Genomic DNA, 136482 nt, shown 5'->3' with positions numbered 1-136482 from the left:
GTTCAAAATGATGTCCAATGTTATCCAAACCAGCTCCTCCATCTCAGGAACTGTCAAGTTTTGTGCCAATAGGCATCTGAACATATAGAAAACAGATGGACAAACACCACTTTCCAACATATATAGCAGAAGATTATGAAGAAAGCATACCTCAGGAGTAACTTTGTGTTTCCCTTATTTTGAAGGATGTATTGCTTTTGGGGGGGGGCGCTTCTTAACCTCACTGAGGTTTAAAACAATGTCAGAAACACAGGAGATCTTTCTCTTATCTGCCAGGCAACAACAACACAGCTCAGTCTATTTCCCTGTTCCTAAATCTGGGCTTTTGAAAATATTACAAGATTTTCAGCTTAGAATGTGTTATTTAATTCCTTCTGATTTAGATAAAACTATTACATAAAACATTCATATACAAGATTCCCAGATGGTGCGCTCTCTCTCTCTCTCTCTCTCTCTCTCTCTCTCTCTCTCTGTTGTGCCATTGCTATAAATTCTTGCTGCATATAGGCCAACATTATATACTTATTTAAACCTTATTATATCTCTCTGTAGGACCTGAAAGACTGATCCGATATATTCCTGAAGTGTTTGCCAAAACCAAACAAACTAATACAACTGCCGTAAATAAAGGTCCATTTGTACAGACAGCTTAGTATGGGCTGACAGTAGCTGCTGCTGTTAATTCATAAATCATCTCCAATACAACAGAAGATAGTTTTAAACCCAATTAAAACATCCATACAGGTAGGATGTACACCAGACCTGCATGCCTTGTGACCTATTAAAATATCATAGTCCTTCGATCATACATTGTGACCTTCTTGGTTACAGGTACCATAAGTGGTTTATGGTCTAAGAGGCAAATGCTTTGTATGTTTCAAGCAAACTGTTGTTGTTGTTGTTGTTGTTGTTGTTGTTTTCTTTCGATGTGCAGAGAAACTATCCATAGTATGCCTCTGCAGTGAGCCTTGCTGTGGCCAAACACAGTCTATGCCCATCTGTTAGATCAGGCATAGGCAAACTCGACCCTCCAGATGTTTTGAGACTACAACTCCCATCATCCCTAGCTAACAGGACCAGTGGTCAGGGATGATGGGAATTGTAGTCCCAAAACATCTGGAGGGCCAAGTTTGCCTGTGTTAGATGGTGCCCATGGCCCATTAATTATCTCTTTATTAGGAGTGGTTATCTGCCTCTCCCCACATTTACTGATAGCACAAAGGCTACATTCACATGACAGTTCATTCTACTTCCCCAATGTTTCCCTAACTGTGAATTTCCACATATTTGAGCTTTCACATGATGTAAAAACTGCTTCCAGAAATATAGAGGAATATAGCACAAGTTTAGCATTTCTTCATTTCTGCATGATGTTCAAACCGAATTCCATCTAGTGAACTCAGGGGACAGCCCATGATATCATGTGCTGTATTCACCACCCTCTGTAGGGACTTCCTGTCCGTGGCTGTCAATCCAGCATACCACACTGTAATACAGTATGGAAGGACACTTTCTATTGTGGATGGACCGGTAGAAAGAGATCATCAAATTTTGTTTGACATGGTTCTTACGCAAGACCCTAAGGAAATGGAGTCTCTGTTGGGCCTTCCTTACCACCTGAAGGGCAGATCCTGAAGTTGAGGCTCCAGTACTTTGGCCACCTCATGAGAAGAGAAGACTCCCTGGAAAAGACCCTGATGTTGGGAAAGATGGAGGGCACAAGGAGAAGGGGACGACAGAGGATGAGATGGTTGGACAGTGTTCTCGAAGCGACTGGCATGAGTTTGGTCAAACTGTGGGAGGCAGTGGAGGATAGGGGTGCCTGGCGTGCTTTGGTCCATGGGGTCACGAAGAGTCGGACACGACTGAGCAACTGAACAACAACAACAACAAACCACCTGGGTTGTATTGATTTTCCAAGAGATGTCTTTACTAAGGTAAACTCTCAGGAATTTGAAGGAAGAGACTCTCTCCACACAGCACCCCCTGATATACAATGGGGCTAATTCCCCTCTCTTCCTCCGAACGTCCAACACCATATCCTTTGTCTTACTGATATTTAGGTGCAAGTTGTTCTCTAGGCACCATGTTGAGACTTTATTTTCTTATTTATTAAATTTGTATACTGCCCTATACCCACAAGTCCCAGGGCAGTTTACAGCACAAAATCACAATATAAAAACACAAAATACGCAATCGAAATAGAAACAAGAACAACCCAATAGCCCCTCACTCCCAAAACACATTTTAAAAGGGCCTCGGGAATCAATTCAGCCAAAGGATTGTGGTTAAACAGGAACGTTTCAGCCTGGTGCCTGTTAGCAAAATTTACAAATTAAATATACAGTACTAGTAAGGAAGCATAATGAATTGACAACAACAACCCAACCCCCGCAAAAAATTCAATACTATTGTAGAATTCAGACATGGATTCAAATAAACTTAAATCTCAAATACTGTACCGCTTTACTATTCACCAAAGTGAACAACAGAGGGCAGTAACACCATAGTTTATTTCCATATGCATATACCTTTCTAGCTTATTTGAACCACTTGCATGTTCCTCCCCTCTCCTCAATGAGAGAGTTACAGCGTCTATGCTCTTTAATACTCAGGCTGTGTTTCTCGATTGGCATGATACGAAGAAGCGTTTTCCCCACTGGAGCAACAAAGTTAACATCTCCTAGGTGCTGGAGCTCTTCGGAAACATTTAGAAACCTCTGTCCCAAACGCTTGACTAAACAAATAAAATAGAAACGCAGGCACAGTAGAGGAATTTTACAAATCAGACTGGCATAGTGGCAACAGTTGCCTCTGTTTACCTTTAAGGTACATAAGAAAGCAGTGTGATAATTTTTTGCTTTAACAAATAGCAAACACTATGACAAAATAGTGCCGGCTTGCATCACAGCTGCTGCATATCACAATGATGTGATAAAGTTGAAGCTTAGGAAACAGTGTTGTTTACCAGTCAAAAGAGCGGGGGGGGGGGGTATTTATTTACTTAAGGATTTTAACGCTTCTTTTACATAATGCTCACAGCAGCTTACAGAAATAGGCAGAACTTGAAAAAACAAACAAACCACAAACCCTTAGGCCAGGTTGTGGGTGAGGTTTCTATTAACCAGGGGCATCTCTCCACTCAGCAACCCTGGCTGAGCTAAGCTGCTGCTGGTTGCCACCAAAAGACTTATTCCAGCATCACTTGAATGGTGCTGACCAGAGCCAGATCTACACATTTTGCCATAGGGGGCAAAGGTCTGTACTGCTGCCTGCCCCCATTTGATTGTTTGTTTGTGTACGTATTTCCATGCCTGGCAGAATCCCCAAGGATTTGCTTTACAGGGAGCTGGCTTCAGGCACAAGGCCTGTTGGAATTATTACTATTATTATTATTATTATTATTTATTTGTACCCCACCCACCTGGCTGGGCTTCCCCAGCCACCCTGGGCAGCTTCCAACAAATGTTAAAATGCATTAAAATGTCACAGATTAAAAACTTCCCTAAACAGGGCTGCCTTCAGGTATTTTCTAAATGTCAGGTAGTTGCTTATCTCTTTGACCTCTGATGGGAGGGTGTTCCACAGGGCGGGCACCACTACCGAGAGTGCCCTCTGCCTGGTTCCCTGTAGCTTTGCTTCTCACAGTGAGGGGAATCACCAGAAGGCCCTTGGCACTGGATCTCAGTGTCCGGGCTGAATGATGGGGGTGGAGACGCTCCTTCAGGTATACAGGACCAAGGCCTTTTAGGGCTTTAAAGGTCAGCAGCAACACTTTGAATTGTGCTCGGAAACATACTGGGAGCCAATGTAGATCTCTCAGGACCGGTGTTATGTGGTCCCGGCAGCCACTCCCAGTCACCCGTCTAGCTGCCGCATTCTGGATTAATTGCAGTTTCCGGGTCACCTTCAAAGGTAGCCTCACGTAGAGCGTATTGCAGTAGTCCAAGCGGGAGATAACTAGAGCATGCACCACTCTGGCGAGACAGTCTGAGGACAGGTAGGGTCTCAGCCTGTGTTCCACAGGGCGGGCAGCACTACCAAGAAGGCCCTCGGCCTGGTTCCCTGTTGCTTCGCTTCTTGCAGTGAGGGAACCGCCAGAAGGACCTCAGAGCTGGACTTCAGTGGGACTGAACGATGGAGGGGTGGAGCCACTCCTTCAGGTATACTGGGCTGAGGCCATATAGGGCTTTAAAGGTCAGCTCCAACACTTTGAATTGTGCTTGGAAATGTACTGAGAGCCAATGTAGGTCTTTTTAAGCTGTACAGGCTTGAGTCGGAGACTGTACTAACTCCTGATTAGTCGTGTGGGTGGTTGTCTTCTCAGTGGTGACTCCTACCCAATGGAATTCTCTTTCAAAAGTTCTGTCTGCTCCAGTTTTAAAGAAGGCTTTCAGTTATCTGTTTTATTTGTCCTTTAATTGGAATGTTTATTGTAAAGGCTGCTGCTGTACATTTTTAAAAATGGTATTTAAAATGTGATATCGTTTAGATGAAGGGCTTTAAAATATTTCAAACAAAAAAAAAATGAGATTGGATCAGGTCCATCTTGCAACCTTCCACCATGCCCAAAATGATATTCCAACCAAACCAAAGCCATCCTTTAAAAAAAAAAAAAAAAAACTTCTCTGAATTTTGCAATACAGTTCTTCAGCCAAGGAATGTGTACAAAAATATATATACTGTAGCAAAGTGTATATAAGAATGCATATACTAGTGTAAACAACATACACAAATATTGGAGAAATTTGCTTTGCAAAAATGTGTATGTTAGGCAAAAAATATAAACAAAAATGAGTTTATTAATAGAAATCTGCACTAAACTACTGATGAGATTTAACGAGGCCTTTAAATAAAAAAAAGCAAGGTGATGTGGATATGTGGAGAGAACTGAATTTAAGACTGGAAAAATCAGAAACGGAGAGAAACTGAAATTGACAGATTTGCCCATTTCTAGTCAACAGCACCTAGAATTGGGCTCAGTAGTTGACTGGCAGTCAATGCAGAGGGCTTGTGCTATATGGTTCCTCAGCATCAGATTCAACAAGACTAACGCATCCAGAATGATACTGGTAGTTAAGGGCCAACTTGGAAATGGAAAGAAAGAATAAGCGAATACTCTGTGAAATTCAAAACTCTGTATCAGGTGTGTTAAACTAAATCAGGATGAGCTAAACTGAATCAGCTGAAATCAATCTGTTTTCTCACATAAGGAAAAGCAAACGTTGGAATATGCATTTTTTCACGTTTTATCAAATCTCCAAAATAAGACTGTCCCATTGTTTTTCTCCCACCGTGGGCAATGTTTCTCTACATACCATACTGTTTGAACATAACGCACAGTGGAGCTTTGGGAAGGAGAGTAAGGGGAGATTGAAATTCAGAGCCTTCAAAGCTCAGGCTACCAAAATCTATCTAAGTTTGCAGTATGCACTGGATACCACATTTCTTGAGAGCCTTAGTAAATACGTTTCCAAGCCTAAAGCATACAAAATGCATGGATTCATGAAACTGTTCCACTAGGGCAACAACTTCAAGCCTTGCGTTAATATTAAGCGTAGTGTACCTGTTGCCAACTTGGAAAAATAAATACAAGCTGGGCTGCTGAATGCAGACAAGAGCTCAGTGTGCCTTGTGTCTGCCTTTTCCACTGAACAAACTGTAGGGAGACAAGGGCAGCAGTGAGCAAATGTTCAAAAAACACGCAAAACAAAACACAAAACTCTAAAACAAACAAACCAGTAGTACACTGGAGGACTCCAACTGGAATAAACATATCTTCACCTTAAGATTCCTAAATCAGCGTTCTATTAAGTTTAATGGGACTTACTCCGAGAACAGCATTGCAGCTCTAAAGATGTAAAAGCAGGGGTGGGGAATCTGTGCTTCTACTGATGTTGTTGGACTCCAACTCCCATCAGCCTGTTCCAGCATGGCCAGTGGTCAGGGATAATGGGAGTGTATATAAGGGCCACAGTCTGCCCCCACCCCTGATTTAAAGAGAGCCAGAAAATTACTGAGGAATCTGAAGCTTAATCCTTGAAATCTAAATCTCAGAGAAATTCAGGGAACTAAGATAGTGTGAACATAGAAACTGTACACTGAAAGCAATTAAAAAAAATACAGGAACTTCTATTTGAAAGGTGGAACAGTGAACAACATACCTGCATCTTATGAGACCCGTGGTCTCTGCTTTTTAACAAAATCAGGCCACAGACCTATCAAGTCCAGCTTTCTGTTCTTCTAGTGGCCAATCAGATGCCAATGGGTAGCCCCAAAGCAGGACCCGAGTGCAATTTCAGTGAATTACTTGAGCCATTTTCAATATATTACTCTTCACCTAATTCCATCTCAGAACTTGGAGAGTATGAAAATCCGGATCCTCATTAAACCCAACAAGAAGTCCATCAGGGCATTTCCTGGCCTCCCACATCACTTAGCAAGTTATGCAGTTGTCAGCCTAACCTTTAGTCTATTGTCATCCTTAAATAGTATGGTTAGGCGAGATAGGGAAAGAAGATAACAACAACACAATAGCTTGGTTCCCCCCCCCAAATCCTGAACTGCAGTTTAGTGCTCTGTGCCCAATCTGCAATGAACCTTCAGTGGAGGCTTGCAGGCTTTCCCCTCCCCTCCTGTCTTCCCATAACTACAGAGGGAGACTTCACTGGAGGTCGGTTTTACCTTCAAAGAATGTCAGCTTGTGAGGTACGAACCAGGAATCTTGGCTTACAACTAACTTTGCTTAGCCAAACAAGCCAGCTTCCATTAACCTATTGCTGGAAGTCAGTTTGCTTTGAAACCTACCAACCTGTGTTATGCTAGGGAGCACCAAGTGCTTCTCATCATTGAGAATGTAAGGGTAGAGAGAAACAGAAGGCTATTCGTACAATATCTACCATTGTATGGATGCATTTTGCACTTCAGACAATCAAAATATTGGCCTTTTGTGTTGTGCCCCATAGGTTGTGGCACTCTCTTCCCAGAGAGGCTCAGTCGCTCCCTTCTCTTCTAAGCTTCAGGTGAGCTGCTAAGATCTTTTCATTTCACCATGTTTTTCAATGGAGTTGATATTTCTATCCTGCACTGTTATACCTTCCTCTTGGTTTCCATGTATAAAATGTTTGAAATGCTTACTAAAGCTTAACCTATTTTTACTGTTGCTTGGATTATTTCATTGTGCTTTATGATGATGCAGGTGCTGGTTGTAAGATGCTTCAAGTTTATTTGATAAAGAAAAATATAAAGACCAAGAAAAGCAGGGGTTTAAATATTTAAACAAACAAATGTATGACAGTGGAGACGGACAAAAAGACAAGACAAACTGAATGACAGATAATTTATCCGTCCCACTTACCCACCCACCCCGAAAAGCAAAACCCCTCACCTTGTGGGCTGCAATAACATGCACACTTACCCAAAAGCCACCTATATGATCATCGAAAGATTTATCTGGCAAATTACCTTAAGCCGGTAGGTAATCCTAAACACCGCTGGGCATTTTCCAGGGCCCGCTTCAACGTTCTCCCCTCAGCGCTATTAGTTGGTAGGTACAACAAGACTCCCTTTGACCAAAGATTATGTCCATGCAACAACAAAGAGATTGAAACAGTTGGGCACGTTTTGCTACACTGCTCATTATACCGAGAGACGAGAAAAGAGTTAATTGAACCACTCCTAGTCATACAACCCGGCTGATCAGGAGAAGTTTACACCAACTATCTGCTAGCTGACACAGATATAGAGACTACTAGGGTTGTAGCTAAATATTGCTACTTGGTGACAAGAATAAGACATGCCATGATGAAAGCAATCACCAAAGATAATGATCCCAAGTAACCCATAACAGTCGGAGAGGCGACAGAGACTCAGCTTTTAATAGCCACGCTTTTAATAGTCAATTTTAAAATTGTGTAATATTCAATATTATTATAAGATATAGAAATTTAACTTATGGATTGAATTGTATTATTTTTCTCCTGGTCTTTGACCATATTAAAGTTTTACTTACTTACTTACCCAAAAGTAAGACTCATTGAATTCAGTGGAATGCACTTCTGAGCAGACAGCTCAGTTGATTAGAACCTGGTCCTGATAACACCAAGGTCACAGGTTCAATTCCCCAAGGGGCAGCTGCATATTCCTGCATTGCAGAGGGTTGGACTAGATGATCCTCAGGGTCCCTTCCAACTCTGATCTATGATTCTATGATATATAAGATAACACTGCTGTCCGGAGAAGATTTCTGATGAACAGTATAATCCTGTACATGCCTACTCAGAAATAAATGTCAATGAATTCATTGAGATTTCACACCAGGTAGATGGATTACAGCCTTAACCATCTGGAAGCATAGCTAGCTGCCCCACAAGTAACTGAACAGATGGATTTTGTTCCTGTGTGATTTGTCCCCAAATTCAGGTAACAATTCGATGCATACTTACTTAGGAGTAAGTCCCACTGAACAGATGTGTAAACAGAATCAGGATTTAACTGCAAATGAATCACTTCTGTTTTTCTGGATTTCTTCGGGAAAGGGCAGGGGAGTAACTGGTTCCAAGATCCTCCGATCCCTTGGTCACACAGTTGCAAGAGCTTTAAATTCAGCAGTACATTTATTCAGTAGTGTGAAGGAGACTAACTTAATACAGATGTCTCAGTGGGCATAAGTGATGGGTTAAAAAAAAAAGAAAGAAAAAGATTGAACCCAGCCTGAGGCCTCTGGAAGTCTGACTGGAAATCACAGGCTTGCAGACCAGCAGGTTTCCCTCATGAAAGTATGAAGTAAGCTCAAGCTGAGTCAACTCCAAATACACAACCCAAACTGGCTGAAGGGAAAGCAGCCAGCATGGAAAATATGTGTTGATGGTGTACGTGCAAGAGGTCAACTGCACAACATTTGTCTCGGGAAGACTGCATTCAGCTCTCAAGACCAACATCCTGATTGGAGTTTTGCAGCACATTTTTCAACACTGCCTGATTAAGAAATAACCTACTTTAACTCCACGCTGCATTAAAAAAATACGCTTCCTTGTGTAAGCAATAATGATTAATTTATGTCTGTTAAGGTTCACCTCAGCTTCCAATGATAGGATATTTCTCCCACCTCCAGATGCATTCCAGATGGCCAGATGTTCTATCTAGGGACCTGTGTGGTTTGCAGATTTATTCAATTCTCCTGAGAGACTCTCTTTCTAGGCATCTACTCCTACACTACACACGAGAAAAGCAGTAGCTCTCTTGAACTGTTCTGGCACTAGAGAAACAGAATCATGGACTGGGCAAGACAATTCCATTATCTTACAAAGCAGTGCCTACTCAAATCAGAAAGGAAAGATGTCAATTATCATCATATTTGTGAGTTGCTTAAAAAAAAAGAATCTCAGAGTGACTTGATTCGATAAAACACACCAGATAAAAATAATTAAAATAAAACAGTGAAGATAGTTTATAATAAAATGCTCATCCGGTAACAAATAATGTCAAGCCCTACCTACTCCACAGTAAACAGAAATGTCTTCACCAGGCACCATAAAAAAGGCTTATGGCTTATGCACTGAAACATCTGTGACACCACCAGCAGCTGTCATCGCACTGTGGGTGGGGTTGCATGGCTGACCTGGAGAGGGGCGAGGCAGCCGGGAGCTTGGTGTGGTGAGGGCACAGCACGAGCATCAGATTGGCTCTGCTGCTGCGACTATACTAAGTTTGCCTGCCACCTCCTCCCCCCCCCCCGTAACCAGGAACAATGCCTGGAATCGGGAAACCAGGCCCACACTGCAGCCCCACCCATACCCCCTACTACTAATGCACATTGTAAACTCTTTTCAGAAGATAATGAAACTGGAACATATGCAAAGGAGAGTGATGTCCTCATGGTAAAGGATCTGGAAACAAAGCCTTATGAGGAATGGTTGAGGGAGTTGGGTATGTTTAGCTTGGAGAGGAGAAGACTGAGAGGTGATATGATAGCCATCTTCAAATATCTCATTGAAGATGGAGCAACCTTGTTTCCTCCTGCTCTGGAGAGTAGGACACAAACCAACAGATTCAAATTACAAGAAAGGAGATTCTGACTAAACATTGGAAACATAGAATTGTGGAGCTCGAAGGGATCATGAGGGTCATCTAGTCCAACCCCCTGCAATGCAGGAATCCTTTGCCCAGTGTGGGGCTTGAACCCATAACCCTGAGATTAAGAGTCTCGTGCTCTACCAACTGAGCTATCCCAGAGTGAGCTATCCCATTAGGAAGAACTTTCTGATGCTAAGAGCTGGTCCACAGTGGAATGAACTACCTTTGAAAGCGGTGGACTGTCCTTCGTGGGCAGTTTTTAAACAGAGATTGGATGGCCATCTGTCAGGGGTTCTTTAGCTGTGATTCCTGCATTGCAGGGGGTTGGACGAGATGACCCTTGGGATCTCTTCCAGCTCTAGAATTTTATGATTCTATGTTGATTGAAATATGTGGGCAGTCCCATATCAGATTTGGTGAGCTTTTCTATAAGGTTTTTAGGGAGAAGAGGCTAAACTCTATAATGATGTATTTCAAACAAAGGATTAGGGGGGGGGAGTATGCTGCCTTTTCTCAGCCTCAGCATCGTGTTACATTGGCTGCAGAATACAGCAAATGAAAGTATATTCCCATCAGATTCCTGAAACCATTTTTATGCTGTTATCAAATTTCATCTGACACTACCCTTAGCTGCTTGAGAACACATGCCATTAATCTAGAATTCCTTAAGCAACAATTATACCCGGGAGTCAATGAATTAAGTGGAGATAACAAATAGCCAGAGCTGCATTTAAGCTGTTTGGGTTTAACTTTGTTGTTAATCAGGCTTAATGCTGGGCAAGTTATGTGCTTTCAAAATACACCTTCAGAAATTAAAAAGCAAGGAAAATCTCACATCAGCTTCAATTTACAGCTACTTATGACTGGTTTGTTGTAAATTGGCAAGTAGAATGGATTGTAGCCAGAGCCTTCTGTTACGTAAGATCCTGAACACATACTTCAATATCTGTAGAAAAACAAGGAAGTGGCACCTTAAGTTTTTAGTTTTTTTTTTAAAAAAATATGATATAAGCTTTCATGGTACACAGTCCATTTCATCAGATGCAATCCTAAATTGGCATGTATAGATAAGGCTAGAGGGAAATAAAATGCAGAAAGTTCAGACAATTATATTAAAGCTTAAGTGTATGTAACTTTATTACAGTGACCATTCACACAGCAGTGACCATAACACAAACATCATGGAATTGGTAAGCTAATTCACACCTGTAGAGGGATAGAAGTCCATTATCTTGATTCTGGCCACAGAAGATAGAATCAAACTTTCTGATTAACTGTAATGCAGTAGTTTCACACTGGTCTCTTTTCAAAGTTCCTTTGTTCAAGAATGGCCACTTAAGGCTGGGATTCCTTTCTTCTGGTTTCTGCATACTGAGCTTTTTGATGTCAGATCTGTGTCCATTTATTCTATTGTGTCAGGATTGGCTTCATTGTCCTACGTAGAATGTTGAAGAGTATTGTTGGCATAAGGAGTTGGTGCTAGCAGTAGTCAGCAAAAGGTTTTGAATACACAAACTTTACAAAGACAAAGTTTTTTAAAATAAATAAATAAATAAATCCCGTAATAGCATTTCCAGCCATCAATTAAGAGGAAATGGTTGACTGAAGTTTAAGATTAAAGGAATGTAACAAGAAGAAATCTATTTTTAGATGCCAAGCTCACAATTACGGCAGCAGTTATAATCAGACCTAAAATGAGCAGTCTAGCACTTCATTTCTCGGGAGGCTGTAATCTCAGATACTTAAGACAAGTTTATTAGAGGTTGCACATTTGTGTAGTCACACAGTTTGCTAAATCATGATGTGCCTCCTATAGCTTTTGTTCTTTCTGATATGCCTTTGACTTTTGAGTCTGAACACAAAAAAAAACAGAAATATCTTTAGCGCTAGACACGTTAATAATGTGTTTCCAAGACATGTTTAAGAGAAGGTTAAAAGCGCCATAATGAAATATTTTTGAATAATATTTGAAGGGGCTTTTTTTCCATGAGTCCAGGAGAAACAGAGAATGTTCTGAACTTTCCATTATTTCAGTCTGTTCATTTTTATTTGCCTGATTCTGAATGAGAGAGTTGTTATAATGATTGATGCAATTCACATCCTTCTCAAACCCATGGCCAAACTCCAGCTTGATGTTTCTACTGACCAATGTCAACCTTTGCATGTGCAAAATCCATTTCTCATTCTAAAATTGACAAATGTTATTTTCAGCTGCCCTGCTGAGGAAGTGTTTTAATAACTCAGATATCAGGCATGGCACATTAACTGAAAGCAATAGCCAAATACATATCCTGTAATAAATGCCTCTTGGGTCATACTAAAACGAAAAGAAAAGGAAAGAATAAAGAGTCAAACTAGGTTACTGAAATAACTACATTTACACCCAGTTTTGACAAAATTCCAGACTTTCAGTGCAGCCAACCAATGATTATCATGGGTTCATTGTACTAACTTTTCGAACATTAATAGAAAGGTGGGGGGAACAGAAAATGTGGGCTGAATTGCAGGAGAAAAAGAATGAGCTGCGTCATTCTATAAAAGCCACTAAAGATCAGACTAGTGGAGATGAATGAAGAATGATTCACTGCCTAGACAACACGAGGCCTGTTGACTTCTACCAGACATGTCAGATTCCCCATCTGTTCAAAGAATCTTCATAGCACAGAGGTGATGTAGTTTGCCACCATGAGAGATGTTTTCCTATGGTTCTGACCTCCGCCCCGCTTCATGTTCCTGCTAAGGAAGCATTTGTACCTTTTCAGATCTTTATACAGACTCTGATTGCCTTCAGAGTTTTATGTGACTTTGAGCCCCTTTCTATGTCACCCATAGTGGTGTGGGCTTACTCTCTGGTCAATAGGGTAGAGTGGCTAGAGTCTCAGACTAGGACTGGGGAAACCCAGGTTCAAACCCCCACTCAGCCACGAAGCTTACCGGGTGATCTTGGGCCACTGTCAAAACCAGATCAGCCTACCTCTCAGGGTTGTTGTGATGATAAAATGTGAGGGAGAACCATGCTTGCTGTCCCTTGGAGGAAAGATGGGGTTACTGTGGTAATGCTTCAAGTCATTACACAGCATTACACAGACGGGGCCAATTGTATGACTCCTCTCTAGACGTTTGTTGACTTCCCCCTCCTGGCTGTGGTCGAGTGGAAATTACCTGTGCTTTCCTGTCACTGTGGAGCTGGGCTTTGAAACATTATTACCACAGAGTGAGAAAAGTGATTCCTGTGCCACTGTAGTAATGCATGGAAAGGTCCCCCCAGTGACATCCAAAATGTAGGTCCAAAACGTTACGTCAATTAGGCCTACTTAACACCTTTGCATTTCTTAAAAAGATGTCCTTGATGAATCTGACAGTTGACTGAAAAGTGGTAGCATTATAGAAATGCTTCTAAGAAGAAGTGCTATCCCCTTTTATACAGACAAGACAGGCAAGCTCTTCTTCAGTGGTAGGCAACCTAAGGCCTGTGGGCCAGATGCAGCCCAATCGCCTTCTCAATCTGGCCCATGGGTGGTCCGGGAATCAGCGTGTTTTTACATGAGTAGAATGTGTCCTTTTATTTAAAATGTATCTCTGGGTTATTTGTGGGGCATAGGAATTTGTTCACACCCCCCCAACAAAAATAGTCCGGCCCACCACATGGTCTGAGGGATGGTGGAGTGGCCCACAACTGAAAAAGGTGGCTGACCCCTGCTCTTCTTAGATGCTGCCTGCGATGACATGAATATTCACCCTTTAAAAGCAAAGAAAACTAAACTTTCACCCCAGAAGTATTGGTCTTAGTCATGCATAGATGGGCAGGGAAATCCTATCCACACATAACTCTGGGCCAAGAGACATTGCCAACTCTGCACGGGTTGAATCGCGGCCATATTCATTGAGAGGGTGGCAATGATGTCCCCCCATGACATTTTGCTGACTGTACAGTAACTGAAAGTACACTTCTTTTGGTTATAATCCTGCAGTACTAAATAGAGAATGCATGCTTTATATTGCGTACATTATCACACACCTCATCCCTGCTGCTCCGGCACTTCCTGGTTTCATTCTGGGCTGTGTGCCAGAGCTCCCAGCACTGACCTCAGTCACTGACTTCATCCATCTTCTGTTGACCCTTGTCCATGCATTCCATACTGGACCTCCCAACTTGACCAAGGGAAGAGAGTAGCATTGTTTGTTTGTGATGCTAGTTTAATTCAAATATGTGCAGCTATTGAGAGGCTAAGCTCAGATTAAGCCACCCTAGTCACTCCACTTTCGCTGATGTATGGCTTTCAGATGTCTCAGTCCATGACATCAGTCAGTAGCAGAGCACATGCTGTCAGAATGGAAGATTCCTTCTCCATCTCCACCTCTAAGGAAAACAAACTTGGGGAGACTGGGGGCCAAGCTAGGTGCTTTGTATGCTAATATAGGGCATGAGGGTGTACAATCTACAGTCCCTTTTTCTTTAAAAAAATGTTTAGGGGTAGAAAATCACCATTTTATAGTTCAAACAGGGGAAAATAAATACAGTAAATGGACAAAAGTACAAAGAACATGCATTATCTCATATTACACAGCTGACAGCTCACAGTAATTTGCACACTGACATGAGGTTGTGTCCATTAACATCTTCCCAACTGTCATCAGTAAAACACCACACATCCATATTTCACACTGCTTCACACATTAAATGCTCGCTTCCATCTGAGACTCAGGAAACACAGGGAAAGGAAATGAGGCTGCCATCGGGGGTAGCAATGGAAGTGAGGGTTCACCGTGCTGGAGAAGAAACTTTTTTTTTGTTTTGTTTCTTCTCCCGTTAGATTCACAAAATGTTTAGGGGTATGTGTACCCCTGCGTCCCCCCCAGGGAAAAAAGTACTGCATATTTACTTATATCCCACCTTTAAAAGATAAAACCCTCACAAGGTGGCTGGCAATAATTAGTAAATACGGTATACAGAACTGGTGTGGTATTATAGTCAGAGTGTTGGACTGGGAATTGGGAGGCAGGGTTCAAATCTCTACTTAGCTCTAAACCTCACTCGATGTCATGGACTGGTTGGATGCACAGGAATGGTGGGAGGAACCAGCTGAAGAACGCCCAAGGGAAGAAGGCCCAGAGACCGGGGAGTGGTGGTGGTATGATGATGAGTGGTCAGAAGGAGAAGAGAGAGAAGACTGGGAAGAGGAGGTACCGGAAGCTGAGGAGGTAACAGGTCTTAGTGAGCTGGGAGAGTCTGTGGCAGAGAGAAGTTCGGAATGAGAGGCATGAAGCCAAAGCAAGCAAGTGGGAGGAGGGAGGCCAAGAGGCAGAAATGAGTTGGGCTGGTGGAGAAGCACAGGGGGTCACCCTCTCCTGCTTTGACAAGCTTCTCTCCCCTCTGATTTCACAGGGGGAAAAGGAGGACCAAAGGACAGCATGCCTGCACAGTCTCAGATTGCTTGGGGGAAATCCTGAAGAGGAGGGGACTTAGATGGCAGTGGGGACTTTTAGTCTAGGCAACTGATTCATGGGGTAAGACCTACTGGAGATGAGCTGCTGCAAATTTTGCTAGTAAATTGTTAACTCCAACATTGAACAGTATGATTTACTGCCAGCTCGTTCTGTGACACTGGGTGACCTTGAGCCACTCACTGTCCCTCTGCCGAACCTACTTCACTGGGTTGATGAGAAGGATAAAATGTGGACAACTATGGGCACCACCTTGAGCACCTTGGATGAAAGGCGGGGTGTAAATGAAATGAATCAATAGACAGACAGATAGAAGGCTTAAAAGCTAAAGAGGCAGTCCTACAGCACGATCTGCTAGGATGAGTGGGGTTCAAATTCATCAAACCTCTAGCTGAGCCGAGAGCTTCCCAGCACAGCCAGGCGACAACATCTCAACTCCCTCAGCTCAGCAGGAGACATGCCAGTGTATCTTCCCCATCCCAGCTGAACTGGGCTGCTGCCAGCTAAGCCAAGTCTGGTGGAGCTCAAGCTGGGGGTGGGACCAGAGAAGAAGAACTTAGGCTGGATCCTAAGTCCATTCAACTCAGTCACATGACCTGGCCACCTGGACTAAGTTAAATCAGAAAAAGGGTGGTGCTGCTCAGACACTATTTTAAAGGCTTGTTTAGGCTGACACAGCCATTGGTAGCCTTGCTCCTGAACGGAGTTTGGATTTGGTGTACTTTATACCAGCTTAATTTACATCAAACTTGCTTTATGCCAGCCTCAAGGGTATAGGATTGCTCCTAAACTAGGAAATTAAACAATTATAAGCAATTAAACATGAAGCAAAATAAAGCCAGCAGTAAAAAGCTGGATGAAATTCAAAGGTGATTTAAAATAAATAAAATAAATAAATCCATCCATCCACTTAAAAACCATCAGTGAGGGTACCACGTCCACCTCCCCACCTCCTGGGGGAAAGGGTTGCAAAGATGTAGGTCTACCATTAAAGGCTTCTCCCTCCCTTCCATCAATCTCATGGTATTTAGCGGCAGGCCTGCGAGCAGTGCCTTTCTGTGGATTTAAATCTCTGCCAAATTAAGATTTTTGTATATTGAATATTTTATAAGGGCACTGCTGGGGAAAGGGAGTGAAATGATAAAAAAGCTCTTCACTGTCAGAAGTATGCCAAAACAGAAACTCAATTTTATTTTATTTTTTGCCTCAAAGGCAGGCCTGCTTTGCTCATAAAATATTTAGTCAGTTTTTTTAATGTAACGTGTTAATTTTAAAACATTTAAACAGATATTTAGCAGCTCTTTAAAAGTTCATCCAAAGAAGAGGATAAACAAAGGACACAGTATATCAATCTGGTCTGGACACAGGAAGCTGGTTTTCAAGGATCCCAACAGATAAGGCCAAACCACAACTAGATTTATGTTCCCTCTGGAGAAATCTGTGCTGAGAAATCTTCATCCCACTCCATTGACCATTTGTTGGTGTCAGAGTTCCAGCAGATATGTAGACAAAGAATTCCTCCTACAGTGAAGAGAATGGGAGAAACCACTTCATGTGACCTCGAGGTTGCGTTTTCAAGTTGTGTATGGGGCTCTGGATTGTAAGGATGGAGGCAAAATCAAATTCTGTTCACAAGTAGCTCATTGCACCAGGGCGCAAAAGCTCCAGAGGGCACCTGGTTGGGAGCCTAGGCTGAGTTGGAGTCATCCGGGACTCTAGGGAAGAGCTGAGAGCCAAACAGAGCACAGCTCTTCTGCTGTGGGCAGCTCATTCAGTTCAGGAGTGAGCGAGGCACAGGTGCTACTCATGAGGTGCCCTGGAGGCCCCGCAGAGCTTTCTGCCCCAGCTGGCCGCGCCCCTGGGCACAGGAAACGCAACGCGCAGTCTCAGGCACCTGATCACTTACTCCTTCCTACCCTCGAGGCTCCACCTCACTGACTCTTGAGGCATCCTTGGAAGGTTTGCCGGCATCCTGAGTGAGTACTGTAGCGAGAGGGAAGCAGGAGCCATGACTCAACAGAGCTGGCTCCCAGTGGCTCAAAGGGGCAGGGAAACCTGGTATATAGCAGCCCCACACGTCAGCCTTCAGGTGTTGTTGAGCTACAGCTCCCATCATCCCTGACCACTGATCCTATTAGGTAGGGATGATGGGAGTTGTAGTGCAACAACATCTGGGGATTCGAGTTTGAGAAAAGCTCACATCTGTATATGCACGTTGTTGTTCAGTCGTTCAGTCGTGTCCGACTCTTCGTGACCCTACCGGTATGTATATGCACACACACATATTCACAGTTCTCTTTTCTGCCCCTGTTTAAAAACATTCTTATTTAAACAAACCTACCCAGATGCTTAGAAAGTTGAGTTAATTTTAATATATAAAAAAATCCTTCCAGTAGCACCTTAGAGACCAACTAAGTTTGTTCTTGGTATGAGCTTTCGTGTGCATGCACACTTCTTCAGATACATGCACACGAAAGCTCATACCAAGAACAAACTTAGTTGGTCTCTAAGGTGCTACTGGAAGGATTTTTTTTTTTTACTATGGCAGACCAACACGGCTATCTACCTGTAACTTAATATTAACCAGTTTTAGTATTTTTACTTTTGTACATTTTAAAGTAGGGTTGTATTTTTTTCTTGCCTTTACTTGCTTGTCTTTTGTAAACCGGTTTGGGGATTTTTACAATCAAGTGGTGTGTAAATTTTATAAAATAAATAAACACACACACACACACACACACACACACACGTAGTATAGTATTTCATCATATCATAGGATGATAGAGTTGGGAGGAATCCTGAGGGTCATCTAGTCCAGCCTCCTGCAATGGCAGTATGTGGGGGGGGGGGAGAGAGAGAAAACATAGTATTTCATAATAGATACCTATTGTTTTAACTATATAATTGTTAACTGGATTTGAGTAAATCTTACTCAGCCGCATACGTAGGAAACTAACAAGTATTATTCTCAATGATGTTTGAATGAACAAGCTTATTTTTAATCTAGAATGGAATACCTCATAGTTAATCCATTCACTAATAGTATGAATGGAGGAGTGGGGTAGGGAGAAAAAGATCAAAACAACTTTCCAATCAAGTGGATGTCAAGCCTATTTCAAACTTTTAACTCCCCTAATATTTTGTTCCTTTGTTTGAGGGTGGCAGTGAGTGAGTTGTTGAAGGAAACAGCCATTTACAGCACACAGCTTCCCCTGAACCCCTTCAGCTAGCCTGATGCCCTCCAAAGTAGCGGTGAGCGCTGCTGTTGCCAGTGCTGCAGTGAGAGTCCAGTTTATTTCTGTGCATAGGAAAGTGGAGAGGCAATGTGTCCTTTGGGGGCAGAAAAGATGTTTGGGCCAGCCCTGAATGGGCAAAGGGCACAACTCTTTCAAATGCAGGTCTGCTGGCAACTCTAGCACGAAGGGTTCACTTCCTACTGCTTACAACGTAAATAACAAAAACTGGAATGGAAGGTCAGATATTATCTTGGCTATGACAGCCTGGTACGAATCAAGAAGGTGTGATGTTCTTGCTATGTTAATGAGGGAAACATTAAACGGGGGGGGGGGGAGCCTCAGACTGAAATTTGGCTCTCCATTCCCCTCTACTCTGGCCAAGCCCCCTAGCCTCTACACCAGCTGTGCATCCTCATCGTATCTTTTTGCTGAGCTGGAATGATCCTGCTTGCCTGGTTGGAGGATGGAAAGGTTCGGGTTGGAGAGTCTGAGGGGGTATAAAAACCTCTGACCGAATGAAAAAGGCATGTAGAAACAGGTTTGCATCCAGTGTTTTTTTTCTCAGGGGGTCTGCACAGAGACCGCTCTTGGCGTTGTCATGTCTGAGTTGTGCAGCACAGTAGTGTATTATATATACAACTCTTAATCTTCCAGGATTAATCTAAACTGCCAACTTCCTGTAGGCTTCTTTGGTGGCCTAAGCTTCAATTATGGAACCTCTGTACATTTCCCCAGAACCACAGGTTCAAATCTCAGTAAGGCTGACTCGGCCTTTGCTTCCACTAATATAATGCTGCAATTCTAGGCATACTGCCTGGGAAGGAAGTCCCATTTAATTCAGCGAGGCTTACTTTTGAGTAAACAGGCTTAGGATCACCAGACCGTAAAGATGTCCATCTAGAACAAGCTTCCTTGAGGGCAGCACTAATTATTTGTGAAATTTAATTATTCCCCCCCTTAGTTGTTTACACACACTGAATCTTCCCTCCACACAGCACATATCTCAGACTGTCTCCACTACAGTAGTCATATCAGCTGAAATGCAAAGAGAGGGTGGTGAAGAAAGCTCTGGTGGTATGGTAAGGGAGGTCACTATTAGCAACACTGTTGACTCCCCCTGTCCCATCTACCAACTGGGGTAAAGCTTTATACAGTGGTACCTCTGGTTACAAACTTCATTCGTTCCGGAGGTCCGTTCTTAACCTGAAACCGTTCTTAACCTGAGGTACCACTTTAGCTAATGGGGCCTCCCGCTGCCACAATGCCGCCGCCACACGATTTCTGTTCTCATCCTGAGGTAAAGTTCTTAACCCGAGGTACTACTTCTAGGTTAGCAGAATCTGTAACCCGAAGTGTTTGTAACCCGAGGTGTTTGTAACCCAAGGTACCACTGTACCTTACATTTACAGAGCAAAATAACCTCTTGAATTATATACCCAGCACATGGAACCTTACAAAGGGACAATACGAGTGGACTCTCGGTGCCCTTACCACAGCAAAAAGACTGACACTGATGAATTGGAAAAATAAAAACGAGGCTCCCTTGTACGATCGGATTGAAGACTTAAACAAACTTGCAACATATGAACAACTTGCATATAAACACAGACTTGCCATGGGCAAATTCAATGATATGTGGAATCCATTCTTACAAATACTGCAATAGGTTAAGATTTGGTGAAGTACAATAACAACTTTGTAAAATATACAGTTTTGGGTTTTCCCCCCTCCCCCCCCTATATTTTCCCTTCTAAACAGGTTCTGTTTCTCTTTTTCTCTTTTATTTATGTCTCACCGTGTTTAGTGCACATATAATTTTGAAATTTTTGAATTTTCAATAAAGATGTTAAATAATAATAATGATGATGATAATGATAATGATAATGATAATAGCAACTTTATGTCTGTTTCAACCAGGAATGGTTGATTCTAGGGCCATGTTTTTAATTTTAATTTTTGCTAGAGCTGTCATCTGGACATGGCTAAGGTTGCAATCCTCTACACACACATCTGAAGTCCAAATGAATGATTGATTGATTGATTGTGTACACTACCCTTCATCCAAGCAGCACAGGGAGGTTTACAATATAAAAACACAAAGATACATAACATGTACGGAACCATAGAGCTGGAAATGGACCACAAGGACCATCTACAATAGTTCAATCCCCCGCAATGCATGAATCTTTTATCCAATGTGGGGCTCAAACCCATGGGCCTGAGATTAAGTCTCATGCTCTGCCAACTGTAACAAGCAAAAACAGCAGCCTGCTAGAGACCTCCAGGAAACCTATAAGCAGGGCATGAAGAGAGGGGTTCCTCGCTTCTGTTCACTTTGCCTGAAATTGGTATTCACAGGCCCAACATTTCTGAGCAAGGAAGTTCTATTTAGTTTTCAAGGCTGATAGTTTTTTTGTAGTTTTTTCGTATTCTGACAGCTATATTAACTATTCCATGTTGGACAACACATCTGCCATTGTATAATCATGTGGCAGGGAGCCATAGCAACCTTGGCCCCATGGTGCTTGGACCAGTATGATGCACAGAGCCAAAAACATGTTACGGTTTGTATTTATCTGATACAATTATGCAAAATAAGCATTTATATTGAAAGATGCTGCCAGAAAGCAAAGCAGAGCTTCTTTTCATACCCACCAGCCAAATTCTGCAATGGTTTATATTCTGGAGGAGCAATAGTCTTCCTGATGTGGGAAAGCAAGAGCAGGAGGAGAAGAAAGAAAAGCATGCAATTTGTTTATTTTTTTTAAAATAGACAGTAAGGTTCTGGACATTGTGCACCATGCCATAACCTATCAGGACACAAGTGTTTGCTCTGAGAGAAAACAACAACAAAATAAAACTCTGGGCTACATTCTGAAATCAGTTAAATAAATGTCGTCATCACATCATTCAGAAGCACAAAATTAATACAATTATATGTCACAATGAAAGGCAGATGGAAGCTAAACAGAAACAGTTGCATTCAGATGTAAAGCCTACATTGTAAAAACAATACAAAAACCCAACAGCAATTACCAGCCTTCATTTGTGTTGGATTTTTATGAAAATTTCCAGGATGCCACGAAGCAAATTTCAGACTATATATTGCTAGGTGTAAAACAGATGGTTCTTTTCTGGTAAATATTTTTGCACTATGAAACATTTAACATAAAGTAATGTATATCATGGGGACGTGGCAAGCAGACACAGGCGATTAATATCATTTTCACAAGTAACATTAACCAAAAAAATAAATAAATTCTGGAATGTGCCGCTCTATAGATGAGCAGTTTTACAAATGAGCACTGTGGCAGCCTATCATGATATATGTATGGCAGGTGTGAGAATGCTTATATGGTTTTGTCTTTAGATCAGTTTATAACAAAAATGCTCAGTCAGCAGAGCATGAGACTCTTAATCTCAGGGTCATAGGTTTGAGCCCCACACCGGGTAAAAGATTCCTGCATTGCAGGGGGTTGGACTTGATGGCCTTCATGGTTCCTTCCAACTCTACAATTCTATTATTTTATGACAGTAATGCTTACTCAGTTTCACTTCTCCATTCATTCCCTCAATAGCAACTTAACTGGACTTTTAGGGCCGAACTGCACTCGACATGGAGATCCACAGTTCAATCTCTCAATATCTTTCACTTCCACAAAAAGTCATTTTTATTAGGGCCATGGCACAAGGAGAGACTGTTTAACCCTTTCCCCTTGGATCAGTTGCTCAATTTAAGTCCTAGCTCAATGCTGCTATTATCTCTGTGTGTGTGTGTGTGAGAGAGAGAGAGAGAGGGGGGGGTCATTAATACAGGCTCTGGTGCACGTGCACTGAGTGGACAATAGCGGGTCCAACAATTGATCAAGAAGGTGGTTTCTGCATGTGCTGTAGAGGAAAGTGAGGGGTAGATGGGGATTGCCAACTTGGGAAGGTAGCCCATCTAGGAAAAGGAAAACTCTGATCCTAAACCACCACTGCCTTGCATGATATATTTGTTAGAAGAAAAGGCTAAAGAGCAAACTCTTCACAAATCTGCAGTGGAGTCCCTAAGACAGTTGGGTGGCGCCTTGTGCATCTCTTGCCAGCAGCTCCAGCAGCCAAGCTGGTGCCGAACATATGGCTCTGCTTTCCTTTGGCAGAGCAAGACTAAGAGTGGGGTCCTGTCGTCTGGGCAGCCCAGGACCCCCATACACACTGCCTAAGTTTGCACCATGGGGAGGTCACTTCAGTGCTGCAAACATGGCAGTTTGTATTTCCCCCCAGAAGCACACTCCATTGTCTCCCAAGACAGACAGATGTCAAAAACAGAGCGGGGATGATTTGCTGGGAATCTATGCCTCCTATCCAAATCAGGAGCCCCACATTTGCTTTGCGTGGTCATAGATTTCTCATGCCATGTGAAAACAGTAAACATGTGATTCAGTGCCGAACAGAATAGAAGTGAGCCATTTTGAAGCTTTTTGTACAGTCTTATCCAGGTATGATTCAACCTGGGCTCTGCCCTGGGGATTTTACTGAAGGACAAAGTGATTCCTCAAACAAGCAAATTCATGCACAAGACAAACTTACTGCACACAAAAAACCTCAAGAACACCCCCCCCACAGGCCCACTTCAGCTTTATTGAGAAAGATAACCAAAGGCTTGCAAATTCAAACAACTCTATTCATGCTGTGAGAATGTGTGTTCTACCTAACAGGTTTTGCATTCTATTTTCAGATATGGAAAATGCAAAAAAGCATACAAACAAGCAAACAGAAACTGCCCCGAGCATCAGTAGTAAAATGGGATTAATGTTGGAAGTGGCTGTTCTGAAATTGAGGGACTGTGCACAGATATCATAATGTTTGGATTTGCAAGCCTTTGGTAAACTGTAACTGCTTTTAAATGTTTTAATTGTACATGTTTTTAGAATGTTTCAACTGTTTTGGAATGTTTTTAAATTCTGGCAGAAGGGCAGGGTATAAACCCAATAAACAAACAAACAAACAAACAAACAAACAAATAAATGCATTGGCAACAGTAACAATTAATGCCAGGAAATCCCTAAACAAATATTGAAACTATTTACAGGAAGAGACTTGGGGGTGATATCTAAAACCCTGTGTACACTGTGTGCTTTAAATGTATAATGTATGGTGTGCACACAGACACAGGTCATACTAGAACCACTGAAATCAATGAACTGATTTCAGTGGGGCTACTCTGAGTATGACTAACGTCGGAGATCCTTGGCAAGTTACAACTACCATAAGGGGGGAGGCAACAATAACTAGTAACAACTGCTTATCATTTGCAACACATTTTACGTTAATAGTACTTATTTTGCAATACTGTATAGGCATTCTACTCGGATAGCTCATTTGGTTAGAGTATGGTGCTGAAAATGCCAAGGTTGCGGGTTCGATTCTCTTATGGGACAACCGCATATTCCTGCCTTGCACTAGAAGATCCTCAGAGTCCCTTCCAATTCTCCAATTCTATTATTCTATTCCACGCGCTACTTTGCTCCTCTAATGTAACACCAACGTAACTGCATCAACCGACGGCTAAAGCATCCCACGGCCACCAGCTCCGTCCCAACGCCGCCCTAGGCAGCAGCTGTCACTTGTTAGCTCGCCGCCATTCCTGTCCCCTTAAAGCTGCAGAGCCCGAAAAGAGCACCTCTTAGGATGGGGAAAGCAGCCCACTGCTAGAGGATCGGCGGCGCTTGCCAAAAGTCAAAGTCCGGGTCCGGGCAAGGGCTTCACGTCTCTACCGAGCATGTGCGAAGGCTTCCTATTTGCTCCTGCGAGGGCGCCAGAGGATGTTCTCGCACCGGCAGGGTCCAGGCAAGCCTGGGGGACGCGCAAGGAGGGAGACACCCCTTTTCCCACCCCACCCACCCCTCGGGCTTGCTCCCCCTCCCCGGCCAATAGCTGGGAGGACCCGGCAGCTCTTTGGGTAGAAGCTCTCCTCTGGCCGCGCCCGGGGGCTCCCCGACGGCCACCCCTCCCGCTCCCGCCCGCCCCCTTATAAAGGCTCCAGCGCGCACCGACGGCTCCCTTTGCCTGGTGCCCTTAAGCGAGGGCCAGACGGCGGCGGGATCCGCGGCGCTGCCTCCACTTGATCGCATCTTCCGGAACGCTTCCTCGCTGCTCCTTCGGCGAGTGGATCGAGCGGATCTTTTTCTTTCTTTCTCCTCCCGGCACTTTTTCATCACGACCCTTCTTCTGGAGGGTCCCTACCCCCCCCCCACCCCCGCGAAGCAGTTCCCTTCTGGAGTTCACGGCGGCCCCACGCGCTTCGAACAAGGGAACGGGGAAGCCGGCCGGCCGAGCGCCTCGCAGGACTCTTGTCGCGGGTGGGAAAGCAAGCGAGGGAGGAAAGAAGGGAAAGAGCCTCTCCGGGTCTTCTGCTTGGCTCTGCTTCGTTTGCTGGCTTGGCTGGAGCGCCGAAGATGGCCAGCAGCAGCAGCAGCGCTGGACCCCTCGTCCTCCTTTTGGCTTTCGCTATCCATCTCCTGCAGCCGACCCACCCCGCCGAGCCCGAGGCCGAGAGATCGCCCATTCCCACCGGTAACTTGCCCCACCCGCTCCTGCTTCCCCGACGCCCCCACGTTTCCTTTTGAGACAGGCCTCCTCCATTTCTTTGCGAAGCTTAACCTTAGCGCGCGTGCAGTGAGCAGGGCAGAAGGCGAGAGGGTTTCTTGCCATGTGCAGAGTTGTTGCTTAGACCAAGCTGATTTCTGAGACGGGTTCACTTCTAAGAAGAGAAGGGCTGGGGCGTGGATTTGCGCCCCGGTATTTTTACATGAAATCCACCCCCCCCAAAAACCCCCACACTTTAACATTTGATTAGGTCCACGTTATGACCGAATAAATGAATGGATTGCTGATGAAAATCCTGATTTTAGTACATTAAAATTAAAAGGTGACGCTCCCCCCACCCCTTTAATCTGAAAGTGGATTCTCTTTTGCTTGGGTTAAGTGAAGAGAGAGGAAATATCCCTAGGAGAAATTAGTTTCTTTTGCTGCAAGGCGAGTTTTGCCCGTCCGTTACTTTCTATGTGAGAGACGTGGAGTGAGACCGCCCCCCCCCCGAAAAAAATACCTTCTCGTTGCGACCCCGCTTCGGGATCTTCAGACAAAAGCCCCGTTGTTCAAACTGCAGTAGATTTCCCCAGCTCTCAAGCGGGTCTGGCTGGCCTCTTGAGTGCTGAGTTTGTTGCACATGCTTTGTGTGTTTTTCTTTCTTTCCCTTCTCCCCGTCACTTTTCCTTGTAACATTCATGTGGAACATAAACGTCTGGCGAAGGTTTTCTTGGCTGCCCACCTAGACACAAGCAAGTTACAGGCAAGCAAGCAGCGTTTCACGTTGGGAAGCCGAGCCCTTTAAAACGAGTCAGTTTGGGATAATGTGAAAAACAAAGTTTCCAAGTTTCAAGCGGAAAACAGCTTCTCCGAGATGCTTAGGTCCATTTTCACTAGGTGTGCATTCTCATGTAGGTTGACAATTTCCTTTGCATGGGAAAATGCGTAGAGAGTTAGCTGCTTCCAGAAGGGTGAGGTTGGCGCTCCTCATTTCTTTGCCTGCAGCATTCACACAATGCTGTTGCCATCAGAATTCCAGCTTGTACCCCCTTAATGTAATCCGAATTTACTGGGGGTGGGTGGGTGATAAACTTGAAAAAGTTGTTCTCAATGATCCTTGTGATATCTCAACAATCCTTTAAAAGAGTCCCTACTTCTAAGTAAGTAAGTAAGTAAGTAAGTAAGTAAGTAAGTAAGTAAGTAGGTAAGTTATCTGAAGAAGTGTGCATGCACATGAAAGCTCATACTAATAACAAACTTTGTTGTTGTTGTTCAGTCGTTCAGTCGTGTCCGACTCTTCGTGACCCCATGGACCAGAGCCCGCCAGGCACACCTATCCTTCACTGCCTCTCGCAGTTTGGCCAAACTCATGTGGTCTCTAAGGTGCTACTGGAAGGATTTTTTTGTTTGTTTGTTTCTTCTAAGCACCTTGTAACCTTTTGAGCTTCTTTTCCTGTCTGTGGTGAAGACTTGAATCATGACTTTCATACTGGTGGTGATCAATATTTAGGATGCATTTGAGAATGCAAGCAATATAGAAATGCAAATTCTGAGCTGGGCATCACAGGGAAACGTCTATTTCCCCGCTAAGCCTTAAATACAATGCTGATTCGTTGCCCTACAAGAAACTTCTCTCATTTCAAGTATTTTACTGTGCAATCTTGTTCATGTTTGCTTGAAGTAAATCCCACTGTGTAATGGAGTTGCAAAACAATTTCCCCTAATATGATGCATTTTTAAAATTTTATTTTCACCAATATATGACTTTTTAGGCATCCATTGGTTGGAGAACCTCTTCCCGATGCAACATTTGCACTCAAGGCTGTGCTGGTCTGCATGGCGCCTCCCAACGAATTGTAGCCTGGGATGATTCTGGCCAGGCTGTGCTGAACTTCCTGATGATATACAGGATGGGGTGACTTCCCACCAGGTCTCCTCTGCCCCCTCAAGATTGGTGGACTGAGCCCCATCCCTGTGAAATTGGGGGGGGGGCCTGTGGAGGCCTCATCCCCATAGAATTGGGGTGCCTGATTGCATGCAATGTAGTTTGTCTGATTACTCACTTATTGGTTAGTGTCTTATGAGGAATAAGCCTACTTGCCCCATCAAATGTAGCAAGGCTTACTCCTGAGTAGACAATATACAACTGCACGGTTAGTCATGATGCTTGGCGGAAGAGACCTGGCACCTGGAAGACATGATTATTCCATTCGATAGTCTCTCAAACATGAAAGGTGTTACTTTGTGACCCTGCCCCTCCCCCCCTTTTTCTGGCTGCATTTTCAACCAGTTTCCTTCCCAGCATTGTTCGCATTCTGCTCCTTGGATCGTGTAAAGTGCTTGTTCCAGGGAGCTGGAAGGCAGGAAGAAATTCAATCCTCAATGTGCAAAACAGAAGAGGAAAGTCATGCATAAAATCTGTTTAAAGAAAAGGGCCCATAATGTGTTCTAGTGCTTCCAGTCAAAAGAGACAATTGGTTTTAAATACACATCATGTTGCTTGCCATACACTGCTTCTTGCTTGGATCCTGAGCAGCACTTTGACTGTGTTCCCGGCTCTTACTCGCATCAGTCCTGGGAAATCAACCATAATCTGTGATTTATATTTTTCACATGGTAATAAAAAGAGCTCAGAGTTTTGATTCACACCTTTGAGGTAGTAAATGGCTCGCTTCAAAACTGCTGTGATTGTTTTGCCACACAGAAGGAACACAGTTGCTTCTTTCAGTTTTTCACTTTTTACCAATCTTAACTTCACATTTCCACATCAGTTTGTGGGTTGTTGTTTTTTAAAGTCTTCATGAAAATTCATCAGTATTTTTGTGCACATTATCTCCTAATCTACACATATTGATATGCATTTTTGCCTAATATACCCATTTTTGCTAAACAACTTCCCCTAATATGATGCATTTTTAAAAATTTATTTTCACCAATATATGATTTTTTGGAACACTTTACTTCAGCATATGCATTTTTGTACCCATTGCTTGGTTGGAGAACCTCTTCCCAATGCAACATTCACACTCAAGGCCGTGCTGGTCTGCATGGCACCTCCCAACACTGTGCGGCCTGGGGTGATTCTGGCTCGGCTGTGCTGCACCTCCTGATGATATATGACTTCTCATCAGGTCTCCTCTGCCCCCTCAAGATTGGGGGACTGAGCCCCATCCCTGTGGAATTTGGGGGGGGGGCTGTGGAGGCCTCATCCCCATAGAATTGGGGTGCCTGATTGCATGTAATGTAGTTTGTCTGATTACTCACTTATTGGTTAGTGTCTTTTAAGGAATAATAGCACTTTTAAGCTTTATTTCTTTTTTAAAATACTTTTAGGGCAATCACTTCTCTGCTCAACTACATAACTTGTATAAGGGCTTATATAAGTACAGTGGTAACTTGGTTCTCAAACGCCTTGGTACTCAAACAACTTGGAACCCAAACACTGCAAACCTGGAAGTAAGTGTCCTGTTTTGCGAACTTTTTTTGGAAGCAGAACATGCTCCATTTGGTGTGTTATGCTTCCAATTTGAGTGCCACACTTCCGTTTTGAGTGCTACGCTGAGGCCTGCCTGTTTTTGCTATTTATTTGGCATTTTTGTTTTTGCGGCCTTTTGTGTGTGACTGTGTGGAACCCAGTTCAGCTTCTGATTAATTGACTGTGTGACTGCAGTACATTGTTTATTGCTTTCATTTTATGGATCAATGGTCTTGTTAGATAGTAAAATTCATGCTAAATTGCTGTTTTAGGGGTTGTTTTTAAAAGTCTGGTATGGATTAATCCATTTTGCATTACTTTGTATGGGAAAGCGCTCCTTGGTTTTGGAACGGACTTCCGGAACAGATTAAGTTTGAGAACCAAAGTACCACTGTACCCACATATTATAAAAGCCACATCATATCACTTCTTCAAATTGAAATGTGACCCTTTAGTGAAAGCTTATTGGTTGATACAGTCCCCTTTGTGGAAGACAATACAGAACAGTGACTCTTGTGTGCAGCTTCTATCTCCTTATCCAGGCATAGGCAATTTCGGCTCTCCAGATGTTTTGAGACTACAATTCCCATCACCCTTGACCTGTTAGCTAGGGATGATGGGAGTTGTAGTCCCAAAACATCTGGAGGGCTGAGTTTGCCTATGCCTGTCCTTATCTGTGCAGGCACAGATGTAAAACATGGCTTGCAATCTGCCTTGTATGTGCAGATATCCAGATGTATCATGGATGCATCATTTTAGGGCTGTACACATATACAGGCAGATTCTGTATGTGGGGGGACTTGTGCATGAGGTTTGTTCATCACCCCCCTGCACAAACACATGTGCCCCCCCCCATGGTATAAGGAACTGTTGTGTGAACAGGACATTGTTTTGTAACTCCCTGGAGTCCATCCCAGGCTAATAAACAGAACAGGAGTGAATAACTTAATCCCAAATAAATTTATTATTTGTAAAGTATTATGGAATAGCACTGTCCAAGCCATCTTAATGAAGAGGCAGTGATCTAGAATGCTGAAGCAGTGTTAATAAAATGCATGTTACAGAGAATAATAATAATGGATTCTGGTTAACATAACATAAGAAAATCTTCACTGATGTATAGCAGACTCTCCTGATGTGCTAACTCCACTTCTGCCTGGGCCCCAGACACTGCAGGCATTGTTAACAACAGACTCCAGTTTTAATCCTTGTTGAATTTTCTGAGTTGTTTTACACACACTTCTTTGCCATCGATCAGATGTTTCAAAATCTAATGAGACTGACCTTGATGTAGGTTCAGGTTCTGCTTTATTCTGCATAATTTATATCCTAGTCATACTTAATAAACTGCTTCTAAGTCTGATCTGAGCAGCATTTAAGCTACAAAGAACTTTTATTACAACCCCCCCCCCCCCTTCCCACTTAACTGTATGGTTCAGGAGAAATGCATTGTGAGGGGGATCCCAAATTGAAAAGGTCCTTCGATGTTGTCGTAACCATAATAATAAAAAAGGTTTCTGTCCAAACCTGGAAGCTGTTCTTGCTCATCTTCTGGCAATTAAAACAAATGAGCTTGTTTGATTGATGTGAAAACCTACAGGAAGTGTGTTATTCATTAAAAAGAGATACGTAACATTCAGGGATTACCGTGTAACTTTTGATTTATGTGACAAAAGTTCTATTGGGTCTATGAAAGCTAGAGTTTGTTAGAAGAGACCTTATTGGTACTGAAAAGCTACCCAGAAACAGAGCAAAAACTGAGTTACAAAGTCTCCTTTGTAAACTTCATTTCCATTTCTGACATGGAATAATTTGTGGTTATTGATGAAACCGCAATTGTATGCATAGTTACACTTCCTCCTCTCTTGCTCCATTATACTTGTCTCTCGACATGATCAAAATTGAGTGGAACTTGAAAGCTGGTGTGTCTTCAGTAAATTTACATTCTGCCTCTTTGAAATGGCAAAATTCAGTCATCTATTCTAGTTGCTTGCGCAAGTGCCAATCTGACCCACAAAAAGTTTTGCTGAAGCATGTGAACCTAAACCAACAGTCCTGTTTTATTCCAGAGACTTAGGTTGGAAATCCTTGACTGGATGCACATGAGGCTGTTACTGAATTTTTCTTCTTCCAGAAACTATAATTGCCACTTCTATAAAATACTTACATTGTTGTTGTTGTTTTGGTGTTCATTGCATTTTAAATGGCTTTGAATATTCATAATAGAGTTGGAACAAGTATGGAATATGTGCACAGCTCTCTCTTAAAAAAAAAAGAATTTGTTAGGTAAATGGTTAATACTGGACACTTTAAAAGTCAGCAGAACATGAGCCAATTTAATATGACTAAGAATGTCTTATTTTGTTTTGCAACTGTGGGTAATGTGGCAATTTGTAATTCAAAAGAGCCCATTCTCATTCAGATAGCCATTTATTAATTAAAATATTTTGTAGCTTACTTTTCCTGCACTCAAGGTGGCTAACAACAATAGTGAGACAATTGACCATAAGCAAACAGCACAGCATACAATTAAACCACAGTTACTGTGGTTTTATTATATTTTACATACATATCTTAACTTTACTCCAAGTAGCTGTCTCTCTCCCTTTTATCTTTACAACAACTCTGTGAGGTAGGTTTGGTTGATAGACATTGATTGGTCCAAGCTTTATAGCTAAGTGGGGTTTTGAACTCTAGTCCAAGAGCATGTATGGCATGGATTGGGCCATAACACATTGCCAATCCCACTTATGTAGGCGTTTTATTAATGTACATTTGTGAATGTTATACCACAGTATTTTAATTGTTAGATGAGATTTTGCGGGATGACTTTATTGTACTGAACCTTTTGGAATTTTGTTTATATGCCAATAAAGGTTTGAGATTGAATTAATATATAACACTCCTGGAGCCAGAAGTGGTTTCTAAGCTGCTGGGAGCATGTGAGAAGAGATCCCTTTTATGTCATCTACTATAGGAAGAAATAACCTTTGCATTTGTAATACATCGCAAACTGACACACTGATATACAGGAGAACTGTAGTGGTTTTGTATTCTTCAAAAGTTGCTGCTTCCATAGATCTGTATCTACAGGTGAAACTCGAAAAATTAGAATATTGTGGAAAGGTTCATTTCTTTCAGTAATTCAACTTAAAAGGTGAAACTAATAGATGAGATAGACTCATGACATGCAAAGCGAGATATGTCAAGCCTTTATTTGTTATAATTGTGGTGATTATGGTGTACAGCTGATGAGAACCCCAAATTAACAATTTCAACTTTGGGGTTTTCATCAGCTGTACGCAATAATCATCACAATTGTAACAAACAAAGCCTTGACATATCTCGTTTTGCATGTCATGAGTCTATCTCATATATTAAACTCCAGTAGCTAATGAAAACAATTGCTTACCTAAATGGACTTTTTCACGATATTCTAATTTTTCAAGTTTCACCTGTATAATAACTCAGTGGTAGGTCCCGGGGTTCTCCAGGGGAAAGACTCCTGAAACTGTGAAGGTGTGTAGACAATACTGGGCTCGATGGATCAATGTTCTGACTAAGGTCTGAGGTGGCTTCTTATGCATCTGGTTGCTGCACTCCATTCACATCTTTACTATGATTTAGCCAATATGTGCGAGATTAGAGTGAAGTGAGAGAGACGGGGAAGAGAGTGAAAAGGAAAAAGTCTGGCTGGGTGAGTGATCAAGTATCAATGTGAAACCAGACAAAAATACTCCAGGTCAAAAGTCAATAAACTGGGTGCTAAAAGAGCAATTTGAAGTGTTCTGGGGATCTCGCCTGACAGCTGCTGTTTAAACAGCTGGCCTTGTAAAAAGGAGGAAAAAAAATACCTTGAGGGCACAAAGCTTTCTGTGCCAGTAAACTCTTCTCGCTTTGTAAAAGTGATGCCACTTGCTCAGCATTTACTGAAACGTACTATATATTAAACTGCTCTGTTGGCTTCTGAGCCACTTCAGAAGAAGGCGGCCAAGTTGAAGTCAAGGTCTTTGTACCTCACTAGGCCAAACAAACCATGTGTTGGTACCGGAACCAGTTGTCTGACAGTTCCAGTCTTATCCACCCCCTTCAGACCCAAACAGACACTTGGGCCAAACCAGTAATTTCCTGGTGGTTCATTTTTCTGTGCTTGGAAATGTTACTGAAATATCTGGCTTCAGATTTAGTTACGGGAGCTCACAAGGTAAGAATATAAGGCTTGTATGTAGAAGGTCACAGGTCCACTCCTGGCATCTTCAGTTAAAAGGGAGCACTTATTCACAAAGCTTAGTCCTTGGAAAGCTGCTGCCAGCCAGGGCACACAACACTGGCTAGATGGGTCAGTAGTCTGACTCCATATAATAGCCTTACATTCATATGTTATTTTTGCGACTTTATGGATGTAGCTTTCGAAAGCACAAAAGGTTATGAAAACACACATTTGGCTATTGCATACATGGATTTATTCAATTTCCTGTCAGGGTAGTATGTACCGGGCTTATGATGCAATATATGTGGGCTCTAAATTGCCAGTGTGTAATTGCAGTGTTCACCAGAGAACTGTAGCTTATTTACTTTAACTCAGCACCATGACTTCAGCATGCCTAAGCGGGGAAAGGGAAGGCAAGACGTGGTTTGGCAAGGCCTCTCGCTCCTTTTGGAGCTATTTGTCTCCAATACTGGCTGCACAATTTCTTGCAGAATATAATTGATGCTAAGTGCCTGACACTGATCATTTTGGGTGTTTCCGGTCATGCTTCTGAACAATGCAGTGCCAATACAAAGAACTATTGTGCCAATGCTGGCGTGTGCGTGGTATTTGAGCTAGCCTTGGAAGCTATATCAGGGATAACCATTAATCACATCGACCCACATTTCAAGGATGTTCACCACTTACACTGTAACTAAAAGGTGGGAAACCTTTTTCAGCCGGAGGTCTCCATTTCCTCGTGGCAACCTTTGTGGCGGTGGTAGCATGACAGTGGTCAGCAAACCCAGAGGCAGAAGTGGGTGGCACAACAGATGTGACTCGTTACAGTACCTCTTTTCCTTTTCTAGTAGGCTACATTACAGCCACACAAAAGTCAAACTGAATTTTCAGGCATCCAGGCAAATAAGAGGCATGATCTCAGTTCAAAGACTTATTCCAGCTAGGCAAAAGTATTCAAAAAGAGCGCAGAGCAAGGCTGGAAAAGGATGTGACATGGGGAGAGTCCCAAGGGCCAGATAATGATTTTTGGAGGGCCACTTTCAGCACCTGGGATTGAACTTTCTCAGCCCTGCAGAAGATGTTTCATTGATACACTGTGGAGTTGCAACTGCAATAAGCAGTAGCAGCAGATGACATGCTTACCTTAAATTATCTATTGCCTCAGACGTTGCACCCTAGAAGAATTAAGATTGGTGCTTGAGCATATGTGTAACTGAGGGTTATTACAGGAATAGCTTGTAATGCTGGCACTGCATTGGCTCTGGGTAGAGCAGAAGCTGTTTAGTCGGTTACTTGAAACATTCATTGTCCTCTAGGTATGCAAGTAGAATGAGTTCTTAGTACAGTACTGCTTTACAGATGTAAATGCATGCCCTACAGAAGCCATTTCAGACTTCTCTCTTGGATTGCAATTCACATGCACAATACTATGGCCTTTTAAATGTGTCTTGTATTTTTTCTTTCGTTGTTGTTATGTTATGTAGTTTGTGTTTGTGATCTTTGGATGGAGAGCGGTATATAAATGTGATAAATAAGTGAACAATTTCTGACCAAGGATCTGAATTGCATGGAAAGGGTATGGGTGTGCATGCGCCTTGCCTGTTATATTTGCTTAGGTCTAATTCATAAAATCCCTGCTTTTCCCAAAATAGGCTCTAGTGTCTATGATTGTGGTCCCTTCATCACATCTCGCTTGCTTTGAAAAGGGTGAAGGAACTGTTCCTTCAATTCTTTTCCTAGATCTAGGCCCCAGCAAAATACATGAACTGGGTAGGAGTGTGTTTATTCTGTATGTTACTTATTATTAATTACCAAGGGTAGTATCCATTGGTTGTACAACTGGAAGCCAACTCATTCAATCCATCTTTTTCTTTCTCCTGTACCCCTTCCCCAAAGAAAACCTGTCTGAGGTGGGAGATAGGAATCACCTGAATATGGTTGAAAGGATTTTGCTGCAAACCTCTCCAGTCAATTGTCCCCTTCCATGGCAGCCCCATGTGACACAACCCCTTATTCTCAGGGGGAACACCTCACCAACCCAATGAAGATTTTGGGATAGTGCCATGGTAATAGGGAAAGATGGGGGAAAGAGAAATCAGTTGTGTGAGCTGTATCCCATGCACACAACCCATTGGGTACAAACCCAAATGATTTTTTTACCCACTTTTTGGGACACACTCTTCACAAGGCAGTTCTGTAAACATGGGAGTGGGTAGGAAACTGAAGGTCATATATTAATATTTGGAATGCAGCCGTGTGCCAGCAATTAATTTCAAACCCAGTAAGCTGGTAAAATGTACATTTTTCAGATAATATGTTCCTTGTTAAACTGGCTGGATTTAAAATCCTGTCAGATTTAAAGCTTGTCTAACATCAGTGATCCACATGTTTAACACGAAACAAAATCATTGTACTGCAGAGACGTGGCCTTCCTTGTGTAATTCTAAGAATCTCTAACTTAGAGGTCTCCCATGACTAAGGCCATCTGTGCACCATACATTTAAAGCACCAGTCATGGCTCCCCACAAAAAAATTAAAAGGAACTGCAGTTTGTTAAGGATGCTGAGAGACCCCTACTTTCCTCATGGAGCTACTGTTTCCAGAGTTTCATGGGAAGAGGAATTGATTGCTAAACCAGGAATTGTAGCTCTGTGAATGGGCTAGGGGGTCGCCAAACAACTCTCAGCACTCTGAACATCCCAGGATTATTTTGTGGCAAGCTCTGTTTGTTCAAAGTGGTATAATGGTGCTTTAAATGCAAGATCGACCTAGTGGTCACTGTAATTTTGTCCTAAAAGAAAACACGGCCACATCTTATGATGTTGTTGTTGTTTAGTCGTTTAGTCGTGTCCGACTCTTCGTGACTCCATGGACCAAAGCATGCCAGGCACTCCTGTCTTCCATGTTATGTTATGCTATGCTATGCTATGTTATGTTATGTTATAACAAATTTGAATTGTAATGTAGTATTCATTTATTTTTACAATATATCCCACTTTTCCTCAAAGAAGCTCAAGGTAATGTACCTGATCTCCGCTTTCCATTTATCTATATGTTGGATTCCAAGGCATTATAAACAGCCTTGTCTCTTTGCTAATGTATTCATATCCAAAGGTATAACCTTGAATAAGCTATCACTACTCCATACTAGATATGTGGGATGAGTTATAGGATTCTAGCCAGGAATGAGTTACCGGTACATGATTCTAGCCAGGACAGAGAAGGAAGAAGGCACCATACATGGCCATTGATCACTTAGGAACATAAATATATACACCGTTTGCTTCAGATTCCTGCCAGGGAAAGAATACGTTCTGGTAGAGTGTTGTTCCGTGCTCAACCTTATGAGCCCTGCATTTGATTTGAACATTTTCTGTTTCGTTTGTTAGTCAGTGAAGAAGTAGCTCTCATTCGTCAGTCTTGCTATATACATGTAGACAGATCTGAGTAAACAACTTGCATGTTTATGAACACATAAACCCATGATAGTACTGACTGCAGGGTGACCATGTAAGGTCTGTTTTGCATTCCTTCCCATTTTCTCCAGTAAAAGACATGACATGTCTGTTGGTTCTTAATAGGGGTGTGCACTTTTGGGCAAATCCTTAAGCACGTTGCTCAGTATGTGATTTGCAAAAATTATCCAAATTTAGGCTTGCTCTGCATCGGTGGCTGGAACCCCTTTTCAATGGGGGGCCTCATTCTCTTCCACCTTGGCCTCATGCCAGAGGTGCAAAGTGGGTGGAGCAAAAAAAAAAAAGAAAAGAAAAAAAGAGTAACTTTACATTTTTGCAGTTGGTTTTGGTTACATTGCATCCATACAAATGCCTGGTGTTTACACACAGACACACACACCCCTGCATTCAAAAAACTCTCAGTCCTCCATACAGGCGAGCAAAAAGCATGATTACAGCTCTAGGACACATTCCACCCAAGCAAAACAACAACAACAACAACAACATTTATTTATTTATTTATTTATTTATTTATTTATTTATTTATACCTTGCCCATCTGACTGGGTTTCCCCAGCCACTCTGGGCAGCTTCTAACAAAATATTAAAAACAGAATAAAACATCAAACATTAAAAACTTTCCTAAACAGGGATGCTTTCAGATGTCTTCTAAAAGTCAAATAGTTGTGTATTTCCTTGACATCTGATGGGAGGGCATTCCACAGGGCGGGCGCCACTACAGAGAAGGCCCTCTGCCTGGTTCCCTGTAACCTGGCTTCTCGCAGTGAGGGAACCGCCAGGAGGCCCTCAGAGCTGGACCTCAGTGTCCGGGCAGAACGATGGGGGTGGAGACGCTCCTTCAGGTATACTGGGCCGAGGCCGCTTAGGGCTTTAAAAGTCACCACCAACACTTTGAATTGTGCTCGGAAACATACTGGGAGCCAATGTAGGCACTCAATGAGGGCACAGAGCTGGCCATTAAGGGCTGTGGCCTGGAGAGTGGCATTGCCTGGGGAGAGTGCCTGGGAAAGGATTGAGAAGCCCTGGTCCTGAGGTTCCCCACTCCTGCTTTATAGAAATATTGGAACATTTCCTTTTTACCTTTGTTTCAAAGCACATTACAGGAATGGCTTTAGGTTTTCCCCTTTATATATATTTTTTTGTACAAATATGTAACAGATATTCCATGAAATACACAGGCAAAGGTAAACTTAGATGGGATTAATGCTAAAGAAAAAGCAAATGCTAACTCCCCGCCCCCTTTAAATAGTAAGAAAAGCAATAACCAGGATATATTAAATCTGTCCTTTATTAAAATCCTGATTATTTAGCTTGATATATATGAAATACCATGAGGCATATTGGCTTTCCTGGTTGCATTCCAAAAAGTGACCTCACATTGCATATGTGTGTGATCCTAACTTATGAACTTTAAATTCAGTTTATCCGCTACACCATTCAAGAATCAGTACTTGGCTGCCTGCCAGAATTGCTCTGGATTTAACAGAACATAAAATTAAAATCCTGAGCCAGACTTGAGGTGGAATCCTTTCTTTGCGTCCACAGAGGAATGTAGAAATATATCTTTCACAGCTCTGCTACCAGAGGGCCTTTTAACTGGAAATGGCAGGGAGTGAAACGAAGTCTTTATGCAAGCCAGGCCATGCAGTATATGTATTGCTGCTAAACCATTACCCTCCCCCTGCTACAGATGAATTTATGGCAATCTTTTAGGCCTGGTTCACATGTCATGCCAAGCTGCAACATGGCTTAGCCTGTATGTCCTAGTGTGTTTTCACTTTCTGAAATATGGCAACTTTCCTCCTCTTCTGGTCATTCTGCTCTTACATTCTGCTCTTGGAGCCAGTGTGGTGTAGTGGTTAAAAGTGGTAGACTCGTAATCTGGGGAACCGGGTTCGCGTCTCCGCTCCTCCCCATGCAGCTGCTGGGTGACCTTGGGCTAGTCACACTTCTCTGAAGTCTCTCAGCCCCACTCACCTCACAGAGTGTTTGTTGTGCTTGAGGAAGGGAAAGGAGAATGTTAGCCACTTTGAGACTCCTTCGGGTAGTGAAAAGTGGGATATCAAATCCAAACTCTTCTTCTCTTCTTCTTCTTACACTGCCCTGCGCTAAACCATAGCTTGACTTAGCATGCTGCCTGAACTGGAGCAACCTTAGCACGCTACCTGAACCTATGGTTTGCACTTCATGGTTTGTCTGGGAGAGCTGCATTCAGAAGGCTTGCTAAATCAAACCATGGTTTAGCACCTCACAGCAGCAGAATGACCTGAGAGTAGCAAAGCAGCAACGATTTCTTCTTCCAGAGCTTGTGAGGGCATGCTAAGCCATAGTTTGGTTTAGTGTGATGTGCCAACCAGGCTTAATCTGTATGAACCAAATTTTAATGATAGGGTGCACCCAAGGTTCAAGCTAAGTACAACTGAACCTGCAGAGTTGAGCTAGATGTCGTGTAATCTGTGATCATACTGCTTTTTGGATGGGGTAAAGCTAAAGGACCCCTGGATGGTTAAGTCCAGTCAAAGATGACTATGGGATGTGGTGCTCATCTCACTTTAAGGCCGAGAGAGCAGGAGTTTGTCTGCAGACAGCTTTCTGGGGCATGTGGCCAGTGTGACTAAACTGCTTCTGGCACATGGAACACCGTGATGGAAGCCAGAGCACACAGAAATGCCATTTACCTTCCTGCCGCAGGGGTACCTATTTATTTACTTGCACTGGTATACTTTTGAACTGCTAGGTTGGCAGAAGCTGGGACAAAGCAATGGGAGCTCACCCGGATTCGAACTGCCGACCTTCCAATCAGCAAGCCCAGGAGGTTCATTGGTTTAGACCACAGTGCCACCTGCATCCCTTTTGTGGGTGGGACTGAAATACAGATGGCATACCGGGCTCAAATGATCTTTTAGGCAGAAATGAATGCAACAGACCAGAACAATCTGCAAATTCAAGATGCACCTCAGTGAAATAAATCAAGCAAATAAGGCATAGTACAAAGGAAAGTTAAATCAATAGTACAACGAACATGAATCCTCGGGGTTGTCAGTTCCTTCCTACCTCAAGCATGGAAATCCGCAGCAGTGAATTCAAATGAACAGTAAATACATATGGATATAATACAACCATTACAGACATGTGTCATCTCAGAGTGCAAGTGTGTTTCCCTGGGAGAGATGCTTTCCCATTACAATATCAGTTTTTCTGTTTCTAGAAAGTGAATATGTTGGGGGGGGGCGAATAGGGATGCAGAAGCAAAGCCTCTGGCTAATCTTCTCCCATCCCTAAATCTACAGCAGGGAGAGCTTTGTAATTTGAAGTTCTGTGGGCGCACAAATTGCCAGTTCTAAACAGAATAAATGAGTCACATCTTGTATTTATTTCAGGGGCATGCTTCTGCTTTCAGCTTCCATGTCAATGGAAATGTCATCAAAGGGAAGGATAAAGGTCTTCCTTTGAACAAGCCATAATTAAGGAAAATGTTGCCAGTTGTCTGTCTTTCTTAAATAAAATGAAAATTAGATTGGAATAGATCAGTCAGATTTTATCATTGTTTTTTTCCATTTAGATTATCTTATAAAAAAAAGGATTTGGGGTGCCAATGTACAAAACCACATAAAACTTCTTTAAACATCTTGAGAAATGGACTATTAGGAAAGAATCTGTTTTCTTTAGAATTTGGCTGTGATTGGGGGAAGCCCTTACAGGGGTCACCAATGTGGTGCCCAACAATACCAGTCTACAGCCATAGCTGTCAATCTCCCCCCCCCCTTTTTGCGGGAAATTCCCTTATTATAGCAGTGGGAAACAGCAGGGAGGGTTGACAGCTACAGCACCTGTGAAAGGCCTAAGTAAATATGCCTTAAAAATGCACAATATGTGAGAGATTGCTTGATATTCCTCTCCTCTTCTCTCCTTTTTCTCTGGGTTCTCAGTGCCTGCATGAAATTAGGCCAGTGGTCTCATGCAACCTTCAACCATAGGCTCCCCATCTCTCCCTTATGTGATGGAAGAGGGAAGAGCGTTGCACACGGAGCAATGCTCTGTTAGCCTCAAGGACCGTGTGATGGTACATTAGAATCAAATGTCGGAAGAGCCTTGTTTTGGCTAGGCACAGAAGCAGGAGTTTTTTCAGTAAAGGTATAGAGTTTTGCTGTGCCCAAATCAGGCAAAATGGTTGATTATTTGTTAAATTATGGCTCTTCTGCTTGGTATAGTTCCTGTCTACACACACATGGTAAATGTTTGGAAAAAGCTACAGGGGATGCCTTCGAGATTTATCAAATTCCAGGCTGGGTGAAAGCTGCAAATATCAGCTTGCTTCCATATTTGTAAAGAAAAGCGCACTCTGCATTTTGCTCCGCCTTTCATGGTATTAGTTGCAGTTAGAATTGTGTGCTGGAAAATCAGTGTGAAAGTAAAGGAAGTCCTTGGATGATGAACATGAAATTTGCAAAGTGTTTTTTCTACAGCTTATTTGGAGAACCAGCTCCTTGTTTCAGAGGGTTAGTAATGCACTCTGGAGGAGGGAATGTAACTGCAACTTAATTCTTTATTACAGTGTTATTCCAGACACATAATAGATGGGATGACGGCATTTTCTGTCTGCTCTGTATCTGTCTAAGGAGAGAGTTCCTGTAAACTCATTCAGTTTTTAAGCACCCTCAGAATAATTTCTTCCAAAGTTTAGAACTGTGTATTCATGAACAATCTCTGCTACATAATAGAGCTGGTCGATGACAGCTGAAGTACTGTAACTGAAACATTTTATTAGTTTTAAAGCTGAAATGAACCTACTGAGAGGTAATAACCTTCACACAAATATGAATTTGTACAAAATGCCTTCCTTCTGATGCAAGATTCCTTGGGTTTTGTGAGCTTTCTTAACCACGAAGAGAGGAATTCTATCATTAAGCACCAGTGATCTCTCAGAAAGAAGATTTGTTAAAATGTTATATTTTAAAATTGTCTGGTTTCACACCGTGCCTACAAAATGCAGACTGTATACCATATTTTTCACTCCATAAGACACACCTAGTTTTTAGAGGAGGAAAGGGGGAAAGCCCCGTTTTTGGGGTGATCAGCTCACAGTTGTGCAGCTTCTTTTGCAAAGGGGAAAAGCCCCTTTTTTGAGGATCAGCTCAAAGTTGTTAAGCTTACTTTCCAAAGGGAAAAAGGAAAGGAAAGGGAGCAATTTCTACAGTTTCCAGACAGATAATCTAATCAGCCAGTCACATGCCGCTGGGGAAACAAAACAGCCTCCGTCTGCAGAACATTCAACAATGGAGGTGTGGGCAAGGGGGCAGGGCCAGAAAGGGAGCCAGCGATCGACCACACATTCACTCCATAAGATGCACAAACATTTCCCCTTACTTTTTAGGAGGAAAAAAGTGTGTCTTATGCAGTGAAAAATACGGTATATAGCAGGTCATGGGAGTGACCCTTGAACTTGTAAAATAATCCCTCACTGCATGGTTTCTGGGATGACCTAGGTCTCATGTGAGGGTGTGTCTGATTCTGTCCGTCTAGCAATATCTGGAAGGCCACAGTTTCCCCATCTCTGTCACAAGAGGTGCCTACTGAGTGTTTATTTTGCCTCTGATCATTTCCTTTGGAGTGATTATAAAGTGTCTTGACATTTCTTCCAACTTGCTGGCAAGTGTAGCTGTAAAATATATCTTCCCAAATCCAAACCTGAAATTGCTCTCAAATCAAAATAGTTCACACAGGAAAATGTAATAAGGAATTCATTTGGCTTACTTAGTCTTCTAGGATCACATTTTCTAGTACATATACTCTATTACTGGTGCTTTCTTCAAAGCATAATTCAAAGCAGGGCGGTGGGTTGGTCGCAAGTTTGTTTCTTGTAGTTGCTACTTTATTTTTGCTCAGCCTTCTCAGAGCATATAAGAGGACAAGGGGAAGATATGGGGAAACTGCCAATAGCTGCTTTGTAACTTCCAACCATACCTGTTACATAGAATACTGATTTTTCTTATCATGTTTATAGGATGCTGTTGTGAACCTAATTCATTTCTACTGCTGAAATATGCCCACTATTAGTAGCAATCCTATTTTAAAATAATGCTTGGAAACAAATATGCATTTTTAATTAACTAATCTCCAATAATGTTCAAGCTGGTGACATAATAGCTTTAAACAACAGACTTTTATTGCACAAACTGGATTTTCTCGTTTGCGCCATAAAATGTGGCTTATTGAAAATGTATAATTTTCCATGAGTTTGAAGGGTTTCCAAATGGCTTCCATTCCAGGTCTTTATGTCAGCAGTGGCACATTAGGGATAGCAAATTATTATTTTGGCCCGGGCTTGTGATTCCTTGTATCCTGAATAATAGGACACAGACATTCATTTAGACAACTTTATTTCCAAAAACCAGCATTCAGGGGCCTCAGGGCCCCTTCTTGCCATGTGGTTTTGACAACTTGCTTTTCAATAAAGTATTTCAATAAAGTGAAAGTTGTTCATGAGCTGGAATGGCTGCACTTTCTCTTGTGAGCTGTTGAAATGCTAAGTTCTATTGTATCCAGTTTGAATCAAAGAGAAAGTAAATGGTGTAACACAGAGCCAACGTGGTGCAGTGGTTAGTAGCCAATTCAATTTCAAATTCCTGTTCAGCTGAGCTTCCTGAGTGTCCAAGGGTTTATCTGTCAACCTAATCTACCACAGGGTGGTAGTGATTAGGTTTCTACACTGCTCTGAGCTCCCCAATGAATTTCCCTCTATAATTCCTAGTGTTTATATTATAAAGAAAGACACAAGCTTGGCTTTCTCAACTGCTTTCTCAATAGGTTTAACTTGGAACACAGAAAGCTACCTTATCCCAAATCAGATCATTGCTCCACGTAGCTCAGTGCTGTCTACACTGACGGGCAGCAGCTTTCCAGAGTTTCAGGCAGGGAACTCTCAATGCTACCTGCGGATGCCAGGGATTGAACATGGTACTTTCTGCAAAGCAGATGCTCTACCACGAGGATGCGACCCTTCTCACAAAATGGAAAGATGGTAGTCGCTTGTAAATAGCTACCTTGCCTATGGCAATAATTGCCTCCAGGTGAAATAGGAAGAAGATTTATTTGTAAATCAGAAGAGAATTAGCTCTACTTTTTTTTTTATTCACGCCATGTATGCATGCCACGTATGAAGCTGCCTTAAATTGAATCGGGCAGTCCAATGTTTCCAGTATGTCAGATCCTAATAAGACAGGCTAGAAATCCATTAATTGTTGTTGTTATTTCATCTGTGAAGAACTCACACCTCTCTCTTCCTTTCCCCCTTTTTCCTAGATAAGCTACTAATTCTAACTGTTGCAACAAAGGAAACGGACGGCTTTCACCGATTCATGCAATCAGCAAAGCATTTCAACTACACTGTAAAGGTATTGTGCACCCTCCTGCTCTTTCAGAATATGGAAAATAGTTTCTCTCTGTGTGTGAATTCACACAGACACGCACTCATAAAATAAACCGCTATAGAATGAAGTCATGGAAAATACCACTTCGGTCATTTGCTGCATACCTTTGCCAATTCAGAATTATTCCCTACTGTAGGCTTAGTAATCTTTCACCTAGTCTTGCTCTTAATATTCCAGATGGTGGAGTTTTCTACTTAGCTCAGGAGGCTATTTCACAGGCTTATAGATTTAAGGGTTGGCAAGGTTTTATCCACAGTCTGTAAATATTATCGCTTTCCCTTTCCAGTTAACTTATGCTTATATTTAGTAACTATTTTCATCCGAAAGCACCCCCTTATATTCTGCATCTTCAGAATAAAATGCATCCATTTCTTGGAATTTAAATCTTCTCCTTATTTTTTGCCATATCCCAACTGCCGCTTTAAAAAAGTTACTGCTGCAAGGAATGTGTGCTCCTCCACTTGGTTCTGTAGGAAAACACTGATAACTGAAATAGGCTGTAAAGGACTTAGCGCTTCAATTTTAAAGGGAATTTCCTATCAGAGAGGTCCAGGGCAATGGAGGTCAATAAAAAAATATTTTGCTTAGCAGATTCCCATGGGCCTGACTGCAAGGCATAGAGAAATGACTTATACTGAGTCAGACTACAGTCATACCTCGAGTTGCGTATGCTCCATGTTGCGTACGTTCGACTTACGGACCTCCACGACGTGGAACTCCTCCCCAGAGCACACATGATGTGTGGGTGCACACGGGTGTGCAGAAGCGTTCTGCGCACTTCGTGCATGTGCAGAAGCGCAAAAACACACGAACGTCTGGGTTTTTTTGGGGGGGCGTGTTAAGCATGCCCGTGTTACGTAGCGCGATCCAGAACAGATCGCATGTGTAACACGGGGTACCACTGTACTGGCCAATTTAGTTTAGTATTGCCACACTGACCAGTAGCATCTCTCGGGGGTTTAGGACAGGAGATTTTCTCGCTCCTACTTGGAGACATTGGCGACTGAACTTTGAACTTTCTGCATGCAATGCCTGTACTCTGCCAGTGAACATAGGAAATTTAGGAAACTGCATTTCACTGTGTCAGTCCTATGGGCCATCTAATTCAATGCAGTCTACACTGACTGGCAGCAGCTATAGGATTTTAGATCCCAGCTCAACCAGGGATTGAACCTGGGACTTTTTGTACCACTGAGCTATGGCCCTGCCTCCTTTTAAAAGCCCTTTTTAAAACCATCAATATTTGGTTGCTTCTGAATATGTGACAAAGAAACTGGTTCATGCCTGCCATCACAATCAGGCTCCGCATGCTGTTTTGTGAACAGAGCTAAGAACTTTTGTATATGTAAGGTCTCTCCACACAACCAGGATTCAGCAACCCCCAAAAAGGTAATTTCCGGTTGTGTGGACGTTGCCTATACATGCACAATTTATTTTGTGCATGGAAGAAAGAGGCTGGTGCAGGCAAAATCAACATGCAGTTCTCTTAATTCAGTTCCCAGAGCCTTTATCCTTTTTCTTCAGCTAAAATAGGTTAAAAAGAAATCCCGGCCAACCAACTAAACAAATACTATTCCATCCTGAATGCACCATCTGTTCTGGCACCTCAACACTATGAAGGTGCTAAAGCTGTGATAGCATGAATGTTTATCCCACTGCGATGGCCAGGAATGAAACACAAGCAGTGCAGGATTCCTTATTGCAAATGAGGCAAAACTTTACAATTTACCACTGCCCAACGAAACTCCTCCAACATGCCTTTTAGTGGTGTTTGTGTCCATTGTCCACAGTGTCCTAGTCCAGTTGTGATTGATCCTTGGAAATACTCTACTTATCTAGTTTGAGAATCAAAAGCCCCCCCCTCTTTCTCAGCAAGTTGGTGCTTTGAGCGACTTATGTGGTGGAAAGTAATTGCTGGGTTACTGTTTGGTTAGGAATCGCCTCTCATATTTCTAGAGTGATGTCATTGTGCTCAGGACTGCTTGGGACATGGAAAATTTATGGACAGTGAAATGCTGTCTTTAATATGCCTAAACTGTTGGAAGGCATGGGATGGGTGCGTTGAGCTTTGTTGTAACTTGTTTTCAGCCTAAACATGTTCACTTCAAAATAAATTTCTTTTCTACTCACTGATGTACAGAAAATGCACTGGTAATTAAAATGTCATAGGGAAACAGTGTTTCTTCTTTGGAAGTGAATTGAAGATTTGCCCCCCCCCCCAATCTACTAGATAGGACAACAGTAATCATATTTAGGAAAAAGTCTGATTTAGAAAGGGTTGAGCATTTGACAGGCCCCATAAGACCTGAGAAACTGGCTGATAAAATGATAGCTGTCTTTTTACTAACCCTCAGTAATCCACTTGCAGCTCTGTCTTGTGTGGTTTATTGATTGATTGTGTTTGTACCCCCACTCTTCTTCCCAAAGGGAGCCAGGGTGGCAAACAATTCAACTTAAAATAAAAACCCCTATTTAAATCCAATTAAATATCACCCAAAAACATCTAAAACACCTAAAACCATTTAAAAGCTACCACAGACCCTCACAGTTACTAATTTTAAACTTCCATAGCCAGTGTCCATCAGCTGTCAAATGCCTGGGTAAACAGGAATGTCTTTATATTTCTCTGGAAATTTGATAAGGAGGGAGACAGACACAGCTCACCAGGGAGGCATTCCACCAATGGTGAACTACCACTGAGAAGGCTCTGTCATGGGTCAGTGACAAATAGGCAGGAGATAGAGGCGACACCACTAACAGCCTCCTCTGCTGACAGTAGGGCTTGTGATGATTTACTGCAACCAGTGCCTTTAGTTCCAGCAGCAGGTATTGGGGTTTTTTGGGGGGCCAAAGTCAAATCCATTGATGGACAAACAGCCAGTTCACTGGGTGAAGGTATTCTCTGGAACCTGTAACAAGCAAGTTGGAGTTATGGACTGCCCTAGTCAGTGGCTTTTGCCATTGACAATTGCTTGTGTTTTTGCTTGGAGATGTCTGCAGTTGTAGCAGGTGTCCATCAGGAGATGCCAAGACCCATCGGCAGAGGAAGAAGCCCATCAGAGGACACATTAGCCAGACCCCCTGGAGCTGACACTAATTTATGGGATGAAGACCAAATACTGTCTCACTGCTTCTCAATAATGGTCCAAGTTGTGACAGCACACCCTGCTCAAGACCCTTCATTATTTATCTTAGGTGCTGGGTAAAGGCGAAGAGTGGAAAGGAGGAGATATTCTAAACTCTATCGGAGGAGGTCAGAAAGTACGTCTGTTGAAATCTGCATTGGAGTCGTATGCTGATCAAGAGGATTTGGTGGTTATGTATGTTGACTGGTAAGATAACTTATTTATTTTGGCTCCTGTACTTTGGTCTGTGGGGAAAATCAGTTTTGTTGTGACATGCTCTTGGTTAACATGCATATATTTCCCCGTGTCCTAGTTTTTAAATGCTTCTTTCCACTTCCAGAGATTTTAAGCTGTATAAGAAGCAGGCTTTGTTTGTTTAACAGATTTACAGATGCAGAAACTGCCACCAGAGCATGTTGTGTTCCTTGAAGGGAGGAGGGGGGGGAGTGGATGTTATCTAGCTTTGAGAAGCTGTGAGACAGGCAGCCTAAAATAAACATTCCTGCTTTATGAGTTAGAAATTCCTGCCAGAAGTAAATGGGTAAATGACCTGCACAATTGGCAGTTAAATAAGAAAGTGTTCTAATAAAGAATGCACAGTGAGCAGTAGCAGCAAATTCATGTTAAACTTACAGCAGATTACTCCAACCTAGTGCCCTCCATATGTTCCTGACTGCAGCTCTTATCCCTGACCAGTGGCCATACTGGCCGTGGCATATGGGAGCTGAAGTCCAACAACATCTGGAAGACAGCAAATTGGCTACTCCTGATTTAAGAGTAATGTCTGATTTCTAAAATTCAGAGGTCCAATGCTGGGACGCAAGCTTTCCCGATGTTGTAATTCTTTCTGACGTGGGAGACTTCCCCCACCAGTCTCAGATGTTTTGTGTGGGAACTGGCTGAAGTTATTCATTGATGCTCTTCATACATGCTCCTCGATCTTCTCCCCCAGCCCAATGTTTTCCAGGCCCTCCTATTGAAAAAAATTGCAGGGCTGAGCCTGGTGATCCATAATTCAGAAGTAGAAGCTGTTATTTTGGAGCCCTATCAGAGTGCATGTTTTATAATTAATTGGTGTTGCCTGGTCACCTTTCAATAATATTTTAGACCTTCTTTTGTATCGTCTATGTGTGTCTGTGTGCGTGTGTGTGTGTGTATTTTCCCAAGCATTCTGTACAGGTTTATAGCTAAAGTGGGAATTTCACCCAGCTTGGAGTTTGTGAGTAGAGAATCAGAGGCAATTAATCCAGAGGAAATGTTTAATGGCTTTAGAGTTGCAATAAAGACTATCACAGCGAAGTCTATTCCCCCCATATGATGTTGGACTACAACTCCCATCAGCCCTAGCTAGTACCAACCAATAGTCATGGATGATGGGAGTAATAGTCTTAACAGCATGGGACAGCCGGCCAGTTCCTGGTCTGTTCTGTTTGGTTTAGTAGCATAAAGATTCAGACCCTTTGCAGGTGGTCTTTGTACTACAATGGTGAGTGTGGAGGGAAAAGGTCTGAATCCTGCCTGCTGGCTCACTTATTGCACCTGTCCTTCACAGGTTGAAGATGACATTTGCACAAAAGCGTCAAAGCATATGCATGTCAGCAGGTGTAGTGCTATTTTTCTAGAAAAAGAGGTGCTGGAACTCAGCATGAACACCTCCCTCGTTCTCTTAGAATGGCAATGGTGCCTGCCTGAGAGTTGCCGAAAATGAGTTCCTGTGAGTTCCCTCTGCAAAAAAAAAAAAAAGCCCCTTGCGTAACCTTCATTTTTCAAGTGTGACATAACCTCCAAAGCATGGAGGCTGGGCACCATGAATGAGCCAACCTAGTTGGTAATGCCTTCCCCACCCTGAATATCTAGCTCTATGGGGAATAACTATCTGGACTCGGCTTCAGTCACTTACACATGGCCTGTGGAAGCCTGCCAATCTAACTTCCTTCCTATGGGAGAAATGGCAGGTCCTCTGGCTGAACTTAACACCGCAGCACAGCATTCTCAGCTTCCCACAATTAGCTAGAAGAGCAGCTTCTCCAAGACTTCAAAACAGGCTTTAAAACATTCTCAAGGCGAGAAACCCAAAATAATAATGAAGTGGAAGACTTGATGCGTAATGTAATGAGCCGCACATTTCTTCTGGAACTTGCATGCTGTTAGAGTTTAAATTTCTTTCTGTAAGAATTAGGTGCATATTCTTACTTTTAAAAAACCCATTTGAGTCTTGCTTATATTGTTAGGTACATTCAGGCTAAAGACCTTTTATACACCTCAAGCATTTGAATGTTGATATCTGGTTGTTTTTAGCTGATTTCTGTTTTATTGCTGTGTGTGTGTGTGATAGAGAGAGAGAGGGGGGGGAGGGAGGGAGGGAGTGTTGTGGCAGGATATGTGTACTTTGTGGGGGCTGTTTACTGTGATCACTTTTAGACAACATTGTATATTTTCAATATTTACTATGTATGTCACCTTGAGATCTTTGGGTATAAGGCAACACATGAAATAAATAACAACAACAACAATAAGAATTCATTCATTTATTTAATACAATTTATATACCCCTTGCTTGTAGAAAAAACCCTCAAATGACTTGCAGATTCTCCCAGTAGCTCATGACACAAAAAGTATGGCCTGGTAAATTGTGTTTTTCCATAAGACAAATGTTTTCATGATAGGAAAAATACTCACTTTGTCCAATTTGGAACAGGCAGAATTTCATAGCTATTAAACCCCATGGTTAATATAGTTATTTATAACTGATAACAAATCTGGAATTGGAATTTGTAAACACACTTTAAATATTTAAGCCCTTCCACTCTGCCATATGGTTGCTACTGTTACCACTTCAAAAGTAGTCTGAATGCCTTAATATGCTGCCACTCTGGGACAGAGAAAAGCAAAGGAATAACATGAGGTCATTCCGTCTTGTGGTGGAAAAATGTTGTCTGGGAGATTATACTCTAGAGAGTATCTGGTTCCTGTCACTGACTGAAAGTTCCTGCTACAACTTTGCAAAAAGGGAAAATGCAGCTCTGAGCCAGCCACCACTTTCTCCTCTCAGAGCATCCCCTGTTTCACACTGTGCTTTAGGTCCAACTCTGGAGTTAGCCAGATTGAATGGAAGGTTGTCTGGAGCACAAGCCAGCCATTTTCATTTATTCATTTAATATTTTTTGTTGAGAGCTGGAGAAACTCCAAGGCACACTTTTCACATTTCTTCTGCCAAACCTTGGGGAAAAGCAAAACAGTGGGAGTCTTCATAAACCCACTAGGTAACATTATACATCTTACTTAATAGGCTTCCTTCCCTGCAGAGTTCCTAAATACCTGCCGTTCCGCTTGGAGCAAAAGATGAGCTTTTGACTCTCCCCCTTTCCTCTTGTAAATCTGCAACTTTCTGTTCCAGCTTTCTTTTGCAGCAAGATTATTTGCCTCTGCGAAAAACACAGGATGCTATTACCTGTGTAATAGCTACCTATTTTCCCATGTGTTTAAGCTTTCTGAGAACTACATGAGAGGCCCTTCAGCTTTTCCCCTGCCATCATACTGGGGGGGGGGGGAGGTACTTACCAGGGAAAGGACATTTTCCTTGATTGTGCATCTACTCTAGAACATGTTCTCCAGAGAGTCTCATTTGGCACCCACCTGCCAATTTATATTCTTTCTTGTGCTTTATTTTCTGTTCTGTTTTTAACCAAGAAATGTTATTTTTAGTATATTTTTGGAGCAACCAAAGGCAGGGTCAATAAAACAATGGATCAATTATTTCTTCAGTCTCTGACATTGATTCTGAAGCAAATAATCAATGTAGCCTTGTATGTTTGATTGATGGTATGTCAGCTTCCTTGCTATAGAGCCAGAAATAATACTTCACTTCTGATATATATATCTATATCTATACAGATAGATAGATAGATAGATAGATAGATGTGTGTGTGTGTGTGTGTGTGTGTGTGTGTCTCCCAAATCTCAAATCAGCATTCTTTTTTCTTTGTAATTTTAATTTTCAAATTTTCAAACAACAATTTTTTTTACACACAGACACTTGTTTACATTAAAAACATAATGCATGTCAATACATTTATGGGGGTCCCTGAACCTCCAGACTTGCCTCTACCCCTCCCAAATTCCTCTTTTGAACCCATCACCATCAGATTCTATAGTAAGCAGATTGATATCCAAGCATAATGTCTGGTGGAAGGGCCCCACAAGGGGTGGCTTTGCTGTCTTGCATTGGTTCTGTCGCCTTGAATGCTCTGCTCACTTATATGTTGTTGGACTTGTTAGATCAGCACTGTGTCAATGGCCAACAGGTGCTGTAGAATTGCTAAGGAGAAGTAGGGCCTTTATGCCTTTCCTAAGTGGTGCTGTAGTGTTTCTATTCCTCCAGTGGCAGTTCAATGTCCCCCCACCCCACCCCCAGGAGAGAGAGCTTGGCCAGAGCTAGACAGAATAACATGCAGCTACAGCCAAAGGACAAACATAATTTGCATACGTAGCTCACAGATGTCTGAAATGTAACTCTACCTACTTTGGTACAATGACATCATCCTTTTATACAGCTGGGCAATGCTTCCAGCTTAAACATAAAAGGAGTTAACAAAAAAGTAAGAGGACTTCATAATTTAAAAAAGCAGCCTGGTAGTAGGAGAAAAAGAAAATAATATTTTGCAATGCAAAGGTCTGCCTGACTCTGCTGTAAAGCTCCTGTCGCTGAAATGCAGCCAGACCATGAATGATCCTGTTCCAGCTGTTTTTCACATAACCTGTTTTTAAACATAATGTGACATGCTCCTTTCAAATCCTTTTCTTGCTCAGTCCTCCACTCCTGTTCTTGGGAAAGCCCCATTGAAGAGGTGTTGTTTTCCTTTGTGATGCCTGGAATGTCCCATTTCCTGGAGAAATGGTTTGTGGCTCCTTCTCTACCATCAGAGCTGGTTGGGGATTCCACAAACATTGCCAGCACTTTTAGTTGTCCTAGAAAGGATAGGTCTTCTCTCCTTAGGTTAAGTTGGCTCTGTGGATTCTAATGAGGCTTCCTTCTCTTGCCTCTGTTGGACTAGCTGTCTGGGAAGTCTCCAGAGAAGAAAGCCAAAAAGGAAAGCACACCTTGTGTCCTTCAGATGTTTTGGTTTCCAACTCTTATAGTCTGTAACCAGTGGCCATGCTCACTGGGGCTGATGGGAGTTACAGTAGAAAACATCTGGCAAGAACCAGGCTGATGATGCAGGAAACCAAGCAGCAAGAAAATACAGGGTTGTGGAGCAGATGACAAGCAGAACATAAAATGAAGAATACAGTTGTACCTCTGTTTTCGAACATCTCCATTGACGAACATTTCGGAACTCGAACACCAAAAAGCTGGAAGTAAATGCTTCCTTTTTAAAATGTGTCTTGGAAGTCGAACAGGCATTGTGTTTTTCCTCACTTTTCTCTGTAAATTTGTAGACTGCCCTTTGCACCTCGGTTTTGAAAAGTTTTGGAAGTGGAACGGTCTTCCGGGGTGGATTATGTTCAAAAATTGAGGTTCCACTGTACATCTTTCACATCCCCAGATGTTTGAGTGCATATTCATGATTGCAAAAAGAATGAAAACAACAAGGCATTCTTTTTCTTCCCCCCATGTGGTTTAAAACTGCCAAATGACAAGGACCTCTACAGCTTATGCATTTGTGGTAGTAGCTGTCTGGAGGGATACTGGAGGAGAAAGGAAGCTGAGGAGGGGAAGGATAGAGGCAGCCAAGATCTTGGACTGCTGAATTACCAGATGCAGGGGAATACAATTTGGCAAGCTTGTGGTCAGGGAGAGGAAAATTAAAGGAGGCATAAGTTGTCTTTCTTCCCTGGTAATGGATCTGTGTGTCCAGAAAAAAATTGAAGTGCTGCATAGGGAGAACTAGAGACAACCTGAAACGGAACTTTTTTTGAGGGGGGGGGGACTGTAATAAGAGAGTGCAGATGCACACATGTAACACTGAGCTGTAAAACAGTGTTATTGAAATCCAAAAGAGCAATTCTGTTCTCTTAAGCTTTCCAAAGGCCGTTAAAATAGGTGCAGCTGAACATGTAATCCAGTAGCATTGGATGTAATGACTGAGCTAAGTAACTTTCAGAGAGGCAAGTAGTCTCTGTGTTTTATTGACTAGTGAGTTTTATTAACTGTGTTTGCAAAGAAGGTAGACATTGGATGAAAAGGGCATGGTGATGGCAGAATAGAGATTTGCCTGAGTGGAATCAAGTCAATAATTGCTCCGGTTCCTAGACAAAGGCCTCCTTGAGTTAATGAATTTGCAGTGCAATGATTCCAACAGGGGCTCATTCATTGTTAGCTCTTTTCGTAGTTTTATACAGAAAGCAGGGGTTTCTTTTTGCAAACCGTGTGTGTTGTGACAGAGCCCTGTGTCTTAAGACCTGCTGTAACGTCTATAATAACCTTGTTCTACTGAAAGTTGGCATCCCGAAGCCAACATATTGGTTTTCTTCCAGGGAACATGCCTTGGCAAAGGAAGAACACAACAAGTGATTGTTATAGACCACCTTAATGAAAGCGGCCCATTTTACACTCTGCTGCCCTTTTGTGTTGGTATCACTCCTTGTCAGAGGACCATAGTAATGCTTTGTATATACTGAATGCTGTACTGCTAAAACATTGCTTTTCAAATATATGCCTGCAGTTTGCACCAGCAAAAATATCATGGTTTGTGATATCATGCGGCACAACTTTCAGCATGTTACATCCTAAACAAACTATTTCTGCAGAGGAATCAGCAGTGAGCCTCAGTCTCTGAAAAACTGTTTGTGAACTGGTATTGCCAGCTGTGAATATTATCACTGATGTTTGGAATCAGTGTGTAAAAGTACAACCATGGTAGAGCAGACAGATTTTTGGGAATTTGTGAATGTTCATGTTAAGCCTAGAAATGCCCTTAATGGTCATCTTTTTATCCCTCCAAACTTCAGCTATGATGTTATATTTGCTGGGGGACCTGAAGAGTTGTTAAAGAAGTTCCAACAAGCTAATCACAAGGTAGTGTTTGCAGCAGATGGATTGATATGGCCTGATAAACGACTAGCAGACAAGTACCCTGTTGTTCGCAGTGGAAAACGGTTCCTTAATGCAGGAGGTAGGTAGTTTTGTAAAAACTGTTTGATTTATTTCACAATATTTATTTAATGCTTGACCGCAATGAAACTTCAAAAATGGTTGACAAAACATCTTTTTTAGTGCTGAGGGTGTTCCTACTGTTTCTGGAGAGTCTGTGGCAGCTGCCCAACCCAGAGTTCAGTTGTAAATTTTATATCCATATTCCACAATTGTTCCCATGCTTCCATGTCTATATTACGACTGTGAGGTTTGGAGCTTTCAGGGTTAAATAAGCTCAACAGTTTGCCCCACCCACAGGGAGGATGATGTCACAACATCCGGGTAGTTCTGCTGTATGTGAAGCCTATGTGATTTATGTGACGCACTGTTTATTCTCTCTTCTGGTTTCACTTTTGACCGGGCGACATGTCTTCCGTAAGCCTGGGAGAGAAGCTCCGTGATTTAAGCTTGTAAATAAAGTGTGCTTGCTTAAAACAAGCTTGACTTTGTGGGAGTTTATTTGCTGGCAAGAAAGGCACACACACCGTTGTGCAAGAAGAAGTTTGAAGTTTGAACAACTCTGCAAAAGCACTGGAGAAGCAAGGGAATGCACCAGAAGCGTAGCTGGACACCATTTCCAAGTGCTAAACTGGTTTTGAGGCTTTCCAGTTTAAAACAAAAGCCCCAACAATGATCGATATCTATTGTCCAGTGTATCATTGAGGATTTTACTTGCTCACCCACAGCACTTCTTAGAAGGCCTCCGCAGCAACAAAGGAGGGGCCCTGAGTGAAGATGCATAGCATTGTATCTGTTGCAAAAAGAAAGCCAAATCTTAAATGCAATGACAGATGGAAGAATCCACGCATTCTCCCCCTAGCTGAATTGTCACTCAGAATAAATTAATAAATCAGATTCACACCTGGAATAGCTCTTTTTTTCCTAGGCATATGGAGGAAATCTAAAGAAAGCACAGAGATTCAGGGGATTTGTACCAAGGCAAGTCTATGGTCATAAATGAATGGGGAAACTTTGTGTAGTTTCATCTACTGGGACTTCTGAAGTTAGATGTTGGGTGCAGGCAGCTCATTTTCAAGTGGAAAGAGTGATGTCTTTATTTAGTTAAATCTATGGTCTCTTTCAGGATTTATTGGATATTCTCCAGCTGTAAACAGTATTGTGCAACAATGGAACCTCCAAGATAATGATGACGATCAGCTTTTTTATACTAAAATCTATATCGACCAATTAAAGAGGGTATGTTGAACCATTTTACGAATCATTCTTATGACTCCCGGAGTCCATCAGCTTTGCACACAATTGTGAAAAATGAGTGATGAACCAAGCTGAAATTCTGGCTATGTTTAGGTCACTTGAAAGAATCATTCTATCTTCTATAAATATCCAATATTAGCTCAAATGGTATCTACAAACAAGAGGGTTTGGATGCAGGGTTTTGGAAAATTTTGGAACCGCAAAATTTCAAGATTTTTCATTGGGATGGAATTCTTTTTTCCAATGAAACCCTAACCCTAACCCTAACCAATGCATATTCAGTGGCCAGATGGAATGGTGGCAGATTATGTGTGGGGGTTTTGTATGTGCGAGTATTCTGGAAAAGGACCTAGTCAATAGGAACCTGGACAAGAACACTCCTCACTGCAACATTTTGTTGTAGGTTCGATGTATTTAGTTTCATGCTGTTATCCTCCTAAATTAGATGCAGTCTCTCTAAGAACTTTTGGACACCCAGGAAATAAACTCCTGCACAATTCCAGTATTACATGGGTGTTGTATTGATTTTAGTGGAGATTTTAGCAGATCTTTGGGTGAGAATTCTATTGCAGTGGTCCCTTCGAAGAACATGGCTTGTTGCTCTTTCTCTTTTTTCAAAGCAAGGCACAAACAAGAAAGTCAATATGTATAGCAGCAACATCTACACTGAAGTCACCCAAATTGTTCTGTTTATATCATGGTATATTTCCAGCTTTTCTTTATTTCAAGCTGTTAATGTATTAGTGACATTTGGCAGATCCTCTCCTATACCGCTGAATCATCATTCTTTGAGAAGTCATGAACTTAATTTGCTTGGCTTACAAAACAGAAAGCAAGCCTTTGTTTGTAGGATGATAGAAATGAATCGTATGTTCTTGACGAGGGGCAGATCTGTATGACACGCTGAACTATGAAGATATATGAGAGATTGGGAAACATCTGGCATAAGAATTAAGGATATTAAAATGAATTGTCAGTGAAAACATGCAGTCATGTTTTCAGATTGTTTACATTTGTCAAGATGGTTAGAATTCAGTTTGTACTGCCCTTGATTTTATAATGCCTCATTTAGCATATTTTCTGTACTTACATTTTAGGAACGCATTAATATCACATTGGATCACAAGTGCAACATTTTCCAGACTCTAAATGGAGCTGTTGGTATGTAGGCTGTGACGGGTTGGCCCTAGGGTGGAGGAGTTATTACATCCCCGCTCAGAAGGAGTTAAGCCACCTTCATCTTGACAGACAGTTCATCCTTTGGGGGCAGGGCGGTCCCCGGTTTAAAAGGAGGGAATGGCCGTTTTGGCAGTTGAGAAGAGGGAGGGTGTGTGTGGAGACAGGGAAGAAGAGGGGTGTGTGGCCAGGATAGTGGTGGTTAGGCTAGGATAGGATGAAGATTAGTTGGTTATACTGAAAGAGTTTATACTTTAGATGTAACTAAGCTGATGAACTATTGAAGTACTTGAAACATGATGTTCTGAAATAAATAAAGACTTGTATTTGTTGAGCCAAGAGAAAAGAGGCATTTATTTGGTCCAGCGATATATAGATGCTCATGAGGAGGTGAACTCAGGGAAAAGACAAAACTGACCTGCAGGGTGATAGTTTGTGTCTTGGAGTTTCACTCAGGAGGGGCAAAAGGGCAGAAACTTTGGTAAGGCTACACAGTGGCTAAAAGGGTTTAGCTAACTGATGCAGTGGGGGGATCTAATGAGAGAGAGACCCGGAACTGATAGAGCTGAGAGGTATTCTTAACCCAGGAGCCCAGAGCAATATATATATATGACAGGCCACGACAGCTGGACAAGAGAACCCTGTTACTAAGTTATCCCTAGTTATAATAAAAGGGGATTATCCAAACAGACGGACCTCAAGGCATCGAGGTGGGGTGAATAGAAAAAGTGACCCGGAACACCTCAGAAATAATACACTTAGTAACAGAGGGGAAGTTGGCAGGGAGGTTCGTCACATAGGCCTATTCTGAAGCGTCTATTGAGTGATGAAGGATATGCCTCTCAGATTTCTTTCTTGCCATTTCTGCATTACCTATTATATAATAAAATACATCCAAGGGGCTTTCTGCACATTTATACTTCATATGGAATTAACATCAAGTGGAGATCAGTTACAGGCCCCTTGGCTTATGTATTCTTTCATTGTCTTCCCAGTGGGAGAACTGACTGACCAGCTGGAAGAACATGCAGTTATATGAATGTTGGATCACTCCTCATCCCAGAAAAATAAAACATAGAAAGATATCCCACAATATCTTTCCCCCCACAATATCTTTTTCCTCCCCACAATAGAAGTAGGCAAAGGAGAGGGAGAGAGGTGACGTGACAGGAAGAAAGTCTGCCTCCACTCTTTCCAGAACAGCCCTGAGGAGGAAAGATTAAATCTGGACAGGCCCTGACTTACAACAAGTGTTGGGAAATGGCCACCCAGTTCCTCTGAGGAAGCAGGGGGTCCCATTGCCATAAATACGAACTTGGGATAGGAATAATAATAATATTTAAAACAAACAAACAAAATATTGTGGTTCTTATTTGGCAACTGGAAATGTTCCTAGTGAAAGTAGAAATTAACAGCCTGTGGATTGTAAGCTGAAATGACAGAAAATATGGAGATCTTTTTTAAAAAAAATGAATGTGAGGAATGCTGTGATAGTCTTGTTTGAGTAAACTACAGATGATATATTTTTAACTTCCTGGTGGGCTGCAGATGAAGTGCTCCTAAAATTTGAAGATGGAAGAGCCAGAGGGAGAAATTCACTGTATGACACTTTGCCAGTCACTCTCCATGGAAACGGCCCAACCAAAGTGAGTGACGGTGACTTTGTTTCAGCTAAGTTATTTATTTATTTATTTATTTAATGATACTGGGATACTTAGCAGCCTACTGAGGATTAGTTGACAGTGGCAGTAGGGCAGAATGTATCGCATTCTGTTTCACCCCTGGTTTCCACTCATTTAAGTCAAGTGAATGCACGACAGCAGAGCCTTGTGGAACTGGCCTTTAATTGAAAGGTACAGAAACAAGATTTTATTATACTGCTGAATTAATTAGGGCTGTTTTTCCCCCCACCTCCCAATTGTAGCTTAATCTCAATTACTTTGGAAATTATATCCCTAATGGCTGGACCCGTGAAACTGGATGTGGTGCCTGTGACACAGATTTATTAGACTTGGCCACCCTCGATGTAAGTATCTGTTGCATGCAGCTGAATTCTTTCAATGCCGAGCTACATATTGATGGTGATGACATTGTCTACCTCCCTGTGCACCTGGACAGCTGCTCCAGCTTCTCCCTCCTTGCTTTTATCAACCCTTCCCATCCTGCTACAACCTATCTTTTCCTCACCTTCACAGTTTTCTTCCAAGCCCTCCATGCCCATATTTAGTTTTGGTCTGAATCACTTAATGCTTCAAAGTTTCCAGATGTTTATATAAAGTGTCTGGTACAGCGGTAGAAACATATTTTTGTGTGTCTTTTTGGCACACATTTGTGCAGGTTACAGTACATTCTTGGTCTTCATTGATTCAGATAATATACGGAATGTTTTTCCTGGCACTGACAGCTAGTCATGATTCAAAGTATCATTTTGGGGGGGGGGGGGGGAATAGCTGACAAAGCTTTTTTGCACTCACTCAAAGAGAAACAACTGCTAGTTGACATTTCATAGACATCATCCAATCATAGACTTTACATATGCAGCCGTCAGGATTTTTACTGGCTAACTGGATTGTTAAGCTTATTGGCTATGTGTTTGCAGTCCACTGTAATTTCTGGCAGCAGTTCTTCCATCAGTCACAGGTGTAAGATAACTCCTGAACGCAATCTGGTTCAGCTACTTTGGCAGGCTACCATAGTCTTCAGGAAAAAAAATCCTGATCTCATAAGAACTTTAGAACTCTAGGAAACTACTTCCATTGTTCAAAATTCTCAGTGAGTTTTCCCACCCCATCCTTCACACTCTACCCCTTAGTTATTATATTATATATTCTGATTACATCATTAATACACTTATATACAGCCTGAGAAGGGTCATAGCTCAGTGGTAGAACATCTGCTTGTTTTCAGGAATATGGGTATAGGAATGCAGCATAAAACTTACTCATTTCTCAGACAGCATTTTGCTCGTTTATTTCAGGAGGAATTTCATGGATTCTTATTGTATCATTTTATTTCAGCTATTAGTATCTCAAAACAGCAATTAAAGGTGTATTCAGAGTTATATACTTGTGTAAAACTGGAGGTTATTTCCCAAGATATAAAACATGGATCATTTGGGTTAAATGTAAGATTGTTCATACTATTTTAAACTTTAAAGTAAAAGCTTTTCGTGGTTTTCTTTATTTTTGTGCACATTTTTAAAGGAGATTCCAACAGTAACAATTGGTGTTTTCATTGAACAACCAACTCCATTCCTGCCTAAGTTTCTAGACAGATTGTTGACTCTGGACTATGCAAAGGAAAAAATTACCCTCTTCATTCACAATAACGTAAGTACTTTAGGTGGTAATTGAACAGTTACATTTGTAAATTAGTTAATGAAGTTGGTCTAATTATGTAGATTGACAACAAAGTTAAGTCCTTAAACATTTAAATGGATCTCTTATTACAGAAAAATAATGTGTGTATACACATATATGTATGTACATACACACACAAGTTCAGAATACAATTTCATCAAAAGCATGTTAACTTCTCCATTCTTCCTCAGTGCAGTACTGTTTATAAGACATGCAGCTGTGCCACCATGACTTAAACTACTTGTTCTTTTGGTTTTTGAAAGAAAAATTACACCATCTACCAATAAATATTAAATAGCTCCTACAAATAATTTTTAAGGGCAGCTGTTAAAGCTCCTGTGTTTTGGCATCTATAAGTATAACCAGAGGGAGGAATATTGGTGTGTGTTGGGGGTATAGCTCCTCACTTGTGAAAGAGCATTTTATTTGGACTGCTCCTTGCGTGGCCTCTATATGCTTTTCTCCAGTTTATTTTCCATTATACCTTCAGATCTGAAAGTTTCTCTCTTTTTCTCTCTCTCTGCTGCCTCCTTTCTTTTTATACCATGGATGGGGAACCAATGGCCCACAGGCCTAATTTCCCATGAAGCCATTTCCCACAAACCACGCCCACCTATTCAACTCTTGATGTCCAATGGGAAGGAGGTAAAGACATGACCTTCACTTTGAAGTCCATTTCCAAGTGTTTTAAGTAAAAGATAAGGATCTTTGCCCAATGGGCTAAAAAGGTTCCTCATCTCTTGCTTATCCCTTCCATTTAACTCCACTGTCACGTATTCCTCATAAAAAGTATACACAGCTCAGTCCACTGCCTCTGAATACCAGTTGTTGGAGACTACAGGAGGGGAGAGTGCTCTTGTGTTCAGATCCTGCTTGCAGGTTCCCTCAGACATCTACTGAGAGACAGGATAGTGAAATGGATGGACCATTGGCCTGATCCAACAGGCGCATCTTACATCTTTTTGCTTATTTTGTCCAAATAAGTTTAGGGTAGTCAATATTGAGAGGGGAGCAAGCAACGACTGGTGAGGCAGTTCACAAGGCGATATCTGGTGGCAACTGCATGGCAATAGAGAGGGAGAAGAATTCTCTTAACTTTATAATTGCCGAGTAGAGAAATGGGTTGCTGCAGCCGCACCATTCAAGTGCATGGCTGGATACTCATACCTGATGACCCTGGGGCAGTTTATCCACCCGGCAACAGCACACTTAAATAGGGTTGACCACAGCAATGTCCCAACACCATTCCCTGATGAGCAGTTAGTTCTGTGGAATTGATGCTTGTGTGCTGCCACACCTAAAGAAAGGTTGGTCCAATGAAAGACCCTGCTTAGGTTACATCCCAATTTATTCATGAGCAAATAATGAATTATGGAGAATCCTTGCTATTCATTTTTACAAATGCAAACAATTCTATATATACTGAGACTGACAACTCAAATAGAGGCACAAAACTGAAAACAAACAGCTTGATAAATTTATGCCTGGCACAATTTCACATATTTTTATTGGCTAACTAGTATGGATTTAGTGCTTCAGGGAAGGTACTGAAATAGTTATACACACACACACACACACACACACACACACACACCCTAAAACTAGATTTTAGAGCTTATCCAATGAAACTGAAATTTCACAAGCAATGGGTCCACCCCTTTATCACTTTTTAAGCACTCTGATTGATGTGTAAAAAGATAACATCTCTCTAGGAGTAATAAATCCCAGTTAGGGAATATTTAATATGTAGTGTCACTCTATAGTATAGAAGGTAATGCCATGGGCAAAAGATCACAAACATTTATTCTACATTAATTAAAAAAACAACAACAACTGGCTACAACCTTCCATTTCCACCCACCTTCTTTTAAGAATAATAAAATCCAATACATTAACAGCTTAGTGTTATGCATGTCTACTCAGAATTAAGTCCCATTGTGTTCAATGGGGCATGCACCCAGGTTGAGCTGTTATAGGATTGCAGCCTAAGGAGTTAACACGTCTGTAAAATAGCAGGAGTGACCTAAAATAGTAGTTGATCTTTGGCTTGTTTATTCTGCTGCAAAATTTCCAGTGTTATTTTTTACTGTGACGGTTCCTGCTGATTATCATAATATTTTTAGTAAGTCTTAACATCCAAGTTCAAAGTGGAAGTTATTTGAGGCGAAATAATATTTAAAGAGGAACTCTGTAAAGGTGGACTGACATTTTAGAATGATTATTGCTCTTCATTATAAAAATAAGTAACTATATAAAATCACTTGTCAGAGATTTAGTTGTGTTGTAGACCCATTGCAGCTAAAACAAAGTATTTTAAAATGTTATTTTCTCTAGCACCTTCTTTTTTCCTGTCGCTGGTCTGTGTGTTCTTCTGATTCTTTTTTTGCTTGCTAGACAAAATACCATATTTTTCCGTGTATAAGACTAGGTGTTGTCTTTTTTACAAAAAAAGGTTTGAATAGGGTAGTGTTTAGGGGTGTTTTCTTAATTTGGAGTCCCCAAAAATAGGGGCGTCTTATACATGGGGGGTCTTATACACAGAAAAATACGGTATATCTTCCTCTCCTCTGGGTCTCTTTCTCTTACTATTCCTGATTTCTGATGTCCCTGGTGAAACAAGCATGTGTATGGGGAGGGGAGGCATTCCTGCCTGGGGCTCCAGCACCAATCTGTGTGCATCTACTTCAGTGTCTGAAGCAAGCCTATGCAACCAGCCTTACTTTGGACCTTGAAACAAATGTCTGTAGGTCAAGGATGCCCTTCTGCAGGAGGTATAGTGAAGGTACCTGCTACACCTCTATGGGGAACTTATACCACAGACTAGTACTGGACGGCTCTGTTGCATGTTTAATTTTTACACGGTGTTACTGATTTCTCATTTATTAATTATTTCATTACTTTTTCAGGAAGTTCACCATGAAAGACATATCAAGAAGTTTTGGGAAAAAGCCAAGCACATGTTCAAAACGATACAAATTGTGGGACCTGAAGAATATCTGAGTCAAGCTGATGCTAGGAACATGGGAATGTAATTTTATTTTTAGCGATTTATCTCCTAAGATCTATATGTGAACAGGAATGAAATGTGTAGATTTAGACAGGAAGATGTCTAATTAAAATGAGCAGTAGTGGCCCCAACAATGTATTGTGTTTATGAGCAATTCCTGCTGCTTGCTTGTAGGCCAATGCTTGTTGGCAAGGATTTAATGATCCATCGTTGAGACTTCCAACATACGTTTTTAGAGTGCTGAGAATAATAGTTCATGTCGAAACACAGCAGATGTTGTAGATTATTCATCAGCCTCTCTGTTAAGATCATTATTTTATTTTTATGTGTGTTTTTTTTAAAAGAAGGTTGGCTAACTACTTTTAAAATTCAACATCTAGAATTAACATTCAAGTAATGTAAAATAGTAATAGTAATAAAGCAATTGTAAAAGCCATTTAAAAAGCAGAAAGACTAGCAATGAAAATAGGGAAACAGCAGGTATAAAATAGACCATCCATTAGAAGTTCAGGATGATAAAACTGTCTTGATCTGGCACCAAGAAGCTAACAACATAGGCACCAGCTGTGTGCCTCTAGGGCAGGCATCCCCAAACTCGGCCCTTCAGCTGTTTTGGGACTACAATTCTCATCATCCCTGACCACAGGTCCTGTTAGCGAGGGGTGATGGGAGTTGTAGTCCCAAAACAGCTGGAGGGCCTAGTTTGGGGATTCCTGCTCTAGGGAAACTGGTCCGCACCACCAACCCCACTCCCCAAACTACTCTCTCCAATCTCTACCCATCTCTAACAATGTTATGTGGGCTGCCCTGCTCAAATGTTCATAAGTAAGTCACCTGTTATCATGCTTGTGACCTGTGGTTTTCTTCTTTCCAAACATTCACTGGCCTGCATACCTTGATCCTGTGAATTCTCGCTGCCTCTCCCAAGGCCCAGACACTTGCCTCTGGGATGTGAGAAGCTAGTTGCAATTCTAGCAGAGGTGGATGCTGCCAGGTCTCAACAGAGTGTCTTTTTGCTGTGGAGTGGGGCTGCATCCTGGAAAAAAATATCCATATGGCTTTCACTCTCAAACAACCTTTCCACTGAACAGAATAGCTCCCCCATTGTATGAGCTGCAACATATGTTTGGGGTGATAACATACAGCTGGTTCCTCTTTCATTGAAAGGTTGCACCACAGGGGGAAAAATTCAGCTGTTATAAATTATGAAAGTTCTGGGAACGAGAATGTTCATAGCCTTCAAAATGATCTATGTTCAATAGCTTTTTTAATCAGATCCCAGGATCACATCTCTTTGTCTCTCGCGCACATATATGCACACTGGATTGGCCATTTACTTTAACAGTGCAGCACAGCAGTTTAATATCACATTTTATTTCCCAACAGAATTCCCTGGTATTAAACCTTAGCTGCAATAGGGTCATCTAGTCTAATCCCTTGCAATTCAGGAATCATTTTGCCCAAAGTGGGGCTCAGTAAGAGACTCATGCTCTCCCAACTGAGCTATTGGGTGAGGCTCCAGTCCAATAGTAAAACAGTAAACTAGGGTTATGTTTACCACTTACCTACCTGTCTATCACCTGGGGAATAATGCTGCGACCAGAAATTAGAGTTGTACATAGAGGACAATGGTTGTATTAATATGTAATTTATATTTTTATTCATGTAAGCTATGATCATGAATAGGTATGAAATAGGTATGGTGGGTATCCATAAATTGCTATCGTATTGCCAGATTTAATTTTCAACAAATAGGTGTACAGTTGTCTTAATTGATGACATTGTTATTAAGAATTATTTTTTTCATTTACTGGGAAGGAACAAGTTAATGACAGTGAATGTGAATTTAGATAATATCTGGGGTTTTGAAAATATTGGGAATACAGCTCTCCAAATCCGGGGGTAATAGAGGAATTTCACTATGCAAATCTTCCAGAAGATGGACGAATTTCCCCAAATTGGCACCTTCAAAAATCCAAGACATCTTTGCAAAGAGTGAGACTCATATTTTGAAAAACTTCCTTCTGGTGGATAGATAAATCAAGCGAAACCCAGATTGTATTATTAGCCATAAAATCTATTACATTCAACTACTAACAGTTGCTTTAAGTAAACTTGTTTCAGGAGTCAAATTGCCAATTCAGGTAGCTATTAAGCAAAGGAACTTCTTAAATGCACACTGCAGCTGTATGCTTAAAACTATTATCATCTCTTTGGAATGGAACATGTTTACAATGCTAATGCCTTGTGTGTCTCTTCCTTTTCAAGGGACATCTGTCGGCAGAAGGAAGAATGCGACTATTATTTCAGCATAGATGCGGATGTTGTTTTAACGAACCCCAGTACTTTAAAACTCTTGATGGAACAGAATCGGTATGCTTATGGCAAGAGGGGCTGGGAAATTTATCAATTCTAGGTTCTTTTATTGGTTTCAGTGACTACTACAGGTTTGTTTAGTAATTCCTTGAAATAGATTTCTCATGAAAGAAGATACACTGGGTGGCATCCAGTGGTGTTCATCTGCCGGTAGAGTAGATTTCCATTTGCGTAGTGGTGTTTCCCATTCCTATCTCTGTACCTAAAAACTGCAGAGAGCTACAGTGGGGGAGGAGAGGGAAATTACTTCTGCATCACTGGATATCGCCATTATGTCCGGGCAGAGGAGAATATTAATGCACTCCTTTATGTGAAAACTAGCCTTCCACTATGATTTAGGCAGCTCTTTTTCTATATATAATTGGATTTTTACAGTTTTATATTCAATCAAACAACACAATATAACATTTGTCATATAAAAGAAAAAGAACCCCCCCCCCCCGTGACTTCCCTCAACTTCCCTTCTGGTTCTTTAAACATTTACTACTTCTGTTTAATTATTATCTTATTTTTTATAATCTTATACCTTAGTACTCTTATTTTATTATCAGTTTAATACCAAATTTTCCTTCATGATTACATCTTACAGTCAATTTCATTCCATGTTGTCTTTACTTAACCTTTGATCTTATTTTCTTACTTGTAAGTGTTTAATCAAACCCTGCTAGTGAGTCCATATCTTTACAGTATTTCTGTAAATACAAGATAAAAGGTTCCCAGTCTTTTTAAAATTCTGATTTAGGGGGCTCTTCTTAATCATGTGAGTGCTCTGTCATTGGTGGATATGTGCTGCGGGGATGGAGGACCCCCCCCCATGCTTCTCTGCGCATCTTGGAGTAAAGGCACTTCCTTCAGCATGTTTGCTTTTTGATCACGTCAACTTTCTTGACTTTGACTACAATGTTCCTACAAGAGAGACTCAGTTTCACTATGTGTCAGTTAAGGCTTTAAAGAGCTATTTTATCATTCACACTATTAATCCATTTTATCCTGATTGGCAGCCCCTTTCCTAGACATCAGGCAGAGATCTTTCATCGCTATTTTAGCAGAAGCTTTTCAGTGGGAATGCGAATGATGGAATATAAGATTTTATGCATGCATGCATAACATATACTCTTCGCTGAGCTATGGCTCTTGAAATTTCATGTTGCAGTTGTTGCTTTACAAATTCAGAATTCAGAAAGACTCTGTTTTTCTCACTATCCCAGAGGCAGTGACTGGAAGCAAAGAGGCCTATTTAGAATAAGTGACAGCTATTAACATCTGTCTCTTCCCCAGTTATAGAGCTCTTCCTTGTGATTGCTTCACATTTCAATCTTTTTTGTTAACTTTCAATGCCATCATGTTTTTAAAACAGAAAGATGATTGCCCCTCTTGTACTGCGCCATGGGAAGCTTTGGTCAAACTTTTGGGGGGCGCTGAGCCCTGATGGATATTATGCTCGGTCTGAAGACTACGTGGATATTGTCCAAGGAAACAGAGTGTAAGTTAACTGTTTACTCTTTTGCATAGGTGCTGACTATGTGGGGCCCTGGGCACCCACAAATTTTAAACGAAGGGGCTGCTACACACACACACGCCCCCCAGATTCCACTTGGTGGCGTGCGCACACTGTGGAGCATGTTGATGTCACATCGACACACCCCTGTGACGTGCAGCAGTAACATTGGCACACCGCGAGTGTGCCAACGCTGTACATGAGCACACCCTGGGCACATGTAGTTTCACATACAGACATCCAACAGCTATCCCAATAGTTGTTGTTGAAAAACCACCTTGTTCATACTTCTTTTGATTTGATTTGTATGTATTGATCATGTCTATATTCCAGCTTTGCTCCAAGGAGCTGGCTTCGTGGCTGAGCAGAGAACTCACTGGGTAACCTTGAGCCAGTCACAGTCCACCAAACCTACATCACATGGTTCTTGTGAGGATGAAATGGGGAGGAAGAGAACCATGTATGCCACCTTGAGTTTTTTGGAGGAAAGGTGGGGTATAAAGCATACATAACATGCCACATCAACATATGTGTTAAACAAGTTGGTTATGGGAGGGAAAAACACTATTGTGGTGGCTGTATTGACTATTGCTTCAGTGAACATTTCTTAAAGTGAAGTATTTCTAAGAAACAGTCAGCTGTGAGTGGTTTTCAGCCCTTTTTCGGTTAACTAATCCCTGTAACGTTGAAATATCCTGTGGATATCCTCAAAACCCATCTCCATGCATGCCCCACAGTCAAAGTAAAAAATAAAAACCCAAGAAGAATCTGGTAAGAAGGACTTTATTTAACACTTGTAAAGTTCTGCATAACCCTGGGTTGTAAAAAAGGGGGGCTCTCAATAGTGTGACCCACTTACTTTTAACGGCTTGCATTGACTGTGTATTAAATTCCTTCAGCATACCCCAAACAATTTACTTTCCCCATACTTCCTGCATGTTTCAATTCTGGCTTTTTCCTCAGCCAGAAACCATTAAATAAGGAATTAATTGATATTGTTATAAGCTGGCTATTATTGGGGGAATATTGGAAAACTAATAAAAAATTATTTGAAAAAATAAATAAACCATAAAAGAAGTGACATATAAAGATGTTGGTTCTTGGAAAGGCTGCTTTTAATTCCATTTCCTTGTAATTGCCATATATTTTAATTTATAAGCTGATTTTGAAGAGAATGTGCTCTGTCGATAGTTTTAATTCAATAACAAATGGAAGGGAGATGTAAAAGTGAATGTTCTCAATTCAGCTATTTTTCTGATTTTATTCTTGTATATGGATCTGTGAGCAAGAAACCTGGCCCTAAAAACAAGCAAAAAAATGATTGATTTTGCTTGTTTACTGTTTGTCCAGCTTTATAAACCTGCCACAGGGTCAAGTAGCATTCTGGGACATGCGGTTCTACAGCTGGGTGTTAAATATAATTTTAGAATGGTTCAGTTTGTGCCTTTCTCCATGTGGCTGCGTTACCAAATATTCCACAGTAACTTATTGGTCTCCTTAGTCTTGTTTACAAATGGATAATGTTCTCTCAGTTCTGTATAGTGGAGCTCTGTGGAGCTTCTCTGCAACAAGAGTACAAATGATTTTTTAAAAATTACGCTCCCATAGTATTTCCATCCTGTTTCGTGAGTGGAAAATTTTCACCATAGGAAACAAATGATGAAAAAATGATGAAATTGAATGACATTCATCCAAGTGTATATTACACCCAACTCAATTTACCATTTTCCCCCAGGGGTGTATGGAACATCCCTTATGTGGCTAACATATATTTGATCAAAGGACAAACGCTCAGATCTGAGATGAAAGAGAGAAATTATTTTGCAAGGGACAGACTGGATCCTGATATGGCCCTCTGCAGGAATGCGAGGGAAATGGTGAGTTGCATGGGTTTTGAAAATGTCTCTCTACACGTCGGTTGTTCTTTCTTTCCAATTTAAAGTACTAGCCAATTTTTTGTGAGTTACAATCACTTTTCTGACTCTTTGTTACCTCTTCACAACGGCAGCAGTTAAGCCAATTCACATCACAACATTTTTGGCTTTGAGTATAGTTAACACTCATAAATATTGTGTGCTGCCTGTTTCTGAATGCAAAATTACTTGTGAACTTAATCAATACCTATTTCAAATGGTAATTGTAGCTCAGCACTGATTTTCTATTACCCCCCCCCCTAAATTTTGTTCTTGAGTTAACAAGCCATCGCAAATGCTATATATTGTATGAAGGATACAATAGAACTGATGTCACATTATTGCATTTTAGAATTGTCTTTTCAAGGGCAGGAATGATTGATCTTGTTATTTCAAGGCAGATTAAATTTTGCTAAACAGGAACAATGCTCCTTGTCGTTATTAGTGTTTAATGGATGCTAGCATTATGAGAACATATATGAATATCATTGCAATACAAATGTAAATCTGTATCTGTACTGATATCTACACTAGTTCCAGAGCAGAATCAAATGACAGCTATTTCCAGGCAATGTAGCATTGAAAAATAATTTTGCTGAATTGAACAAGAAAAGTTGGCAAGTATTGAAATTTATTCCCTCCTTTAACAAGGCATGATTTTCTTTTGTTTGTACTCGTTCTGCAGAATAGTCCAATCAACATTCTCTTGTTCTCAACCTTTCCTGCATCAGTTATTGCAATCTGTGCTTACCATATGCTCACGTTCAACTAATCTGACTTGGTGGCTCATCAGACAAAGTCTTCTTTTTTCTCATTCTTATGCTGTGAAGCAGCCTGGTACGAGCTTGTCTCTCTGTGTATGTTTTTTAAAATACATATACATATATATGTATATATATGTCACAGCAGATAAGAGGCTGAGAGTTCAAGCTTTTAACCCGTATGTTTTTAAGCTTTGCTTGGAGCTGCATGATTTCAGAATACCAGCTTTTGATTAAAGGATCTTGTTTAGCTAACATGCAGCAGAAAGCCAATGCAGCTCTAACAGTGCGAAAGAGAGCAATGGAAAGTCAACTGATGTAGTCCTTCTCCTCCTTCGTTTTAGACCTTACAAAGGGAAAAAGACTCCCCTTCTGCGGAAACATTCCATATGCTCAGACCCCCAAAGGTTTTTCTTTCTTTTCATTTTTTTACTCATTTATTACAATGCCGTTTTGCTCTCCTAGAGGGAGGTATCTCCTTCCGTTCCCTATACCCCAGTGATAACTGGGCATTGTTTTGTCTCGAGCTTTTTCAATCTGTTTCTTTCCTGTGGCCATTCAAAAGATTAAATCACGAATGGAAGCAAAACAGCTGTCAGTGCTGCCCCACACAAACCTTTGTACAGGAATTCACACAGGGATATGTTGAGTAGGTTCTATAGATGGCGGTCAATTGGCTGCCGACATTTACCTGCCCTCCTGTCACCTACATCGCTACAGTGTATTGGATGTGAGGGCGATCTGGCTGCGACATCTGTCACCCCATTGATCGCCAGGGTTGATTCGGCTACAGTGTATTGGGAAAGGAAAGGCCATTTGTGATGCAGACATACAGTGGTGCCCCGCTAGACGAAAATAATTCGTCCCGCGAAAATTTTCGTCTAGCGGGGTTTTCGTCTTGCGGAGCGGCAATGGGAGCCGCGCTCCGCAAAACGAAGAAAAAAAAAAAGATGAAATTTTTTCGTCTTGCGAGGCAGCCCCATAGACTTTTTCGTCTAGCGGGGCAGCCTCCCGCTAGACGAATGCTTTCGTCTAGCGAGTTTTTCGTCTAGCGAAGCATTCGTCTAGCGGGGTACCACTGTACTGGCAAAGCCAATCTAGCAGTCTCTGCCTGGTGGGTGTGCACCAAACCAACTTCACCTATGTCTTGTCCCTAATCTGTGGCATGACCCAGCAACGGGGGTGTCAGGAGGTCAGGTAAGTGCCACCACTCCAGCAACCACTGCTGATCGGCAGTTTTCATGATTATGCTTATATGGGTGGTTGCCCAAGGTCTTGTGAAGCCTTTTGTCCAAATGGAAGGACATACTTTTTGCTTCTCTGTATTTTCACAGAGGATGTGAGCAGAAGCTGTCTTCTGCATGCAGGAGGGCAACTTTCAGCCCAACAGTAGCACATTTCCCACATTGTTGAGTGTGTAAGCCAGTATGCTAGTGTACTTAAACATATACCCAAAATTCTGATGTGGCATAATTGCCAAAAAAAAACAACGTTTCCTCATTCTTTTAATGTAAATCATTCTTGTGATACAAGACCCTGCTTCCTAGTTATATACATGTGAGAATCACAAATTTTGTGGTATCGTCTAAGTAACAACTCATTTTTGCATTGACCATTGCTTCTAAGATTCAACCTCCATTAATTTCATTGTATCTGCTCATGTTCCATTGAGACTAATGGAGATTGAGGATTTCATCTTTGAACTTTCTTTGTCTTTCATTTAGCTATATCATTTTTCACTTGTTTTGGAAGTCAAAAAGGCTGTATCCAAAGGGTTTCACTCAGCTGACAGTAAAGCTCCTGCTAGCAGAATGGAGAGGGAATAGATTTTTGGAAATTTTCCTCCCTCCCATGCACTCCTACTTTCCAAAACCCCCAGAGAGACTCTTAACCCAGATTTAGAGGGGAAGAGAGGCTGCAGGGGGGAGGAGGAATTGTGGGAAACTCATTTGTTCCCTGAAGCCTTACGATCAGCTGATAGAACCCAAATTATGTGACCCTGTTAATAAATGAATGAATCTATGAATGGGGCCACTCCACATCATTCGAGAGGTAGTCCCACCGTTAGCAAATAGAAGAAGCCACAGCTGATAGCAGCATAATAAAGTCAAATTTCAGAATGGTTTTTTTTATGGAAGAGTGCAAAAAAAATAATGAAATATAATGCCAAAATATTCTTTAAGTCAAGAACCAAACAGTCATTCATAAATTGCATAGAGTTGAATACAATTTAATGGGCTCTTTCTAGTTAAAACTGGATGTAATTCAATGGCTTTTTGTTGCTGAGATAAAGTTACCCATGCTCTGTTATCCATTGTAGTTGTAGGAACCAGAAAATCTGTTGCTTAATAAGGATGGCTTGCTGTTCCCTGTTCCCCTAATGCACATTTTCCAATATCTTGTTATAATTAAAACTGAAGCTCCCTCGTGCTGTAAAAACAGAACATACTGTGGTTTCCCTACACTTCTCATGAGAAATTATGTCTCTAACGCAATGACATGGTTTTCAATACACCCACTGTCAAAAGCATGCTTTACCACTGTATTTCAACAGTTCTATGCTGATGCAACTCCTTTGGAAGTAATGGAGCATAAAACTGGACAGTGGTGTGGTGTATTTTTGTAGCAGAGGGAAGTGTTACATAATCATCACTTAACTGTTTTTGGCAGAGCTTTTTTTTATTCAACTTTTCGTATTTATTGTTTAATAAGAGCCGTGGGTTGAGTACATGTTTATTATGTTCATTTTTAAAAAAAGAACATTACAACATTTAAAAAAAAACTCCCCCCAGAAGACTTAAACCCAACCCTTATGTTCTTGAGATAGTGTATCTGCCTCACTACTTGTGCAACATGGTCTGCGACAGAATTTGTTATGCCTACCTGGTAGCCTTCAGATGTTTTGGATTGCCAGTCCCAGCAGCTCCAGGTTGGAAAGGCTGCCCTATCCTGATCACTGAGGAAACTCATAGACATTTGCTTCCTTAGAGACAGTAGCCACAGACCCAGAAGCAAACCAAGAAGTACCTCATTATAGGAGAGGCCTGTATTGCCATGTAGGTTTGAAGTCACTATAACATAATTTGTTCAATTGGTGCTACCCCTGGCTGGTCCTACTAGCCTGCTTGGACAGAGATCATCATCAACATGAGGATTGGTGTGGCTGATGTCTGGCTTGCAGGTGACCAGCATGCTAGTCATTCACAAAACCACAAGTGTCAGAAAAAGCAAATGTCTTGAAGCACCATTATTCAGAATGGCAAGCAATTGGGCTGTGACAAACACAACAGTATCTTTGGATCAGTTTGAAAATATAGGCCTGTTTATATTGAAAAGGAAAACAACATACCTTCCCAATTTACTTAATTTGATTTGTTCTATTTAATATGAAGTTAATCAGTCCTACAAGGATCATGTGGCTTTTGCTACTATTCCAGTACATTTTGCTTTTCATCCTCCTTCAAGCATTGCACAGTGGTTTGTTGTTTTCATCATATTCATAAAATTAACTATTTGAAGGGGAACATTTTCATTACAGGTCAACTCGCCAAAGGATCTGTTAGGAATCTGTTAGGAAATGGGCTGAAATTGGCACTCTATAGAACTCCGGCACTTGCTTCTCTATTCATGTTTTTACCGGAATTCAGCAGATCAATATTAGTTAAATATTTAGGACGTAAGACAACTACATAAAAATGTTTAGAAGGAAATATGCCAAATTTTCCTTCATAAATTAATCTGGCCACTCATCATCAATTATATATAGATATTAAGAGCATAACTGAGATTGCTGTGTGTGGGTCTCTGATACAGACATGGACTGCATGTAGAGAAGAAACAAATAGCCTCAGCCCATATCAGAATCCATGCTTTGTTTACTGACTATATCTGGTCAGTTGGCAGTACAACTTCTTTAAATCTCCCAAAGAGTGCAGCATACATAGTTAGAATTTCAGATAAAGAGGACTGTAGTTTGTATATTCAGAATGGGGATGATAGTGGGTTTGGGTGATGATTATTAATGTAGAATGGATAATATAGTTTATTCTGTATTTCTAAATATTAAATGTAAACTAACATAAGGATGTTTTTTTGTCTGGTGGTAGGGTGTCTTTATGTACATCACTAACAGACACGAATTCGGAAGACTTATATCAACCGCCAACTACAATATATCTCACTACAACAATGACCTTTGGCAGATCTTTGAAAATCCAGTGGTATGTATCAAAGAATGCAATATAATTCTTTTCATCTCTTTTAATAATCCCAAATAACCTCTTTCTTTTGTCAGCAAACAAATCACAAAATGCTTTCTTACATGGGGATCTTAATCCATTTAATTTTTCAACATTAACCTTCATTGCTCAATTGGGAAAAAAAACTATCCTATGGGTTGTATCCAGCTAAGCCCTACTCAGACCCGACCCACTGAAATGGAACCAAGTTTGTCATGTTCATCAATTTTAGTGAGTCTGCTTTGAGTAGGACTTTCCCGAAAACCTACATTCTAAGCACTTCTGTGTGGATTGTTTTGTTTTCTCTCTCTCTTTTTAATCTAACAAACAAATCTTTGTTCTCAGGATTGGAAGGAAACCTACATAAACCCCAACTATTCAAAAATTTTCACTGAGCACATAGTGGAACAGGTAAGGAAAACCTCTTATTTGGGGACTCACAAAAGGGCTGAACTTCATTTATGAGCCGAGCTAAAATGCAAATGGGTTTTAACTTGGATTGGAGTAAGCTAATTGCGTGTTTAGACCCTTTAACTACCCCCTAAATAAATTCACATATGACTCAGATATTTGGTTTGGTTTTTGGCAGACTTTAGGCCACAACTTTATTGATTACAATCAAATGAGTGGTTGCATAGGCTCTGGTTCGACTAGCTCCCTGCACCCTTGCAATCAGCACTGACCCAGAGCTCTATCATAGGTCTGCCAAAGGTGAACACCAAGGACAGTGGAAGGCGGGAATCCTGGCCAGTCTGCCACCCTGATGTCCCCTGGACTCGGGCATGGGCACAACCCCTCTCAGGGTTGACCAAACCATTGAGTCCCTGGATCCCTTTACTGGAATACCTTTCGCATAGGGATGGCCAGACCTTTCTGCCACCCCTATCACTTGAACCAGAGCCTATCAGCAACCTTACAAGTTGTGACGATTTGCTGCGTGGCAGGCGAAACCCAAGTGGCAACAGCCAATCAGCCAAATGGGTGAAATTCCTGCCATGCCCCTGTCCCAACGACAGGCGACACACAATGGCATAGCAAGGTCAAGCGCACAAGCCCTAAATATAGGGAGAGGTGGGCGGGTGTTCCGATGCACTAGCCCGAAGAGGAAGCTCAGGTGCACGTGCATAGGCTTAAATAGGTCCCTTGATGTCCTTTTCTTGCGTCTCATTGGTCAGATTGCTCCCAGCATTGAGGGACCCACCAATAGGGTATTGTGGCTTGTCCAGATATTCCCACCCACAACATAGGGTTTGGTTGCCAGGTCACACCGCAACACGTGCCCTCATTTAGGGAGGACCCGATTTATTTATGGGCTCTGTATGTGTTTCTGTAACTCCCACACCAACCTGAAACTTGGCCACAGCACCACTAATAATGGAAACCACCTGGGGTTGGGGTGGCCCAATACTTCTCTGCTTTGACACTGAAAAACCATTTCTTCTTCAACAGACCTGGATTTCCATGCCATGCTATTTTGTGCTCTCTTTCTCATGTGCATGTGGGAAGAATCAGCAGGTTAGCATCAAGAGTCCCATAAGCTTGAAGGAATGGAGTTGCTGGAAGCCTGGGCAGCTGTTTGAGTTCTTCACTACATTGTAGTGCCAGTCCTGCTAGGGGAAACCATATTACCACAGCCAAAAATGTTCCTTTCCTCAAATATGGGAACACTGGGTAGATCAGTACAAATGTAACCTTCTGCTGTGGGTATTTGTGGGCACATGAGAGGAAACTGCTCTACAGTGACTGACCCAAGCAGCCACCGAAATGGTTTCTCCTTTCAGATAATTAGAGATTTTGCTGTGTTTTCTCTTACGTAGCTGGCCAAGTGCATGATGCAGAGCAACTGCTGCATAACTCTTGTATCCACAAGCTAAAAGACAAGAAATGACATTTAAGAAGCAAAACAAAATCAAAGCGGTCAGAGTAGTTGCTGTAGTGATGGACCAAGGATTCCCGCAGTCCTCCTCCACCTTAGATTCAGAGGTGTAAAGCATAAGCTACACAACAGCCTTATCAGGCACACAAAGGAGCACAAAATGCTAATGCACAGGTTTATGTTTCCCACCTATAGCCATGCCCGGATGTGTTTTGGTTCCCCATATTTTCTGAGACAGCCTGTGATGAATTGGTCCAGGAGATGGAACATTATGGACGTTGGTCAGGTGGAAAACACCATGTAAGCATAATAGTTGGAAACTTCTTTTAATTTTTTTTATATGGGTGTATTTGAAAATAAAGTATGTATTGGTGACAAAAGGTGAGCACAATCCAATCCCCCTATGCATTCATATGTCCCTGTGGGAGGCACCCATGGGACTGTCATTGCAGGTGCACACATACACCCATCCAAGGGGGAGTTCATTGGGGCAGGATTGTGTCCAATGATTCCATCAGGACTGCAAAATTTATTTTTAGATTAGCAAATGAAGCTTAGGACTCATTTTAATCAGTGATATTAAGAGTTTGGGGCTACCTTGTTAAAAAACACACTTTGGCTTTTATGTGTCACTATTTTTATTTGTGGAAAAAAATACCAAGTACAATGCAATGATGACAGTATTATAGAAATAATGGAGATACAGTGTTATTTTTATTACAAGTCCATTCATAATAGATCTACCTCAAAGTACACAATTAGTTTTAGATCCAAATCCATATTACATTTTGACTTTGTAAATTTGATAAAGGTTTAGATTGGGACTCTTCAGCATGAGGTCCCAGGGTGGGTCCAGTTAAGTTACTATAACGAATGATAAAAGAAAGGCCATCTTTACTATTTTCTTTAACATTTTAAGGCAGTTTACACTTTCAGTATATTAAAAAGCTCGTTTTCATTAATCTAAGATGGTTTTAATAATCAGCTGATAGTTTAAGTGTTGCTGATTTTTTTTAATGAAACACCTATTGATGCATTCAGCCACTACTGAATTATCTGGTGAACAAAACAATGTATCGTTGTACCAATTCCTTACACAATACATTTGATGGAAGAAGAGATTGCCATTTTGGTCCCATAAACTAAGCCATACAACAAGTATATTTATTCACTGGGATATGTCTCAAGGTACCAGAGTATGAAAGCTTTAGAATTGGACAGGCACGTGCTACTTTACAAAGTGTCCCATATGATTTGAAAACATAACCTTATGCCCTATGTATCTGAACATCTCTGTGATGTCTTGTTTTAGGACAGCCGCATTTCTGGAGGATATGAAAACGTTCCAACTGATGACATTCACATGAAACAAATTGGGCTGGAAAGTGTGTGGCTACATTTCATTAGAGAATACATAGCACCCGTAACACTAAAAGTGTTTGCTGGCTACTATACAAAGGTAGGTTAAAATGGTTATTAGAAAGTAAGACTTGAAAACTCAAGCACAGGTGCAGTACCCAAACACAGAGTACTCACGACAGACCCAGTACATCCACCCCACAGGTCCTTCTGCCAGTGTGGATGCCCCAACTGTTAGGATTCTTTCCCCGTGCTTGCAGTCATGGGATTGTTTTTAGCACATGCTGGTGTATGTTTTCATTCCACATTGTGGGAAGTGACAGAGACAGGATGTTTGTATTACTGTATTTCCGTGATGTAGGACTTTTTGTCCTGTGTTCTTTCTCTTTGCTGTTTTGATGCTGATGAGGAAGGAGCTGAGTCAGAATGCTCCGAGTGTATTATATGTAAATAAAGTAGTTTAGCCAATATTGCTGCGCTACTGAGTCTGTCACGCTGACTGCTAACACTCTGCTGATACTGAAGTGTGCTGATGTCTCTTAGGCATCAGTCGCTGTGATGTTCGGGCTGGAGAAAGACTTTGAGTCTCCTGAATGACCGACCAGGAAGGAGAGAACATGCCAGCTGAGCATGTGTCTCTGCCAGGTTCCTACTCGCATGTAGGATTCTCCTGACACCAACAACATGCAAGCAACATGAGGGGGCATTGCAGAGACTAGGAGAGCTATTCATGCCTCCCCTATCCCTATCCCTATCTCTACTTCAGCTTCTGCACCATGCAGATTATTTAATTTCTGAAAATCACGGGAGAGGAGAGTTCTCTTGCTTGAGTCCTGTGTGCAGGTTTCCCACAGGCATCAGGTGAGCGACTGTGAAAAAAGGATGCTGGACTAAGATGAGCTGTTGGCCCCATCCAGTAGGCTCTTCTTATGTTCTCTTGCTCAGGAGCCAAAATTAGATGCTAAATATTATTTAATCCATTTATCAGTAGATTCCTATGAAGTATGTACTAGGTGAACTCTGTGTCTGCAGGCTCAGAATCTTTAAAAAAGGAAGAGAGAGACAAAAGTTGAGGACATCTGGAAGTGAAGGAGCTATTATAAACAGTGGGTGGGAGGAGATCCATGACAGTAAATCACAGATATTTATCATCACAGGGAGAAGGCTTGAGGGATTCCCATGAGCTATCCTTTCTTAACTGTCCTGTTATTTCTTTATAGGGCCATGCCTTGCTGAATTTTGTTGTGAAATACACTACTGAGAGACAACGTTCCCTCAGACCTCATCACGACTCCTCAACATTTACTATCAACATAGCTCTCAACAAAGTGGGAAGAGATTTTGAAGTACGTTTGGAGCAAATCTGTTTATTCCAGCAATGGCTTTCAACTTCTCTGACTCATTTCCCACTAAGCTTGCTTAGAAGTCCCAAATAAGAAAATGACACCACAATGATAATTCGTGGTTCTTTTAAAGTATTAGAACAGCATTTCTTGCAGAGACAGTATAATTGCATCATACTGCGGTGACATGACAGTTTAAACAGACAGCTGTATTCAGTGTTGAAATCAGTGATAGGATTATTTTGTATGGCTGGTGAAAGAGTCACTGTGAGGAGTGTCTTGTTGGAGAAGGAGATGGAGCAGATCCCTCATAAAAAAATTGCTTTCTTGAAGGATCATGTTACAAATAGTTTAAGACAGTGGCCATCAGGAGGTAGATTGCAGAATGATTTGCAGTACCTGGCACATGGTAGGACTAAAAACAAAGTACAGTCATACCTCCGCTTACATATCTCTCTGGATACGTAAACTTCAGGATGCAAATGCGGCAAACCGGGAAGTATTTTTCTGGGTTTCATGTGTGCGCATGCACAGAAGCACCAAGCCATGTGCATGTGCAGAAGCGATCCTCTGGTTGTGAATTCCTCGGGATGCGGCCGGACCTCCGGAACGGATCCCGTTCGCAACCAAAGGTACCACTGTAGATTCCACATCCTTCAGGTTTGCACAGGCTGGTGTAAGGAATAGAGGCAAAGTTCTCTTGTCTCTCCAAGTGGTGTGACTTATTGCCTTGGAAACCACCCCCCTCCAATCTTTTTCCTCTAGGTTGTTACCTGATTTCAGATACTGCATTTGAAGGGATGGAGTAGGCCTAGCAACCTCCTACTACTGATGCCTAGACTAGAAAAGCTATTGACCTGGTTGGCATGTAACGCTAAACCAAATAATGGCTTAGCAGAAACAGGCACATGTGTGGATTCTTGGCATGCAGATCACAGCTGCTGCTATGCTATCCAGCGCTAAGTCATAGTTTGTGTTAGTGCCACATCCAAAGCCAGGCTCATGATTTGTTTCACTCTGGACAAACCATGAGTTGTAACCAAAGTTCGTTCTTGGTTAACTGCTTGTGGGTTGTATGTGGTAGATAAACCACACACCCAGGTTTGAATATAACACTAAGCCAAACCATGGCTTATGCCTGGGTGGAACAACTGCAGAATCAGGTGAGTACGGTAGTAGTAGCTGCAACCTTTGCTCCCAGAACACACATGCTAAGGCATGGTTTGACTTTGTGTTTGATGCAAACAGTGCCAGTATCATCTAGCATGCAATTTCCACAATGATGTTGCCCTACATATGAATTAGAATGGGGAAATGTTAAGGTATGTTATTGTTCAAATGCAGTATATTGCTGGTCCAAATTAATGCACTTGGGATTGATTGCACTTCCGATTAATGTCTTGGGCTTTATACCTTAAAAACCCTCCCAGTTTCTATTGATTTCTGCCAGATGGTGATTTAAAGACTTTTGTTTCTGATTTTTTATAGGGAGGTGGATGCAAATTTCTGAGGTACAACTGCTCCATAGAATCACCCAGGAAAGGATGGAGTTTCATGCATCCAGGAAGACTTACCCATTTACATGAAGGACTTCCCATTTTGAAAGGAACAAGATACATTGCAGTATCATTTATCGACCCTTAATCTTATTTCCCTGGCCTGTTACAGACAACGTTTGGCAATCTATGACAAACTCTTATTTATAGTTCTACTCCCAGAAGATGGTGACAAAAGAAACTTCTTCTAGACTGCTGCTTTGCTTTGGGCTAAAAGAATGAGCAGGAAAAGAAACCCAAACTCTTAAAAAAATTATATCTACATATATCGAAACCTTCAAGCATCTGATCTGAGCCTTGAGTTGCAAAATTAAATAATTATAATTTTGCTCCCTTGTGAAAAGGGAGCCTAAAAGGGAAGGGGAAAATTATTGATGCCGATGATCTATAAAATTTTTCACATGAGTTTTCCATCCATTAGAATAACATTATGAATATGTCTTTTGTACATATCTTGATTAAAGAAAGAAATATTTGCATATCCAGCTATCTATGAATATTCTTCTAAGAAAGAAGTGCATGATAGATAAATGCAAAGCATTGGCCAAAATACACATATGGGTACATTATTTTTTTTAAAGCCTTTAAAAGAAGAAATCCTCAACTTGGAAATCTTTGCTTCTCACCAAGTGTCCTTTGATCAGGCTGGGAACTATTCTGCAACTTTTTTTTCTTTTTTCTTTTGCATCAGTTCAGTGCTGGAAATCCAAGCTCTCTTTTTGGAAACTTTCTAATACCAAGATGTCTTGGGCACCAAATTTGTCTACTCTTATTTAACACTACTTGAATTTTGTATCAGGAGACCAAGAAGTTGAAGTTGCTCTTTTATAAAACGTGCAGGGTTTTGACTTGCCTTTGTTTTTTAAGGGATCAGTTTAAAATTATTCCTGCTGTGCCTACTGTTTGTAATTTAAAGGTTACACTTGAAAAAAAAAAGAATGTTGAAGCATGAAACCTGAGGTGCTAAAATGCACATATTTTCTAAGTTTTATGGAAAATAAAAGAAGTCTTAAATTAAAAAAAGTTTTTGGTGTGTCTGCTTTTAAAAATATGCAGTGTTTGGTTTCTGTTTTACAAGCAGAGTATGGCAGCTTTTATTACATTTTGCAGTGTGTTCAGTAAATTGACAAATGTTTTAAAAAGGTAATGATAAAGGTACCCCTGACCGTTAGGTCCAGTTGCGGACGACTCTGGGGTTGCGAACTCATCTCGCTCTATAGACCGAGGGAGCCAGCGTACAGTTTCCAGGTCATGTGGCCAGCATGACTAAGACACTTCTGGCGAACCAGAGCAGCGCACAGTAACGCTGTTTACTTTCCCGTCGGAGCAGTACCTATTTATCTACTTGCACATGCTTTAGAACTGCTAGGTGGGCAGGAGCTGGGACCGCACAATGGGAGCTCACTCCATCGCGGGGATTCGAACTGCCGACCTTCTGATCAGCAAGCCCTAGGCTCAGTGGTTTAGACCATAGTGCCACCCACGGTTTTACATCTTAACAAATGTTTTACTTTTCAGAAAGGTTATTTGTCTTGCATCCCCCACAACAGCAGCCACCACTGTGGAAAAGATGAAATAGTCTAGCCTGCTGAAAACTACAGTAACCTAACCTACTTTTCAGGGCAGCTTGGTTGTTTCCTAGTTTACCATTTCCTAGTTTACAGGCTGCAAAAGAGTACTGGTTTAGTGGATTCCCAGCTCTGGCCAAATTCCTTTAAATGTGAACTCTACCAAATGACTGGCCTCTTTTAATAAGATTTATGCTGCAAGTTATGAAACTCGAAACATCTCTGTGTGATCGTGAAAGTGATCTTTGTTTTCATGAGGTTATTTTTGGCATTACACTGTGATCTGTTGGGGTAGCACAGTGCCCTGTGGTGGCCCACCTAGCTGAGTTACCGTAAAAGAACTGTATTTATTAAAACAATCTCTACTGAACTCCAAGCAAAGTGCTTCAGACTGTTTTGGTAGGCCCTAATGATTAACTGTTGGAGCTCCCAAATTAAAAGGAACAATTTTATTTACACACACACCCCCAGTATGAATGATTTATGATGTATACTTTTGCTTTTGCATTTAGTCATTAAAAATACATTTCTTTTTTACAATAATGGTTCTGCATTGTCACCAAATAGCCAGTTAGTCAGTTTTGATGACTGTTATTATTATTATCATTTAATAATTTATTCCCTACCTTTTTCACTGACAGGGACTCAGTCACCATTGCAAATCACCATTCCAGGCAGGGCTCCAATATATTATGTTCCACAAGTGGTTTTTTTGTTTTGCTCAAGAAAAATAAATGAACATTAGAATATAAGAACTTGCTGGATCAGCTTAGATACCTTTAGTTACCACGTGGAAATGTTTGTCTATAATCAGGCCTTTGGCTGATTAACATTCTATGGCATTTTAAATCTGTTTGTGAGAGGAGGGTTTATTGGTTTTGCTTTGTTTTATCGTGTATTTTTTATCATGTATTTTGTGTTCTCATTTTGTATTTGTATGCTGTAAACCACCCTATGATGTTCGGATGAAGGGTGGTGTACAAATTTAATAAATAATAATAAGGTCAGTGGCCTATCCTGTACTCGAAGTGACCACTCAGATTCCTGTGGGGAACCCTCAAGGAGGACTCAAGTATAAGAATACTCTCCCCTCCTGTGGTTTCCAGCATTACTAGAATTCAGAAGCATTACTCTGGTGGAGTACAGGGTCAGGTATAAGGTGCTGTTTTTGACCTTTAAAGCCCTATGCGGCCTAGGACCCTCGTACCTACGGGACCGCCTCTCCTGGTATGCCCCACAGAGGACCTTAAGGTCAATAACTAACACTTTTGAGGTCCCAAGCCTCAAGGAGGTTAGATTGGTTTCAACTAGGGCCAGGGCCATTTCAGCCCTGGCCCTGACATGGTGGAACGCTCTGTCACAAGAAACCAGGGTTCTGCGGGATTTGACATCTTTCCGCAGGGCCTGCAAGACGGAGCTGTTCTGCCTGGCCTTCGGCTTAGACTCACTCTGACCCCTTATATGGGATTTGGTATATAAATTTCCCCTTGGCATTTTTGCTGGCCCATGTAGGACCAGCACAGATAGCTGGCTTGGGTGAATATCTGATGTTTCCTCCCTTTATGGGCTACTACTAAAATGTGGCTGCATTTTAAGCTGTATTTTAATTAACTGTTTGTTTTTCTATTACGTTTTATTGTAATTCATATTTGGTGTTGGCCCCCCTGGCCCGCCCTGGCCAGGGAGGGCGGGATATAAATAAAAAGTTGTTGCTGTTGTTGTTGTTTTATTATTACTGCCTCTGACCACCATGGCAGAGCATAGCCGTCATGGCGAGTAGCGATTGATAGGCTTATCCTCCATGAACTTGCCCAATTTTTTTTCAAAGCCATCCAAATGTGTGTCCATGACTGTCTCCTGTGGATCCAAGTTCCTGGGTTTAACTATGTACTGTGCAGAACCCCCCCCCCCCCCAGTGTAGTCAAAAGGTGGAACTATTTGCCTGTCTGGCATCACAAATGACTTTGAGGGTGCAATCCTAATACTTGGTGGGGAGGAGAAAGGCTTGGCAGAATGGCTGATCTACTGCCGCATCCAGATCCCTGCTGCTCGTACTGGCTTAGGATGGAAGGTGAGGAGCAGGAAAAGTCTGCATGTTTTGCTGGCACAGATGCCTTAGGTCTGCCACTTTTCTGGCCTTGATTCCAAATGGATGCTGTGAACCTGATTTAAGGTTCTAACAACAAGAAGAAGAACAACAAGAAAGTTGTAATTCCATGGTCACCACATATGACATTTTAACTTGCAGTCCTCAAGTCAAACTTATCCCAAGAATAGTAAGAAACATGATGTCATTCTGTAGCAAGCACCTTAGAAAACCTCTTTATCTGGTCTAATCTGTTACACAGCTTCTAGGTAAGTAGCAAACGGAAAAAGAAGGGCAGGGTGGGTGGGCAATGGCTAAGCTGACCTCCTTGCTGGCTTCCAGTCCTTCATATCATTACTCAAGTCTAGTTACAGCCATGTTGGTCTGCCATAGTCTAAACAAAATAATATAATTCCTTCCAGTAGCACCTTAGAAACCAACTAAGTTTGTTCTTGGTATGAGCTTCCGTGTGCATGCACACTTCTTCAGATACACTGAAACAGAAGTCACCAGACCCTTATATATAGTGAGAGAGTGGGGAGGAGTATTACTCAGAAGGGTGGTGGGAATGGGTGATTGGCTGATAGGTGTGGTAATTACTCAAGTCTCTGCAACTGCACCAAAACCATGCTCTAGAAAGGTTCCAGATGCAAGAATCATGGAGGCCTCCACTCTCTAAACTCAAGACTTGTCAGTGGTGGACCTTGGCATCTCGAATTTCAGTGGTGTCCTGTGCAACGCCAAAATCCATTGCCCCCTGCGTCTCGTCGTCCATTGGACTTCATAGTTGCAGCACTTGCTGCAGCACCCTAGAAGCTCTGAGCTTGATGCGACCAAACTGGTTGTGCTCCCTTAGATCAGCCTTTGCTTTTGTACTTCTTCCAGACATGAGGAAAGACAAGAGGGAAACAGTGGTCGGGGATGATGGAAGTTGTAGTTCAACAACATCTGGAGGGCCACAGGTTCCTCATGCCTTATGTGAAACATTCATTTTAATGACTGGAGTTATATTCCTAGTACTGTACATATTTATGTTTGGTACATTTCGTTTATATTTAAATATATGTATGTATAAAAATTTGTGCAGACGTTACACCTATACAGAGTTTTAAAAATATAGAGGTTGAGTTTACACAGTGTTGGTTTATCTGAGCTTTAGCAATAGGGTGAGCAAAATAAATTATTGGATTTTTTTTCTGAACTAAAAGCAAATCATTCCTCTGTATTTATTTTAAATCTAAAAGGAACCAAGCGACAGCATTGGGGAGGTGGGGCAGAATGTATTTCTATTTAGGGCTCCTGAGGAGAAGAAAATCAGAATCCTCCCGTAACTTCAAAGAAGCTATTTTCTGACCCAATGTGAAAGTTTCATAGTTTCCACAGGAAAAGATGAATGGAACTATTGCATGACCAAATGCCCAGAAAAGGTACGGAAGGAATATAGTTGAAGAACCACATCAATTTTGCAAGGTTTATTTTTGCTACCTGCCTATTCCTGCTTGGTTTATTTTGAACAAATTCAAGGGCATGATCCACCCACAGTAAGGGAGTTTTCAGCTCCATTGGTTTTTCAGTCTGAGAAAGTTAAATGCACACTTAACTCTCTCATAAAATCAATATTATTTAAAAGTGTGTACCCTTGTCTGCATTGTGGTGAAGTTTTCTAAGTAAACAAGCTTAAACTTAATATCAAGGAGTCAGGTATTCAACCCAATAACTACAAAAAAGCTTTTCCAAACAATTTCTCCATATCTTTGTTATATTTCATGGCTTTACTGTACTGTCTTTAAAAAGTGAGTTTTGAAAAGGGGTTTGGAGGTATCCTTCATTTTCAGCAGGGTTAAGAAATGTCAGACATGATGTGAAGGTAAAGTAGAAAAAAATTTGCAAGAAAGAACACACAACTCTACAACCTGCTACAGATTAAACCTTAATGTCTGCACTAGGATTTAGCTTTACTTACACACACAGCACATCCCACTTGGGCTAAGACTTGCCTTTTAATTGTTTCCAACACAATAAGCACCACTGGGTACATCTACAACAAGTAAAACTTTTATTATTTCAAAGTGTTCACAAACAGCTCAGCTTTCCTCTTGCTGAAAATCATTCGCATGCCTTTTTTTCTTTGCACAACCAGGGTCAGACTTCACTTCCTCCAACTAAATCAAACTTTATTTTTAAGGAAATTGTCTAGCAATGCAAGTACAATGTTGTAAAATGCAAGTACAGGAGGAGATGAAAACCGACTGACCTTCAGTTTACTGATGATCAACAAAAGTGAAATCCCCAAATAAGGATTAGCTGAGGCCAGGGATCTTTTGAGTTGGATGTTGGCTGTGAAATCCAAAAAGTTGACCAATGGGGTGTTCTGTTTTGGCATGCAGCTCACACAACAAGCAACAAACTTCCTTCTTGGAGTGCGTGCTTTTTTAAATGTCAACTGTATGAAACTGACTGCAAATATCAAACATAAATAAATGAATGGCTCTGACATCTAGAATAAGAGATACATGTGAAATCAAGTCCTGTCAGCTAGCCTCTATCTTATCCTCAATATATATTTCTTGGGCATAGACTTTCTTCATAGGCTGCAGAATTTTGCCACCACAAAATTCCATTGACCCCTTTCCTATATTAGACATTTTCTTGAGAGAGCTTTCCAAGAGCAAGATTATTTATATAGGACGCATTTGTATTGAAAATGTTTGCCAGTTTTTCCACAGGAGAGTAATGAGTATCTGTTACTCAAATTTCTGGAGACACAAACTGGCCTCCAGTTTAAACCTCTGCATGGTCTGACTCTAAAGAAAACAAATGTTGATCATATTTGTATATCCTACACTTCTTCAAGAGAAGTTACGCGACAAAAGTTATTTTCCTTTTTTTTAAAAAAAAACAAACTCATCCTTTTGAAGTGGATTAATGGGTAACAGGCGACTCTATGAGCTTTATGGCTGAGTGTATATTTGAATCTAGGCCTCTGCAGATCCAGTCCAACATCCTATCCACTGTACAACATTGCCGGTTCCTATCCAAGTAAGGCAGTGCAATTATTGAACAAAGGCACTACAAACAGCATCTCAATCTTGAAAACACCCATGAAATAAGCTGTCCTCTTCTAAAATAACTGAACAGGCTGTCCATTGCATGTTCTTCCATCATAAGATCTTCCCATGCTGCTGGCCATGTGCTGAGGAGAAGGAAAGTGTTCTTGAGGTTGCTCATATTCCTGTTGATATTGTCAGAACTAACACTGACCTCTTTGTTTCCTCAGCAAGGTAGCCCTTCCCATGTTTCTGCACACTGGGTTAAGTCTGGGCCTTAGCCTATATCAGTACAGACCAGAAGCGCCAAACGTTTCTCCAGGTCTTCACCAAGACTTGCCAACAAGAAGCCACTCTGTGCAAGCAATTGGCTCCAGGGACAGTGACAGGTTCATAGCATGTCCAGAAAGCAGATTTGACCAGACCATCACAAAACTGCACTGAGAGGACATAATTAGGGAGGGGTGGTAAGTGGAAGTTTCTTTTTTCTTTCTTCTTTCAGTCAGCAACTTTCCCATTTATGAGATTGCATTCAGCGAGAATCCAGTCTACATGTATTGATCACTGTTGCTGGATAGGGTGATTGGGCAAAGTTTGTAGACATCTGAAAAGATTTCCTTCCAATAATTAACCATGCAAATGATTTTAGTAGAGAGAATATATTAAAATTCAATTGAGACTTGGCATGGCTTCCTAAGCCTGGAGGGGAAAAGCACAATATTGAAATTGCAATCAATTTTTCTACATATTTAAAGATTTTCTCTGCATGTTGATTTGCAGTAATTAAAATCCTGTAGTAAAATGCAGTGCTCAGTGTAATGAGAATTTTTTCAGCTCATTATTACAGACGATAGATCCAGAGAACCAAATAATTAAATGCATGATTCTTATTTATTTTGCTGAATCTATTAGCAGGAGTGGAACTTTCCCTCCTGATGCTGTTTCTGTGGAGGAGGCAGCTCAGTAACCCTTTCTAGGGATGTAGGAAAAGTTACACAAACATGTTCAGTTTGCAAACAGATCAGTGCAAAATGTAGGACAAACTATTTTAACAAGCACTAAATATCAACATGAATGCTAAATGTAACTGGAGCAAGAACATGACTATAATATGAATGTAACCATAAATTACTATTGGGGGACGCAGGTTCAACCATCTTTCTGTTCTATCTGAAGCAAGTGAGGTGCTACTAGACCAGGGTTTGGTGGCAGTGAAGGGCTGGCTGTGGGTCAATTAACTGAAGCTGAATCCTGAAAAGCAGATGTGCTATGTGTTCCAAATTATCAGGTCTATGCAGTGGGAACACAAGACTGTTTTGGATAGTGTAGTACTATCCTTGAATGTGCAGGTCTGTAGCTTGTGGGTACTCCCGGATCCAGCACAGTCCTGGAGACTAAAGTGTCCTAAGGAGTTGGGAGTGCCTATTTTCAGCTATGCCTGGTTCACCAGCTAGAGTCCCCTTTGGACAGAGATAACTTGTCCACTGCACTCTTTGTGCTCCACACTGCATTATAGCGACACACTCTATAAAGGGCTGACCTTGAAGACAGCTCAGAAACATCAACTGGTCCAAATTGCAGCTGCCAGATTCCATTTAGGGTTCCATTTAGAACTAACTGCTCTCATTCTGAATACAACACACTGTATTTTCAGTCTAGTTGCATTTCGGTTCACTTGCTAAATTTGTTAACAACCGTTTGAGAAATTTCTTTGTTAATCTCATTTTCCCAGGCTTATTGCCAGCAACTACTTCTCCCCAGGCTTGAGCACACTTCTTCGGATTTGTCATTGATGCTTAAAATCAACTCCACTGGAATTTCTCTTTCATTTGCTTTCTCTTTGATAATCTTATTTCATTGACTGCAGTATTTAACAGGCATTAGTCTTTTTTATACATTAGCCCCGCTGCTTTCAATTGCTCTGCATGTTGGGTTGACAAGAGTAACCCTCTGTCCACTTCAGATCTGCAGATAATTGTCAGAGGTTTTTTCTTTTAACATTTGATGATGGGTCGTTCCTTTAACCCAGATCTTTGCCCAATAGACCATCTAGTCTAACCATCTGCTTCAAAGCACAGCATTCTGTATGACCCCAGCAAATCTTTTTCCAACTTCTCTTTGTGAAACACCTCCAAAAGAGAAACTCTACATTCACCAGTTTAGGGCAGCTGGCTATTTAACAACCTTTAGGATATGATTTAAGCCATTTATTTTTTAGCATGTGCCCAGAGATTATCAAATCAAGGTAATGGTAGCTTCTGGATTAAAGGTTAAGATGCATCAAAATAAAACAGGAGAAGGTCTTATTCCATGAGGATAAAACTATTGCTGATATTGTGTAGCTTGAAGCAATTGGATGAATAAAAACCGACTCCTCTTGGAATAAAAATTGTCTAGACCCATAAATAAGTTTACTCATAGAACTTTCTTCTAAACAGAACATAAAACAAATAATGACCAAACAGCTGTATGATATCATGTGTATGTTCAGCACAGGTAAAAATTGAAATAGCTCCAAACCCTGGCAACTGTAGTTTGTGAAATATCTCCCAGCAATTCTTAGCACCCTTAACAAACTACAGGATTCTTTGGGAGACGTTTTGGCTGTTAAAGTGATATAAGAGTCCTTTAAATGTATAGTGTAGATGTGATCAGAATCTGAGGGAAAGAAGAGTCCTTCCTCATCACTCGACATGTGTGCTACCATTGTCTTCTTGACCTAGAAGTCTTCTAACCAGTGTTCCATCTAATTTTTCTAAGAAAATGCCGGGGTCTTTCTTCAGTGAATATCTTACAGTGACTTCCCAACATTGTTTATTCGTCTTTTCAAGCACAAATGCAAAGAAGTGCACATTAATATTCTGTTCAACTGATTATTTTCTTGAAAAATTCCCTTCTGCAGCTGTTCTGGATTTAATAGTCAAAATTATGCTCACTAAGACCTTGGACATGCCAAAAGTATTTTTTTTTTGGAGGGGGGGCTATTGTGGCCGCTGTTAATATGAATCACTTTAACAATGAGAAGAAATACATAAAAGTTTTTTTATATCAAACTGAGCTGTGTAATAAAATAAAATAAATGTTGGTACCCCTTTGGGTTAGGTTGATCTTGCCAGCAAGAATGCTAACTGGGTATATCCGTCAAGCAAAACATGCCACAATAATAGTTTTAATTTAATTCATTTAGTGGTTGCTAAAAAAATTACCATGGCAAGCATTGAAAAGCTCTGTTAAGTGTAAAATAAACACCTAGTAATTATAGCCTGTCCACAACAAATATAATATGCTCAATGTAAAACAAATAATAGTATCAGTTTTGGGGTCATGCCTGGAAATTGCTGTGTAACAGTGGATCATCTGATTTCCATTACCTATTTAAAATTATTTGACTGGGAGCCATAACACATAGTTTAAAAAACAGCACATTAGAAAGCTCTTTCCTTCATCTTGATAACTGCAATTGGCAAGCTATTTTTTTTTAAAGCTTCTGTTGGCAGAGGCACCCCATCAAACTAAGTTCTGAGATTGGGATTCCAGATGCTTACAATTATAAAATGGGAAAGGACCTCAAAGATCATGTAGTCCTGTGGTTCCCAAAGCCCCCCACAGACCACTTGGAAATTGCTGGGGGTCTTGGTGGATCTCTTAACAATTTTTCTGTCTGTTGTAAAAAAAGATATAAGGGAAGTTTTTAATGTTTGATGTTTTACTATACTTTTATATTTGTTGGAAGCTGCCCAGAGTTGCTGACACTGTTGTGGTTTTGCTCCATAACAATCCAGAGCAAGTCAAAATGCTTAGTTAGCAAAATAAACATGACGCAGGGTTCCAAAAAATAATTCAGAAGCCATCAGCTTTGCCCGGTATTATTTACTTAAGCTAAATAAGCATAATAGTCACAAATCAGATGGGTGGGGTACAAATAATAAAATTTATTGTTGTTATTATTGTTATTATCATCATCATCACAGTTTCAATACCCTGTGCTAGATGCTGTATGGTTTTTAATTGTATTTTTATTGCATCTTTTGTTACTTCCACGTATTTAGAAATTGCATTCACTGTTGCACTCATGTCCCAGTTTCAATCTTCCCACAGGCATCTCATTGGCCACAGCGAGAACAGGATACTGGAGTTCTCTCATAGCCCTACCTGGAGATGCCAGGGACTGAACCCAGGATCTTTTGCATGGCAAACAGGTACTCTACCACCAAACTATAGCCTCCTTTGAGAAGGAGAAAGAGAAGGAGGAGGAGGAGGAGAAGGAGAAGGAGAAGGAGAAGGAGAAGGAGAAGGAGAAGGAGAAGGAGAAGGAGAAGGAGAAGGAGAAGGAGAAGGAAGAGGTGGTGATGGAAGAAGAGGCAAAGAGACAATCAGTTCTGGGCCAAACTAGGCGTGATTTTATCCCTATTGCCTGCCTTTGCATGGCTGATGTTTTCATTTTCAACAAATATCTAGCCAGGATGCTTCCCAGTTCCAGATCATGACATAAAGGATGGAGTCTTGAACTCTTTGCTCCTGCCATTTTCCCAATTCAAGTCAGAGACTCCGTGCAACTGTTCTTCTCAATGAGTGGATTGTACCAGTGGTAGCTTTCTTCCCTTCCTTAACCCATAGGAGGCACAGTGGGCCCCAGTTTTGACTCAGGGCAAAAGGTTCACTCTCCCTTCGTCTCTCTTGCCCATGGAAGGCTGAACTACATGGATAAAATTCATGTCTTTGGCCCACATTTAGCTTTGGAAAATAACAGAAGCCTTGATATATTGAGAAGACTGCCTCAGCAGACATTGCACATCGTCTGTCCAGTGCTGGGCTTTCTTGTTTTAGGAGGTGCCAGAGTTTTCGCAATATATCAGCAACAGGGGAATAAACCATCATGGCCATGTCTTCTTGTCAGTGACACTTTTGCAAATTACAACCTGGCTGAAATAAAGAGTTTTTCTCCAGGAATTTCACCAGTCAACTGGAGAATATTCATTTGGAGGCTGTTGCTCATTTCATTGTACATGCCTGCATCAATTGAACTGTTGCTCAAACAGAATTTCTGTTTTACTGGGATTGTTTTTGGCACATTTCCCAATTCATCCCTGCTGAACTTTTAAAAAGAAAAACGAGTCAGGAATTAAGTGAGTAGTACTGCCACAACGCAGGTGGCGCTGTGGGTTAAACCAGTGAGCCTAGGGCTTGCAGATCGGAAGGTCAGGGGTTCGAATCCCTGTGACGGGGTGAGCTCCCGTTGCTCAGTCCCAGTTCCTGCCCACCTAGAAGTTTGAAAGCATGCAGTGCAAGTAGATAAATAGGTACTGCTCCGACAGGAAGGTAAACGGCGTTTCCATGCGCTGCTCTGGTTTGCCAGAAGCGGCTTAGTCATGCTGGCCACAGGACTCCCTCAGCCAGTAAAGCGAGCTGAGCGCCGCAACCCCAGAGTCATCCGCGACAGGACCTAATGGTCAGGGGTCCCTTTACCTTTACCTTTTACTGCCACAATATATATATTTGAAAGAGTGCAGAGAAAGTTCCTTATAAAACAAAACTGGAGTGTTTTGTATTTCACTCCATACCGTACAATCCCTGGCTATTTTGTATCAGCAGGAGAGATGGAGGTCATAGGCTAGATCTAGTTTTTCAATCTATTGTACTCATTAGTTCTCTTTCTCTTGCCAGTACATTGCCCAACTGAAATGCTGGGTCAAGGAGAGTCTTACTTACAGAGATGGACTTAACAATGTTGATATTCATTAATTTTTTAAGGTTAGAGTGGTTTCTCCATTACATTTTCCTGCATTTGTGTGTGTGTGTGTGTGTGCCACAGAATTGTAGAGTTGGAAGGGACTGAGAGGGTCATCTAGTTCACTACCAACAATAGAAGAATGGCAGACGAAAATGATGGACTATATGGAGCTTGCAGAAATGACCGGGAAACTCCGTGACCAGAGGGACGAAGCGTTGGAGAAAGAGTGGAAGAATTTTAAATTGTGTTTAAAAGAGCATTGTATGATTGAAAGTGAGATATAATTTGAGGATAAGGTTGTAGAGTAGAAGATAGTGATTAAAGTAGAGATGATAAGGATTAAGATAAGAAACAAGTTTAATTAATTAGGCAATGATATAATAAGCTAAGAGGTATGAGATATTAATGATTTTTTATGTTAGAAAATAGAATAGAATTATAGGAGATTTTGGAAGTTACAAAAAAGGTATTTACAAGGGACGCAGGAGGAGGAGACAGGAGGAAGTCCCACCAAGATGTGAGGAAATAGCATTATTTTTTAAGAAAGGTAATAAGGTGTTGTTTTTGTTATGTTTTTTGTGTTTGTTGTTATTGATGTTATGTTTTTTCTTTATGTATGTTTTTGGTTAAAAACTTAATAAATATTATTATATAAAAAAGAGAGGGTCTTCTAGTTCAACCCTATCCTCTAAAAGTGCTGGTAAGCACTTAATTGCCCCAACCCCTATAGTTATAATTCGTGGGTTGCCATCTGATTTCATTCTGATCTTAACTTGATTTTAAGCTGTATTTTAATCAATTGTTTGACTTTACGTTTTAATGTATTATATACTTTGATGTTAGCTGCCCTGAGCCCAGTCCTGGCCGGGGAGGGTAGGATATAAATAAAATTACTACTACTACTACTACTACTACTACTACTACTAAAGTGCCCAAGACACTTCAGATAGGTTCAATCATTCTTTTTATGTGATAGAGAAAGATCAGAGAAGAAGAGGGCAGGTGCACCCCCTTCCATCACATTGTCATCTCTGGCCTCCATTGGGTATGGCAGTTCCCCATGCAATTTTGCAATTTAAAACCATGTGTGGAACACGAGCACCAAAACAGCCAGCCTGTCCTTTCTCTCCCTCATGCAATTCTAATTAGGGGGGGGGGGGCTGAATGTCTGGAATTGTTACTGATGCCACAGTTTCAATCTGAAACTATAGCATAATCTTTTTTTAAAAATAAGATTCTTAGAAATTTGAGGGATAGATTGGATCCAGTGCTGGAAACCAATTTATGTGGTTTGTTTGGAATAAGCAATTGGAATAAGCCAGTGTCTTCATGCCATTTGATTATGCTTCTGTGGGTATACTCATTCCTCTGTGTGAAATACTGATTCTGTGCAAAATTGGCTAAGAACATTTTGTTTATAGGCATTGTTGGGCTGCCAGATGTGTTCTTGATGATTTGCACTGTTGGCTGTAAATTATGGCAAGGCTACCTTCAGGCACAAATTATGCATATACTGACACTTGGTTTGCAGGCATCACAACGTTTCTGGAAAACTGGCGTGAATGTTGAAACTTGGAGTAGTGCTGGAGCTTCCCAGTTCTGCTTCTGAGTCATTAGTTCTGTCTACTGTGTGGAATTTGTACCACAGGCTGGAGTCCCCCAAAGATTTTTCTGTTTACATTCAAGCCAAAACCGAAAAGGAAATCTCAGGTGGTCAGTTTTGTGCATCTTGTTATTCAGAGTTCTTCCACACTTTCTATTGCTATTCCCTTGGTTTGAGATTCTTAGTCTTATTAAAGAGTCTAATAAAGAGCTTGTTATTTGTCTAGAATACAAGTGAAGTCAGAAATCTCCTATCTTAAGGCAAAAGACACCTCTAGAATTATAGTAAGTTTAGGAACAGAACTACGGTTCCTGATAAGGCTCAGTATCACCACCACCACCGCAATTACATAACGTCACCCTATACTATGAGTGTGTTCACAGAGTCAATTCACAAACGTCTTCTGAATGATGCAAGAGTGTGTATGGAAATAAGCAGAAGGATATTATTTAGGGGCTGTGAAAGACCTTGAATCTGGTTAATAGTCATGTTGGACCTTTTAGGCTGCATCCTTTAAGGGGTTAATTATAACAATGTATAAAGTGCCGTATAATGGAAAGTGAGCTTATTTTTAGAGATAAGGTGGTGGCATAACCTGAATTATTAGTACATGAGGTCAGTCTGGGATGAATGCCAAGACTGATGATTAATTCATGGGTTTGCAGGATCAAGCCCATGGGAATGACAGGAGCCAGTGATTTCCATGCTGAAAGTGGGGAGGGCAGCTTGCCAAGCCTTTTATGTACCTGGGATGATTCAATTGGTACCTGCCCTGGCTGACCACGGGGAGATGGCTGCCTGCCAAATTCTCATGCCCAAATAATATAAATTCAGGAGACTGGAGCACTGAAGCGATCAGAGACTACAGACATGTGAAGATTTCCAGGTCCTTACAAAATCTTGTGATAGAGAGTGATAGAACTTTTGACAGGAGATGGAACCTATGAATGAAATAGTCTGGGAAGGGTTACGATCCAATAAATGTTTAGTAGTTTGCCTTAGTTATTGTGTATGAACATTTTATGTCCAATATTTGCTGTGCAGCTAATAGAACTTGTAAAACTTTTCCGCAAAGTGTGCTTATTACCTCCAGACCCATAAGAACAACTCCCCTTGGCAGAACAGAGTGATTTGAATATTAGCCTTTTTAGATATGGGGTTAGTATTCAACTAAGTTGTATTCATAGTAGATTTGTTCAAATTAATTAAGTTAGTAATGCCCATTGATTTCAATGTGCACACTATGGGTGCACACTAAGGAAGCAATCCTAAGAATGGGAAACTAGCATAAATTATGCTGCCTTAAATTAAGCTAGGGTAAAGTACACCAGTTCAGGCTGAACCAGACTAAGCCTGGGAGGGGTAAATAAGGTTTTAAAATAAAGTTTGAGATACACACTGTCCCTTTTTCTAGCTTAACTTACACCTGGTTGCCAAGTTATGTGACCAAGCTGAATTGGTTTAGGATACTGACTAAGTCACCAATCACATAAAAACAAAGGCAACAACAGTGTTAATACTCAATTTTCAGTATTTTTATAATGTATTTTTTTTTATAAAAAAAGTCTCAGACTACGTGTGAACAAAGAGCAATATTTCTGCAGTGAAGGTATCCTGTGCTTCTTGTTATAGATAGTAAAGGGAATCAGCTGAGGTTGTTTTTCCAACAGAGTGGCGGGGGGCGGCTGTGGCGGGGGCAGGGAGAGAGAGATTTAGGCTGCATGTTGAAAATCTTGCTTTAGTTGTAAATTTGAATATAAGCAGTTTTACCAGCAAGACTTGGGCTGGTTTTCCTGTGGGGAGCTGAGCTAGCATTTCCATTTCTGGAAATGCAGAATGAAACCGGCATGGCTGATCCTTCAGGCAGTGTCATAAGAGGACAGAAAATGCAGCCTTTTGCCGTTCAGCAATTTTGTAGCTGTGGGAGAAACCACTTTTTTTGTGACGACGACAACAACGAAAACCTGCTTTTGGAATCCATGCTAATGGAAAGCAGGATTCAACATAGTCATTAGCTCCTGGATGGTGATTAGCTGGTTTACATGCCCTTCTTAAAAAAGGCAGGTTAGATGCATCCAGCAGATTAATGTATCTGATGACGGAGAACTGATTTATCATGTCTTATGTAACAAATCTAAACAAAGCCTGGTGAGGAATGAGCCAACAGATACATTTTCAGTGAAAGTGAAGTACTAGTTTTGACACTAAGCCCTGGCAAAAAGGGAGAGCTGTAAACAAATACACACTGTCTGGTTGTCTGTTTCCTCTCATTTTTTTGCCAGTTCTCTGTTACTCATCTTCCACCCCCAATGTTTGGAGAAAATGGACAATCTTGTCTTTTCAGAGTGGCTGGAGACACCCAACCAGATGGGCAGGGTAGAAATAACATAATAATAATAATAATAATAATAATAATAATAATAATAATAATAATAATAATATCATCTTTTTCTTTTCTTTGTGATGTGTCTGTCTACACCAGCTTTTCCCCACCCTTTGATCTCAAGATGTTGCACCCAGGGCCAGCCCAAGACATTTTGCCACCTGAGGCGAATCAGAAAACGACATCCTGCCCTGAGAATCATAGTTTGTGTTAAGATGTAACTGGTGCTTCACATTTATGCCATCATCTCCATAGAATTGCTCTCAGAAATCATGATTTTGGAGCTTTATAGCTTCAAAAAAAAAAAAAATTCTACAGTGAATTTCATTTAAATGTGAGCATTTATGGCAAGATAATAATTACTAGCTTTGGCCAATCTGATAAAGATGAAGCATGCCTTTCCCAACAGATGTGAAAAAAGAAAAGAAAAGAACTACTCTGTCAACTAAACTCTGCTGCTATCTATTCCTCCCCCCCTTTGGAGTATACTGAACTTCTAAATTACCAGATTTCTTGAAAATGTTATACAAGGGGCCTCTCATGAACCGTATAGTAATGATCCCTGGTGTATTTGAAGTATACATAATTGCGTCTTTGACTTCAGAATCTACAGCTGGCCTCTTTTGTGCAAGCTGATATATCATCTGTTCCCTACAAAGCTTAAGAATACTGGAACATGAACAAATTGTGAAGGAAGATCATCAGACTCAAGATGCCGGTCATTTGTCTCTTTCATCACATCTCGTTTTTTAAACCTTCTGTATGTACTAAAAAGGGTTTCACCCCACCCACTATGGAATTTTAAAAGCTTACTCTGTGTGCCAAATACACTACTCTGGTGACTTTGAGATGGTTCTGCAATTGTGCTCAGCAGATTTTCCAACATGTTTGTTGCAGCATCACAGCTCACACACCCCTCAAGGGGAGGGAAAGTTGGCCAATGGACGGCACTTACAAGTATGGGATTTTCATGCTACTTTCTAGGAAAGAAAGACCCATCTTCTGAGATAGAGGTACAGGTGCTTCCATATGCTGATTCTTATATTTAATTAAGACAGCCTGTCCCAGACAAACTGCAGCCTAAAAGATGCATCTCCCCAGGGCCGGCTTCAAGTTTGATGAGGCCCTAAGCTACTGAAGGTAATGGGGCCCTTTATATGTCTAGCTGTCCTTTGTCAACAACAAATTGTCGCTGTTTTTTGTATTGAATATATGCTATATGGTACTTTGTGGACCTAATAGGTATCTAAAGCCATTTGCATGTAACAAAATATGTATTTTATCAAAGTAATTGTTGAACTGAAATACAATTCGGAAGAAGTATATTAATAGTGAAATACTCTTATTTTTGGGGTGCCCTCCAAGAGAGTGGAGCCCTAAGCTATAGTTTGTTTAGCTTAGACGTAAATCCGGCCCTACATCTCCTGCCCCCACTAGTTCTTTTCCAATGCCCTGTTTAAAAGCAGCTGTGCACACATTTGCTGGGAGAGGGCCGTCTTTCTTTGGCGACACAACTGTATTAGTTACAAAATCTTCTTTCTGTGATGGAATGAGGAAATTCTCTTACTGTTAACATTGTTTTCATCCTTGGCAACCGAGCACTTGGCCTTGTCTTGTGTTTTTCTTTTCAGTGTCCTTCCTTACTACTTCCAGATGTTTCTCCTGGATGATTCCCCTATGACCCTGTTTGCACTAGGCCATTTGCTTGATTATTAACACCCATCTTCCTCAAAGGAAAACCTTTAGAAAACACATTTCCAAGTCCCTAATTTCATATCTATGCTTCTCCCAAAATTTAAAATTGATGGGAATGAGGTTTTGGCTTTACATATTGTGGTAAAATTTGGATGTGGATGCAGATGTGAAGTTCATCAATGCTCAAAGCGATTCACACTCTTGGTTTAGTTTAGTATTTTTGTTCTCTCTTTTCCACAATCAGGGGTTAAAGATTTCAGCTCTATTTTTGTTCTCATTGACATTCCTTCATACCAAATTGTTCATTGTCACTGGAAGGGAGAGCATAATTGTTCTCTTAATGTGTGTGGATTGATCTGCAGATGTTCTCAAGTTCTCAAATGCCTAAGAATTTGCATTTGGAATATGGTACTCAGTGAAACACTGAATTTTTACATATCACAAGATGACTGTCAGCATTCAGGCTTGGTTCAAAGGCCTGTTTTTGAAGTTTATTACACTACCTTAGCTTAACATGAAGGGACGCGGGTGGAGCTGTGGGTTAAACCACGGAGCCTAGGGCTTGCTGATCAGAAGATCGGCTGTTCGAATCCCCACGATGGGGTGAGCTCCCATTGCTTGGTCCCTGCTCCTGCCCACCTAGCAGTTCAAAAGTACGGCAAAAGTGCAAGTAGATAAATAGGTACCACTCCGGTGGGAAGGTAAGCGGCGTTACCATGCGCTGCTCTGGTTCGCCAGAAGCGGTTTTGTCATGCTGGCCACATGACCCGGAAGCTGTATGCCGGCTCCCTCAGCCAGTAACACGAGATGAGCGCCACAACCCCAGAGTCGGACACGACTGGACCTAATGGTCAGGGGTCCCTTTACCTGTACCTAGCTTAACATGAGGGTGCCTGATTATGGCACACACAGAAGTTACTGTAAAGTCCTCACTGCAATTTGTCTTTTACTATGGAGTTAACATTTGCTATGGGATTAACATATTAGGGATTCCTGACGAATTCAATTTTTGAACCTCCTGGAGTAATGTGATAATGTGATTTTGCACTTTTCTGAATTTTGTAATACTGTTTGGAGCTCAAAAAAGTATCAAAATGTATTGGGATAAAATATGCTTTGAAATGCATATCTTGAGATAAAGTGAGATAAAATCCAATATAATGCTAACTCCCTTGTCCCTATTCTCCTCACCCCACTCCCAAGTCTATTCTGGGGGTTCTACCAACCTTAGAAGATAGAATCAGGATTCAGAATGACCTTAATAGACTGGGGAACTGGGCCAAAACTAACAAAATGAATTTCAATAGGGGCAATTGTAAGGTTCTGCACTTAAGCAGGAAGCAGGAAGAGCCAGCAGCATAAATACGAGGTGGGGACCCCTAGATTGCCAGTAGTACATGTGGAAAGGATCTAGGGGTCTTAGTTAAACCACACACTTATCATAAGTCAACAGTGTGATGCAGCAGCAGCAGCAGCAGCAGCAGCAGCAGCAGCAAATAATAATAATAATAATAATAATAATAATAATAATAATAATAATAATAATAAATGCTATTCTAGGCTGCATCAAGGAAACTCATAGTACCATTCTATTCTGCCTTGGTCAGACCACACCTGGAATACTGTATCCAATTCTGAGCACCACAATTCAAGACGGATATTGACAAGCTAGAACATGTGCAAAGAAGGGCAACCAAGATAATCAATGGTCTGGAAACCAAGCCTTGCAAGGAATGGTTGAGGGAGCTGCGTCTTTTAGCCTGCAGAAGAGAAGACTGAAAGGTAATATGATAGCTATCTTCAAATATCTGAAAGACTGTCACAAAGAAGATGTCTCTAGCTTTTTTATGCCAATTCAATGGTAGGACCTGAACCAATCGATTAAAATTCCATTGAAGGAGATTCCAACTAAACATTAGGAAGAACTTTCAGGTGGTAAGAATTGTTCAACAGTGGAACAGACTACCTCAGAGAGTGTGGATTCTCCTTCGCTGGAGGTTTTTACATAGAGATTGAATGGCCATCTGTCAGGGATTCTTTAGCTGTGATTCCTGCATTGCCGGGGGTTGGACTAGATTATCCTTTGGGTACAATTCTAATCTTCTGGGGCAAATTTGGGGACGGTGCAGGGTGGCCACAGGTGGAGGAGTTCCTGCTGCACAAGCAGAAATCCTTGCACTGATGGGATGGGGGAGTTGTATAGCATTCAAAATATGAATTTGCATATATTATTGTGCTATTTAAATATGTATTTTCATGTAGATTCTTTTTAAAAGAATAATAAACCCAGATTAGGCAGAAATAAAATGGATTTATAAGTGAACTCATGTGAACTTGACAAAGACCAGAAGTAATTTGACATCTTCATCCTTACTAAGAGCTTACTTTAGAATATCAACTAATTTAATTAAATGCAGGTCTGTCACAGAGTGTCACCTATGAAATCTGGGGGTTTAAAGGAGGATGTCTGGGAAATTTTTTACGTACACCCTTGTTTTTTTTTATTTTTATACACTGGACGCCAACTGTTCATAGCTGCTTCTTTCCCTAATCAATACATATTTGAAACAAGGACTTCCCTCTAAGATTATCTCAAACAATTATGGATCACCGTGATGATGTCACAATATCACAGAACCAGTTAAATTTGGCTACATAGTGACATAAAGCCAAAACAAAACAAATCATTCTTGATGACTCCACAAAATCAACCAGATTGGACCATGTGATGATGTCACAAGCCAAGACTCAGCTAGACTGGTAAAGAAAAAGAGATTGATATGTGTTGTATGTGCGATATAACATTGTGACACCAGATGGTGACGTGGAGTCCTGTTTTTCCTCTACCTTCAACTATGTTTCTATTAATTATATTGTTATGGATGTGACAAATTTAATATCCAAGGTACAGTTCCTTGCTCTAAGTTATTTTAGGGCCATGATTGCTGGAAATAGCAATTGTGAGGTATGAATCCTTGAGTTTGACCACCACCACAACATCTAAGTTTGAATTGGTGTCAATAATAATAATCATCATCATCATCATCATCATCATTTTGTTATTTATACCTCGCCCATCTGGCTGTATTTCCCCATTAGTTCCTCCAAATGTAGCTGAATTCACAATCACCATGGGATGTTATGTGCTTCCAATTATGTGCCATTAGCCACCACAGAAAACGTTTTTTTAAAACAACCCACAAATATAAGATGCTCCTCTGTATTGAATATGTAATGGAATTAAAAGAAATAATAGATTTGAACAAATGGATTAGAGTAATTCGATTACTGTAATCACAGTATCTCTGAAGCTATTGTGCCACAAACACAAATTACAAGCTACACACATTTACAATTTAAATTAAGGTTTAAAAGGGTCTGAACATTCTAGTTATTCCTTCCGTCAATCCAGAAGAGGGCAACATTGAACTACAGTTGAAAGCTGACAAAGCCTTTGTCGAGTTAGGTGTAGACTGATTAATTTAAAAATTAATGATTGGAAACAAAAGAGTTAAGTATAAAACATTTCACTTTCTTTATAGATATTTAATACCATGCCAGTCGGCATCCAGGCCGACTTCCTGTGTTGCTATCTATTTAGATTTAATATCTCAATTATTCCAAATTACCTTTGTCAATAAGAAATAGCAAATTGCACGATGCAGAGCGTCAAATAAAGCTAAATGTCTAGCAAAAGTTCAATTATTTCATTGGAAGGGGTGGGGATGAAATATATTTTGCAGGGAGAGATGCTGAATAAAACATAAACAGCAAATAAAGGAGATTGCTATTGCTTTGTTATATTTAATTTATTTAAACATTATTTATAAGCTGCCTTCTTAGGCATGGCGCATCCAAGGTGGCTCACAAAATTATACAAGTGCAATAAACAGAATGTCCTAAAATAATCAAAATTGAATAAGGCAGCCACATTAGCTGTATTTTGTAACACAGCTCTGTGGAAAAAAACCTTTTGGGAAAGATGGATTTTAAAAAACCCTTCCAAAAATCTCTACAGAAGAGGCCATACACACCTCTGAAGAGAAGTGAACCACAACAGAATGAAAAATCACCTTAGTATAGTTAGTTTCTTTCCCATCCTTTTAAGTTTGCATCACGGCAAGTCCCACAGGTAGGAATTGAGTGGTTGGAGAAACGCTGTACACAAATGTTTTCTAAGTGTCATTTCATACAACTATTGGGTGCACAGCAGCATGGAGAAGCAAGCTGGTAGATGCTAGCTCTCAACCTCTGGCAAACCAGCTGTGGGCATCTGTTGTTACATGCAAGATTCAGTTGTCAGCATCCATGAGCAAATGCTTAAATAGCAAAGTAGATGAAATGGGAAGTAGTTTAATGGCAAATTTTGAAGTGTTGGAGCTCATTGCTGCCCCACCATGGAGAGTTCAAATTGCAGGCAACTGTGTGTGTTGCTTCAGATGTACACATCCATGCTTGAACCCACCAAGAGCAGCAGTATGTAGCATAATACCAAGTCACACCACAAAGCATGGTGACACTGCTTTAAACAGCTGAGGCTTCCTCCAAAAAGGAGCTGAAAGTTGTTAGGAGACCCCCTATTTGCCTCCCAGGGCTAATATTTCCAGTTCTCTCTTTGATGGGAGAGGGATTGTTAAACTGTTTTAGGAATCACAGCTCTGGCAGCAGAATAGGGTTCTCCTAACAACTCTCAGATCCCTTAATAAAGTACAGCCCCTAAAAATCTTAGGGAGGAGCCATGACTGTTTAAAGCAGTATCATCGTCCCTTAAATGTATGGTGTGAATGTGGCCCCGAGGATCAGCTGACCACCATGGAATAGATATGTATAGAATTCATTGAGAATTTCTGTCAGTGCATGGAGCAGGAGTCAAGTAAGTTAGACTCCCTAGAATGGTCAGCCAGTAAGGTGGGCTAGCTTAGTTGGCAGAGCATGAGACTCGAGATCTTTAGGGTCATGGGTTTGAGCCCCATGTTGGGCAAAAGATTCCTGCATTGCAGGGTGTTGGACTAGATGATCCTTGGGGTCCGTTCCAATTCTACAGTACTATGATTCCAAGGCAATGGTAGTGCATTGCCTTTGCATGCAGAAGGTCTCGGATTCAATTCCTGCCATTCTCCAGGTGGGCTTGCAAATATCCCCAGTTTGTAATGCTGGAGAGCTACTGCTATCAGTACAGATGCAAGATAGATGGAAGAAGAAGAAGAAGAAGAAGAAGAAGAAGAAGAAGAAGAAGAAGAAGAAGAAGAGTTTGGATTTGATATCCCGCTTTATCACTACCCTAGGGAGTCTCAAAGCGGCTAACATTCTCCTTTCCCTTCCTCTCCCACAACAAACACTCTGTGAGGTGAGTGGGGCTGAGAGACTTCAAAGAAGTATGACTAGCCCAAGGTCACCCAGCAGATGCATCTGGAGGAGCGGAGACGTGAACCCGGTTCCCCAGATTATGAGTCTACCACTCTTAACCACTAAACCACACTGGCTGTATGGTCTCACACTGTAAGACGGCTTCCTAGGCAGTTTCTTTTCTATACATTTCTATGGAATCTATGAATTTTCTGCAACTAAAGTTAGAGACCAGAAATGCAACACTCTACCCAGCTTCCCAAAAGATCAGCAGTTCTTAATTATGTTATATTCTTGAAGTTCTTAAAGATTGGCATTAAATTCCACTATCTCCTTCTTGTCTTTGCTTATGTACTCACCATAGTTACCATTATCCTAAAAGCGGTGGAGACAGAAAACACAGCAATGTATTGGCAAAGCTATGGCACTGATGACCGCATCCCAGCGAGGAAAGAATCTGTTCTAATAAAATATTGAGATTAGAATAAAGATTCATAGATTTCATTTTACCTTCTTTCATCTCTCATCCAGGCCTAGATTGCAGATTTAGGGACAGATTCTCTCCAGTATAAAAGGCAGCACAAATAAAAGAAAGATAATGAATTTCTGAAATTATAATGATTCAGATGCTTTCAGAAACCTCTTCTAAATAGCTCCACTAAATGGGCAATTATGAAGTGGAATATTTTCTGGTTAAAATATTAACATAGTTGCAAGCACATAATAAAAAAGATTCAGGTTAAATATCCTTTAACACAGAATGAAATGCAGAGCGGGCTCATTTTCTGAGAAACCAGACTGTTAACGAGGAAGCGAGGACAGGCGCTCTTCTTCCTTTTATTAAAAAAATAAAATGTTATTACCGGAAAAGGACTCATAAATGGATCAGGAGACAAATAATTTTAACATATATAAACTAGAGGCCTGCAGACAAGGATCCAGCAGCTTCTTTGAAATATAGCATGATCTCCTTAGCATTTCTGGGCAACAACAGCCTTTCCTATCCCACAAGGCAGCAACTGCCCCTAGAAATACAGTATATCGAATCAGAATGGAGAAGACCATGGCCAGACAACCTCTGTGTCTACTCAGATTGCTGTCCAGGTGAGAACTATTGATGGGAAGCTTCAAGTCTCCTACTCTCCCTTCTTATGGTCTTCATCATCAAACTGGACTTGGAGCAGATTGCCCTTCAAAAGGAGGACCAGTAGCAAGCTGTTATGAAATTGGCAGCTGGACTGCAGTGGCCCATTTCGGATATGACAATAGCCACACTTTATTGTTACCTGGATGAACAAGAGAAAGCATCATCTGATCCTCCCTCCCCTCTTCTCTAATGTGGCCATGGGTTGGAATTCAGCAATGTTCACTTCCTTTTTAAAGCTAACTAGAGTGAGTTACATCCAAACAGGAAGAACTCTTAATTTCCTTCAACTATTTGTTAACCAGCTAGATTTGGGTGCACCAGCCACAAATCCTCCTACATCAGAGCTTTTGATTGCTATTTTTTATCTTTCTTTTTGTCAAAAGGGAACTGACTTCAAAACTCCTTGTTTTCTCTCTACGCTAGATGTAGTGTTCCCCTTTCCTTTAAAAGGACTTTGGTTTTTGCACTAAAGGGACCTCATGTTTGTGATCTTTGGCCATCAAAGCTTCTAGCTTTAATTAAAAATCTCCTTTTTTCATATTAGCAAGCTAATCAGTAAAAGGCCAGTCTCGCAGCATTCTCTGCTGCTCTTGCATTGTCTTGGAATGAATGTTTAGCCATATGTGGCTAACTGCATAACTTCTCTTGCAGAACTTATGTTGAGATGCTTGCTATCTGTGGCTTTTAAAATGAAACAGATTGCTGAGGTTCAGCAGCTCCTCACTAGTTCAAGTTAAATGGTACTTTTAATATAATACTGTTTTGCAAGTCTAGTGCACTGATGCAACCATAGGAAGCTGCTTTGAACAAAGTTCTGGTTCATCTAGCTTAGTATCTAACTTTAAGAAGACATCTGAAGGCAGCCCTGTTTAGGGAAGTTTATAACGTTTAATGTTTTATCGTGTTTTTAATATTCTGTTGGGAGCCACCCAGAGTGGCTTGGGGAACCCAGCCAGATGGGTGGGGTATAAATATATTTTATTTTATTATTTTCTTACTTACTTACACACACACACCCCAACTGGCAGCAGCTCTCCAGGGTTTCAGACAGACTTTTCTAGCCCTAGCTGGAGATGACCAATAGTTGGTGTTAGGGCTCCATAGGCAGGACAGTGTTGCTAACTTAGCAACCCAATACCGTGCTGGTTACTGAGAGAGGAAAAGGGAGGGGAAGGCAGTAGGGAGCTCAGTGCAATGCGAGTGCACCATTGCATACCCCTCAATGGTCCCCAAACAAACAGGACAACCCATTTTTTCCTTACGAGAGCATGATTTAGCGCTGCAATTTTGGCCCCTAAAAAGCGCTTTTTCAGGACTGTGATTTCACAGGGAGATCTTGCAGGGAGTGTGGACCCCAGAAGATGGCATTCTAGTTTTTCATTGTGGCAGGCTGGAGGGTATGGCATTGGAGGGTGAAAGAAGGAAGAATGAAAGTCGATGGGACTTTCTTTTAAACGACTCTCTTCAATATCTGTCTCTAGAGATCATGTGATAAGAAACTAAGCTTTAATTATTTGCAAGACATTCAACTCACATGCTGCTTTCCCAGGAAAATGACTTTTTCTTTCGCTGCTCTTTATTTCCGACTGTTCTGCACAATAATCATAATGCTATAACTTTGCATGTGCCTGCATGCATAGTCTAGCTGATCAGATGGAAATGTCAGGCATGAATCTGGGAGACTTGCAGCTGTATCTTGTGCTCTTCTGTAGAACGGCAGTGAAATAGGTGACAGATTCCTTATACCGATACTTAACATTGCAGAGGTGGAGACATGAGTTTCAGTAGCTGGAGCTGGCAACACAACCCTGTGTGTGTCTACTCACAATTAACGCACAACCCTATTCCTTTAGGCCCACAGATAACAGAAAATTTCTGAGTGCCTTGTAACAGTGAAAAGCCTAAAACTGTAGCTTATATTGCATGTATGCCAGGGAAACAGAATCACATGCCATGTAGAAGCCACCCCTTCTTGCACACTTTCTGCTGAATGCACAGAGACAGAGGTTGAGGTCAGTAGGTGCAACGCTGCTCCCTTTCACATGTTCAAGTGAAGGTGTAAAAGGGTCTTATGTCTCAAATCCAGCCTGACCTATTCTCAACTGCTTTCATGACTCACTCACCTTACAGAAACCAATGAAGGCAAATTAGATCTGTGAACTTCAAATAAGACGTATATTTGCACATACATAAATGTTAAGATGTTGCTGAAGTGAGACTGGTACACTGTTCAGATATGTTTGCCTTTATTTCTGGTTCACTCATCCTGCTTGCGGGCTTCCCTAGACATTTGGTTTGCGACTGTGAGAACAGGTTACTGGACTAGAATGGCCTTCGGGCTTTTAAAAATGTATTTTTAATCTTTGTTGGAAGCTGCCCAGAGTGGCTGGGGAAACCCAGCCAGATGGGTGGGGTACAAATAAATAAATAAATAAATAAATAAATAAATAAATAATAAATAATAAATAAATAAATAAATAAATAAATAAATAATAATTCTTTTCCAGCAGGGCTCTTGTGTTCTCATGTTTATTTTCTTATATAGAGAGAGCACAGGTTGGTGGTATAAAGTTGGTGGTATCTGGCAAGTTTACCAATGACATGATGGGTTGACAGTTAAGGTTGGAAGTTACAGTCTGTATGAAAGTGAGTCACTCATCCCTAAATCTGTTTTACACATATGACAGCTGGAGACTTTAGCTTTTATTTTTAGTAGTGTAACTGCTTGGCTTCAGGCTGTACAAAGTAAACCCTTTCCGGAAGCACATTTTCCATGTGGAAATCACCCAGTGGCTCCAGATCCCCTCTAAGCAAGTGTGCAGATGTTTTAAAACCAGTAATTAATATGTAACCTGAAAACAAAAGCTTATAAAGTGTATACTTTTTACTCTGGATATTACCATAGACTAATGTGTAATTTTCAGCAGCAGCCTACCATTTGTGCAATGCTCTCCCCAGAGAAATACACCAGTTGTCGTCATTGTCAGTTTTTAGGTGCCAGGCAAAACCATTTTATTAATTTACCTCTGCTGGTTAAGTAAGCCTCTACTACAGTGTTCTGCTTTCATTGGGGTGGGGTGCAACCTGTTCTTCTTCTGTTGTTGGATGAGCGTTTTTGGAATTGTGAATTGTTTGTTGCTTTTAAATCTTCTGGCTTTTAATTGATTTAATCAGTTTGTATTTTGTATTTGCTTTTTTTTTTTTTACTAATCAATTAACATATGCTATTGTGGTTGTTGTTGACAATGCTTTTAGACTCCTAATAGACTGAATTTAACAAAAGCAGGTTAAGTGGCATGCACACATTTCTGAAAAATTAGGAATTGACATATAGGCCCCTTTGATTTCACTGGCTTACAGTGCAATTTTAACCATGTTAGCTCAGAAATAAGTCCTATTGAATTTAATGGGACTTGCTCCCAAATAAGTGGGATTAGGATTTGCAGCCTTATTGTTGTTGGCATCTGTCTGTCTCAGGAGACAATGGAGGAGTGCACCTTTGGGGGTGAAGTCAAACCATTGGAAAGCTGCAGCACCTGCTGTGGCTGGAGAGACAAATACAAGAAAGCTTGGGTTGGGGGTCTCTGTCTGGCTGGAATCCTCACCCTGGTTGTCCCTTGAGATATTGGCAGTTTGGATTGCACCTTGACAGGGTTGGACACTAGCCAATGCCCATGGAACAGTTTTGGCACCGTCCAGCCCCAGCGGATCACATTCCACCAGCATGGGATGAGTGGAATGATGAACTGGTTCTGGTCCTACTGCTGTTGTTGTTGTCGTGTCCAACTCTTTGTGACCCCATGGACCAGAGCACGCCAGGCACCCCCATCCTCCACAGCCTCCCGCAGTTTGGCCAAACTTATGCCAGTCGCTTCGAGCGAGAACACTGTCCAACCTTCTCATCCTCTGTCGTCCCCTTTTCCTTGTGCCCTCCATCTTTCCCAACATCAGGGTCTTTTTCCAGGGAGTCCTCTCTTCTCATGAGGTGGCCAAAGTACTGGAGCCTCAACTTCAGGATCTGTCCTTCCAGTGAGCACTCAGGGCTGATTTCTTTGAGAATGGATAGGTTTGATCTTTTTGCAGTCCATGGTCCTACTGCTAGGCGAGTTCTTATCTTGCCTGCTGCCAACGATAAAGATTTGGCTTGATTTCATCCCAACACTTGTCCTGTTTGGTCATTTGTTGCTCTTCTTGGTCACAGAATGTGCCTGCTGGAACGAGCCCATCTTTCTCATCCCCTCAATGCATTTGCAACATTTTGATTGTTTTTAATTATTTAAATTAATAATTGACAACAACCCTTGAATGGAAAATACGTTTGTTACATTTGCCTTGCTGTGGGACTTGAGGGAAAGGTTAGTGGTCAGGGAGTTCCACCAAGAGTTGGGTGGGCATGTGCCCTACTTTGCAGAGGACAATCTTTTGTTTATAGGGCTGTCGGGGGACAATCCCAAGTCAAGTATAAGGATAAAGTGGCAAATGAAGGAACAGCAGGACTCTTTGGAGTGGCCCTGCAAATTGAGCAGGTACACGGGTCACCTTGTCACAGTCTTCCCCATTTAAAGTAAGATGTATTCCATTTTAATTAACTTATTGCCATGAAATTCTACTCAATATTGATCCAGAGCAGATTCCAGCGTATAGTTAGCAGAGTAACAACTTAAACCCGTTGCAGGATTCCCCTCCAAAATAGCCCAGAGACAATTAATATTTCATCCAGCAGAGCTTTACTGCTACTGAAGGCAAATGAGCACAATGGTCACAAATCCAATACATTTAGTCCAGGCAATGCCACCATTTTCCGGCTTTTTCTGGCTTTTTTTTTTGCTTTGAAAGCAACATTGTGTATGCCATATCATGGGCAAAAGGGGCAGCTCATCTGGTAGTCATGTCTTTCCTCTCCCCCTTTTGCACATATCAATACAATGAGGTAAATTACTGCTAAACAAATCACTGCAGCAAATCACAGTAAATTGTCAGCATCACCCTAAGCGCTAAGCAAGCTGTTCCTTCCTGAATTAGTGCACGATAAATGCTTCCTTCGCAGTGGAAAATGTTCCGCAGAAGGCTTTTCCTACCCCTGCACAGATTTTGGTCCTCTTTCCTGAGTGACAGGGTGAGGCCGCGTCACAGTTCTGCCTTGCGATGGAACCAGTGCAACTCAGTGGGTGGTCGGACTAGGCCAGATGGCTTTTCCCTCCAACGGGTGTAAGATCTATGTTCTGAAGCCAAATTGCAGGAATGAAAGCCCAGAAAAAACAGATGCAAGCCATTATCCTTGGTTGCCGCAACTGTTTAAATGCTCAGTTCTCTCCCCCCCCCAGGTAATTTTTCCAATATGACATGTGCCACTTAATATATTATACCCAGGATTGGACCTTTTTACTGTTAAGAGTACAGAGGAATTATGCATCATAACCAAAATATGTGTGCGCTGCCATAGAAATGGGCAAACCTGTCAATTTCAGTTTCTGTTAGGAAAGTTCAGCTCACATTTCCACATCATTTTTTAAAGACCTCATGAAAATTCAGCAGCATTTTAGTGCCAGTTTCTCTTAATATACATGTCTCCGTGTGATTTTTCTTAACATATGTACATGTTTTTGCATTGTAATGCAATTTCCCTAACAAAATACATTTTTGTATGCTTTTTTCACTAATTATGTTGGGGGGTTTTGTACACTTTACACTGCAAAATCCAGAGAAGTGCAGCTTTTCAAGGATTTCTGTGTTTCAGTTCCTGCATTGTTCTAGAACATGTGAATTAGGTAGGTTTTGCCTTTAAATGGGAACTAAACAGAAATATTCCCCTATGGGTGTGTCGCCACTCCCATATTCTCCAGCTGTTTTTAGCTTGGATTGTCCTGGAATTGTAATTCTGCATTCAAACCCACAAGAAATCATTTGTGGGTTAAAATTCGCATGGAGGCAATGTGTTACCATTTAAATTATGGACACTATTTTGAAATTTGTACAAATGCATATAGGCAATATCAGGCTTTGGGGGATTCTATCCCTCCCCCGGTGGCAGCAAGCAGCAGAGAAAAACAAGGAAGAGTTCTTACTAATGAGTTTATTCAACCATCACATCGAGGGACAAAGGAATGCAGTCTGCCTCCCGTTAATGGCATTGCTCCAACTGAGCACCTCCCTCCTCCCTTCCTAGCAACATCACTTCTTCTGATGGTGGCTGCCAGTGGCTAATTGTCTCCTGGTCCTTTGCTCTTGCACTCTCAATGAATGCTGTGTTTTGGGAGAAAGGAACGGGGTCAGAAATACTCTCCAGTGATAATGTGTCAGCTGGCTGCTGTTGCTCTGTGTCCCCCCTCCCCGCTCCCTTCTCCCAACACCTCCCAAGTCTTCTGTTCGCCTGTCTCTGAGCTGTGACCTTCCTCAAACCATTGCTGTACTGTAATTCAATACTGCCTTCCTCTTCTCTGGAAGCTTCAGGAGAAGGGGGGCAATCTCCACCATTCCTCCTCAACTTTGTTTCTTTCAGTCCAGTCAATTATTATGAAACTATGTGGAACATTTCCTTTTCCTTTTTGGGGAAGGTGATGTGTAAGTGGCCAGCCTTACACAAGCTAGACTTTCTCATGCACTTTGCAGCTTATCAGTTTCTTGAAGCAGAATGTTTTCAAGAGGAAAAAGAAAAAAAAAGGTTTCCCTTTTACACTGTCTAGATTGATTGTTGACTGAAGGAGATAAGAGGGTTGGGTTTTTGGCTGCAGGATACTCACTCAGAACTATCCAAATAATCAAAAAGTTCAGTTAATGACCTTGGGCCTCACATTTCTCACTGATAAAATGAGTGATGAGGACAGTTGCTAGGATAGAAGAGAAAAAGTTCTAATGAATTACAATAGTTGAATTTTATTTAATAGCAAGCCCACACAATGCAGCCGAATGCAGCCAGGGACTCTGGAAGCCATTTTAAAAGGCTGGGGTGTTGGGGCTCAATTCAATTAATTATGTGTAGCAGTAGCTGCATGAAACATGGATGAGCTTGTAGAACTTCAGAATACAGCTGGTGAAAATATTGCATTAAAGAAAAACACCTTTCTGACATGACAACTACCGAAATGTTTCTATGTGCTGGAAGTTTGAGCATTTATCACAGTCCTCTGAAATTATGCTTTCCTCTCTCTCTGCTTTTTAAGTGCTTTTTATTAAGTGCAGTACAGGTAACAAAGAAATATACAGAAAGATATTAGAAAAAAACATACTTATTGGGCATATGTGATACTAGATGTTCTCTTTTCTTCATTCCACAATTCTAACAATAGGAATCTGTTAGGTTAATGAACCTTTTTGTCCCTGCCCAATGACATGCAAACCTCCAGAATATCTTTCTGTAAGAGGTGTTTGACAGTGGAATAGACTCCCTTGGGAGATGGTGGACTCTCTTTCATTGGAGGCTTTTAAGCAGAGGTTGGATGGCCATCTGTCATGGATGCTTCAGTTGAGATTCCTGCATTGTAGGGGGTTGGAATAGATGGCCCTTGTGATTCCTTCCAACTCTATAATTCTATGGTTCTATGAAATCTGAGATCCATAGCAAGATTTGATAGTAGTATTTAGAAGTATACTGTATTTTCAAAAAGTTTCCTTGGCATATGCAAACAATAAATGTGTGCCAAACCATACAGAAGTGATATGGAGTGCCTTGATCTTGAATTACGTACAGTTGATATGCTGAAACAGAAGCGATAATAAACTCAAAGCTCAAATATCAGTTCACAGTACTGTTCCTGATTTTGGAGGTTCCAAGATGCTGCCATCTTCCTAAATAGTTCATTGAAACTTTCAAGTTGCTTGCTCTCTAGAAAAAAAACATAGCTCAGTTGTAGTGCCTGCCTTGCATACATAAGGCCCCAGGGTTCAATCCCTGAAATAGCTCAGTAGGGTTGGTGGGTGATGTCCCCGTCTGAAATCCTGGTGAGCCACTATCAAGTCAGCATAGAAAATACTGAGGTAGACAAACTAATGGTCTGAATCAATATAAGGCAGCTTCCTGTGTTCTTCCTTTGTGTCATGGTCCGGTTCATGGGTAGTCAAAGTCCCGGCTGAGGACATCAGGACCGGGGGCAAGATGGCGGGGTGGGAGCAGGAATGGAAGTCCGGAAGCCAAGGGTCCAAGGGTCCGGAACCAAGATTCAAGGAGCCAAGGGTCTGAGGATCAGGAAGCAAGGAGTCAAGAAGACAAACGCAGCAAAGCAGGAAGCGTGTTGCTGTGGCAAAGAGCCAAAGTGAAATGCTGACCTTATATCGCTTCCCAGCTCTTGCCACTAGGTGCTGTGCATTAACAATCGTCCTCACCTGTGTGGCCATGCCTTGCCTCTTCAGAACAAACTTAGGAAAGCCCCAGTCCTGCAAAGCCCTACTGGTCACAGGGCCTGGCTCCTGCACGCACTCCTGACACTTTGTGCACAATGCACCCAATGGTCCAAAAAGAGATGGCAAAGCAAGTGGAGGCTGTCACCCGTCTCCTTGCTCTTGTCACTCCTTGGAGACAGCAGGTGAATGGACACAAACAGCAAGGAGAAGGAGCTGAAACACAGAGAGCCATGGGGAGAGTGTTTAGCATTGGGCTCCCTGCTGAGGTGTGGGCCTTGGCAAATGCCCAGTGAGGCCAATCTCTGAAACTAGCTCAGTACCACTCCAACATGTTTCTTCATAGCCTGGTTTATCCCATGCTGGTGGTGAACCAGGCCATCTGGATTGTTCACTACAAATGAAGTTCCAAGCACCAGTTTGCCTGCTTTAGGAAGGTCTATTCTGGCATGCAAAAATGATGGTTTGTTTTTATAATGAATGACTCTGCTGATCCATTTTGCATGTGCACTGGGCAATGCAGCAAGAGAGAAAAAGTGTCCGTGCATAGTGTAGTTTGTGACTCATCCTTCTGCATGGATGGAATACAATAGCAACATCCAAAGAGCCAAGAGAACTAAGGCCAAGCCTTTGAAGTGGGGTTTCTTTTATAGCTACCCATAAAGTTTGTTTTCAATTTGAATGATGATATATATATATATATATATATATCTAACTATCCCCAACTATGATTTTAGTGGGGAAATTCTAATGAAATAGAAGAAACAACATGTCTGATATTTATTGGGGGAAACTTTGCAAAACTGATATTTGATGCATCAGTGGAATATATAATGAAACATAAAGCCTTCTTTAAAACAAAGTGCAAAAAAAATGAGCAAATGGATGATCGGAATGAAACTCCTGTGGCTACCAGTGTCGGCATTGGCTTGAACCTTGGAATGAATTATGTTGTTTTGTCTTTTAACTTCAAATGTATGAAGTATATAATCCAGCAACCTGTTACCACTGTACACTTTCAAAAGTTTATCTGCAGATGTGAGAAACGTAACTAGCAATCTGCTAATCACAGTGCAATTGATTTCAATGAGGCTATCTTTTCATAAGCTCTTTGAAGCTTGCAACTGTAGTTGTTTTGCATAAGCAAATGGCTGGGCTGGTATTTCAAATGCAATACACAGTTTGTTAAAGTCTGTGCTTGGGCTAAGTTTTCTGGCGTACACAGTAATTATTCTACAAGCAGAAAGATTCAAAATATTTTAACAACATGCAAATGTTTGAATTGCAATGTATACATTAGCAGAAAGACATTCATTTTTCAGCATTTCTGCAGCTGCACTTTTTTCCTTTAGTATACAACAGATGTCTTCAAGGAACTTATCACTCATATGGCCCTAAATGTTTTATCCATGGTTCTTTGAATATTTGGGAAGAGCTTGGTGTTTAGGTAGGGTCATAGTTTTATTTACTTACTTGCAAAACTTATATGCAGCCCCAGAACTTTTCTACACATGATATTTAGAGCAAATTTCATAAGACAAAGTTACAGGTGTGTTGGTCTGCCGTAGTCGAAACAAAAAAAAAAAAATTAAGAAGTGTGCAAGCTCATACTAATAACAAACTTAGTTGGTCTCTAAGGTGCTACTGGAAGGATTTTTTTATTTTTTATTTTGTTTCATAAGACAAAGTCAGATATCATAGCCAGATCTCTGAGACCAGGTGTATTTTGTCATTACCGGTACTTAATATTGTCTAGTATCTAAGCAGTATTTATATATTTGCAGTATTTATAGCCTGCTGTTCATTAAATATTTTCAATCCAAAAATGAAGAACAAAGTCATAAAAATAAACAACTATGGACAAAAAATTCCAGTGCTCAGTATCTGAACTCAACGGAGAGAAGGAAGATGGGTCGAAAACCAGAATAAGTTTGCTCTGGTTCCACCTGTTGGTCTCCCTGCTTCCCACCCCACCAGTCCCAATGGGCAACAGACACCACTGGGTGTACCCAATATCTGCATCCCCAGGGCGGCTGCCTACTAGCTTCATCCAGTATGCCAGCGGAGACTCTACCTGCCTGTGTGCACTGTCTCGCCAGAGTGGTATATGCTCTGACTATCTCCCGCTTGGATTGCAATGTGGTCTACGTGGGACTACCTTTGAAGGTGACTTGGAAACTGCAACTAATCCAGAATGTGGCAGGGTTCTAAATTGTATTGGGAACCAAGACATCCAGGGCAGGCTACCCTGCTGCAGAATTTTGGCTCCGAAAGATTGAGACTGAACTTTAGGCCTTTGGGAGCACAGCACAAGGGGTGGGACCAGTCAGTGCACTCCCACACTGCCCCCTTCTGTGAAAGGCATCGTAGGATGGTGGGTGGGACAATTGAATCCAGCCAGTCTAAAGCAACAAATAGCAAGTAGAAAGTGGAGTTTTACAAATCAAGACACAGCTGCGCAACCGGAACCGGAAGGGAAATTCTAGCCAGGATAAAGCTGACCTGTCCTGAAAGTTTACATAGGACCTCCATCCAAGAAATCAGAAAGAAGGCCAGAGTTGAAGAATGTATAAGACATGCTGAAGCCCTTATTCAGATTGCTTCCTTAAAACTGCATGGAGGAGAAAGTGTGCCACCAATGGGGGCCAAGAGAATTAGCGCACACAATTATTAACAGAGTTTCAACATAAATATGTAGTTTTGATCATAGGATAGCATGTTTAGCTCAATATCAGTACTGTCACTTGAGTGGATCCTGTTCATTCGTCATGTTTGGCTGTTTCCCACATCTATAGAAAAATAAAAGGAAATAAAGTTCAATACCAGTAAAGTCAATGTTACAGTCAGTGCCGGGGTTACATATAGGCTAAACAAGCTACAGTATAGCTTAGGGCCCCACTCTCTTGGGGCCCCTCAAAAAATGTAAAGGAAAAGAAACTGGATGTACATTTCCAAACTATAAGATAACAAACAAACAAATTTGATAAAATACATATTTTGTTATGTGCAAATGGCTTTAGATACCTATTAGGTCCATCAATTACCATATAGCATATATTCAACACAAAAAACAGTGACAATTTGTTGTTGACAAAGGACAGCTGGACATATAAAGAGTCCCATTACCTTCAGTAGCTTAGGGCCTCATTCAACCTAAATCCCACCCTGGTTACAGTAGGACTAAAATATGTTCACTCTCACCATTCTCATAATAACAATGGGCTTCTCTCTACCAAGTTAACATTGTGTCATATTAGAAGCATTTAGGATCATGTCCTCTTGTAGCCTGTAGGTCATCTTAGAATAAATATTACCAATCTTGCAGGGTCAGGGTGACCTGACCATGGCAATAGGAAAGGAATAATCCAGGCAAGCTTTTCATTTCAAATAGATAAATTTGTCATAATCATTACAACCCAGTTTTTCCAGACTTTGTTCACTTCAACCAGAAGAATTTCCAGTAATATCCTTTATAACTTGGCTGTTGTTAGCCAAAAAACACCAGCATGTTTACTTTGAAATAAATATCTTGTGCCCTGAAAGGCAGAAAGAGTCTAAACAGAAACCTGGATACATTTCAATTTTTTTTTCATTTCACCAGGCCAGTTCATTACCAGTATGACTCCCAATAATAAATTGATTTTTTCCCCATTGTAAAAAAATGACCCCCAGCTTCTTCCTCCTTATACAATTTGATGGAACTTCTTCGATACCAGGCATTTTAATCTTTGATGCAGTTTGAAACTGTAAGGCCATAGCTCTGTGGTGGAGCAAGTGTTTTGTATGCAGAAGGTTACAAGTTCCATCCCTTGCATCTCCAGGCAGTTGATATAAACCAGGGGTGAGGAATGTGGCCCTCGGGTCTTTCTACCTGGTCCTCAGAACTCTCCTCACTACTGCTGTTTTGCATTCTGAGTATTTTTGCCTGGCTGGACTGTCTCCTCAGTGGCTTAGGAAGGGGGGGGCGGAGGGAGCACACCGCCCTTGGCACCATCTCTGGCAGGGTGACAAGAGGGCACCCCACAGGGTGCCATCGCACTGCCGCAGCTGCGTGCGAAATATCCTCCACTCATGGCTACACCCTCCACTGCCGCCTCTTCACCCCCACAGCAAGGACGGAGGGGCGGCAGGAGGAACAGCAGCAGCCGGCGCAGTGGCGGTTGCAGCAGCAGCGGCAAAGGCCACCACCTCCCTGCCTGTGTCTGCTCTTGCTCTAACCACTGCCGCTGCTGTCTTAGGCGGAGTGGGGTGGGGTGGGGGAGGTGCGTGTGGGCAGAGAGAGGGAAAGAGAGAATGACCTGCCTGGCTCTCCCTCTCTCGCACACTCGACGCCTGACTCTTCTGATGGAGCGGGGCAAAGGGCTGGGCGCATGAGGCAGAGGGAGCGAGCAGAGCCATGCAGATTTTGCGGCGCTTTCAGCAAACCGCGCGAACGGGTGGCGGCAGCGGCTGCAGCCGTGAGCAGACGATCCTGCCGCCGTACAGACGGTGCACGCATGCATGATCAAGTCTCTTGCTTGTCTGGCTAGAGAATAGTAATGGGTCCCTCTCTGTGTGGGCAGAAACCAGCCAAGTGGACAAATATAAACATTTCATTTGTTGCCCCACCCACTTTTGTGCCAAAGAACAGCCTATTGGAATGTGAGTAATATTTCTACATGTGCCTTGATTATCTTCAATAAATCTATGTATGAGAGCTTTTTGGAGTTTTGTTGAATAATATCCAGACTGATAAGAGAAGTCTCAGGACAGAATACCTGGCATGTGGCCCTCAGAAATTTGCCCAGAGGGGTAATCAGTTGGAAAAGTATGGGTTGGAAATGTTCCCCATCTGTGATATAGAGAAATACTGAGCTACATGGGCCACAGCTTCCTACGATTCCAACTGTACATTCCATCTGAAGAGCCCAACACATTTTATCAGATGAGATTATCCACATTTCAATAATAGGTTTGACACACAAACTGATGGTTCAGGGCATGCCAGGCACCATTTATGCAGAGAGAAGAAGCCCAACATATATTTAGGATTTCTTTCTCTGGGTTGTAATAACCCCCTTCTGCTACTTACACTGGGTGCTGCCCAAGTTAGTGAAAGAAAACAACAACCCTCTGGTTTGATGTGTATTAAGCTGTAAACTTCATTTCAGTTATTTCTGTTGTGCCTTCTGTTTGAGGTTAGACTCCTTCCTTGATCTTTGCATATACTAGAAACCTAGTCTCCATTTTCTTCCAATTGTTCCCCCCTGAAGTCAGTGAACTGCCCAGACTTAGGTTACAGCCACACACCATAAATTCGAAGCACATGGCTTCTCCAAAGAATTATTGGAATTGTAGTTTGTTAAGGTTACTGGAAATTGTAGCTCTGTGAGGGGCAAACTACAGTTCCCAGAATTCCTTAAGGGAAACCATGGCAGCTACAGTGGTTTAAATGTTCTTTCAATGTATGGTGTGGCCATCACTTTAGTCATTCAGTCTTTTGTTGCACAGCCCTCTCACAGAGAGCAAACATCCCCCCTGGAGATTTGCCATCTAGTCTTCACTTATTAGCTGTGATTAACTAACTTGTTGATGTGGTCAGAAAGGACTGCATGAGAGCCAATAAATTGAAGCTTGCTACTGGGATGCGGGTGGCACTGTGGTCTAAACCACAGAGCCTAGGGCTTGCTGATCAGAAAGTCGGCGGTTCGAATCCCCGTGACAGGGTGAGCTCCCATTGCTCGGTCCCAGCTCCTGCCAATCTAGCAGTTCAAAAGCATGTCAAGTGCAAGTAGATAAATAGGTACCACTCCAGCAGGAAGGTAAACGATGTTTCCGTGTGCTGCTCTAGTTCACCAGAAGCAGCTTAGTCATGCTGGCCACATGACCTGGAAGCTGTTTGTGGACAAATGCCGGCTCCCTCGGCCAGTAAAATGAAATGAGCGCCACAACCCCAGAGTCGCCCGCGACTGGACCTAATGGTCAGGGGTCCCTTTACTTTTACCTTTACTGGCATGATGGCAGTATGGTGGGTGGGGTTCATCTCACCAGGGAGGTGCCTAATAAATAAGGGATCCTGGGGTTTTATGGGCCAGTTTCTAGCCTGTTATGACTTTATGTGTGTGCAGCAGGTTAAAGTGGGTTAATCTAACAGCATGGTGACTCTTGTTTCTAGTTGTTGTTGCTGCTGCTTATTATATTTGAAGCTATCCTCACAACCCAACTCTAGTATTTTGTATATTCAGAATACCTGGCTCTCGCAGCTGTTATTACCACTAGGCAACCATCTTTTCATCTGAAGAACCTTACTTTTTTCATGAAAAATTGCTGCAGAATGGTGTGTTTGCATTCAATAGAAGTAAGCTTGTTGAACAAGCTGGAGGTCATCCTACCCCCTCACGTGAAAGCCAGAGTAAAAGAACAGGGTCAGTTTACAGTTGGGGTTTGGTAAATATGTGTTAGCTAAAGAGCTGATGGATGGTATGTGGAATATAACTAAAACGGTTCACAAAAAAGCCAGTTATTCAGCTCCCATAACAAATATTTGAATCTGAACCCTCTCTGAACCTTGCTCTATACAAAGTGATGTTAAGTTATTTGCTTAGCTCACATTTATTTAACATCATTTACAAATTGGCTTTCATATTGTATTTGACATCTACTTTACCTACAATCTGAACTGCAGCTGATATACTCCGGAGTTTCTGCTGTTCCTGGAGTTTCCTTTCATAGTCAACCAGAAGCTGGGAAAAAGAGGCACAAGAGCCTATTGTGGGCTGGGCATTTCTTATGTTCTTAATAGACCAGATGACGGGTGTAGCAAGGTAAATTGGAACCCGGGGGCAAAAATTTTTTTGTCAACCCCCCCCCATTGATTCCCCCCCTGCAAAAATGGTTTTTACGTTGTTTCTTATTTTCTTACAAAAGAATAATAACAAGTAATAATAATAAAAAACTTTTATTTATATCCTGCCCTCCCTGGGCGAAGTCGGGCTCAGTGTGGCTAACATCAGATACATAACATTGGTATAAAATCAAACAATAATTAAATTACCTCCTAAAAACATCTCAAAATCAAATTAAAGTCTAATTAGATGGCTTTCAACAGGGATAGGGTTGGGAACAGTAAGTGCTCCACTGAACTGAAATTTCAGCCTTCATGACATAGGAAAACAGCCAAGTAAACAGCTATTTTGGTGGAGGGGGGTCAAGATATTAACCGATATGCATGAAATTTGATATATAGCTACATAATCCCTAGTATAATAAGATAAGACCTTTGGAGCAGGCATTTTTTTAAAAAAAGTTTTTTTATGAACTGCCCTAGCAGGGCAGTTATTGTTCCTTGATAATTTGTAACCCCTTCCATTATGGAACATGGGGCAGACCGCCCCCTATGCCCCCCTTGCTATGCCCCTGCAAGACGAGTCCTACTGGATCAGATCAAAAGCCCATCTAGTCCATCATGCTGTTCTCACAGTGGCCAACCAGGTGCCCATGGAAGCCTTGAGCACTACAGTACTGTCTCTACCTGATATTCCCTGCTACTGGCATTCAGAGGCATGCTAGCTCTGACTGTGGAGGTAGAACATAGTCATATTCCTTATATATGTATCTTGTTGAGCAGGACCTGCAGCCACCCAGAAGTTGCTGGGCTTCAACTCTCCTTATCCCCGACCATTTGTGCACTCCTCGCTTGTGCAAACTAGCAGCTGGTATTCATCACCTGATACTGAAGGTGGTACATTCTTTCTCACTCTCTCTTGTGTGTTCCACTTAGGCTGCCCAGCCCCTCAGTATCTTTTTGTACTTTGGCAGTTCTTGCAGACATGGTGATGTCTCCCTTTCTTGCATGGATGGCGTCATTTGGCTACACAAGGACCTGTGCTCCGATAATGAGTTTGCTATTAGTATGGAGGATTGACAGTTAAGGAGTCCATGACATTTTCACAAAGGAAAATGAAGGAATCAGAATGATATGATGATCTAACATTGTAGAATGAAGGAGCATGGCATTTCATTGCTAGAGGGCTTGTGTTTTTGATATAATGGGCATAACACATCATAAACATTACTAGAATATCTCTTTTCAGCTAGCTGTTATCTACGGCAAGCAACAGAGGTTTTTGAAGTACTAAGATCTTAATGCTCATCCTACAGAGCTGACGTCTAAATTGATTTTTAAAAAGGAAACTACTGACAGAAACACAATTCTTTCTTTTTCTCCAATAAAGATAGGTATAGCATACACTGTAAAGATATATGCTGTGCAGAGCATTGTGTCTTACTCTGACACAAATGTACATTCTGTTCTTTGACTTTTAGCAATCTCTGCTTGCAAACCATCCTTATCATGATCCTGGAAGGTTAGTTCTCCAGACCAGGTAATATATTTAGACATAGTTTAGACGCAGTTGACCCCACCAAATCAAGTCAAATCAGTTAACTAACTGACCAATCGCATCACAGATACTTTGGTTCTGCCCCCTCCACAACAAAAGTCCTGGCCCCCTCCTTACATAAATCCTGGCCATTCCCATGTTTTAGACATAGATATATACAGGTATGCCCCTTGTAAAACTGAAGATCCATTCTGTTTTATATTTTGTTTATATAAAGAGGACTGAATAGCCTTCTAGTCTAATCAGTGGAAACAACAACCATGATTTCATTGGATGAATCTTTTGAAAATGATTGCACATTTATACCTGCTTCTTAATGGTGCAATGCTACTATACATTTCTATTTAGAACCAAACAATGATGCCTTGGACCCTAAAATGGGTTAAATTAAGAAAATTCTCCAAAAAGGGTCTCCCATCATCTCTTCTGCCCTTCAGAGAGGCTTTTCAGGGCAGCAAGGAATATGAGGGGACAGGAAACCTTCCCTTTATAGAGTTCCTTAAGTTAACATAATTGGGCCCAAGTCTTCCATTCAACGGGACTTATTCCCAAGTAAAACTAAGGCTGCAATTCTGTACACACATCCCTGGAGGCCACATTAAACTCAGTCAAATGGACCCCTGAGAAGATCTGAAAAGGATTGTGTTATACGGCTATCACATGTATGCACCCATGTACCATGATATACAGTAGTGGAATAGAAAAGTGTTTCTCCCTTTATACATTATTAGAGAACATTAAAAGACAATTTCAGTAGGAGAACTCAGTGAAATAACACAGCAAGTTGCACGAGGAAAAGGTACAAAGGCAAAAGTAAGTTCTGTTTTTCTTTTATCAATCAAAGTTTCAGTTCTTCAGAAAATTCATTCTCGTCAATCCTCAGTACGCTATGGTTGATGTAAAAGGAGAGTCTTGCTTGATTTTCCCTTTTGATTTATTCATTTTGGAGAACTTCAGCCCTTATTCGTGGATTGACAATAATAGAAAATACCAGTATTCCAAAGCTTGAAGCATATGGTTTTCAAATCCAATATGCTTGATGAAGTAAAGTTGCAGAGTGTAATTTCTATTTTCAGTCACTCAGAATGAGCTTCCAAACCGCTGACATACAGTATAATGAGCAATAACGTAACTACCATTTCCTCCCTGTGAAAATCAGCAAGTTTGCTTTTTTTAACCCAATTTATTTTGAGGCATGCTGAGATGAAACTCAATTAAATGAATGCGTGTTTCTGGATTCTAAGATCTAATTAGGGTATTCCATGTAAACCCATGATTTCTGTGTTTAACCCTGAAAACCATATTATTGTGTCCTCTGCCTAGTTTTATTTAACTTGTCACAAAACTAAAACTCTGACTGCATCTGATTCTTTTGCCTCTATTTCTAGCCCAGAAAGGTTATTATCATATTAAGGACCAGTCTTAGCCTGTTAACAGTGGGGATTGGGGAGAAATTCAGTTTGATTTGCATTTTAATATGGATATACCTAATATTCATTGCTGAGTCTAAACAGTATGTGATCTGAAAGACAGCTATCCTTCAAAATTCTCAGTTCTCCAAATTCCGTGATGAGATCCTCCAGTCAAGTAATGCACAGATTTTGGGAAGTTAAGCATAAAAAGCATTCATTGGTGAAAAAATGAATTGTGGCAGGGAAAATTGTGTTCAAAATTAGGCAAAGTTGCACACACAAATCTTTTTATTAGGGAAATTACAAATTGATGTGGACTGGAAAAAATGAGAAACTGAAAGAAACTGAAATGGTGAGATTTGTCTATCCTTTGATCCTTGAAAAAGACAGAACATTACTGGGTATGTAGAGGAGCATCACTGTCAACCTGGGAGCAACAGAGCTTCTTACCGGATAGGGAGCAAATAATTTCCCCTGGTAACCAAGTCAATTCAGGAGACAAAAGATACAGATTTATGCTATACAGTTTTAAACAGCTATCAATAAACAGAAAAAAACCCATATACCAATAAAGATTACAAACTAGTCTAGTTGTTCTGTATCTTCTTGGATCATTATCATAAGCTTAGTTCTTTTCATCGTTACAGAAGTGCTCATTCATTCTGTCTTGAAGAATTAAATGCCGGACCATTATTGACATTGGTTTGCAGAAATAAGTTATTTTACATAAACGATGTGTTTAATCATGCAAAATAGCTCCCTACCAGGCAAGATGCTGCCCAGATCCTGGTTAAAAGGGAAAGAGAATGAAGCCCCTTTTCATTCTGGTAAACAAAAAAGAAGACAGAAATCAATTCTCTCTCTCCCCCGCCCAACCCACAGCTTTCTGCAGGCCCCCTGTTTCTTTCACTCATCAGAAAAAAGGGTGAAGGACACCCTCCCCCCGTTCTTAGCAGACAGTGAAGAAGGATATTTTCCCATTTTCTAACATTTATTGAAAACCTCTTATAGAAATTTGGGCATGCTGCCCACCTCTCTAGGTGGAGGTTGGTTCCGAGTTTCTGAGGTGGCTGAGTTTCATTTTGCTTTTTAAAAAACAAACAAAAAAAAAACCCAACAACTTTAAAGTCAAGGGTTCCTGCTGCACACAGTGGCAAAAGGCACTCTATTCCCACTCCTTCCACTTCAATGGCTTCAGACTACTGTGTAGTTCCAGGAAGTGTGGCAGGAAGAAAGTAGCCAGTCACACTTCTGGAATGGCTCTAGAGTGGCATGGGGCCATATTGAATCTTGTGGCTCTGAGGCCCTTCTAGAAAGTCTAAGTGTGGAAAGAGGTCTAGAGGGTGTTTGTGCTGCTGGCTTCAAAAATATATGGAGGGCACCACATTCTCGAGCTACTACTTCTGTAAGGGTTCAAATGGACATTGGAGGATGGTTGCCAGGTCTGAGAATACTGCTTTTGAAATGGCACATCCAAAGTGTTTCTTGGATGGGCCAGACAGAATAGTCACAAACCTGACACCTCCTTGTGTAGTTTTGAGTGCGCTTTCCCCCTGTTCACTTTGAAATTCCATTTCCTCTGAGATTTCATAGAGAATGCTTGAAGAAAATATGTCTGGCCTTTGCCGGCTTTTCTGAGAACGACAAATGGGTGATGTGCTCCACTTTTCTTCCAGTACCTGACTAGTTTCCCCAGCAAAAAAAAAAAAACCAACAACCAAAAACACTTAACTCTTGAGAAGCATGAGATTGTCATCAGCAACAGGAAGGGGCTGCTAGAGTCGGGAGATTTCTTGCTGCTTTCTTGTTTGCAGGAATTAATGGTCCTGAGCATTCTCAGTAGTCATAGCTTTCAGCTAGATACCATGGGTTTTTATTTTTATTTTGTGTTCTGAATTGAGCTTACTGATGGAGGTAGCTACAGTCCCAAAATCCCCAGCTGCTCCTGTAGTATACTCAGTAGTACTGTTTCCAGCTAAGAATGAAGCCCTTAAACAGGTCTTACTTGCCTGTAATAATCTCCCCCTAGCACCACTTACTTGCTTCTTTTCCGAAAGCAAAGCTTTTTAAATCATTCTTCTTGTGCTTATAGAATAATAGAATTGTAGAGTTGGAAGGAGGATCATGTAGTCTAATCCCCTGCAATGCAGGAATATCTCCCATATGGGGATCAAACCTGCAACCTTGGCTTTGTCAGCACCACGCTCCAACCTAGGAGAGTCTGTAGAGGTGGTGTAGAGTGCAGATGGGGGTGGGGGTGGATCTTACTATGAACAAGTCTGCCCCAAGGCTTTTCAAACTGGAAGATTTCACATGCTGGTATTCCTGAATTAGTGCCTATCACTACGCTTGAGAACCCGGGGCAATATTTCAGGTAAAGCATGACCTTGTGCTTGCAAACATCACCCACCCATCAGCCTGGATGTATGGAATTACTGAAATAACCCATGAGACAAACCATTACTGAAGCAATCTTCCACCCACAAGCCAAGCAATACCTTGAGAAATTATACAAATTAATACAAATACAAGGAATTCTTAATTATATAAACCAGAGTGGTAATACTCTCCCCAATGCACAGGTATAATGGCAGCTCACGTCTTTTCTTTGAAACAAACTACGTGACTTTTATGCCATTGGGGGGAAAAAATGTGTGCAGCTGAATATAAAAGAAGACGTTGTTGTGTCTGATGGCATTGTTGCAAAATCACTGGAGTCCCATTCAGTGTCACTAAACAGTTTTATAAATAGAGGATTTATGGTGCTCTTTCCCTTTGTTTTGCTTTCCTAACAGCTTTTGTTAGAAAAGCCTTGAGCTTGACAATATATCAAGCGAGTTTCATGTTAACAAGTTTATTGTCTGGTTTTATTTTTCTAAAAATTGCAATGTATACGTTAGCACCTCTGAAATCCTAAAACATCTAGAGAATAGTCACTGAATCTTTTACCGCACAGGCCATATTTGAAGGACTTGTAGTGGAACAGAGCCTTTTTCAAACTGCTTGTGGTGCTCATCTGCAACCTTGTTAGAGCTGTAGTGATCGGACATATGGAAAGCTATGTGATTCTTTAAAGAGGTGCAAATATCATTTTAGTCCCTTTGATGAATTGATCAAAAAGTGTGCTAGTCAAAGGTATAAAAGCTATTGGGTGGTTTTGAGGGTTACATTTTGATCATGGAAAATGTTACCATATGTTGGTATATGCCCACTAAGCACAGATGCTGTTGAAATAACTCTGCAGCTCCTTCCCCCACCTTCTTGCATTATTATATCTTGTAACTTCTTCTCTGTTAAAAACAATATATCACCTTTCCCATAAAACACTGATGGGAAAGCATTATACCCAGAACAATGGTCCATCTGGCTCATATTGCATACACTGACTTGCAATGACTCTCCAGGGTTCAGACAGGGGTCTTTTCAAGCTGGACTGGAGATGCCAATAAATGAAACAGGGACTTTCTACATGCAAGGAATGTGCTCTACCACTGCCTTATGGACCCTCCTCTAAGCATGATGGGCTGGTGTTGCAAAAACCTGCACAGAGACTTTGGGGCCTTGGGAGCCTTCATAAGAGGGCTGCTCCAGAGGAAGAACTGTGAGGGGAGAGAGACTTTCTGTTCATCAGGCAATGGTGACCATTTTGTAGTGCAGTGGTACCTTGGTTCTCAAATTTAATCCATTCTGGGAATTCGCTCGACTCCTGGAATGCTTCAAAAACCAAGGTGTGGCTTCCGATTGGCTGCAGGAGCTTCCTGCACTCAATCGGAAGCAACGTTAGATGCTTGGCTTCCAAAAAACGTTCGCAAACGTTCACTTCTGGGTTTGCAACGTCCAGAAGACAATTTGTTCAACAACTAAGCCGTTCAACTACCAAGATACCACTGTATTTAGTATATGTGCATAAGGTGAACTTTGATTTGGATCCACACAGCCGAAAAAAAACATTCTCTCTACCCATCGCTTATCTATTTTGGCTTGCATCCATTGCTACGAGAGCATAAATAAAGATGCGCAGAGCTATAGCAGCATATTTTGTGGGCAATGGAATGTCTAAAGCTATTGGCAGGCCTCCCCTTTGCTATTTATCAGAAGGCTAATTTGATCAATCATGCAGCAGTCGGGCGCCTGGGGCTTCTCCAGAGGATTGCAAACATGCTGTTTTGGCACAAAAGAGACTAAATCTGCAGTCAGTGATCAAACTCATGCTACAAGATACAGGAGTATGGAAAAAAATAGGCATGTTATATTATTGGTTTATCTCTGCAATCTTTCTCTCTGTCTCAGTCTCTCCAGGATAAAGTTTTAGTAGCGGTAGGGCAACAACTAAGCTGAAAATATATTATAAATAGCCACTGCAGGCAGATATGAAATATTCCATCTCTTCCCTTTTGCTTTGAGGATGGCATTTATTGACACTTATTGAGACTGTCATATGAAACAGCTGAATTAGAATTCATCAGTATGTTCAGTTCCATCTCCTGTTATTTGAATTATCTATCATCTATCTGTCCGTCTGTCTGTCAGGAATGCTTTGATGGTGTTTCCTGCTTGGCAGGGGGTTGGACTGGATGGCCCTTGTGGTCTCTTCCAACTCTATGTATCTATGATTCTATCTATCTATCTATCTATCTATCTATCTATCTATCTATCTCTATCCACACACTGCAAGTGTCAATAAACTCACCAGTACAGTATATACTGGTAACTCAGGATAATGATTCATGCATCTGGTGAAGGGGAAGGCAATCAATAAATGCTCATACTATAATAAATTTGTTAGTCTTTAAGGTGCCACAGGACTCTTCTGTTCTAAATGATACTGCCATTATATTTAAGGACTGTGGACTTCAAGTGAGCATCTACTAATGCACAGAATAGCCTATTTTGGTTCTATTTCTAGACTCACCTTAGGTCTATTTCTAACTTGCTTTTACATCCTAGAATTGCCGAGCTGGGAAGGGCCCTGAGGATCATCTAGTCCAAGGTAGAAGGTTTCTGAGATTTTTTTTAAAAGCTACCCATTATAACTTGATTCTAAGGAGAATCTTTTCAAAATGTTTTGACACTTCAGTTTATTGCTGTATATCCCTTTCAAATTAAATCACACAAATTATGTTCATATAAGATGATGTTCACACACTCTTAAATTATATTCCGGCAGTATGGGGTCTAACAGATGGACAAATGAGTCTGTGAGACCTTACGGAGGCTAAGATTCTTCTACTACAAGGTTGTACAGACAAATATCCACCATCTGTTACCCAGTGATTTGAAGATCTTGCTGTCCTTTCTACATTTGAATGCATTTGATGCATGGAACCCCACCCTTATGTTCATTTCTTTGGAAACAACGGAATATCAATTTGGAAGGAAAATAAAAAGATTGGAGGCAACCTTATGTGCAGTAGCTGGTAAGCTGGTACAGATAATTCAGAGGGCACTCCAGGATGTGTTCAGCTTGGTCAAGAAACTTACCTCAGCTATGACATTTTGTGACTCACCCAGAGAGGAAATAATTCTGAGGTCAGTGTACAATCCAAAAAGCAGCACCCAGTGATTACTGACTTCCAGCATCGTTTGATCCACAAATGTGTATGTGGCAGCTTGTTCCACCCAAAATGTCATCTTTGTCCAGAGTGCAGAAGAAGTTTCCATTTCAGATTCATTCTTTCAAACCCAACACCAAAACATCAGGCCTTCAGTGAGAAAGGACAGCTGGGCTGGCTCAGATATTACAGTGTATAATACCGGTATGTATTGTCCAAAGTTGGCTGGCTTTAAAAAAGGATTAGACAAAATCAGGACCGGTGCTAGGGCTTCTTGCACCCTAGGCGAACCACCTTCTTGTGCCCCCCGCCCCCCGCCAAAGCCTGCTTTAGTGGGAGGTGGGGGTGGTGGAGAGGCAAGCAGCAGTTTCTCCGCTGTAGCAGAGAAGCTGCTGCTCACCCACCCCCCACCAAAGCCTGCTTTGGCGGGGGGCGGGATGGGCGAGCAGCAGCTTCTCCGCTGTAGCAGAGAGGTGCTGCTTGCCCCCTCTCCGCTAAAGCGGGAGCCGGGGGTGGTGTAGGGGACAAGCAGCACCTCTCCGCTACAGCGGGGAAGCTGCTGCTAGCCCGTCCCGCCCAAGCCTGGCCAGCGCCCTCTCCATTTTGGTGCCCTAGGCAATTGCCTAGTTTGCCTAAATGGATGCGCCAGCCCTGGACAAAATCATGGAAGATAAGGCTATCTGTGACTACTAGCAGGGATGACTATGCTCTTCCTCCACTGTCAGAGACAATCTGCCTCTGAATGCCTGTTGCTGGGAATCACAAGACGGGGAGAGTGCTGTTACACTCAGGCCATGTTTGCGGTCTTCCTGCAGTCATTTACCGTACTTGGTCAATGTAAGAACATGATGCTGAACTCGATGAGTCATTTGAACTGACCCACCAGGTTCTTCCTATCTTCTTAATGATTCAGTGTTCAACTCACACATTAAAGTGCATGTTAAGATGAGTTGAAATAATTGAAAGAGTATGAGAAGAGAAGAAGAGATGAGTTTGGATTTTATATCCTGCTTTATCACTACCCGAAGGAGTTTCAAAGCGGCTAACATTCTCCTTTCCCTTCTTTCCCCACAACAAACACTCTGTGAGGTGAGTGGGGCTGAGACACTTCAAAGAAGTGTGACTAGCCCAAGGTCACCCAGCAGCTGCATGTGGAGGAGCGGAGACGCGAACCTGGTTCACCAGATTATGAGTCTACTGCTCTTAACCACTACACCACACTGGCTTCATTTAAGGAAGGAGCTGCACACTGAGGTCAATGAAATTTACTTTAAGGTAAAAAAGGTAAAGGTAAAGGACCCCTGGATAGTTAAGTCAACTCAAAGGCGACTATGGGGTTGTGGTGCTCATCTTGCTTTCAGGCCAAGGGAACCGGTGTTTGTCCACAGACAGCTTTCTGGGTCATGTGGCCAGCATGACTAAATTGCTACTGGTGCAATGGAACACCATGATGAGTGCCAGAGTGCACAGAAATGCCATTTACCTTCTTGCCACAGTGGTACCTATTTATCTACTTGCACTGGCATGCTTTCGAACTGCTGGGTTGGCAGGAGCTGGGACAGAACAATGGGAGCTCACCCTGTCACGGGGATTCTAAATGTCAACTTTCTGATCGGCAAGCCCAAGAGGCTCGGTGGTTTAGACCACAGCACCACCCATGTCCCATGTCCACTTCTAAGTAGACATGTGTGAGACTGCACTGTGTGAGAGAGGGGGGAGGGAGGGAGGGAGAGCTCACACTGGAGTTTTAGAGAGAGTGTGTGTTTCTTCTGACAACAGAATGAAAATATATGGAACTCAGTTGAATAGCATGTTTGTTGTTACAGTCATACCTCGGGTTGCGTTCGCTGCGGGTTGGCATTTGGCACGGGTTATGAACGCGCTGAACCCGGAAATACCGGAACGGGTTACTTCCGGGTTTTGGAGTGCTCACATGCACAGAAGCACCGAATTGCGCCGTGTGCATGCGCAGAATCAGCACTTCAGGTTACAGACCTTTCAGGTTGCGAATGGGACTCCGGAAAGGATTCCGTTCGCAACCAGAGGTACCACTGTATTTGATAATGACATTGGGACTAGCAAACCTTCTGTTTAGTATAATGAAACTTGTGGCCTTAGCTGCTCTCAAGATAAGTTTCCCAATTTAACTGCTTGACCTTCATTTTACCTATAGTACCTAAGCTGGAAGAGCACTATGGAAACTGATGGGCTACACGTATTTTTACTTCACTCAAGGGGAGGTTAAAGAATGTCATCTGTCAACCCTCTAACTGGTCTATGCTTCCCACTTGATGCTTCTGAAATCCAACATTTCAGAATGATCTGATGTAAGTATAAATGATCTACTCTTTGCTTAGGGAAAATAGCTAACCTTGCCAAAAATGTGTAAAATACCAGCCAATTGCATTATACCATATAAGGCTATTAGTCATAATGCCGAAACACAAACTCTCAAGGCTAAGCATAGCTTCAATCCAAAATTAAAGGAAGAAAAATTTAAAGAGGTGAACTTCTCCCCCTACCCAACTTCTTTATCCATACCAAGCTCAGGGGCTTATGCATGTGACCAAATCTGAGTGAATAAGATTCCACTACAACTCTCCTTTCTCCTTTCTAAGAAGAATAATGAAGGCAATACATCTACATAAGATGAAGATTCAAATTAACATAGATTTGGAACTAGAAGAGAAATAATTTTTATTATTTAACGAGGCATTTACAGTTCTACTCAGATCTGGAAATATATTCATTATGAGGAATCACTGTGCTACACTTAATGATGGTGAAACATGTCTCAAAATTGTATATGGAGAGTTTGTCTCTGAATACCATTTGCTAGGGATCATGGGAAGGGAGAGGACTGGAACACTTCTGCCTATGACTTCCTACAGACACCTTGTCGGTCATGGTGAGAAAAGGATGCTGGACAAGTTGGACCTTTGTTCTGATGCACAAGGGCTTTTTTCATGCCCTTATGCTTCTTGGATATCAAATTGTCATTCGAGATTTAGAAATAGGAATGTGAGTTCAAAGTAAAAACTAAACTAAACTAAACTAAAAGAGGCCACACTAGGTATTCCACATAATACAAAAACATAATAACACCACAGCTAGACCAGATGGAAGGGTCCATTTAAACCTGAAGTCCTGTACCCACTTACCTAGAAGTAAACACCACTGAACTCAATGGGACCTTCCATGGGAATCTACTTGGCCACTGTGAGAACAGAGTGCTGGTTTAGATAGGCCTTTGGCCTAACCCAGCAGCCTTTTCTTATGTTCTTATTGGTCCATCTAGTTCAGTTTTGCCTACTCTGCATAGCTCAGCTGGTTGAAGCATGGTGCTGATAACGCCAAGGTTGCAGGTTTAGTCCCCATAAGGAACAGTTGCATATTCCTACATTGCATTGGTCCTGCTAGCTAGGGATGATGGGAGTTGTAGTTCACAAACAGCTGGAGACCCAAGTTTGAGAAACACTGAACTAGATGATCCCCAGAGTCCCTTCCAATGCTATGATTCTATGACTGTCAGCAGCAGTCCAAGGTGTCATGCAGGAACTTTTCCCAGCCTTAGCTGGCAGCACCAGAGGTTGAAGTTTGGACCTTCTCATGCAAGGCAGTATTTCCCCTAGTATTTCTCTAAATATTTTTTTTATACTTTACCTGTAAAAGTATAAAGCCATTTACTTATTAAATTTGTACTAAATATAACAATGTGTTCTAAGCAGTGTACATCATAACAATAAAAACACAACAATAACAGCTAGCTGTTAATGATGTAGCAAGCTCTGGATTCGCCATGTCACCTTGGCTATCAACCCACCCACCCCCCGCATGTGTCCTCCCCTTTGCAAATTACCTACCATCACTGGTCATCTCAGCATCTCATTCTCCCGGGGAGACTTCAGTATTTCGAGGGTTTTTGTTTTCTTGCACCGGATGATGTCTCTGCCACCCCAGTCTTTTAACTTCTCTAGTACCTCTTCAATATATTTGCTATTATTTTATTTTATTATCTGTAGCACAATGCAATTTTGTGCAGTTTTTAGCTTTCGTAGGTGGGCTGTGTTTTGTTGGATTGGTTGCTGGTGTTTTGATTTGTGTCTGTCTGTTGGATTTTATGGCTGATTTTATTGCTGCTGAATTGGGTTTTATTGATTTATGGCTTTATTGAGTTGTATGGTATGTTTTAATTTTCTCTATTTTACAGTATATGCCACCTAGAGAATTTTGTTTTTAATGCTACGACTCATCAACTGAGCCAAGCTGAATGAAGGAAAAATCAAAGAGAGAGAGAGAGAGAGAGAGTTATTATTAAGTTTTCAGTTTTACACCTCAAATTAACCATCATTCAATATACCATTCATTCACTGACTTCCCTCCTTCCTCTTCCATGGTTCATTTAGTTTACCCATTCCTGCATATTTTGCTATAGCCATCTAATCCAGTTCCCCTATTTTACACCACTTCAACATTTATTTTACTGTGGAGTTTACCTTAATACTGCCAGCATTTTCAACTCTACACAATCATTTTCCATATACTCAGCAAAAAACTTCCACTCCTCTTTAAATACCTGTTCTTCTTGCTCTCTTATTCTATTCGTTAGATCAGCTAACTTTTCATATTCTATCATCTTAAGTTGCAAATCCTCCTTACTTGGTCTAACAAAATCTGAGCCGCTGTTGTTGCATACATAAATAAGTTTTTCTGACACCTGGGGACCTCTGAACAATTCCTAACAAAAATGTTTTTAGGAAGGTTGTTTTAAACATTTTTTAATCTCATTATATATCATTTCCCAATATTCTTTAATGTTTTTACATGCTCACCATATATGAAAAAAGTTCCTTCCATTTCTTTACATTTCCAACACAAAACTGATTCTACTTTATACCTCTTAGCCAATCTGCTCGGGGTTAAGTATCATCTATGAATCATTTTCATGTAGTTCTCTTTCAATGCAAATTTCAAATCATTCTTCCAAAGTTTCTCCCAGAGGTATAGTTCTATATTATGCCCAATGTCCATTGCCCAGTGGTTCATTGAAGCTTTAACCAGCTCGTCCTTTGTTTCTTATTCCAATAATAATTTATACATTTCAGACAGTAGTTTTTCCTTATTCTTTACTAACTCTCAAATTGTGAGCTTTGGTCCAAAAACCCAAGAAGAAGAAGAAGATGAATGAATGGAAAATATTTAATTGTATAGTTTCTCTACTGAGTGGTTATCCCTGGACCAAGGTCACTTCTGGATGAGCATTTATTGAGTATTCATCCTGATTTGTTTGTACAAAGTTTGCTCTTTAACTGAACAGGAATTTGTTGATATGTGATTGAATCCCCTCTGCATACTAGCTCAGGCTGTCTACCTCAGTGCTGTTTTCCTGCATTTTTTCTCGAGTTCAGATTACTGGCTAGCATCAGTCTCCTTCCACACCCAGTTCATACCCCCTTTCCCCTTCTCCTCTTCCTCATGGTAAGCAGCAGTGATGCAAGGCATTGGGTGGGAAGGCAGATTAGTAACACACCCTGCACCGCCCTGCCAGCCATTACTGCTTCAAAATCAGTAATGACAAAATGTTATTATTCCCCCCCCCCCGTGTGATAATATGACTGAGGAGGCATAATTAATTAACATATAAACATTTTTTCTGTTTCATATAGATTTTGCTAGCTTTAAGAAAGAAAAGGCTGGAGCACATTCGTGACACCTGAACAAGTCTTTGAAGAGTTGTTAGTGAAATGGGTTTAGTTTAGAAAACTTTTATTTTAACCAGGCTATTATAAATTTATGAAGATTGATAAAATAATAAAATGCACACATCGAAGATGAAATGTAGGCCAGAAAGATAAATCTTCTCAGGCTGTGAGTTATTCCAATTAGAGAGAGCTAATAAGCAATTTTCTAAGGCTAAGCTGAACTGCTTTCCTGACTTCAATGCAGTTTTGTTAGGAGAATATCCCCTTATTATGTGTACCTTAAATAAAAAACCATGACAGCAAGTCAATCTAGACTGCTCTCCACTAATAAACCACGTGACTGTTGATCAAAGTATCATAGCTTCGTAGAGACTGTGATAGATGACACACAGCCCAATTAATTTTCTAGGTGGAGAAGATGAAAAAAAAAATTGTCACATCTGATTTTGACACATTTGATCAGCTGGAAAAGTTAGCATCAGATGGGGTGTGCTTCTATGAGTACTTAAAATAATGCTCTTTGGATAACATTTAACCATAGATAGGCTAGCAATAAATGTTATAGGGCTGTCTGATTTAGTCCAGCTTTTAAAGGTCATATAAACACATACGCTCAAATAGTCCTAACTATCTTAGGGCTCATGTGGGCAAATACAGTGTTATCAGACAAAGAGCTTTAGCAAGGAGAAATATGCACTGACTTCAGTGGCAATTTTTGCAACCAATTGCAAAGCAGAAGGATCTACTGGGGAAAGGAGAGAAAGAGATTAAAGTTGAGGAACCACTCTATTAAAATCCAGCAGGGTGGAAAGTGGGGCATCCCCAGCCCTAATCTGGGAGCTTTTATTTATTTATTTTTTAAAAAAATTCACTCGCATTGATTCACCAATAAGCTACACCAGCTCCATAATTTGTCCTCAGTTACGGGGGGCATATTGGAATAGGAGAGCTTTTGATCCTGTGGTTTCACACCTTCACCCAATGCACTGCAGCAAACCTCTTTTCTGCCCTCTCCAACACTGGAGCTTCAGTACTAGAGAAACACTGACCATGGCCCCTTCCGTGGAATCAGAGAAGAGGCTTGCAAGTTTGGACATCTCTCTTCACTCTGAGAGAGACTGAGATCCAGAAAATCATATCTCCAACCCACTGGGGCCATAGGATTGTAGTCTAACATATATTTATTGTTACCTGGTTCATATTACATTGTGTCCATCAATAGGCATGCTTGAGATTATCAGAACTGCATGCCTATAGATAAAACTTTTGCACAAACTGGCCAGATGTGGCCAGTATCACAGTTGTAGGGAAAACGTTGGGCACAACTAGAAAATAATATTTAAAAGACATGAAACTTTAGGTACAGTAAGGCTGAGGATACTGGAATCATACATGTTAGCATACATCTATAATGTTCCATCATTGTAATCCCGTACCAGCGGGAAGGTAAACGGCGTTTCCGTGCACTGCTCTGGTTCACCAGAAGCGGCTTAGTCATGCTGGCCACATGACCCGGAAGCTATACGCCGGCTCCCTCAGCCAGTAACGCAAGATGAGCGCTGCAACCCCAGAGTCGTTCGCAACTGAACCTAACGGTCAGGGGTCCCTTTACCTTTACCTTACCCCCTGGTGTACCACACCCTGACCCACATTGTACTGGCATAGCAAGCCATATGGCCAGAGCTTCATCAGTTTGGAGTCTTGAACAGTTGGTTTTATTACTTCAGTGTGTAAGGTTGTGTTTCACATAAGCGCCTCACTAGAAATGTAGAAAGCTCCTGCATGTACATATGTATATAACTGAACACCAAGATGATGTAAGCTTATTCTGCTTTGTATGTTCACACACCTTGCACAGTACATTTATTTTAAAAGGGAAAGGACTACAAATGAAAGGCCGCATTTTGTCAGTAGCTCTTCTTATCACTGAGCCTCTAAGCTTTCTTCTGTCTCACTACCGTACCTTGGCAGATGTAACATAAACCTAATCACATTTTAGTTTGGGGAGAAGCATAATATATGTATGCTCAACCAAAAGGTACCACCAGCAGCAAATTATATGGTCATCCCTGAGGCAGTTTCCTCTTAAAGTCTCTCATCAGTTAATTGGAAACAGTGGGTGGCCCTCAGCACATTGGCTACTGCCTTGAAACCAAGCATTACAGCTTACTTTGATCTATAGTAAGAGATGGTACTATAGAATTATGCATACAAAGCTATGGTAGTTGCTGGCTAGACCACACATTATTAATAGGAGGCCCATGTTTCGGTCTACCTCGTGGGTTGTTGTCCCCCCTCCTCAAATGCATTTTCATGGAAAACATGTATTAACCTTGTAGAATGGAGTGGCATGAAGTAATTGTTTGACATTGAAAAGAGGGTGGCAGTAATAAACTGACATGTATGTAATTTTTGCTCAACACCTTTGAGAATATTCAGCATGTGGTTAAGGTCTATATCCATTGCCTTGGCTTATGCAACTAGCAAGGCTGGTTTATGTAACCAGCAAGGGTTCACCCGACTATGCACTCTAAATGGAGATTTTCAGCATGAAGGATCACTATATTCTCTGCCACAGCCAAAGGTTGCTGAGAGTGTCAAGTGAGGAGAATGCTGCTGCACTTTGGTTCTGTTTGTAGG

General features: G+C 41.3%; 1 protein-coding gene across 2 annotated transcripts; it reads left to right on the top strand.

The window, feature by feature from the left end:
• Nucleotides 1–24759: 24759 nt before the first annotated feature.
• PLOD2 (procollagen-lysine,2-oxoglutarate 5-dioxygenase 2) lies at nucleotides 24760–80424 on the top strand. Of its 2 annotated transcripts, XM_033150392.1 has the most exons (20): nucleotides 24760–25313; nucleotides 43791–43882; nucleotides 47114–47250; nucleotides 53995–54158; nucleotides 55263–55375; nucleotides 56491–56554; nucleotides 58118–58215; nucleotides 58494–58595; nucleotides 59773–59898; nucleotides 62835–62956; nucleotides 65204–65308; nucleotides 66669–66794; nucleotides 68545–68686; nucleotides 69828–69890; nucleotides 73590–73703; nucleotides 74067–74132; nucleotides 75793–75897; nucleotides 76910–77056; nucleotides 78177–78302; nucleotides 79788–80424. In XM_033150392.1, exons 1-20 carry the CDS (start codon nucleotides 25196–25198, stop codon nucleotides 79941–79943), a joined length of 2286 nt encoding a protein of 761 aa, XP_033006283.1. In that variant the 5' UTR covers nucleotides 24760–25195; the 3' UTR covers nucleotides 79944–80424. The 2 variants fall into 2 exon arrangements, with proteins under 2 accessions (XP_033006283.1, XP_033006284.1); XM_033150393.1 differs by lacking the exon at nucleotides 69828–69890.
• The last annotated feature ends 56058 nt before the right edge of the window (nucleotides 80425–136482 follow it).

This window comes from Lacerta agilis, chromosome 5, assembly GCF_009819535.1.
Source record: "Lacerta agilis isolate rLacAgi1 chromosome 5, rLacAgi1.pri, whole genome shotgun sequence".
NCBI lineage: Eukaryota > Metazoa > Chordata > Lepidosauria > Squamata > Lacertidae > Lacerta > Lacerta agilis.
Note: the sequence above shows the minus strand (reverse complement) of the source record. Positions and strands in the feature narration are given on the sequence as shown.

Coding starts and splice junctions, on each gene's coding strand:
- PLOD2 (XM_033150392.1), top strand. CDS start 25,196: ATGGCCAGCAGCAGCAGCAGCGCTGGACCCCTCGTCCTCCTTTTGGCT. Junction 47,251..53,994: donor GTGGTTATGTATGTTGACTG/GTAAGATAACTT, acceptor TCCAAACTTCAG/CTATGATGTTATATTTGCTG. Junction 68,687..69,827: donor GCAGGAATGCGAGGGAAATG/GTGAGTTGCATG, acceptor CCTTCGTTTTAG/ACCTTACAAAGGGAAAAAGA.